The sequence below is a fragment of the Petromyzon marinus genome, unplaced genomic scaffold (assembly GCF_048934315.1).
Source record: "Petromyzon marinus isolate PM22_M1 ecotype Great Lakes invasive population unplaced genomic scaffold, UKy_Petmar_22M1.pri1.0 PM_G_Scaffold_56, whole genome shotgun sequence".
NCBI lineage: Eukaryota > Metazoa > Chordata > Hyperoartia > Petromyzontiformes > Petromyzontidae > Petromyzon > Petromyzon marinus.
In genome coordinates, this window is record NW_027423009.1 from 510,623 (window position 1) to 632,808 (window position 122,186).

The following is a 122,186-nucleotide window of genomic DNA, read 5'->3' on the forward strand; positions in this document are numbered from 1 at the left end:
ACGTTACAACAGAGACAAATATCCCCCGCCGTGTCGCCTGTGGCAGACTTAGGGGCGAGTGCTGGTAGTGGCGAGTAGCAGCACCCATGAAGGGCGGCACGACACAGCAGAGGGTGGATGGCTCACACCACCACGCCTTAGTCTCCCCGGCGGCAACGTTCACTACATACCGCCGCACCAGGTACTCATTTGAGGCTGAATCGACCTAGGGGATGCCCGTTGACCGGTTCAGACAATCGTCACCCGGTGGCGTTGGTGGCCGTGAGCGGGAATCAAAACCCCGGTTCGCCGGGTCGCTAGTGCAGCGAAGCGCCGAACCGTTACCATGCCACAACAACTACGGCGACGAGGCAGCGACACGCAAACAGGACGGGAGTGCAGCGTGTGTGGCACGGGTGGCCACGTCGCTCAGCGGTAGCAACATCGCGCCAACGACGGGGTCGGGGAATCGGAATCTTTAAGCCGCGGCGGGAGGAATCCAAAGGGCCGCAAAGTGCTTCGCGCGTCACGGATGTCCAGCTTTTTAAGTGATGAAATTAAATATTTTTTTTGCATTTATATATATACCGGGGACTACCTCTACTTACGAATGAGTCAGGTTCCAGAGATCTGTGTTCGTAAGTCGATTTATCCAACTTTACTCCTCTAGATTTGTACGGCATGTACATATACATCTGCGGAACGTGAAGAACCAGTGGCATCTACATCTGCAGAACGTGAAGAACCAACATATTTAATTTCATCACAGTACTACTATACATGACACTACTATACACACTACGCTACTATATACTACATTACTATATACACTACACTACGATACACACTACACTACTATATACAACACTACTATACATATTACAATACTATATACACTACTATACACACTACACTACCATAGACACTATACTACTATACACACGACGCTACTATGTACATTACTATTTACACTACACTACTATATACACAACATTACTATACATATTACAATATTATAAACACTACTATTCACACTACACGACTATACACACTACACTATACAGGGACTTACCTCTACTTACGAACGAGTTAGGTTCCAGAGGGTCTGTGTTCGTAGATGTAGATGCCACTGGTTGTTCACGTTATGCAGCTGTAGATGTCACTGGTTCTTCACGTTCTGCAGATGTAGATGCCACTGGTTGTAGGAAACATGATGCCTTGAATAAAGGTGTCAGTTTTTGTGCCAGTTAAAAGGGTAAAACCTATTCCTATATCTTGCTACTGGCAAAGGAGGTCTCATAATGTAAATGCTCACTCCGAGCCCTCAATACTCTGATAGTGCGCTGTTTCTGAGTTGTACGCCTTTTGGCGTCTTCTGGTCCAACACCAATGGAGACTAGGCTCTAAGAAAAGCCGTCTCGGGTGTGGACCAATCAAATTCAAGGACAGTGCATATTATTATCAGAGTTGTCTTTTTTGTTTGCATGTTGACTGCTTGTGTTGTGGTTATTGCAAACATGATGCCTTGAATAAAGGTGTCAGTTTTTGTGCCAGTTAAAAGGGTAAAACCTATTTCTATATCTTGTTACTGGCAAAGGAGGTCTCATGCCACTGGTTGTTCACATTCTGCAGATGAAGATGTCATTGGTTCTTCGCGTTCTGCAGATGTAGATACCACTGGTTCTTAACGTTCTGCAGATGTAGATGCCACTGGTTCTTCGTGTTCTGCAGATGTAGATGCGAATGGTTCTTCATATTCTACATATGTAGATGCCAATGGTTCTTCATATTCTAAAGATGTAGATGTCACTGGTTCTTCACGTTCTGCAGATGTAGATGCCATTGGTTCTTCGCGTTCTGCAGATGTAGATACCACTGGTTCTTAACGTTCTGCAGATGTAGATGCCACTGGTTCTTCGTGTTCTGCAGATGTAGATGCGAATGGTTCTTCATATTCTACATATGTAGATGCCAATGGTTCTTCATATTCTAAAGATGTAGATGCCACTGGTTCTTCACGTTCTGCAGATGTAGATGCCACTGGTTCTTCACGTTCTGCAGATGTAGATGCCACTGATTCTTCACGTTCTGCAGATGTAGATGCCACTGGTTCTTCATGTTCTACAGATGTAGATGCCACTGGTTCTTCATGTTCTGCAGATGTAGATGCCATTGGTTCTTCACGTTCTGCAGATGTAGATGCTACTGGTTCTTCACGTTCTAGAGATGTAGATGCCACTGTTTCTTCACGTTCTGCAGATGTAGATGCCACTGGTTCTTCACGTTCTGCAGATGTAGATGCCAATGGTTCTTCACGTTCTGCAGATGTAGATGCCACTGGTTCTTCACGTTCTGCAGATGTACATGCCACTGGTTCTTCATGTTCTGTAGATGCCACTGGTTCTTCACGTTCTACAGATTAGATGCCACTCGTTCTACATTTTCTGTAGATGTAGATCCCACTGGTTCTACATGTTCTGTAGATGTAGATGCCACTGATTCTTCACGTTCTACAGATATAGATGCCACTGGATCTTCACGTTTTGTAGATGTAGATGCCACTGGTCTTCTTGTTCTACAGATGTAGATGCCACTGGTTCATCACGTTCTGCAGATGTAGATGCCACTGGTTTTTCATGTTCTGCAGCTGTAGATGCCACTGCTTATTCACGTTCTACTGATGTGGATGCCACTGGTTCTTTACGTTCGGCAGATGTAGATGCCAATGGTTCTTCACGTTCTGCAGATGTAGATGCCACTGGTTCTTCATATTCTATAGATGTAGATGCCACTGATTCTTCACGTTCTGCAGTTGTAGATGCCACTGGTTCTTCATGTTCTGCAGATGTAGATGCCACTGGTTCTTTATATTCTACAGATGTAGATGCCACTGGTTCTTCACATTCTGCAGATGTAGATGCCACTGGTTCTTCACGTTCTGCAGATGTAGATGCCACTGGTTCTACATGTTCTGCAGATGTAGATGCCACTGGTTTTTCATGTTCTGCAGCTGTAGATGCCACTGCTTATTCACGTTCTACTGATGTGGATGCCACTGGTTCTTTACGTTCGGCAGATGTAGATGCCAATGGTTCTTCACGTTCTGCAGATGTAGATGCCACTGGTTCTTCATATTCTATAGATGTAGATGCCACTGGTTCTTCACGTTCTGCAGATGTAGATGCCACTGGTTCTTCATGTTCTGCAAATGTAGATGACACTGGTTCTTCACGTTCTGCAGATGTAGATGCCACTGATTCTTCATGTTCTGCAGATGTAGATGACACTGGTTCTTCACGTTTTGCAGATGTAGATGCCACTGGTTCTTTATATTCTACAGATGTAGATGCCACTGGTTCTTCACGTTCTGCAGATGTAGATGCCACTGGTTCTTCACGTTCTGCAGATGTAGATGCCACTGATTCTTCACGTTCTGCAGATGTAGATGCCACTGGTTCTTCATGTTCTACAGATGTAGATGCCACTGGTTCTTCATGTTCTGCAGATGTAGATGCCATTGGTTCTTCACGTTCTGCAGATGTAGATGCTACTGGTTCTTCACGTTCTAGAGATGTAGATGCCACTGTTTCTTCACGTTCTGCAGATGTAGATGCCACTGGTTCTTCACGTTCTGCAGATGTAGATGCCAATGGTTCTTCACGTTCTGCAGATGTAGATGCCACTGGTTCTTCACGTTCTGCAGATGTACATGCCACTGGTTCTTCATGTTCTGTAGATGCCACTGGTTCTTCACGTTCTACAGATTAGATGCCACTCGTTCTACATTTTCTGTAGATGTAGATCCCACTGGTTCTACATGTTCTGTAGATGTAGATGCCACTGATTCTTCACGTTCTACAGATATAGATGCCACTGGATCTTCACGTTTTGTAGATGTAGATGCCACTGGTCTTCTTGTTCTACAGATGTAGATGCCACTGGTTCATCACGTTCTGCAGATGTAGATGCCACTGGTTTTTCATGTTCTGCAGCTGTAGATGCCACTGCTTATTCACGTTCTACTGATGTGGATGCCACTGGTTCTTTACGTTCGGCAGATGTAGATGCCAATGGTTCTTCACGTTCTGCAGATGTAGATGCCACTGGTTCTTCATATTCTATAGATGTAGATGCCACTGGTTCTTCACGTTCTGCAGTTGTAGATGCCACTGGTTCTTCATGTTCTGCAGATGTAGATGCCACTGGTTCTTTATATTCTACAGATGTAGATGCCACTGGTTCTTCACATTCTGCAGATGTAGATGCCACTGGTTCTTCACGTTCTGCAGATGTAGATGCCACTGGTTCTACATGTTCTGCAGATGTAGATGCCACTGGTTTTTCATGTTCTGCAGCTGTAGATGCCACTGCTTATTCACGTTCTACTGATGTGGATGCCACTGGTTCTTTACGTTCGGCAGATGTAGATGCCAATGGTTCTTCACGTTCTGCAGATGTAGATGCCACTGGTTCTTCATATTCTATAGATGTAGATGCCACTGGTTCTTCACGTTCTGCAGATGTAGATGCCACTGGTTCTTCATGTTCTGCAAATGTAGATGACACTGGTTCTTCACGTTCTGCAGATGTAGATGCCACTGATTCTTCATGTTCTGCAGATGTAGATGACACTGGTTCTTCACGTTTTGCAGATGTAGATGCCACTGGTTCTTTATATTCTACAGATGTAGATGCCACTGGTTCTTCACATTCTGCAGATGTAGATGCCACTGGTTCTTCACGTTCTGCAGATGTAGATGCCACTGGTTCTACATGTTCTGCAGATGTAGATGCCACTGGTTCTTCATGTTCTGCAGATGTAGATGCCACTGGTTCTTCACGTTCTGCAGATGTAGATGCCACTGGTTCTTCACGTTCTGCAGATGTAGATGCCACTGGTTCTTCACGTTCTGCAGATGTAGATGCCACTGGTTCTTCATATTCTACAGATGTAGATGCCACTGGTTCTTCACGTTCTGCAGATGTAGATGCCACTGCTTCTTCATAGTCTACAGATGTAGATGCCACTGGTTCTTCACGTTCTGCAGATGTAGATGCCACTGATCCTACATGTTCTGCAGCTGTAGATGCCACTGGTTCTTCACGTTCTGCAGATGTAGATGCCACTGGTTCATCACGTTCTGCAGATGTAGATGCCACTGGTTCACGTTCCTCATATGTAGATGCCACTGGTTCTTCACGTTCTGCAGATGTAGATGCCACTGGTTTTTCATGTTCTGCAGCTGTAGATGCCACTGGTTATTCACGTTCTACTGATGTGGATGCCACTGGTTCTTAACGTTCAGCAGATGTAGATTCCAATGGCTCTTCACGTTCTGCAGATGTAGATACCAATGGTTCTTCATGTTCTGCAAATGTAGATGCCACTGGTTCTTCATTTTCTATATATGTAGATGCCACTGGTTTTACATGTTCTACAGATGTAGATGTCACTGGTTATTCACGTTCAACAGATGTACAGTGAGGGAAAAAAGTATTTGATCCCCTGCTGATTTTGTACCTTTGCCCACTAACAAAGAAATGATCAGTCTATAATTTTAATGCTAGGTTTATTTGAACAGTGAGAGACAGAATAACAAAAAACTCCGAAAAACGCATGTCAAAAATGTTATAAATTGATTTGTATTTTAATGAGGGAAATAAGTATTTGACCCCTCTGCAAAACATGATTTAGTACTTGGTGGCAAAACCCTTGTTGGCAATCACAGAGGTCAGACGTTTCTTGTAGTTGGCCACCACGTTTGCACACATCTCAGGAGGGATTTTGTCCCACTCCTCTTTGCAGATCTTCTCCAAGTCATTAAGGTTTCGAGGCTGACGTTTGGAAACTCGAACCTTCAGCTCCCTCCACAGATTTCCTATGGGATTAAGGTCTGGAGACTGGCTAGGCCACTCCAGGACCTTAATGTGCTTCTTCTTGAGCCACTCCTTTGTTGCCTTGGCCGTGTGTTTTGGGTCATTGTCATGCTGGAATACCAATCCACGACCCATTTTCAATGCCCTGGCTGAGGGAACGAGGTTCTCACCCAAGATTTGACGGTACATGGCCCCGTCCATCGTTCCTTTGATGTGGTGAAGTTGTCCTGTCCCCTTAGCAGAAAAACACCCCCAAAGCATAATGTTTCCACTTCCATGTTTGACGGTGGGGATGGTGTTCTTGGGGTCATAGGCAGCATTCCTCCTCCTCCAAACATGGCGAGTTGAGTTGATGCCAAAGAGCTCCATTTTGGTCTCATCTGACCACAACACTTTCACCCAGTTGTCCTCTGAATGATTCAAATGTTCATTGGCAAACTTTCTTGAGCAGGGGGACCTTGCGGGTGCTGCAGGATTTCAGTCCTTCATGACATAGTGTGTTACCAATTGTTTTCTTAGTGACTATGGTCCCAGCTGCCTTGAGATCATTGACAATATCCTCCTGTGTAGTTCTGGGATGATTCCTCACCGTTCTCATGATCATTGCAACTCCACGAGGTGAGATCTTGCATGGAGCCCCAGGCCGAGGGAGATTGACAGATCTTTTGTGTTTCTTCCATTTGCGAATAATCACACCAACTGTTGTCACCTTCTCACCAAGCTGCTTGGCAATGGTCTTGTAGCCCATTCCAGCCTTGTGTAGGTCTGCAATCGTGTCCCTGACATCCTTGGAGAGCTCTTTGGTCTTGGCCATGGTGGAGAGTTTGGAATCTGATTGATTGATTGCTTCTGTGGACAGGTGTGCTCCTAATCTCAGCTCGTTACCTGTATAAAAGACACCTGGGAGCCAGAAATCTTTCTGCTTGAGAGGGGGTCAAATACTTATTTCCCTCATTAAAATGCAAATCAATTTATAACATTTTTGACATGCGTTTTTCTGCATTTTGTTGTTGTTATTCTGTCTCTCACTGTTCAAATAAACCTAGCATTAAAATTATAGACTGATCATTTCTTTGTCAGTGGGCAAACGTACAAAATCAGCAGGGGATCAAATACTTTTTTTCCCTCGCTGTAGATGCCACCACCACCATCTGTTGTGCGCCGGTTGAACTTACGACTCTCGGTACGAGCAGCTGCAAGTGGACATACGGACCAGGTTTGTTCGCATCTCTGAAAGTTCGTAAGTCGAATGTTCATAAGTAAGGAAGTCCCTGTAGTAATGTTCGTACATAGAGTACATGCTGTGATGTCCGTAGGTAGGGGAATCCACGTCGTAGCGCTCTTAAGTATGGGAATCTCTGAAGTAATGTTCGTAAGTAGGGGCGTCTCTATAGTAATGCTTGTAAACAGGGGCGTCTTGCGGTAATGTAACGGAATCCCTGCAGCAGTGATAGTAAATAGAAGAATCCCTCTGGCGATGCTCATAAGGGAGTATCTGCGGTAATGATTGTAAGTAGGGAAGTCCTCGCAGTAACGTTCATAAGTAGGGGATTATCTGAAGTGATGTTTGTAAGTAGAGGAGTTCCCTGCCTTGGTGATTGGCTTCACTTCTCCTCCATCTTGCACCCTGAGTCAAACGGGGAGACGCGGCCGCGACCTCCCCGAGGCTATCGTCGTCGTCCCCGCCGCCGCCGCCACGCCAGGCGTTTTCTATCAGCTTGAAAATAACGAGATCCGACTCTGTCCAGGAGGAGCCCCCTCGGGTCGCGTCGTCGATGGCCTCCGAGGGGAGACCTCCGAGAGTCGACGACGTCGAAGTGGAGGCGGTGGAGGAGGTCACGGCGGAGGCGACGTCAAAGATCCGTTCCCAGGGGTCCCCTCCGTCGGAACACGGCAAAGCCTCGTCTCCAATCGACTCCATGGGAGAGCACTTGTAGCCTACGTCCTCCACCTCGTCTAACTCATCACACGGGACACGCTCCCCCACCTCGTCTAACTCATCACACGGGACACGCTCCCCCACCTCGTCTAACTCATCACACGGGACACACTCCCCCACCTTGTCAAACTCATCCCACAAGACACGCTCCCCCACCTTGTCAAACTCATCCCACAGGATACGCTGCACTTCATCTTCCACCTCGTCTAACTCATCCCACGGGACACGCTCCCCCACCTCGTCTAATTCATCACATGGGACACGCTCCCCCACCTCGTCTAACTCATCACACGGGACACGCTCCCCCACCTTGTCTAACTCATCACGCGGGACACGCTCCTCCACCTTGTCAAACTCATCCCACGGGACACGCTCCCCCACCTTGTCAAACTCATCCCACAGGATACGCTGCACTTCATCTTCCACCTCGTCTAACTCATCCCACGGGACACGCTCCCCCACCTCGTCTAACTCATCACATGGGACACGCTCCCCCACCTTGTCAAACGCATCCCACAGGACACGCTCCCCCACCTCGTCTAACTCATCACACAGGACACGCTGCACCTCATCGTCCAGCTTGTCGAACTCATCCCACGAGGCACACTCCAGCTTGTCTAACTCATCCCACGGGTCACGTTCCACCTGCTGTCCCTCCTCCTTTTCCTCCGCCTCTTCCTCCTCCACCTCCTCCTCTTTCTCCTCCACCACCACACAAAGCCCTTCCAAGGTAACGCTCCGCTGGGCTAAGTGGAGCTGGGTGTGAGCGCCGCCGCCGACGTGGTGAGTCTCCACGTCGTCTGGAAGATCCATTGCTTCAACATTCACGGCATTCTCTTTCCTGGGGGGCGGGGGGTTTGTTTAAAATAAAATATAAGAGTTATTATCATGCTCTTGGTAAAGTCATGTAGGTAAAAAATAAAACAACAAAAATCACGACGTTTCGGCCACAACACAAGCAGCCTTCATCAGGTGAAGGGACCAGACTTTCTCGAGGACAGCGCTGGAGTGAAACACAGCCACGCTCAGACCGTGACCTTTAAGCTGCGTGAGAGTAATTAAGGTGCCTTGTCATTATCTGTATCGTTATAATATCTTTATCACGATTATCCGTATTATCAGTATCTGTATCATTGTCATTATCTGTATCATTATAATATCTTTATCACAATTATCCGTATTATCAGTATCCGTATCAGTCATTATCTGTATCGTTATAATATTTTTATCACGATTGTCTGTATTATCAGTATCCGTATCATTGTCATTATCTATATCGTTATATCTTTATCACGATTGTCCGTATTATCAGTATCCGTATCATTGTCATTATCTGTATCGTTATAATATCTTTATCACGATTATCCGTATTATCAGTATCCGTATCATTGTCATTATCTGTTTTGTTATAATATATTTATCACGATCATCCGTATTATCAGTATCCGTATCATTGCTATCATCATTACGATTATCATAAATTGATAAAATTATCCTTGTTATCCTTATTGTTCATTATTGTTAATGTTATCATTGTTACCATTATTGTTCTTAATCTGTCATGATAATTATCATTATTAAACGAGGTCATTTAATATTCTTGGGTCTTTCGGTAAAGTCACTTAGATAGGTTCAAAGAAAATAACAAAAAAATGTTTTGTGTTAAAAAAATATTTTTGTTATTTCAAAATCAGTGAAGTTGTTAACAACACTTTAGGTGGGTAAACAAATTAAAGATTAAAGATGAATCTTGGAAAACATAAACCAAATAATGATTATTAGAGTTAAGCCAAGGGTCACCCAGAGGAGATGGAGCGAGATGGGTTGATCACGGGACCGAGAGAAAAGGATTCCATAGAGGAAGCCTATCGGCCGCCTTTTTTCCCAGCCACATGCGGTAGCAATAAAACGGCAAAGGGAGAGAACACGACTCCCACCGAGATAGACAAAGGTGACACCCGACCGCGAAGGAAGGAGCCAGGCCTTGATGAGACATCTCATCACCACAATAAAATAGAACAAACACACATACATCAGACAAAATAGGACAAAACTCAGCAACAAGAATAAGTCTTCTTTGGTTCTTTCGGTAAAGTCACGTAGAATGAGAATAAAACAATAAATTAATAAAATAAAATAACACAATAAAATTCTCACGACGTTTCGGCCACAACACAAGTGGCCTTCATCAGGTGAAGGGACGAGACTGTCTCGAGGACAGCGCTGGAGCGAACACAGCCAAGCTCAGACCGCGACCTTTAAGCTGTGTGAGAAGAAACAGAGCGCCTTGACAAAGGAATTAGCATTTGGTATTACCTTAGAGTCGCGGCATCTCTTCAGAAAGGTGAGAGACTCGATTAGTTGAGCCTTCTTATCCCGGAGTCTGTTGAATGATCTTAAGGTTATGTGGAATCCCTCCCCGTAGAGGCGGTTAAATTTCGATTTAAAGCCGCGACTCTAAGGTAATACCAAATGCTAATTCCTTTGTCAAGGCGCTCTGTTTCTTCTCACACAGCTTAAAGGTCGCGGTCTGAGCTTGGCTGTGTTCGCTCCAGCGCTGTCCTCGAGACAGTCTCGTCCCTTCACCTGATGAAGGCCACTTGTGTTGTGGCCGAAACGTCGTGAGAATTTTATTGTGTTATTTTATTTTATTATTTTATTATTTTATTCTCATTCTACGTGACTTTACCGAAAGAACCAAAGAAGATGAATCCTTGCAGTCACGAAAGCTTTAAAGAATAAGTTGACATTATAGGAATCTACACACTCGCTACGATAAAAAAACAGACTACAATCTACATAGTGGGTATTACTTCTCGTACATAATACTGATACTAACGTTATTCACCTTAAATTACACTACATCTTGCCATTTACGTGACTTTACAAAAACCATAGAAATTAATTCCAGCAGTCAAGAAGCTTAACCGAAACTAAGTTATACCTCTAAAACTGAGGACACCAATAAATTACTCTAGTATAACAGCACGGGTCCGCGGATACTGACAGGGGGACGAAATAAAAAAACCCCTAAGAAATACGTGGTGATTACAATGTTAAATCACAAATCTTGGGAAACATTAACCAAATAATAATTATGCATTATTAAACCGAGGGTTATCCAGAAAAGATGAGGCGAAATAGGTCACACACAACCAAGATAAACTGTATCCCATAGGAAAAGACCCTCCCAACCGTCTTTGTCTTCCCGCAGCACGGCATAGCAAAGAATGTAACGCCCAGAGCGAGGGAAATTACTCTTGTATTGCAGGGGGGCATCTGTGTTCCACAGATGAAAAGATGGCTTGGGGAGAGACACAGATGGCTTAATAAATGACACACACACAGACACACATACAACTCCCCCCCCCCCCCCCACAACACAGAGCGAGATCATAGAAAGTTCCGGTCCTTTGTGAGAAGGCGAGTAGAGAAAGAAATTTTGGCATAAAAAGAGAGACACGGGCCATACATTGCAACACAGCTACCAGCGGCAGAAGACGGCGATCATCAGCTACCGAAGATGACCAGCTACCGAAGATAACAGCCAGCCACCGACGCAGGAGATCACCGCCGACGCAGAAGAAGACTCCGCAACTCATCCAGGATGGTGAGGCTCGCCGAGTAGCGACATGCTACGCCGTGCGAATTCAGCGCCGTCCGAAGAAGTATCGCTCGAAAATCATTCTGCTCTGGGCGTCGACTCACAAGAGCCACTGCAGTTCGAGCTAAGCTGACCAGAATTCCAGCGTCATCCATCGACGAACGAAAGCATCGTTCGTCGCCAGAGAGCCGGAGCCGGCGCGCACCAAGCAAGGGTGTCAGCTGCCAGCGGAAGAGCTGTGGGTGCTACCTGAAGACGGGATCATCGCGTCGTCCCGACTCTTCGGACTGGCTGCGGACCGAACTCCGGCCGCCCGTGTGAGAGGAGAACCCAGCTATCCGTATGACATGCACGCCGCCACACATTGCAACGCATCACCTGGCATCTGCTTGACGCAAATAATTGATCAACAACACATCCCCACTCAACCCATACCATGCCCACTCAACACATATACACGAATCATTACTAAGAAGACTCATGATAAGTGCGTCAAGTATCAACTGATAACGAAGAACACGGTTGCCATTGGGTTACGGGGAAACGGTCGTGTAGAAGTATTTTTAGTAGTTATGTTTCTTTTTGATTTGCATAAATATTATCAACGAATTCATTGATGAAAACTAAACGTTTAAAAACATAAGTTACGAATTCACACACTCACAGGGAGAACACTGCGTTGAAATCTTCCTTTGATCACAGAATCTGGCCCGTGAATGTATTGAAACCTCAGCCAATTAATGAGTATTTGCTGAAGCAGGCCTACTGCTGCACACCATGGTTTCAACATTTCGTTAACTTACGTAATCTTGCCCATGGATTCATTGCCGTATACGTTTTGCCTTCGGGATAAGTTTCTTTATTGCCTTCGTGCGAATGTCGTTGCATGAATTTTTTAAGGACTTTTATTCCTTTTGATTTAAAGCTTTCGTGACTACAGTAATTCATATTCTTAGCTCTTTCGGTAAAGTCACGTTGAAGGGAAACAATAAAATAATAAAATATATATAAAACAATAAAAATTCTCACGACGTTTGTGTTATGGTGGAAACGTCGTGAGAATTTTTATTGTTTTATATATGTTTTATTGTTGCCCTTCAACGTGACTTTACCGAAAGAGCTAAGAAGGACTTTTATTCCTATTTGCCGTATATGCTCATGTTACTCTGATGAAGCAATCGTTTGTTCCGGTACCCAGTAAACAAACGTGATCATTGAGGGTTAAATGTATGAATCCATGAAGCCTTAGCCAATTGATGAGTATTTGCTGAAGCAGGCGTACTGCCACACACCCTTGTTCCAAGACATTTCGCAATTACGTAATCTTGCTCATGAATTAATTACCGTGTACTTTGCCTTCAGGACATGTTTCTTTATTGCCTTCGTATGAATATCGTTGCACGAATTTTTAAGGAGTTTTGTTCCCTATCGCCGTATATGATCGTGTTACTCTGAGGAAGTAATCAATTGTTCTGGTACCCAGTTAACAAACGTGATTATTGAGGGTTAAATGTATGGATCAATGAGGGGAACATCTCCTGGAATACTGTGTTGACAATTTCAAGCATAAGAATTCGCATATTAGAGTGTTAAAGTTTTGTTTAGAAATTAAAATTGCTTAACACAGCAGTGTTTGAGTGTTTATTTCCTAAGTTAATTCTTAATTACAAGAACTGTATCCTGCAGTGAGATTTGAATTTGGAGACCTGAGATAACACACTAATACATAATCAGTAAATGTTAAAGCGAGAATAATTGTATCATAGCGATCGATAATACGAACCTAGACAACAAAGCCGAGCTCAATCTGGCATACTTACAGCACACCTGCATAACTTCATACAATTAATTGTATGATGCCGATTGATGATACGACCCTGGGCAACGAAGCTAAGCCTAATTATCATAACTGTATACATTAGCATAATAGCATGCGTTCACATAAATTAATACGTCATATCTCCACTTAGCATAATTTATGCACATAATTGAAACATTAACATAACTTTGGATAATTACGCATAAAATTAAATTAAATTTTATTATTTACATCAACATTTTCATACAATAATCCTCAAATTAGTAAAAAAAATGCACTTACAGTTTAAGGGGTGACTGAAGATTTGCCATCTCACGATCTCTGTATAATTAAATTATTAAACACCTTAGGTGGGTGAACAAATTAAAGATTAAACCTTTAGGCCTAAGGCTTGAGGCCTACTAACCTGTTACTAGGCGAAGCCTGAATCCTCAATTACGTTTAACTTATAGGTTAAGGATGTTTCATGAGAACATTTATTACCGGAAGAAATCCGATTATCTATGAAGCTCTTCACCGCCGCACATACACAAAGACACATTTAAACGATTCTTACTTTTTTGGGTGACGATATTCCCCCACGTGCTAAGAGACTCTCTCGCTCCTCCCAAGGCTCTCAGCTCAACATCGCCTTTCCCAAGACGCCGATTCTGCCGAGTCGAGCAGAGAACTTTAAACTCCTTCACCACATCCGAGGAATCCAATAACCAACAACCCCCTCAACGTTAAACTTGTTTACAAAACATCGGGCGGTCACCCGTGGGTCAACCCATGTTAAATTGAGGTGGTGGGGGAGTGGGAGTGTAACCCCGTTTACAATCATCCTTGTCGGTAATATTATGATTGTCATTGCTATTTTCATTGTTGTTACAATTATTATAACTATTTTTTATTGCACTTAAAGGTGACTGCCAACCTACCATGGAAGATATCTGACCGTGTCTGTCGTTTGTGAGGGGGACGAGGGAGCCGACGGAGGGGGCCGACGGAGCCGAGGGGGCCGACGGAGCTGGGGGGGCCGGGGGGGGGGCAACGGAGCCAGGGGGGGCCGACGGAGTCGGGGGGGGGGCCGACGGAGCTGGGTGGGGGCCGACGGAGCCGGGGGGGGCCGACGGAACCAGGGGGGGCGACGGAGTCGGGGGGGGCCGACGGAGCTGGGGGGGGCTGACGGAGCCAGGGGGGGGCCAACGGAGCTGGGGGGGGGGCGACAGAGCCAGGGGGGGGCCGACGGAGGTGGGGGCGGGGCCGACGGTGTCGGGGGGGGGCGACGGAGCCGGGGGGGCCGACGGAGCTGGGGGGGGGGGGCGACAGAGCCGGGGAGGGGCGACCAAGCCAGGGGGGGCCGACGGAGCTGGGGGGGGGGGCAATGGAGCCGGGGGGGGGCGACGGAGCCAGCGGGGGAGCGATGGAGCCGGGGGGGGTGACGGAGCTGGGGGGGGGGCGACGGAGTCAAGGGGGGGGGGGGCGGGGCGACGGCGCAAGCAGAGGGAGCCGACACTGACTTTCTCACACATCATACACTGACTCACTCACACATCATACACTGACTCACTCACACATCATACACTGACTTGCTCACACATCATACACTGACTCGCTCACACATCATGCACTGACTAACTCACACCATGCACTGACTCACTCACACATCATGCACTGACTCACTCACACATCATACACTGACTCACTCACACCATGCACTGACTCACTCACACATCATACACTGACTCGCTCACACATCATACACTGACTCACTCACATCATACACTGACTCGCTCACACATCATGCACTGACTAACTCACACCATGCACTGACTCACTCACACATCATACACTGACTTTCTCACACATCATACACTGACTCGCTCACACATCATACACTGACTCACTCACACATCATACACTGACTCACTCACACATCATACACTGACTCACTCACACATCATATACTGACTCACTCGCACATTATGCTCTGACTCACTCACACACCATGCACTGACTCACTCGCACATTATGCACTGACTCGCTCACACATCATACACTGACTCACTCACACATCATACACTGACTCACTCACACATCATACACTGACTCACTCACACATCATATACTGACTCACTCGCACATTATGCTCTGACTCACTCACACACCATGCACTGACTCACTCGCACATTATGCACTGACTCACTCACACATCATACACTGACTCACTCACACATCATACACTGACTCACACATCATACACTGACTCACTCACACCATGCACTGACTCACTCACACATCATACACAGACTCACTCACACATCATACACTGACTCACTCACACCATGCACTGACTCACTCACACATCATACACTGACTCACTCACACCATGCACTGACTCACTCACACATCATACACTGACTCACTCACACATCATACACTGACTCACTCTCACATCATACACAGACTCACTCACACATCATACACTGACTCACTCACACATCATGCACTGACTCACTCACACATTCTACACTGACTCACTCACACATCATACACTGACTCACTCACACATCATGCACTGACTCACTCACACATTCTACACTGACTCACTCACACATCATACACTGACTCACCCTCACATCATACACTGACTCACTCACACATCATACACTGACTCACTCTCACATCATACACTGACTCACTCACACCATGCACTGACTCACTCACACATCATACACTGACTTTCTCACACATACACTGACTCACTCACTCCATGCACTGACTTACTCACACATTATGCACTGACTCACTCACACATCATACACTGACTCACTCACACCATGCACTGACTCACTCACACATCATACACTGACTCACTCACACCATGCACTGACTCACTCACACCATGCACTGACTCACTCACACATCATGCACTGACTCGCTCATCATGCGCTTACTCACTCACACATCATACACTCGCACAACCACTGACCCATTCACTCATCATACACAGGTTCACTCATTGTTTGCTGGCTCACTTGCACATCATACACTGACTCACTCATCATGCGCTGACTAACACATCGTGCGCTGACTCACACATCATACACTCACACTGCCACTGACTCGCTCACACAGCATACACTCGCTCACACATCATTCACTAACTCACTCTTCATACGCTGACTCGCACATCATACACTCACTCACGCTGCTGCTGACTCACTCATCATACGCTGACTCGCACATCATACACTCACTCACTCTGCTGCTGACTCACTCACACATCATACACTGGGAGTGTCGTGCTGCCAGCTATGGCTGCAGTTTTTTTGTCGTACGAATTATGTATATCGTTTATTGTTAAATTTAAATTCACAGTTCCTATGATTACTGTTGGTACATTGTTTTTACAGCTTTATTTTGGTGATTCGAAAACATGGTTAATCTAAATTGTCTTATGGTTGTTGTTGTTGGCTTGCACCACATTGATTTTAACACACAGCGTTTTAACATGTTTTTTTGTGTGGAATATTTGCTGGTTTATTCCAGAATGTTTCTGTTACGCATTGTCGCTTTAAGATGTTCTGTGTTCAAATTTTGTTTGTTGCGGTTGCACCCGACTTAAGAGCCGCATGGCTCACAGGGCTACACCTAATAAATGAAACTTGAAAACTTGAAACTCTCTCTCTCTCACGCAAATGCGACACAACGCAGATGATCGCCACTGAACGCTGCCACCGCCCGATGTCGACCACCACCCCCGGGTTGAAGTCTTCAAGTGGTTGTGCCCGTGGCCATGGCAACGGGGGCTGCTGGAGGCTCCACGAGGCTTGGAGGTCGTCGTCATGGAGATTTACAAACTCGTCATCATCATCGTCGTCGTCGTCATGGAGATTAACACTCATCATCATCATCGTCGTCATGGAGATTTACAAACTCATCATCATCGTCGTCATCATGGAGATTGACAAACTCATCGTCATCGTCATGGAGATTGACAGACTCATCATCATCATCGTCTTCATGGAGATTTACAAACTCGTCATCATCATCGTCATCATGGAGATTGACAAACTCGTCATCATCATCGTCGTCATGGAGATTGACAACCTCATCATCATCATCGTCGTCGTCATGTAGATTGATAAACTCATATTCTTAGCTCTTTCGGTAAAGTCACGTTGAAGGGAAACAAAAAATAATAAAGTATATATATATTATATATATTTTATTATTGAAGGGAAACAATAAAATAATAAAAAATATATAAAACAATACAAATTATCACGTTTCGACCATAACACAAACGGTCGTCATCAGGTGTGTCGGTTTGCATTAATTTATTTATTTTAACGGTGCATTTATTTATTTATATTTTTAAAAAAACGCCAGCGCCACGCGCAGCGATTTGACAGTTTATTTAGAAGGACTAGTCCATCTATGTTCTGAAAAGAGGAGGGGGGAGACGAAAAATTAATGTATGCTGTCTGAAAGCCACTGTAAGCGTGAACAATCAATTAAGACCTGAAATAGTTTATCAAATCTTTCCAATGATTGCTAAGCCAGAATCCATCTTCTCGGTTGAAATTGTCTCTGTGCTTGTATATGTGGATAGCCTCATGAACGAATATCTCATGGTAGCCAGATGGCTTACAAAGAACCTGTCTTGGAAAAGTCAATGTCATGTGAGCCTACTGAATTATAACAATGATCTGCCACGGCCGAGGTGTTGGTCCTACCGTGTTTAAGGTCTGCTTTGTGTTCACGAATGCGGTCCGAGACATGACGTTTGGTTTCTCCAATGTAACTACTACCACAGAAGCAACTTAGTTTGTAGACACCAGGGTACTGTATGTCCGGAATCACATCTTTTACAGACGGAACCAGATCACGGATTTTATGTAATGTGTTGAAACGGACCTGGATCTTGTGTTTATTCAAGATTTTGGAGATCTTTTTTGTGATCCCCGCAATGTAGGGTAAAGTGATGGTTTTGAAAGGCTCCTCAAGAGGGTCCTTCTTCATGGTTTGAGTGATAGCTTTGCGGATTGTATAGTCGGAGTAACCATTAGCCTTAAGAGCTTGGTGTACGTGCTTGAGTTCACTGCCTATGTGTTCCTGGTCGGATATGCATTGGGCTCTATGATACTCTTGATGAGAGAATTCTTCTATGATGGATGGTGGTAGGAATCCGGTTTCAGATAAGCATCCGTATGGGTAGCTTTCCTGTAGACAGAGTGGCTCATTGAACCATCAGGTCTCTTTTTAATTAGGACATCCAAAAAAGGTAGCTTGCCATCTTTTTCGACTTCCATGGTAAATCTGATGGCTGGGTGTATGGAATTGATGTGGTCGAAGAATTGGTCTAGAGCAGGCCGGCCATGTGGCCAGATGATAAAGGTGTCATCCACGTACCTTTTCCATAAGGTTGGGTGCAGAGTGGCAGTCTGGATGGCGTCAGTCTCAAATTTCTCCATGAAAATGTTAGCTATAACCGGAGATAGGGGGGAGCCCATTGGGGCGCCCTCAGTTTGTAGAAAGTTCCATTCCAAGTGAAGTATGTATTGGTTAAACAGTCTCACCAGGGTGGGTACCTCAGTGTTTAGTCCTTGATGAACCAAGTCTTCAATGATTGCGATGGTGTCAGGTACAGGAACCTTGGTGAATAAGGAAACTACATCAAAACTGACAAGCAGGTCGTCTGGGGACAGGGAAATACCCTTGATTGTCGATACCAGGTGAGTAGAATTTTGTACCGCAGAGGTGGTTTTTCCAGTGAAAGGACGCAGGATATGAGACATCGTGATAATTTTTATTGTTTTATATATATTTTATTATTTTATTGTTTCCCTTAAACGTGACTTTACCGAAAGAGCTAAGAATATAAACATGTAGCTGTGATAACCAAACACATCTCCTGCAAAGAACTTGAAATTATGCTCGTGACAGATTCTATTAATCTTAATCATGGCATCCTGAGGGCACCCGGTCAGGCATATCTGCACGGTCAGAAACAAAAACCAAGACAAATGTTCAATTACAGTACATCTAGCATATGATACAAGAACCATCTTGGTTGGGTAAGTCATACAAAATGTAATTTCTATATTCTTTGGGTCTTTCGGTAAAGCCACGTAGATAGAAAAAATAATGAAAATAAGAACAATATCACGTTTCCATCGCAACACAAGCGATCGTCTTGTGTTGCGAGTAAATTCCTTTTATTATACATGTAACATTTAGGAATTAGTTGTATAATAAAAAAAATGTTAAAAAAGAGATGTTAAAAACATATTATACGCACGTTTACTATAACATTATCTTCAAGTCTGCTTATAAAACAGCTTTCGTTATAAAAGTGGAAGGTTTCAATCAAGTGTATACATGCTGCTGCCATCCTGTGGCTTACATTAACATGGATGGCGACTGCACTGCATGTTCTATACTAAACACACTTCTTATTCCTCCTATTCTTACCTGAAATTATATTTGGAAAATGAAATTGGCCTCCGAGGCATTTACAGCGCTAATTATCTGAATATTTCTCAATTTATTGATGCAATGCACACGTAACAAGAGGATTACAGCTGTAAACATTAAGATAGCATGGCTAGCGATAAAGCATCTCCCCAGCAATATTCCCCATCAATAAAACAAATTACGAGTTTGGTTGTTTAAACATTGCTTTTTAAGTTTATTAGGCTAATGGGGATTTAATCTTACCTTTTTGGGGAGCAAATCAGACCGTTGTCTTATATTTGTACATCACTTTATTAATTCACCACTGGATGAGGGCTTTCCACCATGTGAGTTGTGAGGATTATGGTGAGAGCAGGAGCATTAAGATGATAGAGCTGCCCACCATGAAGCATAACAGCAGCCTGCACTAAGCCGGTTTGTATGGTGGTCACCGATCGACGCACGATCCAGACTCAACCGTGCTGAGCTTCCGAGATCGCGTGAGATCGGACACATTCCTGGTGACTTGGTTAATTAACATTTAACCCAGTTGCACTCGATTTTTTGGGGGATTTTTTAATGCTTTGTTTTACGTAACCCCACACCCCCCCTTCTCTACTTTTCTAGAAGGAATTTTTTTTTAAATTTTTTGTTTTTTCTTCACGGCGCGCTCGCCAGTAAGGCCCCCCCCGTGCCTTGAGGCCCCCCCGTGCCTCGAGGCCCCCCCCGTGCCTTGAGGCCCCCCCGTGCCTCGAGGCCCCCCCGTGCCTTGAGGCCCCCCCGTGCCTTGAGGCCCCCCTGTGCCTCGAGGCCCCTCCCGTGCCTCGAGGCCCCCTCCGTGCCTCGAGGCCCCCACCCGTGCCTCGAGGCCCCCCCGTGCCTCGAGGCCCCCCCCCCCCCGTGCCTCGAGGCCCCCCCCCCGTGCCTCGAGGCCCCCCCCCCCGTGCCGCGAGGCGGAGCGCAGTACCGCTCCGGTCGCGTCGGCGAGCGGGAACGGAAGCGGCACTCGTCCACGACGCCGCCCGCCCCGGCGCCCCGGCCGCCCCGGCCCTCGCCCCGCCGCGCCGCGTAGAAGCCGTCGGTGCCCCACGCGAACCGCGGCGCCTCCATCAGCTCGGAGCCGCGGAGCGTCCTGGCCGAGCGGGGATCGCAGCGCAGCGTGGCGCGCGGCGCCAGCCACGCCGGGGCCTGGACGAGGCGGTGCGGACGCGGCCGGCGGCTTGAGTGGAGGAGGCTCATCGGCGATGGGGGAGCGGTGCCGCCCCTGCTTGCCGCTGCTTGCTGCCGCCGTGATCGCGGTGAGGGTAAGAACGGCGAAGCATAGTTCATAGTTTAATTCATTTGTTATAGCCCTGTGAGCCATTCAGCTCTTGAATCGGGTGCAACCTCAACAAACAAAAAACATGAACAAGAAAACATCTTAAAGTGATTATGTGACTGTGCAAACAGAAAATACAGGAAAAAATATCAAAATATTCCTGAAATAGCACCGTACACCAACGCTGTGTGCAAAAATCCCAGTGGGATGCAAGTCAAACAACAACAACCACAAGACAACTAACATTAAGGCCATCAGTCTAACTCCGTACTACAATAAACAAAAACATGGCCAAAACCCAAAAAACGTTTTCGAAATCACCAAAATAAAAGCCATGAATGCAATGTGGCTCCCTCCACTTGCCGGATTTCAGCTCCCTCACGCCTCGCTCCTCGCCTCACCTCCCCTCTCTCCTTGCCTCACCTCCTCTCTCTCGCCTCACCTCCTCTCGCTCGCCTCAACTCCGCACCTCAAATCACTCCCTTCTCGTCACACCACCAAACTCCCCACCCCCACACAAGTAGGCACGTGACTGCCCCTCCCCCCATCACGAGACCCGCCCACCCCCACCCGTAGAGGCACGTGACTGCCCCTCCCCCCATCACGAGACCCGCCCACCCCCACCCGTAGAGGCACGTGACTGCCCCTCCCCCCATCACGAGACCCGCCCACCCCCACCCGTAGAGGCACGTGACTGCCCCTCCCCCCATCACGAGACCCGCCCACCCGTAGAGGCACGTGACTGCCCCTCCCCCCATCACGAGACCCGCCCACCGCCTCCCCTCCGGGGGGGGCACGGGGGATCGTTGTCTCTAATTTATCAACAAAGCGCCATCGCCACGCGTGAGCAGCCACTAGAGGGCGCCATTGTCAAGACACGCGCCAGCTTCAGCGCTTTTGCATTTAAAGACGTCACACGAGACGGGTGTGTGGGCCAGCAACCACGCCCGGCCGCCTTTGTCTCCCCCCCCCCCCCCCCAGTTTGACCGGTTACGTCTTTGATGGTGTTGGGTAGGGCGCATCCGTGAGCGGGAATCGAACTCGGGTGTCTGTCAGGTGCCTCTCTTCGGATGTGTTTGGCCGTGAATTGTCTTGTAGTTTGTTTTGGCTGCGTGCGAGTCTATGGGTCTCTGTGTGAGTCTATGGGTCTCTATGGGTCTCTGTGTGAGTCTATCGCTCTGTGATTCTGTGGCTCTCTGTGTGAGTCGATGGCTCTCCGTGTGAGTCTATGTCTCTGTGATTCTGTGGCTCTGTGTGAGTCAATGGCTCTCCGTGTGAGTCTATGGCTCTGTCGTTGTGACTCTGTGTCATTCTGTGGCTCTCCGTGAGTCTATGGCTGTCATTGTGTGGCTCTCTGTGTGAGTCGATGGCTCTCCGTGTGAGTCTATGGCTCTGTCATTGTGTGGCTCTGTCATTCTGTGGCTCTCCGTGTGAGTCTGTCTCTGTGATTGTGGCTCTCCGTGTGAGTCTATGGCTCTGTCATTGTGTGGCTCTGTGTGAGTCGATGGCTCTGTCATTATGTGGCTCTGTGTGAGTCTGTGGCTCTCCGTGTGAGTCTATGGCTCTCTGTGTGAGTCTATGGCTCTGTGATTCTGTGGCTCTCTGAGTCTGTAGCTCTCTGTGTGAGTCTCTGGCTCTGTGATTCTGTGGCTCTGTGTGAGTCTGTAGCTCTCTGTGTGAGTCTATGGCTCTGTGATTCTGTGGCTGTCTGTGTGAGTCTGTGGCTCTCTGTGTGAGTTTATGGCTCTGTGATTCTGTGGCTCTCCGTGTGAGTCTGTGGCTCTCTGTGTGAGTCTATGTCTCTGTGATTCTGTGGTGCTCCGTGTGAGTCAATGTCTCTCCGTGTTGCGATCTAAACGTGGTGGTATTTTTTATTCACTTTATTTGTTCTATCTACGTGACTTTACTGAAAGAACCAGAGAATATGAATAAGCAGTACGGCTCTGGGTGAACGGGCAGAAGAACATCACAAAACAATCGACGGATCCTACTAATGCAGTGTGTCGTAGTGTATAATGTAGTATATAGTGTAGTGTATAGTAGTATAGTGTAGTGTATATAGTGTATAATGTAGTATATAGTGTAGTATATATAGTGTGTAGTGTATAGTGTGTAGTGTAGTATATATAGTGTGTAGTGTATAGTGTAGTGTATAGTGTAGTGTATAGTGTAGTGTATTGTATAGTGTAGTATATATAGGGTAGTGTATAGTGTAGTGTATGGTGTAGTGTATAGTGTAATGTATAGTGTAGTGTAGTACACTAGTACAGCACACTGGTGGGTTAGCGAGCCAAGCAACAACAGAGCGTAGTATATATAGTGTGTAGTGTATAGTGTAGTGTATAGTAGTGTATAGTGTAGTGTATAGTGTAATGTATAGTGTATAGTGTAGTATATAGTGTAGTGTATAGTGTAGTGTATAGTGTAATGTATAGTGTAGTGTAGTACACTAGTACAGCACACTGGTGGGTTAGCGAGCCAAGCAACAAAATAGTGTAGTATATATAGTGTGTAGTGTATAGTATAGTGTGTAGTGTAATATATAGTGTAGTATATATAGTGTGTAGTGGAGTGTATAGTGTAGTGTGTAGTGTATAGTGTAGTGTATAGTATAGTGTATAGTGTAGTGTATAGTATAGTGTAGTGTATAGTAGTGTAGTGTATAGTAGTGTATAGTGTAGTGTATAGTGTAGTGTATAGTATAGTGTATAGTGTAGTATATAGTGTAGTGTATAGTGTAGTGTATAGTGTAGTGTAGTAGACTAATACAGAACAGTGGTGGGTTAAATTTCGATTTAAAGCTTTCGTGACTGCAAGGATTCATCTTCTTTGGTTCTTTCGGTAAAGTCACGTAGAATGAGAATAAAATAATAAATTGATAAAATAAAATAACACAATAATATTCTCACGACGTTTCAGCCACAACACAAGCGGCCTTCATCAGGTGAAGGGACGAAACTCTCTGGTAGGACAGCGCTGTCCAGTGTGCTGTCCCTTCACCTGATGAAGGCCACTTGTGTTGTGGCCGAAACGTCGTGAGAATATTATTGTGTTATTTTATTTTATCAATTTATTATTTTATTCTCATTCTACGTGACTTTACCGAAAGAACCAAAGAAAACTGGTGGTTTAGCGAGCCAAGCAACAACATTTGCACTCTGGACACCGTGACATTTCACCAGCAATCACAACAACCAGCTTCGTCAGGCGACAGCCACATTTGTGCATTTATTCATTTACACAATCTAACCCGGCTGATATCGGCTCGCCGAAAACCAACAGCGTCAAACTACGAAAGTGCTGCGGCATCGCGGGAGCGGCCGATGAAACTGGCCGGGTTCGGGGAGAAATAAAAAACCGAGACGCTGACGGGGCGCACGAAGGCTCACGGCGTTGTACGCGCCATCGTGACGCCGCCTGTCGCCCCGGTAAAACAATAATATAAATACGCGGAACTCCCTCTCCGTGCCGGACGTCGTGACGGACCGTGCCGATGTCGCCGCTCATTGACCCCCGGCCACGCGAGGGCGAATTTAAATTCTCCCCCCACCCCCCCACCCCCCTCTCCCTGGCTCCCTAGCACCACGCCCAGTCGCCTCCCGTCCAGCGGCACACCAACGCCGGGGGAAAGCGCTGGGAGGTGAGAGACCGTCGCGAAGACTAAAATAAAATAACAAAAACACTGCGTCCGGTAACGGAGAGCTCTTTCGTAAAACAAAATTCCCACCCCCACCCCACCCAAAAAAAAAGTGAAAAGCCAAACTCGGGGCACCGATTGTAACTGGCACGAGGCAAATATCCCCCAATGCTGAAAAACATCGCTCAGTTGGGATCAAACAACAACAACAACAATTCTTCTTGGTTCTTTCGGGGGGGGTGGGGGGTTCACCCGCTCGCGAAGCGACAATCCCCGGCGTTGCCAGTGGCAACCGGAGGCACGGCAAGGCGGAGCACTCCAAGGTGGAGCGCGGCAAGGTGGAGCACGGCAAGGTGGAGCACTCTCGCTCCTCCCCCCCCCCGCCCCACCCCGAGCCGCTTCTCAAAAATCTTCCTTCCACTCCTCGTCGTCATCTTCGTCTGTGAAAACCTGCTGGGGTCGGAATAAATTAGAGAGACGGTGACCGACCCCACCCCCACCCACCCCCACCCACTGGGGTGGCCAGAAGTGGATCGCTCACTCAGCCTAAGCAGTGGGCGGACACTCGCTCACCGCTCGCTCGCTCGCCACCCACCCCTCCTCACCGTGTAGTCGTAGCTGCCAGCTCCGCTGTCTTGGTGCTGAGGCTGCGGTGGCAACTCGTGCAGCTCCATATCCGCCTTGTTGCCACTCTCTAGCGTTAGCAACTACACACGGAGCATCCCCACAACACGCACAGTGTGTGGTGAGTCTGTGGGTCTCTGTGTGGTGAGTCTGTGGGTCTCTGTGTGGTGAGTCTGTGGGTCTCTGTGTGGTGAGTCTGTGGGTCTCTGTGTGGTGAGTCTATGGGTCTCTGTGTGGTGAGTCTATGGGTCTCTGTGTGGTGAGTCTATGGGTCTCTGTGTGGTGAGTCTGTGGGTCTCTGTGTGGTGAGTCTATGGGTCTCTGTGTGATGAGTCTGTGGGTCTCTGTGTGGTGAGTCTGTGGGTCTCTGTGTGGTGAGTCTATGGGTCTCTGTGTGGTGAGTCTATGGGTCTCTGTGTGGTGAGTCTATGGGTCTCTGTGTGGTGAGTCTGTGAGTCTCTGTGTGGTGAGTCTATGGGTCTCTGTGTGGTGAGTCTGTGGGTCTCTGTGTGGTGAGTCTATGGGTCTCTGTGTGGTCAGTCTATGGGTTTCTGTGTGGTGAGTCTATGGGTCTCTGTGTTGTGAGTCTGTGGGTCTCTGTGTGGTGAGTCTATGGGTCTCTGTGTGGTGAGTCTATGGGTTTCTGTGTGGTGAGTCTATGGGTCTCTGTGTTGTGAGTCTGTGGGTCTCTGTCTGGTGAGTCTATGGGTTTCTGTGTGGTGAGTCTGTGGGTCTCTGTGTAGTGAGTCTGTGGGTCTCTGTGGTGAGTCTGTGGGTCTCTGTGTGGTGAGTCTATGGGTCTCTGTGTGGTGAGTCTGTGGGTTTCTGTGTGGTGAGTCTATGGGTCTCTGTGTGGTGAGTCTATGGGTTTCTGTGTGGTGAGTCTATGGGTCTCTGTGTTGTGAGTCTGTGGGTCTCTGTGTGGTGAGTCTATGGGTCTCTGTGTGGTGAGTCTATGGGTCTCTGTGTGGTGAGTCTGTGGGTCTCTGTGTGGTGAGTCTATGGGTCTCTGTGTGATGAGTCTGTGGGTCTCTGTGTGGTGAGTCTGTGGGTCTCTGTGTGGTGAGTCTATGGGTCTCTGTGTGGTGAGTCTATGGGTCTCTGTGTGGTGAGTCTATGGGTCTCTGTGTGGTGAGTCTGTGAGTCTCTGTGTGGTGAGTCTATGGGTCTCTGTGTGGTGAGTCTGTGGGTCTCTGTGTGGTGAGTCTATGGGTCTCTGTGTGGTCAGTCTATGGGTTTCTGTGTGGTGAGTCTATGGGTCTCTGTGTTGTGAGTCTGTGGGTCTCTGTGTGGTGAGTCTATGGGTCTCTGTGTGGTGAGTCTATGGGTTTCTGTGTGGTGAGTCTATGGGTCTCTGTGTTGTGAGTCTGTGGGTCTCTGTCTGGTGAGTCTATGGGTTTCTGTGTGGTGAGTCTGTGGGTCTCTGTGTAGTGAGTCTGTGGGTCTCTGTGGTGAGTCTGTGGGTCTCTGTGTGGTGAGTCTATGGGTCTCTGTGTGGTGAGTCTGTGGGTTTCTGTGTGGTGAGTCTATGGGTCTCTGTGTGGTGAGTCTATGGGTTTCTGTGTGGTGAGTCTATGGGTCTCTGTGTTGTGAGTCTGTGGGTCTCTGTGTGGTGAGTCTATGGGTCTCTGTGTGGTGAGTCTATGGGTTTCTGTGTGGTGAGTCTATGGGTCTCTGTGTTGTGAGTCTGTGGGTCTCTGTCTGGTGAGTCTATGGGTTTCTGTGTGGTGTGTCTGTGGGTCTCTGTGTGGTGAGTCTGTGGGTCTCTGTGTGGTGAGTCTGTGGGTCTCTGTGTGGTGAGTCTATGGGTCTCTGTGTGGTGAGTCTGTGGGTCTCTGTGTGGTGAGTCTATGGGTCTCTGTGGGGTGAGTCTATGGGTCTCTGTGTGGTGAGTCTATGGGTGTCTGTGTGGTGAGTCTATGGGTGTCTGTGTGGTGAGTCTGTGGGTCTCTGTGTGTTGAGTCTGTGGGTCTCTGTGTGGTGAGTCTATGGATCTCTGTGTGGTGAGTCTGTGGGTCTCTGTGTGGTGAGTCTATGGGTATCTGTGTGGTGAGTCTGTGGGTATTATTTTGGCAATCGTCATCAGGAGGAGAAAAGAGGGGGATGAAAGCCGCTGAAGCAGCAGGCTGTTTTAAAGTTTTAAAGTTGGGTGTAGCCCAAGGGTCATAAACAAAGTGGGCACAACTTTACCGAAAGACCCAAAGAAAATGAATTCCTGCAGTCACGAAAGCTTTAGGTCGAGTCTAAGTGTGTCTCTATATATACACTACACTATACACTACACTATACACTACACTACTATACACTACACTATACACTACACTATACACTACACTACACACTACTATACACTACACTACTATACACTACACTATACTATACACACTACACTAGTATACACTACACTATACACTACACTATACACTACACTATACACTACACACTACACTATACACTACACTACACACTATACACTACTATACACTACACTATACACTACACTAGTATACACTACACTATACACTACACTATACACTACACTACACACTAAACTATACACTACACTACACACTACACTATACACTACACTACACACTACACTATACACTACACTATACACCCCTCTGTGTCCTGGCGGTGTGCCACTCACGTAGCCACGGTCGCCCTCCGCGTTTCTCTGCGGTGCCTTGGGGAGAGTGGGGGGATCCTCCCTGCACGCATGTGGGTAGTGGGGGGGTAGTGGGGGGGTAGTGGGGGGGGTGGTGGGTGGGGGCACAACGGCAGGTCGTCACAAAGATGACCCCGCGGGCACCGCCGACGTCCGCCCCACGTCCGAGAGAAGCGAGCGACTCACGTGGGGCCCCAGGGCTCCTGCCAATGCTGCTGCTGCCGGCGGCGTCGGCGGCGGTAGAGCAGCAGCAGCAGCAGCGTGGCCACCAGGGCGAGGGACACGGCGAGGATCGCGGCCGGAGCGGCCCAGCTGGCCCGGCCCGCCGCCGCCGCCTTCTCTGCGTGGCACAACAACGATCCCCCGCGTGGCGTGAGCGTGCCGCCGTAGCACGACGACGACAACCGCCGCGATGACCACACGCGCCAGGCTAGGTGCGCTTTGAGGCTCGTGGCGCTCGCACCCGGGCGTTGCGGGTCGAGGGAGCGAGACGAAGGGACGGACGGAGACAAAGTCTCCCCCGTAAAGGCCCCGGCGGACTGTCGGGGCGGGTGCCGTTAGCGAGTATCAGCAGCTGTGAAGGCCGTGATTGTGACAAACGAGGGGATGGGTGGCCAGAACAGGGACACACACACGGACACACACACGGACACGCACACACACACATGGACACGCACGCACACACACACACGCACGCGGACACGCACGCACACACACACATGCACACGCACGCACACGCATACGGACAGACAACCATGCACACGCACACGGACAGACACGCACCAACACACGTGCATGCACGCACAAACGTACACGGACACACACACATGCAACATTCAGAGATGCGAACAAACCTGTTCGTGTGTCCAGTTGCCTGTTCAGACCGAAAGTCGTGAGTTCAACCGGCGTGCAACAGACGGCGGTGGTGGCGTCTACATCGGTAGAACGTGAAGATCCAGTGTCATTTACATCTGTAGAACGTGAAGATCCAGTGTCATTTACATCTGTAGAACGTGAAGAACCAGTGGCAGAACGTGAAGAACCAGTGGTATCTACATCTCCAGAAGGTGAAGAACCAGTGGCATCTACATCTCCAGAAGGTGAAGAACCAGTGGCATCTACATCTGCAAAACGAGAAGAACCAGTGACATTAATATCAACAGAATACGAAAAACCAGTGACATGTACATCTGCAGAATGTAAAGAACCAGTGCCATCTACATCTACAGAATGTGAAGAACCAGTGGCATCTACATCTGCAGAACGTGAAGAACCAGTGGGATCTACATCTGTAGAACGTGAAGAACCAGTGGCATCTACATCTGTAGAAGGTGAAGAACCAGTGGCATCTACATCTGTAGAACGTGAAGAACCAGTGGCATCTACATCTGCAGAACGCGAAGAACCAGTGGCCTCTACATCTGCAGAACGTGGAGATCCAGTGTCATTTACATCTGCAGAACATGAAGAACCAGTGGCATCTACATCTGCAGAGCGTGAAGAACCAGTGGCATCTACATCTGCAGACAGTGAAGAACCAGTGGCATCTACATCTGCAGAGCGTGAAGAACCAGCGGCATCTAATCTGCAGAACGTGAAGAATCAGTGGCATCTACATCTGCTGAACGTGAAGAACCAGTGGCATCTACATCTGCAGAGCGTGAAGAACCAGCGGCATCTACATCTGTAGAACGTGAAGAACCAGTGGCATCTACATCTGCAGAACGTGAAGAACCAGTGGCATCTACATCTGCAGAACGTGAAGAATTAGTGGCATCTACATCTGCAGAGCGTGAAGAACCAGTGGCATCTACATCTGCAGAGCGTGAAGAATTAGTGTAATCTACATCTGTAAAAGGTGAAGAACAAGTGGCATCTACATCTGCAGAACGTGAAGAACCAGTGGCATCTATATCTGCAGAACGTGAAGAACCAGTGGCATCTACATCTGCAGAACGTGAAGAACCAGTAGCATCTACATCAGCTTTGGGTCTCTGTGTGAGTCTATGGGTCTCTGTCTGAGAAGTCTATGGGTGTCTGTGTGAGTAGTCTATGGGTGTCTGTGTGATGAGTCTATGGGTCTCTGTGTGAGTAGTCTATGGGTCTCTGTGTGAGTCTATGGGTGTCTGTGTGAGTAGGTTATGGGTGTCTGTATGATGAGTCTATGGGTCTCTGTGTGAGTCTATGGGTCTCTGTGTGAGTAGTCTATGGGTCTCTGTGTGAGTAGTCTATGGGTCTCTGTGTGAGTCTATGGGTGTCTGTGTGAGTCTATGGGTCTCTGTGTGAGTGGTCTATGGGTCTCTGTGTGAGTCTATGGGTGTCTGTGTGAGTCTATGGGTCTCTGTGTGAGTAGTCTATGGGTCTCTGTGTGAGTAGTCTATGGGTGTCTGTGTGATGAGTCTATGGGTCTCTGTGCGAGTAGTCTATGGGTCTCTGTGTGAGTAGTCTATGGGTGTCTGTGTGGTGAGTCTATGGGTCTCTGTGTGAGTAGTCTATGGGTCTCTATGTGAGTAGTCTATGGGTCTCGGTGTGATGAGTCTATGGGTCTCTGTGTGAGTCTATGGGTCTCTGTGTGAGTAGTCTATGGGTGTCTGTGTGATGAGTCTATGGGTCTCTGTGTGAGTCGATGGGTCTCTCTGTGAGTAGTCTATGGGTGTCTGTGTGATGAGTCTATGGGTCTCTGTCTGAGTCTATGGGTCTCTGTGTGAGTAGTCTATGGGTCTCTGTGTGAGTAGTCTATTGGTCTCTGTGTGAGTCTGTGGGTCTCTGTGTGAGTAGTCTATGGGTCTCTATGTGAGTAGTCTATGGGTCTCTGTGTGAGTCTGTGGGTCTCTGTGTGAGTAGTCTATGGGTCTCTGTGTGAGTAGTCTATGGGTCTTCTTTGGTTCTTTCGGTAAAGTCACGTAGAATGAGAATAAAATAATACATTTATAAAATGAAATAACGCAATAAAATTCTCACGACGTTTCGGCCACAACACAAAGCGGTCTTCATCAGGTGAAGGGACGAGACTGTCTGGAGGACAGCGCTGGAGCGAACAAAGCCACGCTGAGATCGCGACCTTTAAGCTGTGTGAGAAGAAACAAAGCGCCTTGACAAAGGAATTAGCATAGAATTTAGCATTGAAATGGCTGAGTGATTAGCTTGTGACTGGTCACAGAAATGGCTATGTTAAAGTCAAAGCATACACATCCACAGAGGCACCCATTGACAAAGGAATTAGCATAGAATTTAGCATTGAAATAGCTGAGTGATTCGCTTGTGACTGGTCACAGAAAAGGCAATGTTAAAGTCAAAGCATACACATTCACAGAGGCACCTAGTACAAATCAAACAGGAGAATTTAGCATTGAAATAACTAGGAGAATTTAGCATTGAAATAACTGAGTGATTAGCTTGTGACTGGTCACAGAAATGGCTATGTTAAAGTCAAAGCCTACACATCTGAGCAATTCACAGTAACTGGGTATACACTACACTATATAATGAATACTACATAGTAAACCAATAAAAAACTAAAATATAAATTACCCCAATGTTTCATCTTCTTTGGTTCTTTCGGTAAAGTCACGTAGAATGAGAATAAAATAATAAATTGATAAAATAAAATAACACAATAATATTCTCACGACGTTTCGGCCACAACACAAGCGGCCTTCATCAGGTGAAGGGACAAGACTGTCTGGTAGGACAGCGCTGGAGTGAAAGAGCCACGTTCAGATCACGGCCTTTAAGCTGTGTGAGAGGAACAAAGCGCCTTGACAAAGGAATTAGCATATAATTTAGCATTGAAATGGCTGAATGATTAGCTTGTGACTGGTCACAGAAATAGTTATGTTAAAAGTTAAAGCATACACATCCGCAGAGGCACCCCTTGACAATGGAATTAGCATAGAATTTAGCATTGAAATAGCTAAGTTAAATCATACACATCCGCAGAGGCACCCCTTGACAATGGAATTAGCATAGAATTTAGCATTGAAATAGCTGAGTGATTAGCTTGTAACTGCTCACAGAAATAGCTACGTTAAAGTCAGACCATACACATTCACGGAGGCACTTAGTACAAATCAAACAGGAGAATTTAGCATTGAAATAACTAGGCGAATTTAGCATTGAAATAACTGAGTGATTAGCTAGAGACTGGTCACAGAAATGACTATGTTGAAGTCAAGGCCTACACAGCTGAGCTATTCACAGTACTATATAGTGAACCAATAAAAACTAAAATATAAATTACCTTCATGTTATCAATAAACTCTATATTCTCCAATCAGCTAAGCTACCAACAATAAGTCGTTATATATCACAATGCTATATGGCGAAAAAATGGGTGGATTCTTACCCTCAACTTCAGCACCACGGATAGCTACGGGCCCCGTTCAGACGGACGAGTTCGTCCATGGTCGGAACAGAGGAGGGGGAGAGAGACAGCTGCGAGGCCCTAGTATACTCCATGTTGTAAAACCATACCATTAACCGTGGTGTGAGAGGTATTAAGAGGCAATGCTGGCGAAAGAGCTGCGGTCTGAAAGTCATCGTAAAAATACAATTAATTAAGAACAGAAATGATTTAAAACATCTTTCCAGTGGTTACTAAGCCAGAATCCATCTTCTCGGTTGAAATTGTCTCTGTGCTTGTATATGTGAATGGCCTCATGAACGAATCTCTCATGGTAGCCGGTTGGTTTGCAAAGAACTTCCATCTTGGAGAAGTCAATGTCATGTGAGCCCACTGAATTATAACAGTGATCTGCCACGGCAGAGGAGTTCGTCCTACCGTGTTTCAAGTCTGCTTTATGTTCGCGGATGCGGTCCGAGATATGTCTTTTGGTTTCTTCAATGTAGCTACTACCACAGAGGCACTTTAGTTTGTAAACGCCCGGGTACTGTATGTCTGGAACAGCATCTTTTACAGATGGAACTAAATCACGGATTTTATGTACTGTGTTGAATCGGACCTGGATCTTGTGTTTATTCAGGATTTTGGAGATCTTTTTAGTGACCCCTTCAATGTAGGGTAAGGTGATGGTTTTGAGTGGCTCCACAAGAGGATCCTTCTTCATGACTGGAGTGATGGCTTTGCGGATTGTGTAGTCGGAGTAGCCATTAGCCCGGAGAGCCTGGTGTACGTGCTTGAGTTCACTGGTAATGTGTTCCTGGTCGGAAATTCATTGGGCTCTATGGTATAGAGTCTTGATGAGGGAGTTCTTCTACATCGGATTGGGAACATGTAGACAATATGACTACCTCTTCGGCTGCCACTATGTCGACCAAATGTAGGGACAATTTGATTTCCAAATTCAATCACCTCTCCAGCTAAAAATCGGACCCACACACCGAAAAGATAGACGTCAACAAAGTCGTAATTATATTCTTAGTTTTTTCGGTAAAGTCACGTTGAAGAGAAACAACAAAATAACAAAATATATATAAAACAATAAAAAATTCTCACGACGTTTCGACCATAACTCAAACGGTCATCATCAGGTGTGTCGGTTTGCATAAATTTATTTTGAAAACGGCATATTTATTTATTTATATATATAAAAATAACGTTTGCGTCACGCGCAACGATTGGCTGTTTGCCAGGACTAGTCCATCTATTTTTTGAAAAGAGGAGGGGGGAGACGAAATTTGTTTTTATGTATGCTGTCTGAAAGGCACTGTAAGCGTGAACAATCAATCAAGAACTGAAATGATTTATCAAATCTTTCCAATGATTGCTAAGATAGAATCCATCTTCTCGGTTGAAATTGTCTCTGTGTTTGTATATGTGGATAGCCTCATGAACGAATCTCTCATGGAAGCCAGATGGCTTACAAAGAACCTCCGTCTTGGAAAAGTCAATGGCATGTGAGCCTACTGAATTAGAACAATGATCTGCTACGGCCGAGGTGTTGGTCCTACCGTGTTTAAGGTCTGCTTTATGTTCACGAATGCGGTCCGAGATATGGCGTTTGGTTTCTCCAATGTAACTACTACCACAGAGGCAACTTAGTTTGTAGACACCAGGGTATTGTATGTCCGGAATCACATCTTTTACAGACGGAACCAGATCACGGATTTTATGTAATGTGTTGAAACGGACCTGGATCTTGTGTTTATTCAAGATTTTGGAGATCTTTTTTGTGATCCCAGCAATGTAGGGTAAAGTGATGGTTTTGAAAGGCTCCTCAAGAGGGTTCTTCTTCATGGTTTGAGTGATAGCTTTGCGGATTGTATAGTCGGAGTAACCATTAGCCCTAAGAGCTTGGTGTACGTGCTTGAGTTCACTGCTTATGTGTTCCTGGTCGGATATGCATTGGGCTCTATGATACAGAGTCTTGATGAGAGAATTCTTCTGTGATGGATGGTGGTGGGAATCCGGTTTCAGATAAGCATCCGTATGGGTAGCTTTCCTGTAGACAGAGTGGCTCATTGAACCATCAGGTCTCTTTTTAATTAGGACATCCAAAAAAGGTATCTTGCCATCTATTTCGACTTCCATGGTAAATCTGATGGCTGGGTGTATGGAATTGATGTGGTCGAAGAATTGGTCTAGAGCAGGCCGGCCATGTGGCCAGATGACAAAAGTGTCATCCACGTACCTCTTCCATAAGGTTGGGCGCAGAGTGGCAGTCTGGATGGCGTCAGTCTCAAATTTCTCCATGAAAATGTTAGCTATAACTGGAGAAAGGGGGGAGCCCATTGGGGTGCCCTCAGTTTGTTTGTAGAAAGTTCCATTCCAAGTGAAGTATGTATTGGTTAAACAGTGTCTCACCAGGGGGGGTACCTCAGTGTTTAGTCCTTGATGAACCAAGTCTTCAATGATTGCAATGGTGTCAGGTACAGGAACCTTGGTGAATAAGGAAACTACATCAAAACTGACAAGCAGGTCGTCTGGGGACAGGGAAATACCCTTGATTGTTGATACCAGGTGAGTAGAATTTTGTACCGCAGAGGTGGTCTTTCCAGTGAAAGGACGCAGGATTTCAGACAAAAAACGAGCTAGTTTGTAGGTGGGGGAGCTGATAGTAGAGACTATGGGACGAAGAGGTGTATCAACTTTATGTATTTTTGGTAAGCCGTATAATCTTGGTGGCCTGGCAGCAGAAGGTTTCAACGAAAACTGTTTAGATTGATCAATTAATGCGGTTGAATCAGAAATTATTTTGTTGGTTTGTGTGACGAGGCTGTTGGTGGGATCTCTTTTTATTTTTGTATAACTACCATCGTCGAGTAATTCTTTAATTTTGTTGTTGTATTCTATTTTATCCATGATAACAGTAGCATTGCCTTTGTCAGCTGAGAGAACTACAATATTATTCCTCTTTTTTAATTTATATAATTCAAAACGCTCATCTTTGCTGAGGTTGCTAGCTGGCATCTTAGCGTTTTTGAGGGTTGCAGCGATTTCAGATCTTGCTACGTCTGCAGCGATGTGACCCAGGCCCCTGAGAGCAACGTCTACTTGGGCAATTATATCATTAACTGGTATGTGTTTAGGTGTGACTGCAGGTCTAAACTTTGCAGTCGTTGAAACCTTCTGCTGCCAGGCCACCAAGATTATACGGCTTACCAAAAATACATAAAGTTGATACACCTCTTCGTCCCATAGTCTCTACTATCAGCTCCCCCACCTACAAACTAGCTCGTTTTTTGTCTGAAATCCTGCGTCCTTTCACTGGAAAGACCACCTCTGCGGTACAAAATTCTACTCACCTGGTATCAACAATCAAGGGTATTTCCCTGTCCCCAGACGACCTGCTTGTCAGTTTTGATGTAGTTTCCTTATTCACCAAGGTTCCTGTACCTGACACCATTGCAATCATTGAAGACTTGGTTCATCAAGGACTAAACACTGAGGTACCCCCCCTGGTGAGACACTGTTTAACCAATACATACTTCACTTGGAATGGAACTTTCTACAAACAAACTGAGGGCACCCCAATGGGCTCCCCCCTTTCTCCAGTTATAGCTAACATTTTCATGGAGAAATTTGAGACTGACGCCATCCAGACTGCCACTCTGCGCCCAACCTTATGGAAGAGGTACGTGGATGACACTTTTGTCATCTGGCCACATGGCCGGCCTGCTCTAGACCAATTCTTCGACCACATCAATTCCATACACCCAGCCATCAGATTTACCATGGAAGTCGAAATAGATGGCAAGATACCTTTTTTGGATGTCCTAATTAAAAAGAGACCTGATGGTTCAATGAGCCACTCTGTCTACAGGAAAGCTACCCATACGGATGCTTATCTGAAACCGGATTCCCACCACCATCCATCACAGAAGAATTCTCTCATCAAGACTCTGTAGCATAGAGCCCAATGCATATCCGACCAGGAACACATAAGCAGTGAACTCAAGCACGTACACCAAGCTCTTAGGGCTAATGGTTACTCCGACTATACAATCCGCAAAGCTATCACTCAAACCATGAAGAAGAACCCTCTTGAGGAGCCTTTCAAAACCATCACTTTACCCTACATTGCTGGGATCACAAAAAAGATCTCCAAAATCTTGAATAAACACAAGATCCAGGTCCGTTTCAACACATTACATAAAATCCGTGATCTGGTTCCGTCTGTAAAAGATGTGATTCCGGACATACAATACCCTGGTGTCTACAAACTAAGTTGCCTCTGTGGTAGTAGTTACATTGGAGAAACCAAACGCCATATCTCGGACTGCATTCGTGAACATAAAGCAGACCTTAAACACGGTAGGACCAACACCTCGGCCGTAGCAGATCATTGTTCTAATTTAGTAGGCTCACATGCCATTGACTTTTCCAAGACGGAGGTTCTTTGTAAGCCATCTGGCTTCCATGAGAGATTCGTTCATGAGGCTATCCACATATACAAACACAGAGACAATTTCAACCGAGAAGATGGATTCTATCTTAGCAATCATTGGAAAGATTTGATAAATCATTTCAGTTCTTGATTGATTGTTCACGCTTACAGTGCCTTTCAGACAGCATACATAAAAACAAATTTCGTCTCCCCCCTCCTCTTTTCAAAAAATAGATGGACTAGTCCTGGCAAACAGCCAATCGTTGCGCGTGACGCAAACGTTATTTTTGTATATATAAATAAATAAATATGCCGTTTTCAAAATAAATTTATGCAAACCGACACACCTGATGATGACCGTTTGAGTTATGGTCGAAACGTCGTGAGAATTTTTTATTGTTTTATATATATTTTGTTATTTTGTTGTTTCTCTTCAACGTGACTTTACCGAAAAAACTAAGAATATGAATTACTGCAGTCACGAAAGCTTTAAATCAAAATTTAAAGTCGTAATTAATCGCAGTAACAGTTCCATTTCTGATGGTCTGAAATCCGTTTTAGCTAAAGGTCTAAACTTTGCTGTCACACCGAGACACTTACCGGTAAATGATATTGCCCATGTCGACGTTGCACTCAAGGGCTTGAGTCCCATCGCTGCAGACATAGCAAGATCTGAAATTGCTGCAACCCTCAAAAACGCTAAGTTGCCACCCAGCAACATCAGCAAAGACAAACGTTTTGAATTATCTCAATTAAAAAAGAGGGATGATATTGTCGTCCTCTCAGCCGACAAGGGCAATGCCACTGTCATCATGGACAAAACAGAATATAACAACAAAATTCAAGAACTACTCAACGATGGCAGCTATACAAAAATAAAAAGAGATCCCACCAACAGCCTGGTTACCAAAACGAACAAAATCATCTCTGATTCAACAGCATTAATTGATGAGACCAAACAGTTCTCGTTGAAACCCTCTGCTGCCAGACCACCAAGATTATATGGCCTTCCAAAGATACACAGAGAAGATACATCCCTTCGTCCCATCGTCTCTACTATCAACTCCCCCACCTATAAACTGGCACGTTTTCTTGCTGATATGCTGCGACCTTTCACTGGAAAAACCACCTCTGCGGTACTAAATTCTACTCACCTGGTATCGACAATCAAAGGCATTTCCCTGTCTCCAGACGACCTGCTTGTCAGTTTTGATGTGGTGTCCTTGTTCACCAAAGTCCCGGTACCTGACACCATCGCTATCATTGAAGACCTGGTTCATCAAGGACTGCACACTGATGTACCCCCCCTGGTGAGACATTGCTTAACCAACACATACTTCACCTGGAATGGAACTTTCTACAAACAAACTGAGGGCACCCCAATGGGCCCCCCCCCCTATCTCCGGTTGTAGCCAACGTATTCATGGAAAATTTTGAAACTGACGCCATCCAGACTGCCACTCTACGCCCGACCTTATGGAAGAGGTACGTGGATGACACCTTTGTCATCTGGCCACATGGCCAGCCTGCTCTAGACCAATTCCGCGACCACATCAATTCCATACACCCAGCCATCAGAATTACCATGGAGGTCGAAAAAGATGGCAAACTACCCTTTTTGGATGTCTTAATTAAAAGGAGACATGATGGTTCAATGAGCCACTCTGTCTACAGGAAAGCCACCCATACAGATGCTCACTTGAAATCGGATTCCCACCACTATCCATCCCAGAAGAACTCCCTCATCAAGACTCTATACCATAGAGCCCAATGCATTTCCGACCAGGAACACATTACCAGTGAACTCAAGCACGTACACCAGGCTCTCAGGGCTAATGGTTACTCCGACTACACAATCCGCAAAGCCATCACTCCAGTCATGAAGAAGGATCCTCTTGTGGAGCCACTCAAAACCTTCACCTTACCCTACATTGCAGGGGTCACTAAAAAGATCTCCAAAATCCTGAATAAACACAAGATCCAGGTCCGATTCAACACAATACATAAAATCCGTGATCTAGTTCCATCTGTAAAAGATGCTGTTCCAGACATACAGTACCCGGGCATTTACAAACTAAAGTGCCTCTGTGGTAGTAGCTACATTGGAGAAACCAAACGACATATCTCGGACCGCATCCGTGAACATAAAGCAGACTTGAAACACGGTAGGACGAACTCCTCTGCCATGGCAGATCACTGTTATAATTCAGTGGGCTCACATGACATTGACTTCTCCAAGACGGAGGTTCTTTGCAAACCAACTGGCTACCATGAGAGATTCGTTCATGAGGCCATTCACATATACAAGCACAGAGACAATTTCAACCGAGAAGATGGATTCTGGCTTAGTAACCATTTGAAAGATGTTTTAAACCAATTCCGTTCTTAATTAATTGTATTTTATGATGATCTTCAGACCGCAGCTCTTTCACCAGCATTGACTCTTAATACCTCTCACACCACGGTTAATGGTATGGTTTACAACAAGGAGTATAATAGCGCCTCGCAGCTGTCTCTCTCCCCCTCCTCTGTTCCGACCTTGGATGAACTCGTCCGTCTGAACGGGGCCCGTAGCTATCCGTGTTGCTAAAGTTGAGGGTAAGAATCCACCCATTTTTTCACCATATAGCATTGTGATATATAACGACTTATTGTTGGTAGCTTAGCTGATTGGAGAATATAGAGTTTATTGATAACATTAAGGTAATTTATATTTTAGTTTTTTATTGGTTCACTATATAGTATTCATTAAACATTGTATTGTATACCCAGTTACTGTGAATAGCTCAGATGTGTAGACCTTGCCTTCAACATAGCCATTTCTGTGACCAGTCACTAGCTAATCACTCAGTTATTTCAATGCTAAATTCGCCTAGTTATTTCAATGCTAAATTCTCCTGTTTGATTTGTACTAGGTGCCTCGGTGAATGTGTATGCTCTGACTTTAAACATAGCTATTTCTGTGACCAGTTACAAGCTAATCACTCAGCTATTTCAACGCTAATTTATATGCTAATTCCGTAGTCAAGGCGCTTTGTTTCTTCTGACACAGCTTAAAGGTCGTGATCTGAACGTGGCTTTTTTTCACTCCAGCGCTGTCCTACCAGACAGTCTCGTCCCTTCACCTGATGAAGGCCGCTTGTGTTGTGGCCGAAACGTCGTGAGAATATTATTGTGTTATTTTATTTTATCAATTTATTATTTTATTCTCATTCTACATGACTTTACCGAAAGAACCAAAGAAGACAAAGCGGACTTTCAAACTCCAATCCAACCGCTCCCCACCACCCCACTCTTCCACACCCCCCCCCGCTCCCCCCAACCCACAACCAACCCCACCGACACCCTCCCGCTCACCCGCAGCGGGGTCCCGCGTGCCGAAGCGCAGCGCGTAGCGCAGCGCGTGGTGGTTGTTCCACACGTAGAGGGCGCGGTCGCGCGCGTTGTACTGCACCGACGTGATGAACCGGAACGGGTTGGGGAACGGGACGGAGACGCGAGCGTCCCGCCGCGAGTCGGTGTCGTACACGTAGTCGATGCGGTCGCTCGTCCCCCCTCCTTCTCCTCCTCCTCCTCCTCCTGCGGCATCCGCCCCTCCGTCGCCGTCGTCCTCGTAAGTCGAGCGCAGGACGTGGAGGACGCCGCACGCCATGAAGGCGTCGGAGGCCAAGCGCTTGACGTAGGCCGTCTCGAAGGAGGCCTCGACGCGCATCGCGCGCGGATTTAAGCGGCTCACCACCATGCGCCCGTGGTTCTGCTCCGTGGCGTAGATGACCCAGAGGCCGCGCTCGTCGGCCGCCAGGTCGATGTCGGACTTGCCGCCCCAGCGGTAGGGCGAAGTGTCGTAGTAGTTGGCGTTGGGGATGAACGCCTCGCCGCCCTTGACGCGCGTGCGCAGGTCGAACTTGACGACGCTGCGCGTTCGCTCCTGCGACGGTGCGCAGCGTGGGTGGCAGGGAGATGTTAAGTGAGTGAGTGTGTGGTGAGGTGAGTGAGTGTGTGGTGAGGTGAGTGAGTGTGGTGTGTGTGTGGTGGAGAGGTGAGTGTGGGTGTAAGAGGTGAGTGAGTGAGTGAGTGTGGTGTGTGGTGGAGAGGTGAGTGAGTGAGTGTGTGGTGAGGTGGGTGAGTGTGAGTGTGAGAGGTGAGTGTGCGTGTGGTGGAGAGGTGAGTGTGGGTGTGAGAGGTGAGTGAGTGTGTGTGTGTGGTGTAGTGGTGGGTGAGTGTGAGAGGTGAGTATGTGTGTGTGGTGGAGAGGTGAGTGAGTGTGAGTGTGAGAGGTGAGTGAGTGAGTGTGTGGTGAGGTGAGTGAGTGTGGGTGTGGTGGAGAGGTGAGTGTGAGAGGTGAGTGAGTGTGTGTGTGGTGGAGAGGTGGGTGAGTGTGGTGGAGAGGTGAGTGTGTGTGTGTGTGGTGGAGAGGTGGGTGAGTGTGTGGTGGAGAGGTAAGCGAGTGTGGGTGTGAGAGGTGAGTGTGTGTGTGGTGGAGAGGTGGGTGAGTGTGGTGGAGAGGTGAGTGTGTGTGTGTGTGGTGGAGAGGTGGGTGAGTGTGTGGTGGAGAGGTAAGCGAGTGTGGGTGTGAGAGGTGAGTGTGTGTGGTGGAGAGGTGGGTGAGTGTGTGGTGGCGAGGTAAGTGAGTGTGGGTGTGAGAGGTGAGTGAGGGTGTGTGTGGTGGAGAGGTGAGTGAGTGTGGGTGTGAGAGGTGAGTGAGTGTATGTGTGGTGGAGAGGTGGGTGAGTGTGTGTGGGTGGGGAGAGGTGAGTGTGTGTGGTGGAGAGGTGGGTGAGTGTGGGTGTGAGAGGTGAGTGAGTGTGTGTGTGGTGGAGAGGTGGGTGAGTGTGGGTGTGAGAGGTTAGTGAGTGTGTGTGTGGTGGAGAGGTGGGTGAGTGTGGGTGTGAGAGGTGAGTGTGTGTATGTGGTGAGGTGAGTGTGAGTGTAAGAGGTGAGTGAGTGTGTGTGTGGTGGAGAGGTGGGTGAGTGTGGGTGTGAGAGGTGAGTGAGTGTGTGTGTGGTGGAGAGGTGGGTGAGTGTGGTGGAGAGGTGATTGTGTGTGTGTGGTGGAGAGGTGGGTGAGTGTGTGGTGGAGAGGTAAGTGAGTGTGGGTGTGAGAGGTGAGTGTGTGTGTGGTGGAGAGGTGAGTGAGTGTGGGTGTGAGAGGTGAGTGTGTGTGTGGTGGAGAGGTGAGTGAGTGTGTGTGTGGTGGAGGGGTGAGTGAGTGTGGGTGTGAGAGGTGAGTGAGTGTGTGTGTGTGGTGGAGAGGTGGGTGAGTGTGAGTGTGTGTGTGGTGGAGAGGTGGGTGAGTGTGTGTGGGTGGGGAGAGGTGAGTGTGTGTGTGTGTGGTGGAGAGGTGGATGAGCGTGGGTGTGAGAGGTGAGTGTGTGTGTGTGGTAAGGTGAGTGTGAGAGGTGAGTGAGTGTGTGTGTGGTGGAGAGGTGGGTGAGTGTGTGTGTGGTGGAGAGGTGGGTGAGTGTGTGTGGGTGTGAGAGGTGAGTGTGTGTGTGTGGTGGAGAGGTGAGTGAGTGTGGGTGTGAGAGGTGTGTGTGTGTGTGGTGGAGAGGTGGGTGAGTGTGGGTGTGAGAGGTGAGTGTGTGTGTGGTGAGGTGAGTGTGAGTGTGAGAGGTGGCTGAGTGTGGGTGTGAGAGGTGAGTGAGTGAGTGTGTGGGGAGAGGTGAGTGAGTGTGGTGTGTGTGTGGTGGAGAGGTGAGTGAGTGAGTGTGTGGTGAGGTGAGTGAGTGTGTGGTGAGGTGACTGAGTGTGGCGTGTGTGTGGTGGAGAGGTGAGTGTGGGTGTAAGAGGTGAGTGAGTGAGTGAGTGTGGTGTGTGGTGGAGAGGTGAGTGAGTGAGTGTGAGAGGTGAGTGAGTGAGTGTGTGGTGAGGTGGGTGAGTGTGAGAGGTGAGTGTGTGTGTGGTGGAGAGGTGAGTGTGGGTGTGAGAGGTGAGTGAGTGTGTGTGGTGTAGTGGTGGGTGAGTGTGAGAGGTGAGTATGTGTGTGTGGTGGAGAGGTGAGTGAGTGAGTGTGAGTGGTGAGTGAGTGAGTGTGTGGTGAGGTGAGTGAGTGTGGGTGTGGTGGAGAGGTGAGTGTGGGTGTGAGAGGTGAGTGAGTGTGTGTGTGGTGGAGAGGTGGGTGAGTGTGGGTGTGAGAGGTTAAGTGAGTGTGTGTGTGTGGTGGAGAGGTGAGTGAGTGTGAGTGTGAGAGGTGAGTGAGTGTGTGTGTGGTGGAGAGGTGGGTGAGTGTGTGGTGGAGAGGTGAGTGAGTGTGGGTGTGAGAGGTGAGTGAGTGTGTGGTCGAGAGGTGGGTGAGTGTGAGTGTGTGTGTGGTGGAGAGGTGGGTGAGTGTGTGTGGGTGGGGAGAGGTGAGTGAGTGTGAGAGGTGAGTGAGCGTGTGTGTGGTGGAGAGGTGGGTGAGTGTGTGGTGGAGAGGTGAGTGTGGGTGTGATAGGTGAGTGTGTGTGTGGTCGAGAGGTGGGTGTGTGTGTGGTGGAGAGGTGAGTGAGTGTGGGTGTGAGAGGTGAGTGTGTGTGTGGTGGAGAGGTGGGTGAGTGTGGGTGTGAGAGGTGAGTGTGTGTGTGTGTGGTGAGGTGAGTGTGAGTGTAAGAGGTGAGTGAGTGTGTGGTGGAGAGGTGGGTGAGTGTGTGGTGGAGAGGTGAGTGAGTGTGGGTGTGAGAGGTGAGTGAGTGAGTGTGTGGTGGAGAGGTGAGTGAGTGTGGGTGTGAGAGGTGAGTGAGTGTATGTGTGGTGGAGAGGTGGGTGAGTGTGTGTGTGGTGGAGAGGTGGGTGAGTGTGTGTGGGTGTGAGAGGTGAGTGTGTGTGTGTGGTGGAGAGGTGAGTGAGTGTGGGTGTGAGAGGTGAGTGTGTGTGTGTGGTGAGGTGAGTGTGTGTGGTGGAGAGGTGGGTGAGTGTGGGTGTGAGGAGTGAGTGAGTGAGTGTGTGGTGGAGAGGTGAGTGAGTGTGGGTGTGAGAGGTGAGTGAGTGCGTGTGCGTGTGTGGGGAGAGGTGAGTGAGTGTGGATGTGTGTGGGGAGAGGTGGGTGAGTGTGTGGGAAGAGGTGAGTGAGTGCATGAGGGAGAGGGAGGGAGGGAGAGGGGGTGGGGAGAGGAAAGGTGAGCGTGAGAGGAGAGTGTGAGTGTGTGTGCGTGTATGAGTGGGTTAAGGTGTGAGCATGAAAGATCCGGGCGTGGTGGTGGTGTTGGCCACGCCAGCCCCTCGTACGCTGCGCCTGCCCTTCATAGGTGCTGCTCGCTAACAGCGCTTGCCCCAACAGTCTGTTGAAGGCTCTACAGGGGATCTTGGTCTTTGATGAGCACAAGTGAAGTGCGTGGGGGCGCTCCTCACAGTGTGTGAGGGAGAGTGGAGGTGAAGGTACAAAGGTGTTTGAGTGCGAGTGTCTGAGTGTGTGTGTGTATGTGTGTGTGTGCGTGTGTGTGGGAGCGGTAGTGTAGCGGTTAGCGCTACGCTGCGCTACGAACCCGGCGACCCGGGTTTGATTCCCGCTCACGGCCAACACCGTCAGTAACGATTATCTGAACCGGTCCTGGGCCTCCCCTAGGTCGACTCAGCCTCAAATGAGTACCTGGTGCGGTGGATAAAAACATTGCCACTGGGGAGACAAAGGCGGTCGGGCGTGGTGCTGGCCACCCACCCCCTCGTGTACCGTTCCGACCTTCATAGGTGCTCGCTAACAGCACTTGCCCCTACAGTCTGTTAAGGCTATATGGGGGATCTTTATCTTTGTGTGTGTGTATGGCTGCTTTGGGTACGCGGTCCAGACCTCCCCAGAGACCCTGGCTGACAGAGGAGGTGTTCAGGATGGTTGAGAAAAAGCGACAGGCCCACGCTCATCGGCTACAGCATCCCACGTCGGAGAATGAGGAGGCTTACCGCAGCCTTCGCTCGGAGGTTCGGAGAGCCGTGAGGCGCTGCAAGGATGGGTGGTGGTCGCGGGTTGCTGTGGAGATGGAGTCTGCCTCAATGGCCCGCGATCACAAATCTCTATTTAACTCCATCAAGAAAGTAACCTGCAGCGCCACACCTATTACCATCATTAGGGGAAAGAACGGTGATCCGATCTCCGACCCCCAGGAACAGGTTTGCAGATTTGCTTAGCATTTCTGTGAGGTCCTGGGGGAGGGGGAATCCCTCAGCCTGGAAAACATCATGGGACAAAGTGGGGATGACCCTGCTGAGGCTGCGGTGCCTCAAATATTGGAGGAAGAAGTCACTCCCTGTGAGTGGCTGGCTGAGGTGCCATCCATTGAGGAAGTACTGAAGGCGATTCAGAGCCTGAAACCAGGAAAGGCACCGGGCAGAAATGATCTCTCAAGCGAAATGCTGAGGGATTGTGGCGTTTGTGCACAGACTGCCCTACATGACATCATAACAACAGTCTGGACCACTGGATGGGTTCTGCAGGATTGGAAGAAGGGGGACCGCACAGACTGTAACAACTACAGGGGAATCTCAAGGATTATTCAACATTGCCTTGCTAGGCACACTGAGGAGAGGCTGGCGGAGCTCCAATACGGTTTCAGGAAAGGGCGGTCCTGAACAGATGCCATATATTCTGCCCGTGTGCTACAGCAGAAGTGTAGGGAATTCCAACAAGACCTACATCTCTGCTCCATTGACCTGGTCAAGGCCTATGATACCATCAATAGGCCTGGGCTCTGGGTTGTTCTTCGTATTTTCGGAATCCCTGAGCCTCTGCTCATGATCATTAAGGACCTTCATGATAGTGAGCGGGCCCGGGTAAAACTACGTGGCCGGGAGTCAGAGCCATTCCCTGTACACCTTGGGGTGCAACAGGGATGTCCTCTGGCTCCAACATTATTTAACATCTATTTCGACCACGTAGTTCGTGAAGCCTTCAGTAGCTGTACCCGAGGAATTTCCATCTGGTACAGGTAGAATGGGAGGCTGATCGATGCCCGGGTGCGGTCAAGGGATGGCTCCCTATTGGTCAACCACGTTATGTATGCCGACGACCTGGTAATAGCAGCTCACTCAGAGGAGAAATTGGAGGCGCTGCTGCTGAAACTTGAGTGTGCCACGGAGTGGTGGGGCCTTACCATCAGCCCCACCAAAACTAAGCACCTGCCTGGGTATTTTATACCATCGGACACTCCACCCCCACAACTCCCAATCGGTGATGGGGCAGTTGTGGAGAGAGTGGAGAGTTTCCCATACCTGGGCAGTGTGCTTATGACTGGCTCCAGTTTAACAGCAGAGGTCTCACTCCGAATCAGTCGAGCGGCATCATCTTTTCATCGTTGCATAAAGCTGTGTGGAAGCTACCTGGTCTGTCACTCCGCAAGAAGCTTCAGGCCTTCTCAGCCACAGTCATTCCCTCTCTTCTCTATGCTTGTGAAACGTGGACACCCCTAATGGAACACCTTCGCCAGTTAGAAACATTTAGGCTGGCCTGCCTACAATCCATCCTGGGTTTAACCAGACTGGATTGTGTGAGGAGTTCACAATTCCTCGAAAGATCTGGACAAAGTCCCATCGGTGAGCTCCTCCGGCAGGCAAGGCTGCGTTGGCTGGGCCATGTAGCCCGCATGCCCAATCACCGCATGCCCAAATCGCTTTTGTTCGGCTGGATCGAGGTGGCTAAACGGGCGCGGCACGGGCTAGAGAAGAGATGGAGTGACGTGGTACAGGAGGATGTGGAGCTGAGTGGACTTGCCAATGACTGGTACCAGCGGTGTCAAGATCGGCCTCTGTGGAGGAGGATTGTGAAGGACGCTACTGGGCAGTTGTAGGCAGTCGCCCTCCAACAACAACAGAGGGTTGAGGAGCGACGCTCACAACAACGAGCGGAGCGCCGGGTGGCTAAAACACAGCAAGTTGGCACAGTAGGGGGCACAGGTGGTGCATCAGCCGGTCATCTCGGTCATCTCAGTCAGTCGACCCATGGCACCTGGGTCTGCCCCGTGACCTCCTGCCAGCGGGCATTCGACACTTCACGTGGCCTCAAGGTGCACATGGCCTGGCACAAGCGTCGTGGTGACGTCACCGCCACTTAGTGGCGAAAGGCGGTTGTTGTTGTTGTATATACAGCTCACAACTGGAGGGCTCTCGCTCCCCAGTTAATTCATTCAGCAACTGCAATGTTTACTGGAGTTCTGAGCTCAGTCTACAAACTATAAAACTATTAACTATTTTTATTTTACAGGTCAGGACCACTGAGCCGGGATAGCTCTTTTTCAGAAGCGACCTGGCCACTAAATGATGGCTCAACGGAGTGGAAATGTACAGCAGCCAAATACTCTGAACGCGTGACGTCGATTCTCAACGTGGAGGGAAAAAAACGGAAGACCCAGAGGAAAAATCCACGAGGAGAACACGCAAACTCCAAATATACAGCAGCAGGCGTCAGGGTCGGGATTGAACCCACGAGCTTATGTATACCAGGCGAGGTCGTAAACATCTCTCCACCATATTCTTGGTTCTTTCGGTAAAGTCACGTAGAAGGGAAACAATAAAATAATAAAAATATCTCTCCACCAGTCATTGCAACAGTCCCTAGCCTGATAAAAGTTTAGTGTCAGCTTATGTGTTGGTGCCCCCACCTGGAAAGAGAAATCAAAGTTCTATCCGGCCCTCTGGCAAAAGCTCTCTCCCCACCACCATCCCATACTTCGGCTAATGAACACAATTAATAATTCAACACATTTGATATTCGCGCCAATCTGAGAACCGCAGGGGCCATCACGAATGAAGGGGCCATTTCACAGACGGGTATATACGCTGCCAGTAGAGAGAAGGGGCGACGTTGCCAAGTGGTTTCACCCACGGCCTCTTGCATACCAGGCGAGGTAGTGAACATCTCTCCACCGCGCCGCCCCTACGGCCCCTATCGTCATCATCATCATCACAGCTCTGTCGTACCAGGCAAGGTCCACCAAGCCATACAGCTCTTTTCCAGAAGCGAGCTGGCCACACAAAATGACAGCTCAACCAAGCGGCTTCTCACATGGCAAAGTAATAGCGCCCAATTACTCTAAACGCGTGTGGATTCTAAACGAGGTAGTTAACATCTCTCCACCGCGGCGCCCCGACCGCCCCTACCGCCCCTACCGCCATCTGCCGTCCATCATCCCACTGGTGCTCACGAGGAACCCCCCCCCCCTCCCCCGGCGCCGGGCACCGACCCTGTTGAAGAACACAGCTCCGTCGTACACCACGAAGCCCGTGCCGTCGACGCGGTGCGGCAGCTTGTAGTTGGTGAGCGGTCGCCTGGCCAGGATGTCCTGGAGGGAGGCGTACTCCACCAGTCTGTCAGTGCGGAACGGCGTCCACGGCATGACGTACACCTTGTCGGTGGCCTGCAGCGGGTCGCGGCACCACGAGCCGGCCTGCTGCTTCGCCTCCAGGAGGTGCGAGGCCTCGCCAACGAGGAGGACGCTGCCCGGGCACGGGAAGACTGCCCAGGGAAAACGAGGGACAGACGAATGAACGAACGGTCGGGTCAGGGATTCGCGGCTGCTCCCTAAGTTGATATTCCATCAACTGAAAACGTTTTTTTTATTCTTGGTTCTTTCGGTAAAGTCACCACCACGTAGAAAGGAAACAATAAAATAATAAAAATATAAAACAATTAAATTCTCACGACGTTTCGACTGCAACACAAGCAATCATCATCAGGTGTGAAAACCACAGCAAGAAAAAAACACAGCAAGAACATTTTCTTGCTCTGGTTTTCACACCTGATGACGATTACTTGGTGTTGCAGTCGAAACGTCGTGATAATTTTATTGTGTTTTTTATATTTTTATAATTTTATTATTTCCCTTCTACGTGGTGACTTTACCAAAAGAACCAAGAATATGAATCCCTGCAGTCACGAAAGCTTTAAATAAAGCCTCCTGTGTTATTGGCAGAAAGGGCTAAAACCTATTCTTATCTTTCAATACTTTTGATACTGGCAAAACAATATTTCCCGATGGTGTTGCTGTTCACCTCCGAGCTATCAACGCTCCGATAGTGCCGCTGTCCTTGTCCTGGTCACCTTTCGGCATTCTCTGGCCAGACACTGATGGGACTGGGCCATAAAGACGGCTGTCTCTGGTGTAGGCCAATACGTTTCAAAGACAGTGCATCACATACTACCGGAGCGTGATGTTTCCGTTTGCAAGTTCACCGTGAGTATGTGCGCGGTTATTGCAGACGTCTGTTGAGTACACGTCAACAACAGACAGAGCGAGTTCAATAAAAATGTCAAACAGACGAGGCGGTGATGGGAGAGCGACTTGAGACCCCTGCACCGTTTAGCCGATGAGTGCCTCCCGGCGATGGATAACAATCACCCGTGGCAGTCCTCATACGGCTGTGGGCCTCTGTGAAGCAAAGCCGCAGGGCCATGGATGGGGTCCTACCTCTGGTTTTAAAAGGTAAGTTTGGTACGAGCGGCTGGATTTAATCACTCGCTCTGAATGTAATGACATTGTCCTGTAAGCAAACTTGGCCCCGCCATAGGAAGGTGGAATTCCCACCACTGGCTCAGGGTTGTAAGCGGGAGATGAGAGCCAAATGCGTCGAGACGCTCTTCTTGAGCAGGAAAATCAGTTTTGAGTCGTCGTCGAATGCGACGGCGAGTGTCTGTTGCCAACCAACTCCTCAACTTGGGCACCGCAGTGGCATAGATGTTGACTACCTCGCCTGGTATACAGGAAGTCGTGGGTTCGATCCTGACCCTGATGCCTGCTGCTGTATATTTGGAGTTTGCGTGTCTCTCTCCGTTTTGAGATGTTAACTACCTCGCCTGGTATACAGGATGTCGTGGGTTCGATCCCGACCCTGACGCCTGCTGCTGCTGTATATTTGGAGTTTGCGTGTCTCTCTCTCTCTCAGTGGTGAGATGTTAACCGCCTCGCCTGGTATTCGATGGGTAGGTCGCTATGGTGGGCCAAAGCATATATATATAATATTCTCACGACGTTTCGGCCACAACACAAGCGGCCTTCATCAGGTGAAGGGACGAGACTGTCTGGTAGGACAGCGCTGGAGTGAAAAAAAGCCACGTTCAGATCACGACCTTTAAGCTGTGTCAGAAGGAACAAAGCGCCTTGACAAAGGAATTAGCATATAATTTAGCATTGAAATGGCCGAGTGATTAGCTTGTGACTGGTCACAGAAATGGCTATGTTAAAGTTAAAGCATACACATCCGCAGAGGCACCCCTTGACAAAGGAATTAGCATAGAATTTAGCATTGAAATAGCTGAGTGATTAGCTTGTAACTGGTCACAGAAATAGCTATGTTTAAAGTCAGAGCATACACATTCACCGAGGCACCTAGTACAAATCAAACAGGAAAATTTAGCATTGAAATAACTAGGCGAATTTAGCATTGAAATAACTGAGTGATTAGCTAGTGACTGGTCACAGAAATGGCTATGTTGAAGTCAAGGTCTACACATCTGAGCTATTCACAGTAACTGGGTATACAATACAATGTATAATGAATACTATATAGTGAACCAATAAAAAACTAAAATATAAATTACCTTAATGTTATCAATAAACTCTATATTCTCCAATCAGCTAAGCTACCAACAATAAGTCGTTATATATCACAATGCTATATGGCGAAAAAATGGGTGGATTCTTACCCTCAACTTTAGCAACACGGATAGCTACGGGCCCCGTTCAGATGGACGAGTTCATCCAAGCTCGGAACAGAGGAGGGGGAGAGAGACAGCTGCGAGGCGCTATTATACTCCATGTTGTAAACCATACCATTAACCGTGGTGTGAGAGGTATTAAGAGTCAATGCTGGTGAAAGAGCTGCGGTCTGAAGGTCATCGTAAAATACTATTAATTAAGAACGGAAATGGTTTCAAACATCTTTCCAATGGTTACTAAGCCAGAATCCATCTTCTCGGTTGAAATTGTCTCTGTGCTTGTATATGTGAATGGCCTCATGAACGAATCTCTCATGGTAGCCGGTTGGTTTGCAAAGAACCTCCGTCTTGGAGAAGTCAATGTCATGTGAGCCCACTGAATTATAACAGTGATCTGCCACGGCAGAGGAGTTCGTCCAACCGTGTTTCAAGTCTGCTTTATGTTCACGGATGCGGTCCGAGATATGTCGTTTGGTTTCTCCAATGTAGCTACTACCACAGAGGCACTTTAGTTTGTAAACGCCCGGGTACTGTATGTCTGGAACAGCATCTTTTACAGATGGAACTAGATCACGGATTTTATGTATTGTGTTGAATCGGACCTGGACCTTGTGTTTATTCAGGATTTTGGAGATCTTTTTAGTGACCCCTGCAATGTAGGGTAAGGTGATGGTTTTGAGTGGCTCCACAAGAGAATCCTTCTTCATGACTGGAGTGATGGCTTTGCGGATTGTGTAGTCGGAGTAACCATTAGCCCTGAGAGCCTGGTGTACGTGCTTGAGTTCACTGGTAATGTGTTCCTGGTCGGAAATGCATTGGGCTCTATGGTATAGAGTCTTGGTGAGGGAGTTCTTCTGGAATGGATGGTGGTGGGAATCCGGTTTCAAGTAAGCATCTGCATGGGTGGCTTTCCTGTAGACAGAGTGGCTCATTGAACCATCATGTCTCCTTTTAATTAAGACATCCAAAAAGGGTAGTTTGCCATCTTTTTCGACCTCCATGGTAAATCTGATGGCTGGGTGTATGGAATTGATGTGGTCACGGAATTGGTCTAGAGCAGGCTGGCCATGTGGCCAGATGACAAAGGTGTCATCCACGTACCTCTTCCATAAGGTCGGGCGTAGAGTGGCAGTCTGGATGCCATCAGTTTCAAAATTTTCCATGAATACGTTGGCTACACCCGGAGATAGGGGGGAAACCATTGGGGTGCCCTCAGTTTGTTTGTAGAAAGTTCAATTCCAGGTGAAGTATGTGTTGGTTAAGCAATGTCTCACAAGGGGGGGTACACCCACACACCGAAAAGATAGACGTCAACAAAGTCGTAATTAAGCGCAGTAACAGTTCCATTTCTGATGGTCTGAAATCCGTTTTAGCTAAAGGTCTAAACTTTGCTGTCACCCCGAGACACTTACCGGTTAATGATATCATTGCCCATGTCGACGTTGCACTCAAGGGCTTGAGTCCCATCGCTGCAGCCGTAGCAAGATCTGAAATCGCTGCAACCCTCAAAAACGCTAAGTTGCCACCCAGCAACATCAGCAAAGACGAACGTTTTGAATTATCTCAATTAAAAAGAAGGATGATATTGTCGTCCTCTCAGCCGACAAGGGCAATGCCACTGTCATCATGGACAAAACAGAATATAACAACAAAATTCAAGAACTACTCAACGATGGCAGCTATACAAAAATAAAAAGAGATCCCACCAACAGCCTGGTTACCAAAACGAACAAAATCATCTCTGATTCAACAGAAATAATTGATGAGACCAAACAGTTCTCGTTGAAACCCTCTGCTGCCAGACCACCAAGATGATATGGCCTTCCAAAGATACACAAAGAAGATACACCCCTTCGTCCCATCGTCTCTACTATCAACTCCCCCACCTATAAACTGGCACGTTTTCTTGCTGATATACTGCGACCTTTCACTGGAAAAACCACCTCTGCGGTACTAAATTCTACTCACCTGGTATCGACAATCAAAGGCATTTCCCTGTCCCCAGACGACCTGCTTGTCAGTTTTGATGTGGTGTCCTTGTTCACCAAAGTCCCAGTACCTGACACCATCGCTATCATTGAAGACCTGGTTCATCAAGGACTGCACACTGATGTACCCCCCCTGGTGAGACATTGCTTAACCAACACATACTTCACCTGGAATGGAACTTTCTACAAACAAACTGAGGGCACCCCAATGGGATCCCCCCTATCTCCGGTTGTAGCCAACGTATTCATGGAAAAAATTGAAACTGACGCCATCCAGACTGCCACTCTACGCCCGACCTTATGGAAGAGGTACGTGGATGACACCTTTGTCATCTGGCCACATGGCCAGCCTGCTCTAGACAAATTCCGGGACCACATCAATTCCATACACCCAGCCATCAGATTTACCATGGAGGTCGAAAAAGATGGCAAAATACCCTTTTTGGAGGTCTTAATTAAAAGGAGACATGATGGTTCAATGAGCCACTTTGTCTACAGGAAAGCCACCCATACAGATGCTTACTTGAAACCGGATTCCACCACCATCCATCCCAGAAGAACTCCCTCATCAAGACTCTATACCATAGAGCCCAATGCATTTCCGACCAGGAACACATTACCAGTGAACTCAAGCACGTACACCAGGCTCTCAGGGCTAATGGTTACTAGGACTACACAATCCGCAAAGCCATCACTCCAGTCATGAAGAAGGATTCTCTTGTGGAGCCACTCAAAACCATCACCTTACCCTACATTGCAGGGGTCACTAAAAAGATCTCCAAAATCCTGAATAAACACAAGATCCAGGTCCGATTCAACACAATACATAAAATCCCTGATCTAGTTCCATCTGTAAAAGATGCTGGTCCAGACATACAGTACCCGGGCATTTACAAACTAAAGTGCCTCTGTGGTAGTAGCTACATTGGAGAAACCAAACGACATATCTCGGACCGCATCCGTGAACATAAAGCAGACTTGAAACACGGTAGGACGAACTCTTCTGCCGTGACAGATCACTGTTATAATTCAGTGGGCTCACATGACATTGACTTCTCCAAAACGGAGGTTCTTTGCAAACCAACCGGCTACCATGAGAGATTCGTTCATGAGGCCATTCACATATACAAGCACAGAGACAATTTCAACCGAGAAGATGGATTCTGGCTTAGTAACCATTGGAAAGATGTTTTAAACCATTTCCGTTCTTAATTAATTGTATTTTACGATGACCTTCAGACCGCAGCTCTTTCACCAGCATTGACTCTTAATACCTCTCACACCACGGTTAATGGTATGGTTTACAACATGGAGTATAATAGCGCCTCGCAGCTGTCTCTCTCCCCCTCCTCTGTTCCGACCTTGGATGAACTCGTCCGTCTGAACGGGGCCCGTAGCTATCCGTGTTGCTAAAGTTGAGGGTAAGAATCCACCCATTTTTTCGCCATATAGCATTGTGATATATAACGACTTATTGTTGGTAGCTTAGCTGATTGGAGAATATAGAGTTTATTGATAACATTAAGGTAATTTATATTTTAGTTTTTTATTGGTTCACTATATAGTATTCATTATACATTGTATTGTATACCCAGTTACTGTGAATAGCTCAGATGTGTAGACCTTGACTTCAACATAGCCATTTCTGTGACCAGTCACTAGCTAATCACTCAGTTATTTCAATGCTAAATTCGCCTAGTTATTTCAATGCTAAATTCTCCTGTTTGATTTGTACAAGGTGCCTCGGTGAATGTGTATGCTCTGACTTTAAACAAAGCTATTTCTGTGACCAGTTACAAGCTAATCACTCAGCTATTTCAATGCTAAATTCTATGCTAATTCCTTTGTCAAGGGGTGCCTCTGCAGATGTGTATGCTTTAACTTAGCTATTTCAATGCTAAATTCTATGCTAATTCCTTTGCCAAGGGTGCCTCTGCGGATGTGTATGCTTTAACTTTAACATAGCCATTTCTGTGACCAGTCACAAGCTAATCACTCGGCCATTTCAATGCTAAATTATATGCTAATTCCTTTGTCAAGGCGCTTTGTTTCTTCTGACACAGCTTAAAGGTCGTGATCTGAACGTGGCTTTTTTTCACTCCAGCGCTGTCCTACCAGACAGTCTCGTCCCTTCACCTGATGAAGGCCGCTTGTGTTGTGGCCGAAACGTCGTGAGAATATTATTGTGTTATTTTATTTTATCAATTTATTATTTTGATCTCATTCTACGTGACTTTACCGAAAGAACCAAAGAAGATGAATCCTTGCAGTCACGAAAGCTTTAAATCGAAATTTAACCGCCTCTACGGGGAGGGATTTCACACATCCTTAAGATCATTCAACAGACTCCGGGATAAGAAGGCTCAACTAATCGAGTCTCTCACCTTTCTGAAGAGATGCCGCGACTCTAAGGTAATACCAACCGCATTTACACTAACCTCTGCTGTTGCAACTTCTCTCAATGCAAAACGAATTCTAGCTAGAACAATATTCACTCTTATCTCGGAAAAAATCAGACTAACACGCACCGAACTCGATCAGTTAGACAAGACACTCTACAAATCACACTTAACATTGACAGCAACAATGTCTACATCGGATTGGGAACATGTAGACAATATGACTACCTCTTCGGCTGCCACTATGTCGACCAAATGTAGGGACAATTTGATTTCCAAATTCAATCACCTCTCCAGCTAAAAATCGGACCCACACAACGAAAAGATAGACGTCAACAAAGTCGTAATTAATCGCAGTAACAGTTCCATTTCTGATGGTCTGATATCCGTTTTAGCTAAAGGTCTAAACTTTGCTGTCACACCGAGACACTTACCGGTTAATGATATCATTGCCCATGTCGACGTTGCACTCAAGGGCTTGAGTCCCATCGCTGCAGACGTAGCAAGATCTGAAATCGCTGCAACCCTCAAAAACGCTAAGTTGCCACCCAGCAACATCAGCAAAGACGAACGCTTTGAATTATCTCAATTAAAAAGAAGGATGATATTGTCGTCCTCTCAGCCGACAAGGGCAATGCCACTGTCATCATGGACAAAACAGAATATAACAACAAAATTCAAGAACTACTCAACGATGGCAGCTATACAAAAATAAAAAGAGATCCCACCAACAGCCTGGTTACCAAAACGAACAAAATCATCTCTGATTCAACAGCATTAATTGATGAGACCAAACAGTTCTCGTTGAAACCCTCTGCTGCCAGACCACCAAGATTATATGGCCTTCCAAAGATACACAGAGAAGATACACCCCTTCGTCCCATCATCTCTACTATCAACTCCCCCACCTATAAACTGGCACGTTTTCTTGCTGATATACTGTGACATTTCACTGGAAAAAACACCTCTGTGGTACTAAATTCTACTCACCTGGTATCGACAATCAAAGGCATTTCCCTGTCTCCAGACGACCTGCTTGTCAGTTTTGATGTGGTGTCCTTGTTCACCAAAGTCCCGGTACCTGACACCATCGCTATCATTGAAGACCTGGTTCATCAAGGACTGCACACTGATGTACCCCCCCTGGTGAGACATTGCGTAACCAACACATACTTCACCTGGAATGGAACTTTCTACAAACAAACTGAGGGCACCCCAATGGGCTCCCCCCTATCTCCAGTTATAGCCAACGTATTTATGGAAAATTTTGAAACTGACGCCATCCAGACTGCCACTCTACGCCCGACCTTATGGAAGAGGTACGTGGATGACACCTTTGTTATCTGGCCACATGGCCAGCCTGCTCTAGACCAATTCCGCGACCACATCAATTCCATACACCCAGCCATCAGATTTACCATGGAGGTCGAAAAAGATGGCAAACTACCCTTTTTGGATGTCGTAATTAAAAGGAGACATGATGGTTCAATGAGCCACTCTGTCTACAGGAAAGCCACCCATACAGATGCTCACTTGAAATCGGATTCCCACCACCATCCATCCCAGAAGAACTCCCTCATCAAGACTCTATACCATAGAGCCCAATGCATTTCCGACCAGGAACACATGACCATTGAACTCAAGCACGTACACCAGGCTCTCAGGGCTAATGGTTACTCCGACTACACAATCCGCAAAGCCATCACTCCAGTCATGAAGAAGGATTCTCTTGTGGAGCCACTCAAAACCATCACCTTACCCTACATTGCAGGGGTCACTAAAAAGATCTCCAAAATCCTGAATAAACACAAGATCCAGGTCCGATTCAACACAGTACATAAAATCCGTGATCTAGTTCCATCTGTAAAAGATGCTGTTCCAGACATACAGTACCCGGGCGTTTACAAACTAAAGTGCCTCTGTGGTAGTAGCTACATTGGAGAAACCAAACGACATATCTCGGACGGCATCCGTGAACATAAAGCAGACCTGCCGTGGCAGATCACTGTTATAATTCAGTGGGCTCACATGACATTGACTTCTCCAAGACGGAGGTTCTTTGCAAACCAACCGGCTACCATGAGAGATTCGTTCATGAGGCCATTCACATATACAAGCACAGAGACAATTTCAACCGAGAAGATGGATTCTGGCTTAGTAACCATTGGAAAGATGTTTTAAACCATTTCCGTTCTAAATTAATTGTATTTTACGATGACCTTCAGACCGCAGCTCTTTCACCAGCATTGACTCTTAATACCTCTCACACCACGGTTAATGGTATGGTTTACAACATGGAGTATAATAGCGCCTTGCAGCTGCCTCTCTCCCCCTCCTCTGTTCCGACCTTGGATGAACTCGTCCGTCTGAACGGGGCCCGTAGCTATCCGTGTTGCTAAAGTTGAGGGTAAGAATCCACCCATTTTTTTGCCATATAGCATTGTGATATATAACGACTTATTGTTGGTAGCTTAGCTGATTGGAGAATATAGAGTTTATTGATAACATTAAGGTAATTTATATTTTAGTTTTTTATTGGTTCACTGTGTAGTATTCATTATACATTGTATTGTATACCCAGTTACTGTGAATAGCTCAGATGTGTAGACCTTGACTTCAACATAGCCATTTCTGTGACCAGTCACTAGCTAATCACTCAGTTATTTCAATGCTAAATTCGCCTAGTTATTTCAATGCTAAATTCTCCTGTTTGATTTGTACTAGGTGCCTCGGTGAATGTGTATGCTCTGACTTTAAACATAGCTATTTCTGTGACCAGTTACAAGCTAATCACTCAGCTATTTCAATGCTAAATTCTATGCTAATTCCTTTGTCAAGGGGTGCCTCTGCGGATGTGTATGCTTTAACTTAGCTATTTCAATGCTAAATTCTATGCTAAATCCTTTGTCAAGGGGTGCCTCTGCGGATGTGTATGCTTTAACTTTAACATAGCCATTTCTGTGACCAGTCACACGCTAATCACTCGGCCATTTCAATGCTAAATTATATGCTAATTCCTTTGTCAAGGCGCTTTGTTTCTTCTGACACAGCTTAAAGGTCGTGATCTGAACGTGGCTTTTTTCACTCCAGCGCTGTCCTACCAGACAGTCTCGTCCCTTCACCTGATGAAGGCCGCTTGTGTTGTGGCCGAAACGTCGTGAGAATATTATTGTGTTATTTTATTTTATCAATTTATTATTTTGATCTCATTCTACGTGACTTTACCGAAAGAACCAAAGAAGATGAATCCTTGCAGTCACGAAAGCTTTAAATCGAAATTTAACCGCCTCTACGGGGAGGGATTTCACACATCCTTAAGATCATTCAACAGACTCCGGGATAAGAAGGCTCAACTAATCGAGTCTCTCACCTTTCTGAAGAGATGCCGCGACTCTAAGGTAATACCAACCGCATTTACACTAACCTCTGCTGTTGCAACTTCTCTCAATGCAAAACGAATTCTAGCTGGAACTAGCTTCGCTCTTATCTCGGAAAAAATCAGACTTACACGCACCGAACTCGATCAGTTAGACAAGACACTCTACAAATCACACTTAACATTGACAGCAACAATGTCTACATCGGATTGGAAACATGTAGACAATATGACTACCTCTTCGGCTGCCACTATGTCGACCAAATGTAGGGACAATTTGATTTCCAAATTCAATCACCTCTCCAGCTAAAAATCGGACCCACACACCGAAAAGATAGACGTCAACAAAGTCGTAATTAATCGCAGTAACAGTTCCATTTCTGATGGTCTGAAATCCGTTTTAGCTAAAGGTCTAAACTTTGCTGTCACACCGAGACACTTACCGGTTAATTATATCATTGCCCATGTCGACATTGCAATCAAGGGCTTGAGTCCCATCGCTGCAGACGTAGCAAGATCTGAAATCGCTGCAACCCTCAAACGCGCTAAGTTGCCACCCAGCAACATCAGCAAAGACGAACGTTTTGAATTATCTCAATTAAAAAAGAGGGATGATATTGTCGTCCTCTCAGCCGACAAGGGCAATGTCACTGCCATCATGGACAAAACAGAATATAACAACAAAATTCAAGAACTACTCAACGATGGCAGCTATACAAAAATAAAAAGAGATCCCACCAACAGCCTGGTTACCAAAACGAACAAAATCATCTCTGATTCAACAGCATTAATTGATGAGACCAAACAGTTCTCGTTGAAACCCTCTGCTGCCAGACCACCAAGATTATGTGGCCTTCCAAAGATACACAGAGAAGATACACCCCTTCGTCCCATCGTCTCTACTATCAACTCCCCCACCTATAAACTGGCACGTTTTCTTGCTGATATACTGCGACATTTCACTGGAAAAAAACACCTCTGTGGTACTAAATTCTACTCACCTGGTATCGACAATCAAAGGCATTTCCCTGTCTCCAGACGACCTGCTTGTCAGTTTTGATGTGGTGTCCTTGTTCACCAAAGTCCCGGTACCTGACACCATCGCTATCATTGAAGACCTGGTTCATCAAGGACTGCACACTGATGTACCCCCCCTGGTGAGACATTGAGTAACCAACACATACTTCACCTGGAATGGAACTTTCTACAAACAAACTGAGGGCACCCCAATGGGCTCCCCCCTATCTCCAGTTGTAGCCAACGTATTCATGGAAAATTTTGAAACTGACGCCATCCAGACTGCCACTCTACGCCCGACCTTATGGAAGAGGTACGTGGATGACACCTTTGTCATCTGGCCACATGGCCAGCCTGCTCTAGACCAATTCCGCGACCACATCAATTCCATACACCCAGCCATCAGATTTACCATGGAGGTCGAAAAAGATGGCAAACTACCCTTTTTGGATGTCGTAATTAAAAGGAGACATGATGGTTCAATGAGCCACTCTGTCTACAGGAAAGCCACCCATACAGATGCTCACTTGAAACTGGATTCCCACCACCATCCATCCCAGAAGAACTCCCTCATCAAGACTCTATACCATAGAGCCCAATGCATTTCCGACCAGGAACACATTACCAGTGAACTCAAGCACGTACACCAGGCTCTCAGGGCTAATGGTTACTCCGACTACACAATCCGCAAAGCCATCACTCCAGTCATGAAGAAGGATTCTCTTGTGGAGCCACTCAAAACCATCACCTTACCCTACATTGCAGGGGTCACTAAAAAGATCTCCAAAATCCTGAATAAACACAAGATCCAGGTCCGATTCAACACAGTACATAAAATCCGTGATCTAGTTCCATCTGTAAAAGATGCTGTTCCAGACATAAGAGTACCCGGGCGTTTACAAACTAAAGTGCCTCTGTGGTAGTAGCTACATTGGAGAAACCAAACGACATATCTCGGACGGCATCCGTGAACATAAAGCAGACCTGCCGTGGCAGATCACTGTTATAATTCAGTGGGCTCACATGACATTGACTTCTCCAAGACGGAGGTTCTTTGCAAACCAACCGGCTACCATGAGAGATTCGTTCATGAGGCCATTCACATATACAAGCACAGAGACAATTTCAACCGAGAAGATGGATTCTGGCTTAGTAACCATTGGAAAGATGTTTTAAACCATTTCCGTTCTTAATTAATTGTATTTTACAATGACCTTCAGACCGCAGCTCTTTCACCAGCATTGACTCTTAATACCTCTCACACCACGGTTAATGGTATGGTTTACAACATGGAGTATAATAGCGCCTTGCAGCTGCCTCTCTCCCCCTCCTCTGTTCCGACCTTGGATGAACTCGTCCGTCTGAACGGGGCCCGTAGCTATCCGTGTTGCTAAAGTTGAGGGTAAGAATCCACCCATTTTTTTGCCATATAGCATTGTGATATATAACGACTTATTGTTGGTAGCTTAGCTGATTGTAGAATATAGAGTTTATTGATAACATTAAGGTAATTAATATTTTTGTTTTTTATTGGTTCACTATGTAGTATTCATTATACATTGTATTGTATACCCAGTTACTGTGAATAGCTCAGATGTGTAGACCTTGACTTCAACATAGCCATTTCTGTGACCAGTCACTAGCTAATCACTCAGTTATTTCAATGCTAAATTCGCCTAGTTATTTCAATGCTAAATTCTCCTGTTTGATTTGTACTAGGTGCCTCGGTGAATGTGTATGCTCTGACTTTAAACATAGCTATTTCTGTGACCAGTTACAAGCTAATCACTCAGCTATTCCAATGCTAAATTCTATGCTAATTCCTTTGTCAAGGGGTGCCTCTGCGGATGTGTATGCTTTAACTTAGCTATTTCAATGCTAAATTCTATGCTAAATCCTTTGTCAAGGGGTGCCTCTGCGGATGTGTATGCTTTAACTTTAACATAGCCATTTCTGTGACCAGTCACAAGCTAATCACTCGGCCATTTCAATGCTAAATTATATGCTAATTCCTTTGTCAAGGCGCTTTGTTTCTTCTGACACAGCTTAAAGGTCGTGATCTGAACGTGGCTTTTTTTCACTCCAGCGCTGTCCTACCAGACAGTCTCGTCCCTTCACCTGATGAAGGCCGCTTGTGTTGTGGCCGAAACGTCGTGAGAATATTATTGTGTTATTTTATTTTATCAATTTATTATTTTATTCTCATTCTACGTGACTTTACCGAAAGAACCAAAGAAGACAAAGCGGACTTTCAAACTCCAATCCAACCGCTCCCCACCACCCCACTCTTCCACACCCCCCCCCGCTCCCCCCAACCCACAACCAACCCCACCGACACCCTCCCGCTCACCCGCAGCGGGGTCCCGCGTGCCGAAGCGCAGCGCGTAGCGCAGCGCGTGGTGGTTGTTCCACACGTAGAGGGCGCGGTCGCGCGCGTTGTACTGCACCGACGTGATGAACCGGAACGGGTTGGGGAACGGGACGGAGACGCGAGCGTCCCGCCGCGAGTCGGTGTCGTACACATAGTCGATGCGGTCGCTCGTCCCCCCTCCTTCTCCTCCTCCTCCTCCTCCAGCGGCGTCCGCCCCTCCGTCGCCGTCGTCCTCGTAAGTCGAGCGCAGGACGTGGAGGACGCCGCACGCCATGAAGGCGTCGGAGGCCAAGCGCTTGACGTAGGCCGTCTCGAAGGAGGCCTCGACGCGCATCGCGCGCGGATTTAAGCGGCTCACCACCATGCGCCCGTGGTTCTGCTCCGTGGCGTAGATGACCCAGAGGCCGCGCTCGTCGGCCGCCAGGTCGATGTCGGACTTGCCGCCCCAGCGGTAGGGCGAAGTGTCGTAGTAGTTGGCGTTGGGGATGAACGCCTCGCCGCCCTTGACGCGCGTGCGCAGGTCGAACTTGACGACGCTGCGCGTTCGCTCCTGCGACGGTGCGCAGCGTGGGTGGCAGGGAGAGGTTAAGTGAGTGAGTGAGTGTGTGGTGAGGTGAGTGAGTGTGGTGTGTGTGTGGTGGAGAGGTGAGTGTGGGTGTAAGAGGTGAGTGAGTGTGTGTGTGGTGGAGAGGTGAGTGAGTGAGTGTGAGTGTGAGAGGTGAGTGAGTGAGTGTGTGGTGAGGTGGGTGAGTGTGAGTGTGAGAGGTGAGTCAGTGTGTGTGTGGTGGAGAGGTGGGTGAGTGTGGTGGAGAGGTGAGTGTGTGTGTGTGTGGTGGAGAGGTGGGTGAGTGTGTGGTGGAGAGGTAAGTGAGTGTGGGTGTGAGAGGTGAGTGTGTGTGTGTGTGGTGGAGAGGTGGGTGAGTGTGTGGTGGAGAGGTAAGTGAGTGTGGGTGTGAGAGGTGAGTGTGTGTGTGTGTGGTGGAGAGGTGGGTGAGTGTGTGGTGGAGAGGTAAGTGAGTGTGAGTGTGAGAGGTGAGTGAGTGTGTGTGTGGTGGAGAGGTGAGTGAGTGTGGGTGTGAGAGGTGAGTGTGTGTGTGGTGGAGAGGTGAGTGAGTGTGTGTGTGGTGGAGAGGTGAGTGAGTGTGGGTGTGAGAGGTGAGTGAGTGTGTGTGTGGTGGAGAGGTGGGTGAGTGTGTGTGTGGTGGAGAGGTGGGTGAGTGTGTGTGGGTGGGGAGAGGTGAGTGTGTGTGTGGTGGAGAGGTGGGTGAGTGTGGGTGTGAGAGGTGAGTGTGTGTGTGTGGTGAGGTGAGTGTGAGTGTAAGAGGTGAGTGAGTGTGTGTGTGGTGGAGAGGTGGGTGAGGGTGGTGGAGAGGTGAGTGTGTGTGTGTGGTGGAGAGGTGGGTGAGTGTGTGGTGGAGAGGTAAGTGAGTGTGGGTGTGAGAGGTGAGTGTGTGTGTGGTGGAGAGGTGAGTGAGTGTGGGTGTGAGAGGTGAGTGTGTGTGTGGTGGAGAGGTGAGTGAGTGTGTGTGTGGTGGAGAGGTGAGTGAGTGTGGGTGTGAGGGGTGAGTGAGTGTGTGTGTGGTGGAGAGGTGGGTGAGTGTGAGTGTGTGTGTGGTGGAGAGGTGGGTGAGTGTGTGTGGGTGGGGAGAGGTGAGTGTGTGTGTGGTGGAGAGGTGGGTGAGTGTGGGTGTGAGAGGTGAGTGTGTGTGTGTGGTGAGGTGAGTGTAAGAGGTGAGTGAGTGTGTGTGTGGTGGAGAGGTGGGTGAGTGTGAGTGTGTGTGTGGTGGAGAGTAGGGTGAGTGTGTGTGGGTGTGAGAGGTGAGTGTGTGTGTGTGGTGGAGAGGTGAGTGAGTGTGGGTGTGAGAAGTGAGTGTGTGTGGTGGAGAGGTGGGTGAGTGTTGGTGTGAGAGGTGAGTGTGTGTGTGTGGTGAGTGTGAGTGTGAGAGGTGGGTGAGTGTGGGTGTGAGAGGTGAGTGAGTGAGTGTGTGGGGAGAGGTGAGTGAGTGTGGGTGTGAGAGGTGAGTGAGCGTGTGTGGGGAGAGGTGAGTGAGTGTGGGTGTGAGAGGTGAGTGTGGGTGTGTGTGGTGGAGAGGTGGGTGAGTGTGGGTGTGAGGGGTGAGTGAGTGAGTGTGTGGTGGAGAGGTGAGTGAGTGTGGGTGTGAGAGGTGAGTGAGTGCGTGTATGTGTGTAGGGAGAGGTGAGTGAGTGTGGATGTGTGTGGGGAGAGGTGGGTGAGTGTGTGGGAAGAGGTGAGTGAGTGCGTGAGGGAGAGGGAGGGAGGGAGAGGGGGTGGGGAGAGGGAAGGTGAGAGTGAGAGGGGGGGGGTTAGTGAGTGTGTGTGTGGTGGAGAGGTGAGTGTGGGTGTGACAGGTGAGTGAGTGAGTGTGTGGGGAGAGGTGGGTGTGTGGGGAGAGGTGAGTGAGTGTGTGAGGGAGAGGGGGTGGGGAGAGGAAAGGTGAGCGTGAGAGGAGAGTGTGAGTGTGTGTGCGTGTATGAGTGGGTGAAGGCGTGAGCATGAAAGATCCGGGCGTGGTGGTGGTGGTGTGGGCCACACCAGCCCCTCGTACGCTGCGCCTGCCCATCATAGGTGCTGCTCGCTAACAGCGCTTGCCCCAACAGTCTGTTGAAAGCTCTACAGGGGATCTTGGTCTTTGATGAGCACAAGTGAAGTGCGTGGGGGCGCTCCTCACAGTGTGTGAGGGAGAGCGGAGGTGAAGGTACAAAGGTGTTTGAGTGCGAGTGTCTGAGTGTGTGTGTGTATGTATGTGTGTGCGTGTGTGTGGGAGCGGTAGTGTAGCGGTTAGCGCTACGCTGCGCTACGAACCCGGTGACCCGGGTTCGATTCCCGCTCACGGCCAACACCATCAGTGACGATTATCTGAACCGGTCCTGGGCCTCCCCTAGGTCGACTCAGCCTCAAATGAGTACCTGGTGCGGTGGATAAAAACATTGCCACTGGGGACACAAAGGCGGTCGGGCGTGGTGCTGGCCACCCACCCCCTCGTGTACCGTTCAGACCTTCATAGGTGCTCGCTAACAGCACTTGCCCCTACAGTCTGTTAAGGCTATATGGGGGATCTTTATCTTTGTGTGTGTATGGCTGCTTTGGGTACGCGGTCCAGACCTCCCCAGAGACCCTGGCTGACAGAGGAGGTGTTCAGGATGGTTGAGAAAAAGCGACAGGCCCACGCTCATCGGCTACAGCATCCCACGTCGGAGAATGAGGAGGCTTACCGCAGCCTTCGCTCGGAGGTTCGGAGAGCCGTGAGGCGCTGCAAGGATGGGTGGTGGTCGCGGGTTGCTGAGGAGATGGAGTCTGCCTCAATGGCCCGCGATCACAAATCTCTATTTAACTCCATCAAAAAAGTAACCTGCAGCGCCACACCTATTACCATCATTAGGGGAAAAAACGGTGATCCGATCTCCAACCCCCAGGAACAGGTTTGCAGATTTGCTTAGCATTTCTGTGAGGTCCTGGGGGAGGGGGAATCCCTCAGCCTGGAAAACATCATGGGACAAAGTGGAGATGACCCTGCTGAGGCTGTGGTGCCTCAAATATTGGAGGAAAAAGTCACCCCCTGTGAGTGGCTGGCTGAGGTGCCATCTGTTGAGGAAGTACTGAAGGCGATCCAGAGCCTGAGACCACGAAAGGCACCGGGCAGAAATGATCTCCCAAACGAAATGCTGAGGGAGGGTGGCGTTTGTGCACAGACTGCCCTACATGACATCATAACAACAGTCTGGACCACTGGATGGGTTCTGCAGGATTGGAAGGATGCCCTGGTGGTCCCCCTCTTTAAGAAGGGGGACCGCACAGACTGTAACAACTACAGGGGAATCTCAAGGATTATTCAACATCGCCTTGCTAGGCACACTGAGGAGAGGGTGGCGGAGCTCCAATGCGGTTTCAGGAAAGGGCGGTCCTGAACAGATGCCATATTTTCTGCCCGTGTGCTACAGCAGAAGTGTAGGGAATTCCAACAAGACCTACATCTCTGCTCCATTGACCTGGTCAAGGCCTATGATACCATCAGTAGGCCTGGGCTCTGGGTTGTTCTTCGTATTTTCGGAATCCCTGAGCCTCTGCTCATGATCATGATGGTGAGCGGGCCCGGGTAAAACTACGTGGCCGGGAGTCAGAGCCATTCCCTGTACACCTTGAGGTGCGACATTATTTAACATCTATTTCGACCACGTAGTTCGTGAAACCTTCAGTAGCTGTACCCGAGGAATTTCCATCTGGTACAGGTAGAATGGGAGGCTGATCGATGCCCGGGTGCGGTCAAGGGATGGCTCCCTATTGGTCAACCACGTTATGTATGCCGACGACCTGGTAATAGCAGCTCACTCAGAGGAGAAATTGGAGGCGCTGCTGCTGAAACTTGAGTGTGCCACGAAGAGGTGGGGCCTTACCATCAGCCCCACCAAAACTAAGCACCTGCCTGGGTATTTTGTACCATCGGACACTCCACCCCCACAACTCCCAATCGGTGATGGGGCAGTTGTGGAGAGAGTGGAGAGTTTCCCATACCTGGGCAGTGTGCTCATGACCGGCTCCGGTTTAACAGCAGAGGTCTCACTCCGAATCAGTCGAGCGGCATCATCTTTTCATCGTTGCATAAAGCTGTGTGGAAGCTACCTGGTCTGTCACTCCGCAAGAAGCTTCGGGTCTTCTCGGCCACAGTCATGCCCTTCCTTCTCTATGCTTGCGAAACGTGGAACCCCCTAATGGAACATCTTCGCCGGTTAGAAACATTTAGGCTAGCCTGCCTACGATCCATCCTGGGTTTAACCAGGCTGGATTGTGTGAGGAGCTCACAAATCCTCTAAAGATCTGGACAAAGTCCCATCGGTGAGCTCCTCCGGCAGGCAAGGCTGTGTTGGCTGGGCCATATAGCCCGCATGCCCAATCACCGCATGCCCAAATAGCTTTTGTTCGGCCGGATCGAGGTGGCTAAACGGGTGCGGCACGGGCTAGAGAAGAGATGGAGTGACGTGGTACAGGAGGACGTGGAGCTGGGTGGACTTGCCGATGACTGGTACCAGCGGTGTCAAGATCGGCCTCTGTGGAGGAGGCTCGTGAAGGACGCTACTGGGCAGTTGTAGGCAGTCGCCCTCCAACAACAGCAGAGGGTTGAGGAGCGACGCTCACAACAACGAGCGGAGCGCCGGGTGGCTAAAACACAGCAAGTTGGCACAGTAGGGGGCACAGGTGGTGCATCAGCCGGTCATCTCGGTCATCTCAGTCAGTCGACCCATGGCACCTGGGTCTGCCCCCGTGACCTCCTGCCAGCGGGCATTCGACACTTCACGTGGCCTCAAGGTGCACATGGCCTGGCACAAGCGTCGTGGTGACGTCACCGCCACTTAGTGGCGAAAGGCGGTTGTTGTTGTTGTATATACAGCTCACAACTGGAGGGCTCTCGCTCCCCAGTTAATTCATTCAGCAACTGCAATGTTTACTGGAGTTCTGAGCTCAGTCTATAAACTATAAAACTATTAACTATTTGTATTTTACAGGTCAGGACCACTGAGCCGGGATAGCTATTTTTCAGAAGCGACCTGGGCACTAAATGATGGCCCTCTGGCAAAAGCTCTCTCCCCACCGCCGTCCTATACTTCGGGTAATGAACACGATTAATAATTCAACACATTTGGTATTCGCGCCAATCTGAGAACCGCAGGGGCCATCACGAATGAAGGCGCCATTTCACAGACGGGTATATACGCTGCCAGTAGGGGGAAGGGGCGACGTTGCCAAGTGGTTTCACCCACGGCCTCTTGTATACCAGGCGAGGTAGTGAACATCTCTCCACCGCGCCGCCCCTACGGCCCCTATCATCATCATCATCATCACGGCTCTGTCGTACCAGGCAAGGTCCACCAAGCCATACAGCTCTTTTCCAGAAGCGAGCTGGCCACACAAAATGACAGCTCAACCAAGCGGCTTCTCACGTGGCAAAGTAATAGCGGCCAATTACTCTAAAAGCGTGTGGATTCTAAACGAGGTAGTTAACATCTCTCCACCGGGGCGCCCCGACCGCCCCTACCGCCATCTGCCGTCCATCATCCCACTGGTGCTCACGCGGAAACCCCCCCCCGGCGCCGGGCACCGACCCTGTTGAAGAACACAGCTCCGTCGTACACCACGAAGCCCGTGCCGTCGACGCGGTGCGGCAGCTTGTAGTTGGTGAGCGGTCGCCTGGCCAGGATGTCCTGGAGGGAGGCGTACTCCACGAGTCTGTCGGTGCGGAACGGTGTCCACGGCATGACGTACACCTTGTCGGTGGCCTGCAGCGAGTCGCGGCACCACGAGCCGGCCTGCTGCTTCGCCTCCAGGAGGTGCGAGGCCTCGCCAATGAGGACGCTGCCCGGGCACGGGAAGACTGCCCAGGGAAAACGAGGGACAGACGAATGAACGAACGGTCGGGTCAGGGATTCGCGGCTGCTCCCTAAGTTGATATTCTATCAACTGAAAACGTTTTTTTTATTCTTGGTTCTTTCGGTAAAGTCACCACCACGTAGAAAGGAAACAATAAAATAATAAAAATATAAAACAATTAAATTCTCACGACGTTTCGACTGCAACACAAGCAATCATCATCAGGTGTGAAAACCACAGCAAGAAAATTTGAAAAAAAATAACCGCCACTTTTTTCAAATTTTCTTGCTGTGGTTTTCACACCTGATGATGATTGCTTCTTGTGTTGCAGTCGAAACGTCGTGAGAAGTTTATTGTTTTATATTTTTTTTATTTTATTGTTTCCCTTCTATGTGGTGACTTTACCGAAAGAACCAAGAATATGAATCCCTGCAGTCACGAAAGCTTTAAATAAAAATTTTTAAACTTTTTTTTAATATTTGAGCAGGTAAGGCCCACTGAGCCACGAAACTCTTTCGCCGAAGCAACTTGGCCACACAAATGACAGATCAACGAAAGTTTCTTATCATGTGGAAATGCACAGCAGTGTCCAAATACTCGCAATGCGTGACGTTGATTCTAGAACGTGACGTTGATTCTAGAACTCCACATGACCACAGGGTTAACGTGCAAGCTTCCAAGTATACAAGCCTCAGGGTTGGGATCGAACCCACGACCTCCTGTATACCAGGCGAGGAAGTTGACACCCCGCCACCGTTTGCATGCGTGTACTGATGGGCGTATGTTAACATGGGTGCCGTCTGCATCGCAGCAGAGCCTGATGAAGCTGAATGTCCACAGGGAACGATCGCGTTTCTTAAACATGCACATGTGGCATGTGCATCGGGAGCTTAGCGTGTGGCATACATCGACTGATTCATCGTCGCACGTCGGTTACAGTGAGGGAAAAAAAAGCATTTGATCCCCTGTTGATTTTGTATGTTTGACCACTGACAAAGAAATTATCAGTCTATAATTTTAATGGTAGGTTTATTTGAACAGTGGGAGACAGAATAACAACAAAATCCGGAAAAAAACGCATGTCAAAAATGTTATAAATTGATTTGCATTTTAATGAGGGAAATAAGTATTTGACCCCCTCTCAATCAGAAAGATTTCTGGCTCCCAGGTGTCTTTTATACAGGTAACGAGCAGAGATTAGGAGCACACTCTTAAAGGGAGTGCTCCTAATCTCAGCTTGTTACCTGTATAAAAGACACCTGTCCTCAGAAGCAATCAATCAATCAGATTCCAAACTCTCCACCATGGCCAAGACCAAAGAGCTCTCCAAGGATGTCAGGGACAAGATTGTAGACCTACACAAGGCTGGAATGGGCTACAAGACCATTGCCAAGCAACTTGGTGAGAAGGTGACAAAAGTTGGTGCGATTATTCGCAAATGGAAGAAACACAAAAGAACTGTCAATCTCCCTCGGTCTGGGGCTCCGTGCAAGATATCACCTCGTGGAGTTGCAATGATCATGATAACGGTGAGGAATCAGCCCAGAACTACACGGGAGGATATAGTAATAGGTTTTACCCTTTTTAACTGGCATCAATGATCTCAAGGCAGCTGGGACCATAGTCACCAAGAAAACAATTGGTAACACACTATGCCGTGAAGGACTAAAATCTTGCAGCGCCCGCAAGGTCCCCCTGCTCAAGAAAGCAGATATACATGCCCGTGTGAAGTTTGCCAATGAACATCTGAATGATTCAGAGGACAACTGTGTGAAAGTGTTGTGGTCAGATGAGACCAAAATGGAGCTCTTTGGAATAAACTCAACTCGCCGTGTTTGGAGGAGGAGGAATGCTGCCTATGACCCCAAGAACACCATCCCCACTGTCAAACATGGATGTGGAAACATTATGCTTTGGGGGTGTTTTTCTGCTAAGGGGACAGGACAACTTCACCGCATCAATGGGACAATGGACGGGGCCATGTACCGTCAAATCTTGGGTGAGAACCTCCTTCCCTCAGCCAGGGCATTGAAAATGGGTCGTGGATGGGAATTCCAGCATGCCAATGACCCAAAACACACGGCCAAGGCAACAAAGGAGTGGCTCAAGAAGTTTCCAGACCTTAATTCCATAGAAAATCTGTGGAGGGAGCTGAAGGTTCGAGTTGCCAAACGTCAGCCTCGAAACCTTAATGACTTGGAGAAGATCTGCAAAGAGGAGTGGGACAAAATCCCTCCTGAGATGTGTGCAAACCTGGTGGCCAACTACAAGAAACGTCTGACCTTTGTGATTGCCAACAAGGGTTTTGCCACCAAGTACTAAGTCATGTTTTGCAGAGGGGTCAAATACTCATTTCCCTCGTAAAAATGCAAATCAATTTATAACATTTTTGACATGCGTTTTTCCGGATTTTATTGTTGTTATTCTGTCTCTCACTATTCAAATAAACCTATCATTAAAATTATAGACTGATCATTTCTTTGTCAGTGGGCAAACGTACAAAATCTGCAGAGGATCAAATACTTTTTTTTCCCTCACTGTAAATACTCGGGTGAAATAAAACCCGTCGTGGACACAGGCAATTCAGCTGTTGCAACAGAAACAGCTGGCATGCAGAGGATTGTGGGGTTTCCCAGGACGCGCCAAGGCTTAGCCTAAACGAATTTCGACTGAAGGTGTTGTTACTGGGATTGCCGCAAAACATTTTTTCGCGATACGCCATCAAATTTCACAACGGGACGATTTCCCAATATTCGTTGAGGCGCTCGTATTTAGCACAGCGTTAGTTCCGGTTGCAATCAATGCAGTCTCCGAGGCTTATGAACGCACGGCGCAGACGGCCACGCCAGAAACGCGGACGGCAATTACGCGAACCGTGGCAACGATGATGTCACATAGTCGCCACGCCGTCAATGAACCCCGGAAAATTGTTGGGAACCCGTCGGTTCGATTTTATAATAACTTTTGGTGAGCGCACGCACAGTTGAATTGTTTGGTTTTGACAGCATTACCTCAAGCTCGGCGTGGTACGCGCGTGCGTTTGTGCGCTTGTGCGTTTCGTAATCACGCCGAACATCTTCCAGTCCGCAAGGCGGAATGGAAAAGGCACCCGGATTAGTTTGCCTCTGTGGATATGTAGGTTTTGACTTTAACATAGCCATTCCTGTGACCAGTCACAAGCTAATCACTCAGCTATTTCAATGCTAAATTCTCCTGTTTGATTTATACTAGGTGCCTCTGTGGATGTGTAGGTTTTGACTTTAACATTGCCATTCCTGTGACCAGTCACAAGCTAATCCCTCAGCTATTTGATATGTAAACCCCTTTGTCAAGGTGCCTCACTTTAAAAGTCGCTACGAATCTTAACACCGTTCATTGAAGCTCTGTCGTCCCGACAGGTCTGTACCTTTCACCCTGAAGACGGCCCGCTTGCGTTGTGGAGAATTTTATTGTGTTATTTTAATATTTTATTCTCATTCTACGTAGTGACTTTTACCGAAAGAACCAAATAAGATGATGAATCCTTGCAGTCATGAAAGCTTTAAATAGAAAAAAAAAATGCACCCGGATTAAGTTGCCGATAGCCGCAGCGTGATAGAATAACGGATGCGGAGTGCCAGGTGCACACAATAAAAAAGTGTACGGGGTCAGTGGTGGACTGCAAGCGATTAGCACGCCGACCTTTGAACCCGGTAACCCCAAACTAAATTCGTGCTTACGTGAGCCCAACAGCAGTGGCGATTATTATTTAAACCCGTCACGGGCCTCCACCCTTTGGTTTGACCGGTGCGGTGTGCAGTAAAACATCGCTGGCAACTGGGGGAGATAAAGGCGGCCGGGCGTGGTGGTGCCGCCCGCCCGCTCCACCCACGCCCCCTCGTGTACGCCGTAGCGGCCTTCACGTCGTGCCGCTCGCTACGAGCACTTGCCCCCCACAGCCTGTGAGCACTTGCCCCCCACAGCCTGTCGAAGGCTGTGGGGGGCATCGCGAGGTATCCCCGTGAACCCCCGGTGACGACGAGCTCGAATATCGCTCTCGCTCGCGGCCAAAATCGGCGACGATTAACCTCGACCGGTACCCGTGCCTTCCCCTAGGTTGTACTCGGCATTAAGTGCGTAGCTGGATGCAGTGTACGAACACGGCCGCTGGGGGAGACAAAGGCGGCCGGGCGTGGTGCTGGCCGCTCACCCACCACGTGTACCACAGTAGCGGCCGTCACATGGTGCTGCTGCTGCTCGTGGATGGCGCTCGCCACGGCAGCCTGTCAAAGGGCGTCACGTGGTGGTGGTGATCTTTGTGTGCGTGTGTGTGTACGTGTGTGTGTACGTGTGTCTGTGTACGTGCGTGTGTGTGTACGTGTGTGTGTACGTGTGTGTGTGTACGTGCGTGCGTGTGTACGTGCGTGTGTGCACACGCGTGTGCGTGTGTATGAGTGGGGAGCAGTAGTGTAGCGAGTTAGCGCTACGCTGCGCTATGAACCTGGCGACCCGGGTTCAATTCTCGCTCACGGCCAACACCAGTGACGATTATCTGAACCAGTCCCGGGCCTCCCCTAGGTCGACTCAACCTCAAACGAGTACCCTGGTGAGGTGTGTAAACATCGCCAGCACTGGGGAGACAAAGGCGGTCGGGCGTGGTGCTGGCCACCCACCCCCTTCGTGTACCGTTACCGGCCTTCATAGGTGCTGCTCGCTAACAGCACTTGCCCCAACAGTCTGTTAAAGGCTACACGGGGGATCTTTGTCTTTGTGTGTGCATGTGCGTGCGTGCGCGTGTGGATGCGGCGTGCCAGGTGCAAACAGAGAGCTACAATATATATTAAACAAAAAACATCTCAGTGTTGCGCCTTAACTGGTTTAAATAAATTAAAAATAGTGAATAGCCTCATTACCGGTTGCGGGAGGCCAACCGCTCGTGCCCGGCAGCTGCAGCAGCAGCAGCAGCTGGGCTTGAAGCAGAAGCAGCAGAGCTTGAAACAGCTGCAGCAGCAGCTGCTGCTGGGCTTGAAGCAGTCTCCAGCTGCCCATCGTGAACGTCCGCAGGACGTCTTCAGCGTGAGACGGAGCGACCTCTGACCTCTACCGGCAAGGACTAAAATTTTAACACACTTCCTCAATGTCGTATCGACTACTGTAAAACTTGCTATACGTACGTCACACTCGTGACAATACTATATTCTATCGTTGACAATAAAAAAAATATTTATATTTGTAAACAATATTTATTTATATACAAGTTACGTTTTTTGGCTTGGTTCTCATTGTCCACGCTCAAGTCGCGTTGAGCCGCAAATCACCGCGGTCACTTAGGTCGCGGCAAGCCTCGAGGGGGGGGGGGGCACTTCCTGGGGTCGCGTGTAGCTCAGCAACTGACGTTGAGCCGCAAATCACCGCGGTCCCTTAGGTCGCGTGGAGTTCAGAAACTGACATTGAGCCGCAAATCACCGCGGTCCCTTAGGTCGCGTGGAGTTCAGCATTGCGGTGAAGTTCACGGCGGTGGTGGTGGCGGCGGTGGCGGAGTTGTTATAACAAAGTTTGTTTAAATATAAACTCATTAACTTTCTCCCCAACCCCCCTCCCCCGACACACATTCAGCTAACGTCTGCGATTTTTTTGCCACCACCTCGTCACTGTTTGTTGTTAGTTAGACTGATGGCCTTAATCTAAAGTTGTCTTGTGGTTGTTGTTGTCATCACGGTGCCTATGAGATGTTAACTACCTCGCCTGGTGTACAGGAAGTCGTGGGTTCTATCCAGACCCTGACTATGCCTGCTGCTGCTGTATATTTGTAGTCTGTGTCTCTCTCATCATCACGGTGGCTATGAGATGTTAACTACCTCGCTTGGTATACAGGAAGTCGTGGGTTCTATCCAGACCCTGACTATGCCTGCTGCTGCTGTATATTTGTAGTCTGTGTCTCTCAGCATCACGGTGCCTATGAGATGTTGACTACCTCGTCTGGTATACAGGAGGTCGTGAGTTTTAGCCAGACCCTGACGATGCCTGCTGCTGCTGTATATTTATAGTCTGTGTGTCTCTCATCATCATCATGGTGGCTATGAGATGTTAACTACCTTGCCTGGTAGGCAGGAGGTCGTGGGTTCTATTCAGACCCTGACGATGCCTGCTACTGCTGCTGTATATTTGTAGTCTGTCTCTCATCATTATCACGGTGGCTATGAGATGTTGACCACCTCGCATGGTCTACAGGAGGTTGTGGGTTCTATCGAGACCCTGACAATGCCTGCTGCTGCTGTATATTTTTGACGTCTGATTCAGCTCCTACCTTTGCCATCAATCCGGGCTCCCCCCCAACCCCCCAACTCCTTGAGCTACTTGGGGCACCTTCAGCTGTCGCTGCTCGGATTCCGCTCGCTCCGAGCGTCCCGCCGCCACTCTCTGTGGCCGCTCACGACGTCGTTGATGTTGTTGACGATGTTGTTGTTGACGTTGTTGACAATGTTGTTGTTGACGACATTGTTGTTGATGTTGTTGACGATGTTGTTGATGTTGTTGACGATGTTGTTGACGATGTTGTTGATGTTGTTGTTGATGTTGTTGACGATGTTGTTGACGACGATGTTGTTGTTGTTGACAATGTTGTTGTTGACGACGTTGTTGTTGACGATGTTGTTGACGACATTGTTGTTGATGTTGTTGACGATGTTGTTGATGTTGTTGTTGATGATGTTGTTGTTGATGTTGTTGACGATGTTGTTGACGACGATGTTGTTGTTGATGTTGTTGACGATGTTGTTGACGATGTTGTTGTTGACGATGTTGTTGATGTTGTTGATGTTGTTGTTGATGTTGTTGACGATGTTGTTGACGATGTTGTCGTTGACGATGTTGTTGTTGACGTTTTTGTTGTTGACGATGTTGTTGATGTTGTTGTTGAGGATGTTGTTGTTGACGATGTTGTTGTTGACGATGTTGGTTGTTGTTGACGATGTTGTTGTTGTTGACGATGATGTTGTTGACGACGATGTTGTTGACGTTGTTGACGATGTTGTTGATGTTGACGATGTTGTTGTTGACGATGTTGTTGACAACGATGTTGTTGACGTTGTTGACGATGTTGTTGTTGACGATGTTAATGTTGTTGTTGTTGACGATGTTGTTGACGATGTTGTTGACGAGGTTGTTGACGATGTTGTTGGCGTTGTTGACGATGTTGTTGACGATGTTGTTGACGATGATGTTGTTGTTGAGGATGATGTTGTTGACGATGTTGTTGTTGACGATGTTGGTTGTTGTTGACGATGTTGTTGTTGTTGACGACGATGTTGTTGTTGACGACGATGTTGACGTTGTTGACGATGTTGTTGACGATGTTGTTGATGTTGTTGTTGACGATGTTGTTGACGATGTTGTTGACGACGATGTTGTTGACGTTGTTGACGATGTTGTTGTTGACGATGTTGATGTTGTTGACGATGTTGTTGTTGACGATGTTGTTGACGACGTTGTTGTTGACGTTGTTGACGACGTTGTTGTTTACGATGTTGTTGACGATGTTGTTGTTGACGACGTTGTTGTTGTTGACGATGTTGTTGCGGTCGTAGTTGTAGTGTTTTCACCGCGGCGATACAATCTCCAATCTCGCCACCGCCGCGCGTTTATTTGTGTCAATGGCGGCGTCGTTCCGCCTCCTGCGTCCTCGCTCGCCGCTTGCGGCCTCCACCGCGTTCGCGATGTCGCGGAGCCTGTCGCCAAAGCTGCGTTCCTGTTCCTGTTCATCCCTCCCGGTCATTAGTCCCATTCATTCCTGTTCCTGTTCGTCTCGTTCATCCCTCCCGGTCATTAGTCCCATTCATTCCTGTTCCTGTTCGTCTCATTCATCCGTCCCGTTCATTAGTCACATTCGTTCCTGTTCCTGTTCACCTTGTTCATCTGTCTCATTCATTAGTCTGATTCGTTCCTGTTCCTGTTCATCCCTCCCATTCATTAGTCCCATTCGTTCCTGTTACTGTTCGTCTCGTTCATCCGTCCCGGTCATTAGTCCCATTCGTTCCTGTTCCTGTTCGTCTCGTTCATCCGTCTCGTTCATTAGTCCCATTCGTTCCTGTTCCTGTTTGTTCGTCTCGTTCATCCGTCCCGTTCATTAGTCACATTCGTTCCTGTTCCTGTTCGTCCCGTTCATCCGTCCCGTTCATTAGTCCCATTCGTTCCTGTTCCTGTTCGTCTCGTTCATCCGTCCCGTTCATTGTGCGGCCTGAGTATCCATTCACCTTGAGGGCCTTGTGTACGTGCTCCAGTTCACTGGCTCGGTGATGTTGGTCGGAGATGCAGTGTTGCCCTATAGTGTAGTGATTTAATGGGAGAATTCTTCTGGGCCGGATGGTGTTGGGAATCAGGCTTTAGAAAGGAACCCGTGTGGATGGCTTTCCTGCAGATGCAATGTCCCAATGAGCCATCAGGCCTCTCCTCGATCAAAACATCCAGGAATGGTAGCTTATCGTCATTCTCCACTTCCATGGTGAATTTGATGGATGGGTGTATGGAAATTATGTGGTTGAAAAAATGGTTCAGTGCTGGCAGGCCATGCGGCCAAATGACGAAAGTGTCATCTACGTATCTCTTCCACAAGGAAGGACGTAGGGTGGATGGCTGGATGGCATCTGTTTCAAATTTCTCATTGAAAACATTTGGTACCACTGATAAGGGAGAACCCATGGGGGTACCTTCATTTTGTTTGTAGAATATGTGTGTGTGTGGGGGGTCTCTCTATAATAATAATGTGTTGTGTGTGTGTGTGGTCTCTATATAAATAATAATGTGTTCTCTATCATAATGTGTGGTGTGTGTGGTCTCTATACAGGTGGTCCCCGACTTACGACGGTCCGACTTACGATATTTAGATGTTATGTGGGGGCTAGTGCCCCCCTCCCCACTCCCCATTACGTGGGGGCTGATCTCACTCACCACGAGCGGGGGGGGGCGCCACGTCTAATGGGTGGGGGCTGGTACCCCCCTCCCCCTCCACGCGCGGGGGGGGGGGGTGTTTGCCTCCCCCACCCCCGTCCCCTCCGCGTTTGTGTCTCTCGGACCGACATAGCTAGCGGCTGGCCCAGCCCGCCTAGGGGTTGATTAGGCGCCGCGTGATTCCCCCACTCCGTGTGGCCTAACCGCGTGGATGACGTAATGGTTTGACTGGCCGGCTGTTTAGAGTTAATTAATTACTTCTGCTAAGCCATTGTGTCAACAAGCCAACGTCGCTCGGAATCAATAATTAATTACTCTCTGCGCGCTACGCTACGCTCGCGGGCGCGTTCAAGCGTCCCTCTAATTATTTATTTATTTGTGTTCGTGCGCGTCTTGCCTATGCCGATTAAAGTCACCCACACACCGTCGTTGCGCCGACCGCTCTCCCACCGCTCTTCACAGATGCACACATGGCACCACGCGTCACAGCGTCAGTCTGTGCTAAGATTTATTTCCCGGAGCGAATAGTGAACCCCCGTTTATGGCCCCCTCCAGCCAGCACCCTTCCTCCTATCACTTACCCGTCGCAGAGTGCGTCTATCCCCCAAGCTCGAGCTGACTGAATAGGCCCCCCTTTCCCGTACCCACTCACCTCTTCAGCTGCCCGATGGGGGCTGGGGAAGATGCTCGCCTCGGGGACTTTTTCTGGCCGACCGTTTCCAGCTCCACCCTGCAGGCGTCGAACGGACGCTGAGGACGGCTGGTCTCTCCCGCCGCTCCAGAAGAACTCTGATTCAATCCGCCCCTCCGGCCCCCTTATGTCTCCAAAGCCCCTTAACCCCCGGGTCACATGACGTCATCCTGCGCATCCAATCGAATCCTCTTTACGGACGTTTTGAGCGCTCTGGCCGTTGGGTGGGGGGGGGTCGCGTCATCCCCCCCCTTCCCATTGTCTCTGTACCTGCGTTCCTCGCCGTTGACTCATCGATAATCCCCTCGTTCCCTCCAACTTAAGTCAACTTCTTATCTGCCTAGGGGCTTTTCCCTCCCACCCCACTGTTTACCCTACCGCTGGGTACTGGCTGAAGGTCCCACCCCCCGTGCTGTGTATGCTTCATCGCGGCCGGCCTGTAAAGCTCTATGCCCCCTTCTTGGGGGGGGGGGGGGGCGCCATGTAATCCGGTCTGGGGGGCTCGGCCAATTTCCTGGTCCGGGGAAACCGTGGAACGTCCCTGCTAGTGGGGTCCTCGGGTGAAAACCCATCGCACCAGGTGATCCCTCCTCGCGACCCTACGGGGGTACATGCGGGTGTTTAGTGGGGCGTGCGTGCGTTCGTGGGATGGGGAGGGGGGTGCGAGGAGAGGGTATAGCCGGCGGAGTTGCTCCGCTGTGGTGGCACCACAGTTACGATGGCGATAGCAATATGACAAAATAGCAAAATATTTTTAATTTTGCGCGGCAGGCAAACGCAGCAGCGTGCTACGAGGTATGAGACTGTAACTTGATCATCGCCATCCTCCTCTTCCAACAACTAAGTTAATGTGGCCATCAACAACCTAACATCATTCAAGTGTGCAGACGACGGACAGAATCTTGGTGAGTCCAGTACAATATGATACGTTACGATACGTTCAATGCGTGTATGATAACATAGCTTTAGCGATTTCATTTTAGGGTTACATACGTTTAATGCATGTTGAAAGTTTTTATAGCAGAGGATTGTTTCCTGAAAACACTTTCTATGAAATTGCAGTTCACATAGGTAGGCTAAGAATTTACCTTGTTTTTTACTTTAAATTTTACTGTGCAATACAGTATATAGTTTACACAGTACGGTACTGTAAATTACTCTGTCTTGCTAAATTTTCACCATTCTTTAAGACTCCCGGGTAGGCTAGGGCCATCTTAGACTTAACGATATTTTAGACCTGCGATGAGGGTCGTCGTAACGCATCTCCGTCATGAGTGGAGGACCGCTCGACCTGTATCGTGAAATGCGTCGCGTTTAATACTTACACTAGGACTAGCGACGGGAAGGCCACGGTGGTTTGACGGCTCCACAATCTGCGGCGAGGACGGTGCCGACCAAATGTTGCCATGGTGTCTGGTGGTGCTCCTCCTCCTCCTCGCCTCCTTCTCCTTGCAAGGTGATAATCGCCATCGTGTACGTCGTCACACCGCAGCACACAGCGGGGGCATCGCTACTGTATACTACACTATACACTACACTACTATACACTACACTACTATACACTACACTACTATACACTACACTATACACTACACTACTATACACTACACTATACACTACTACACACTACACTATACACTACACTATACACTACACCATACACTACACTGTACACTACACTATACACTACACTGTACACTACACTATACACTACACTATACACTACACTATACACTACACTGTACACTACACTGTACACTACACTATACACTACACTATACACTACATTATACACTACTATACACTACACTATACACTACACTAGGAGTCTGCGTGCGGTGATCGTGGCAGGTGGCCATGCGGCGATCTCCATCTCCGTGAGGCCGCTACGTGGTGACGGCCGCTACGTGGTGACTTTACCGAATAGAACCAAAGAGTATGGAGATCCTTGCAGTCACGAAAGCTTTAAATCTAGAATACGTTGACATTTTTTTATTTCAAATTCCTGTTGCGCCGTCTGCTGACGGTCATTTAAGGGTTGTTCTTTTTTTTAACCTTCACGGCGTCCCCTTCGCGAAAACGGCCGCACGCCAACGGCTGTGCTGTAGACGCCACCGATTCGTGCGTAGATTCAAACGTGGTTTAGTTTTGGTTAGGGGGATGTTGACTACCTCGCCTGGTACGCAGGAGGTCGTGGGTTCGATCCCGACGTGGATAACGCTACTACCCTGGCAACCCGGGTTCGATTCCCGCTCACGGCCAATACCGGTGACGATGATCTGAACCGGTTCCTGTGCCTCCCCTAGGTCGACTCGGCCTCAAATACCTGGTGCGGTGCGTAAAAACATCGCCAGCACCGGGGAGACAAAGGCGACCGGGCGTGGTGCTGGCCACCCACCCCCTCGTGTGCCGTTCTGGCCTTCATAGGTGCTCGCTAACAGCACTTGCCCCTACAGTCTGTTAAGGCTATACATGGGTTCTTTGTCTTTGTTGTGTGTGTTGGTCTGTGTGTGTTTCTGTGTGTGAGTGTCTCTGTGTGTCTCTATGTGTGTCTCTCTGTGTGAGTGTCTCTGTGTGAGTGTCTCTGTGTGAGTGAGGAGCGGTAGTGTAGCGGTTAGCGCACTGCGCTATGAACCTGGCGATCCGGGTTCGATTCCCGCTCACGGCCAACACCAGTGACGATTATCTGAACCGGTCCCGGACCTCCCCTAGGTCGACTCAGCCTCAAATGAGTACCTGGTGCGGTGTGTAAACATTGCCACTAGGGAGACAAAGGCGGTCGGGCGTGGTGCTGGCCACCCACCCCCTCGTGTACCGTTCCGGCCTTTATAGGTGCTCGCTAACAGCACTTGCCCCTACAGTCTGTTAAGGCTATACAGGGGTTCTTTGTTGTGTGTGTTGGTCTGTTTCCCTCTCGTGCAGATTGGTAAATGTTTCGTGCACAACGCTTACCCAGAGCCCCACATCACCTGGTACAAGGCTTCCCTGCCCCTGTTGCCATCACCTGGTAAGTATATCTGCTGGTGAATATATCTGTTGGTTAATGTGTCTGCCGGTGAATATATCTGCTGGTGAATGTATCTGTTGGTTAATGTATCTGTTGGTGAATATATCTGTTGGTTAGTGTATCTGCTGGTGAATATATCTGCTGGTGAATGTATCTGTCGGTTAATGTATCTGTTGGTGAATACGTCTGCTATAGTGCCGTGTATTGCGTAGTGTATACTATTACGTGGTGCAGTGAGTAAACATCGCTAGCGCCGCGGGGACAAAGCTGGCAGGGCGTGGTGCTGGCCGCCCACCCCCTCGCGTGTCGTGCCGGGCTGCCACTCGCTAACAACACTTGTCCCAACGGTCTGTTGAAGTCCACACGGGGGATCTTTGTCTTTGCGTGCGTGCGCGTGGCTAGACGTGAAAGTGACGCGGACGGTAGCGACGGAGGCCAACGGCACCTTCGCCGTGACATCCGTCCTGAGCTACAAACCGGAGGAGCAGGATGTGGGAGCCGGGTACCGCTGCGTGGTGAACTACACGATGCCGGGCGGCAGGAGCGAGGCCTTTGCCTCGGAGACGATCCACGTGGGGCTGCATTGTGAGTACACGGGACACCAGGCAGACGCCGGTGCACAAGGGATGCGTGTGACGTGCACAACAGACATGTGTGTGATGTGCACAACAGAAAATACATGCCTGACGGACCATCTTATTGGGTTAAGGTCAAATTAAACACAGAGACTACCACTACCTATGAACATTTGACTTTTGAACGTTCAGAGAGACGCTCAAACCTGTTTGTAAGTCCAGTTGCCTGTTCGGAACGAGAGTTGTAAGTTCAACCGCCACGCAATAGATGGCGGTGGTGGCTTTTACATCTGTAGAACATGAACAACCAGTGGCATCTACATCTACAGAACGTGAAGAACCAGAGGCATCTACATCTGCAGAATGTGAAGAATCAGTGGCATCTACATCTGTAGAATGTGAAGACCAGTGGCATCTACATCTACAGAACGTGAAGAACCAGTGGCATCTACATCTACAGAACGTGAAGAACCAGAGGAATCTACATCTGAAGAACGCGAAGAACCAGTGGCATCTACATCTGCAGAACACGAAGAACCAGTGGCATCTACATCTGCAGAACGTGAAGAACCAGTGGCATCTACATCTGAAGAACGTGAAGAACCAGTGGCATCTACATTTGCAGAACGTGAAGAACCAGTGGCTTCTACATCTGCAGAACATGTAGAACCAGTGACATCTACATCTGCCGAACGTGAAGAACCAGTGGCATCTACATCTACAGAATGTGAAGAACGAGTGGCATCTACATCTGCAGAACGTGAACAACCAGTGGCATCTACACCTGCAGAACGTGAAAAACCAGTGACATCTATATCTGCAGAACGTGAAGAACCACTGGCTTCTACATCTGCAGAACGTGAAGAACCAGTGACATCTACATCTACAGATAGTGAAGATCCAGTGGCATCTACAGAACATGAAGAACCACTGGCATCTACATCTGGAGAACGTGAAGAACCAGTGGCATCTACACCTGCAGAGCGTGAAGAACCAGTGGCATCTACATCTGCAGAACGTGAAGAACCAGTGGCATCTACATCTGTAGAACGTGAAGAACCAGTGGCATCTACACCTGTAGAACATGAAGAACCAGTGGCATCTACATCTGCAGAAGGTGAAGAACCAGTGGCATCTACATCTGAAGAAGGTGAAGAACCAGTGGCATCTACATCTGCAGAACGTGAAGAACCAGTGGCATCTACATCTACAGAACGTGAAGAACCAGTGGCATCTACATCTGCAGAACGTGAAGAACCAGTGACATCTACATCTACTGAACGTGAAGAACCAGTGGCATCTACATCTGCAGAACGTGAAGAACCAGTGACATCTACATCTACAGAACGTGAAGAACCAGTGGCATCTATAGCTGCAGAACGTGAAGAACCAGTGGCATCTACATCTACAGAACGTGAAGAACCAGTGGCATCTACATCTACAGAACGTGAAGAACCAGTGGCATCTACATCTGCAGAATGTGAAGAACCAGTGACATCTACATCTACTGAACGTGAAGAACCAGTGACATCTACATCTGCAGAACGTGAATAACCAGTGACATCTACATCTACAGAACGTGAAGAACCAGTGGCATCTATAGCTGCAGAACGTGAAGAACCAGTGGCATCTACATCTACAGAACGTGAAGAACCAGTGGCATCTACATCTACAGAACGTGAAGAACCAGAGGCATCTACATCTGAAGAACGCGAAGAACCAGTGGCATCTACATCTGCAGAACACGAAGAACCAGTGGCATCTACATCTGCAGAACGTGAAGAACCAGTGGCATCTACATCTGAAGAACGTGAAGAACCAGTGGCATCTACATTTGCAGAACGTGAAGAACCAGTGGCATCTACATCTGCAGAACGTGTAGAACCAGTGACATCTACATCTGCCGAACGTGAAGAACCAGTGGCATCTACATCTACAGAATGTGAAGAACCAGTGGCATCTACATCTGCAGAACGTGAACAACCAGTGGCATCTACACATGCAGAACGTGAAAAACCAGTGACATCTATATCTGCAGAACGTGAAGAACCACTGGCTTCTACATCTATAGATAGTGAAGATCCAGTGGCATCTACAGAACATGAAGAACCACTTGCATCTACATCTGGAGAACGTGAAGAACCAGTGGCATCTACATCTGTAGAACGTGAAGAACCAGTGGCATCTACACCTGTAGAACATGAAGAACCAGTGGCATCTACATCTGCAGAAGGTGAAGAACCAGTGGCATCTACATCTGCAGAACACGAAGAACCAGTGGCATCTACATCTGCAGAACGTGAAGAACCAGTGGCATCTACATCTGAAGAAGGTGAAGAACCAGTGGCATCTACATCTGCAGAACGTGAAGAACCAGTGGCATCTACATCTACAGAACGTGAAGAACCAGTGGCATCTACATCTGCAGAACGTGAAGAACCAGTGTCATCTACATCTACTGAACGTGAAGAACCAGTGGCATCTACATCTGCAGAACGTGAAGAACCAGTGACATCTACATCTACAGAACGTGAAGAACCAGTGGCATCTACATCTACAGAACGTGAAGAACCAGTGGCTTCTACATCTACAGAACGTGAAGAACCAGTGGCATCTACATCTGTAGAACGTGAAGAACCAGTGGCATCTACATCTACAGAACGTGAAGAACCAGTGGTATCTACATCTACAGAACGTGAAGAACCAGTGGCATCTACATCTGCAGAACGTGAAGAACCAGTGGCATCTACATCTGCAGAACGTGAAGAACCAGTGACATCTACATCTACAGAACGTGAAGAACCAGTGGCATCTATAGCTGCAGAACGTGAAGAACCAGTGGCATCTACATCTACAGAACGTGAAGAACCAGTGACATCTACATCTACAGAACGTGAAGAACCAGTGGCATCTACATCTGCAGAATGTGAAGAACCAGTGACATCTACATCTACTGAACGTGAAGAACCAGTGACATCTACATCTGCAGAACGTGAATAACCAGTGACATCTACATCTACAGAACGTGAAGAACCAGTGGCATCTATAGCTGCAGAACGTGAAGAACCAGTGGCATCTACATCTACAGAACGTGAAGAACCAGTGGCATCTACATCTACAGAACGTGAAGAACCAGAGGCATCTACATCTGAAGAACGCGAAGAACCAGTGGCATCTACATCTGCAGAACACGAAGAACCAGTGGCATCTACATCTGCAGAACGTGAAGAACCAGTGGCATCTACATCTGAAGAACGTGAAGAACCAGTGGCATCTACATTTGCAGAACGTGAAGAACCAGTGGCATCTACATCTGCAGAACGTGTAGAACCAGTGACATCTACATCTGCCGAACGTGAAGAACCAGTGGCATCTACATCTACAGAATGTGAAGAACCAGTGGCATCTACATCTGCAGAACGTGAACAACCAGTGGCATCTACACATGCAGAACGTGAAAAACCAGTGACATCTATATCTGCAGAACGTGAAGAACCACTGGCTTCTACATCTATAGATAGTGAAGATCCAGTGGCATCTACAGAACATGAAGAACCACTTGCATCTACATCTGGAGAACGTGAAGAACCAGTGGCATCTACATCTGTAGAACGTGAAGAACCAGTGGCATCTACACCTGTAGAACATGAAGAACCAGTGGCATCTACATCTGCAGAAGGTGAAGAACCAGTGGCATCTACATCTGCAGAACACGAAGAACCAGTGGCATCTACATCTGCAGAACGTGAAGAACCAGTGGCATCTACATCTGAAGAAGGTGAAGAACCAGTGGCATCTACATCTGCAGAACGTGAAGAACCAGTGGCATCTACATCTACAGAACGTGAAGAACCAGTGGCATCTACATCTGCAGAACGTGAAGAACCAGTGTCATCTACATCTACTGAACGTGAAGAACCAGTGGCATCTACATCTGCAGAACGTGAAGAACCAGTGACATCTACATCTACAGAACGTGAAGAACCAGTGGCATCTACATCTACAGAACGTGAAGAACCAGTGGCTTCTACATCTACAGAACGTGAAGAACCAGTGGCATCTACATCTGTAGAACGTGAAGAACCAGTGGCATCTACATCTACAGAACGTGAAGAACCAGTGGTATCTACATCTACAGAACGTGAAGAACCAGTGGCATCTACATCTGCAGAACGTGAAGAACCAGTGGCATCTACATCTGCAGAACGTGAAGAACCAGTGACATCTACATCTGCCGAACGTGAAGAACCAGTGGCATCTACATCTACAGAATGTGAAGAACGAGTGGCATCTACATCTGCAGAACGTGAACAACCAGTGGCATCTACACCTGCAGAACGTGAAAAACCAGTGACATCTATATCTGCAGAACGTGAAGAACCACTGGCTTCTACATCTGCAGAACGTGAAGAACCAGTGACATCTACATCTACAGATAGTGAAGATCCAGTGGCATCTACAGAACATGAAGAACCACTGGCATCTACATCTGGAGAACGTGAAGAACCAGTGGCATCTACACCTGCAGAGCGTGAAGAACCAGTGGCATCTACATCTGCAGAACGTGAAGAACCAGTGGCATCTACATCTGTAGAACGTGAAGAACCAGTGGCATCTACACCTGTAGAACATGAAGAACCAGTGGCATCTACATCTGCAGAAGGTGAAGAACCAGTGGCATCTACATCTGAAGAAGGTGAAGAACCAGTGGCATCTACATCTGCAGAACGTGAAGAACCAGTGGCATCTACATCTACAGAACGTGAAGAACCAGTGGCATCTACATCTGCAGAACGTGAAGAACCAGTGACATCTACATCTACTGAACGTGAAGAACCAGTGGCATCTACATCTGCAGAACGTGAAGAACCAGTGACATCTACATCTACAGAACGTGAAGAACCAGTGGCATCTATAGCTGCAGAACGTGAAGAACCAGTGGCATCTACATCTACAGAACGTGAAGAACCAGTGGCATCTACATCTACAGAACGTGAAGAACCAGTGGCATCTACATCTGCAGAATGTGAAGAACCAGTGACATCTACATCTACTGAACGTGAAGAACCAGTGACATCTACATCTGCAGAACGTGAATAACCAGTGACATCTACATCTACAGAACGTGAAGAACCAGTGGCATCTATAGCTGCAGAACGTGAAGAACCAGTGGCATCTACATCTACAGAACGTGAAGAACCAGTGGCATCTACATCTACAGAACGTGAAGAACCAGAGGCATCTACATCTGAAGAACGCGAAGAACCAGTGGCATCTACATCTGCAGAACACGAAGAACCAGTGGCATCTACATCTGCAGAACGTGAAGAACCAGTGGCATCTACATCTGAAGAACGTGAAGAACCAGTGGCATCTACATTTGCAGAACGTGAAGAACCAGTGGCATCTACATCTGCAGAACGTGTAGAACCAGTGACATCTACATCTGCCGAACGTGAAGAACCAGTGGCATCTACATCTACAGAATGTGAAGAACCAGTGGCATCTACATCTGCAGAACGTGAACAACCAGTGGCATCTACACATGCAGAACGTGAAAAACCAGTGACATCTATATCTGCAGAACGTGAAGAACCACTGGCTTCTACATCTATAGATAGTGAAGATCCAGTGGCATCTACAGAACATGAAGAACCACTTGCATCTACATCTGGAGAACGTGAAGAACCAGTGGCATCTACATCTGTAGAACGTGAAGAACCAGTGGCATCTACACCTGTAGAACATGAAGAACCAGTGGCATCTACATCTGCAGAAGGTGAAGAACCAGTGGCATCTACATCTGCAGAACACGAAGAACCAGTGGCATCTACATCTGCAGAACGTGAAGAACCAGTGGCATCTACATCTGAAGAAGGTGAAGAACCAGTGGCATCTACATCTGCAGAACGTGAAGAACCAGTGGCATCTACATCTACAGAACGTGAAGAACCAGTGGCATCTACATCTGCAGAACGTGAAGAACCAGTGTCATCTACATCTACTGAACGTGAAGAACCAGTGGCATCTACATCTGCAGAACGTGAAGAACCAGTGACATCTACATCTACAGAACGTGAAGAACCAGTGGCATCTACATCTACAGAACGTGAAGAACCAGTGGCTTCTACATCTACAGAACGTGAAGAACCAGTGGCATCTACATCTGTAGAACGTGAAGAACCAGTGGCATCTACATCTACAGAACGTGAAGAACCAGTGGTATCTACATCTACAGAACGTGAAGAACCAGTGGCATCTACATCTGCAGAACGTGAAGAACCAGTGGCATCTACATCTGCAGAACGTGAAGAACCAGTGACATCTACATCTACAGAACGTGAAGAACCAGTGGCATCTATAGCTGCAGAACGTGAAGAACCAGTGGCATCTACATCTACAGAACGTGAAGAACCAGTGACATCTACATCTACAGAACGTGAAGAACCAGTGGCATCTACATCTGCAGAATGTGAAGAACCAGTGACATCTACATCTACTGAACGTGAAGAACCAGTGACATCTACATCTGCAGAACGTGAATAACCAGTGACATCTACATCTACAGAACGTGAAGAACCAGTGGCATCTATAGCTGCAGAACGTGAAGAACCAGTGGCATCTACATCTACAGAACGTGAAGAACCAGTGGCATCTACATCTACAGAACGTGAAGAACCAGAGGCATCTACATCTGAAGAACGCGAAGAACCAGTGGCATCTACATCTGCAGAACACGAAGAACCAGTGGCATCTACATCTGCAGAACGTGAAGAACCAGTGGCATCTACATCTGAAGAACGTGAAGAACCAGTGGCATCTACATTTGCAGAACGTGAAGAACCAGTGGCATCTACATCTGCAGAACGTGTAGAACCAGTGACATCTACATCTGCCGAACGTGAAGAACCAGTGGCATCTACATCTACAGAATGTGAAGAACCAGTGGCATCTACATCTGCAGAACGTGAACAACCAGTGGCATCTACACATGCAGAACGTGAAAAACCAGTGACATCTATATCTGCAGAACGTGAAGAACCACTGGCTTCTACATCTATAGATAGTGAAGATCCAGTGGCATCTACAGAACATGAAGAACCACTTGCATCTACATCTGGAGAACGTGAAGAACCAGTGGCATCTACATCTGTAGAACGTGAAGAACCAGTGGCATCTACACCTGTAGAACATGAAGAACCAGTGGCATCTACATCTGCAGAAGGTGAAGAACCAGTGGCATCTACATCTGCAGAACACGAAGAACCAGTGGCATCTACATCTGCAGAACGTGAAGAACCAGTGGCATCTACATCTGAAGAAGGTGAAGAACCAGTGGCATCTACATCTGCAGAACGTGAAGAACCAGTGGCATCTACATCTACAGAACGTGAAGAACCAGTGGCATCTACATCTGCAGAACGTGAAGAACCAGTGTCATCTACATCTACTGAACGTGAAGAACCAGTGGCATCTACATCTGCAGAACGTGAAGAACCAGTGACATCTACATCTACAGAACGTGAAGAACCAGTGGCATCTACATCTACAGAACGTGAAGAACCAGTGGCTTCTACATCTACAGAACGTGAAGAACCAGTGGCATCTACATCTGTAGAACGTGAAGAACCAGTGGCATCTACATCTACAGAACGTGAAGAACCAGTGGTATCTACATCTACAGAACGTGAAGAACCAGTGGCATCTACATCTGCAGAACGTGAAGAACCAGTGGCATCTACATCTGCAGAACGTGAAGAACCAGTGACATCTACATCTACAGAACGTGAAGAACCAGTGGCATCTATAGCTGCAGAACGTGAAGAACCAGTGGCATCTACATCTACAGAACGTGAAGAACCAGTGACATCTACATCTACAGAACGTGAAGAACCAGTGGCATCTACATCTGCAGAACACGAAGAACCAGTGGCATCTACATCTGCAGAACGTGAAGAACCAGTGGCATCTACATCTGAAGAACGTGAAGAACCAGTGGCATCTACATTTGCAGAACGTGAAGAACCAGTGGCATCTACATCTGCAGAACGTGTAGAACCAGTGACATCTACATCTGCCGAACGTGAAGAACCAGTGGCATCTACATCTACAGAATGTGAAGAACCAGTGGCATCTACATCTGCAGAACGTGAACAACCAGTGGCATCTACACATGCAGAACGTGAAAAACCAGTGACATCTATATCTGCAGAACGTGAAGAACCACTGGCTTCTACATCTATAGATAGTGAAGATCCAGTGGCATCTACAGAACATGAAGAACCACTTGCATCTACATCTGGAGAACGTGAAGAACCAGTGGCATCTACATCTGTAGAACGTGAAGAACCAGTGGCATCTACACCTGTAGAACATGAAGAACCAGTGGCATCTACATCTGCAGAAGGTGAAGAACCAGTGGCATCTACATCTGCAGAACACGAAGAACCAGTGGCATCTACATCTGCAGAACGTGAAGAACCAGTGGCATCTACATCTGAAGAAGGTGAAGAACCAGTGGCATCTACATCTGCAGAACGTGAAGAACCAGTGGCATCTACATCTACAGAACGTGAAGAACCAGTGGCATCTACATCTGCAGAACGTGAAGAACCAGTGTCATCTACATCTACTGAACGTGAAGAACCAGTGGCATCTACATCTGCAGAACGTGAAGAACCAGTGACATCTACATCTACAGAACGTGAAGAACCAGTGGCATCTACAGAACGTGAAGAACCAGTGGCTTCTACATCTACAGAACGTGAAGAACCAGTGGCATCTACATCTGTAGAACGTGAAGAACCAGTGGCATCTACATCTACAGAACGTGAAGAACCAGTGGTATCTACATCTACAGAACGTGAAGAACCAGTGGCATCTACATCTGCAGAACGTGAAGAACCAGTGGCATCTACATCTGCAGAACGTGAAGAACCAGTGACATCTACATCTACAGAACGTGAAGAACCAGTGGCATCTATAGCTGCAGAACGTGAAGAACCAGTGGCATCTACATCTACAGAACGTGAAGAACCAGTGACATCTACATCTACAGAACGTGAAGAACCAGTGGCATCTACATCTGCAGAACGTGAAGAACCAGTGACATCTACATCTACTGAACGTTAAGAACCAGTGACATCTACATCTGCAGAACGTGAATAACCAGTGACATCTACATCTACAGAACGTGAAGAACCAGTGGCATCTATAGCTGCAGAACGTGAAGAACCAGTGGCATCTACATCTACAGAACGTGAAGAACCAGTGGCATCTACATCTACAGAACGTGAAGAACCAGTGGCATCTACATCTACAGAACGTGAAGAACCAGTGGCATCTACATCTACAGAACGTGAAGACCAGTGGCATCTACAGAACGTGAAGAACCAGTGGCATCTACATCTGCAGAACGTGAAGAACCAGTGGCTTCTACATCTACAGAACGTGTAGAACCAGTGGCTTCTACATCTACAGAACGTGAAGAACCAGTGGCATCTACATCTACAGAACGTGAAGAACCAGTGGCATCTACATCTACAGAACATGAATAACCAATGGCATCTACATCTACAGAACGTGCAGAACCAGTGGTTTCTACATCTACAGAACGTGAAGAACCAGTGGCATCTACATCTGGAGAACGTGAAGAACCAGTGGCATCTACATCTGCAGAACACGAAGAACTAGTGGCATCTACATCTGTAGAACATGAAAAACCAGTAGCATCTACATCTGCAGAACACGAAGAACTAGTGGCATCTACATCTGCAGAACACGAAGAACTAGTGGCATCTACATCTGTAGAACGTGAAGAACCAGTGGCATCTACATCTGTAGAACATGAAGAACCAGTGGCATCTACATCTGTAGAACGTGAAGAACCAGTGGCATCTACATCTAGTGAACGTGAAGAACCAGTGGCATCTACATCTACAGAACATGAAGAACCAGTGGCTTCTACATCTACAGAACGTGAAGAACCAGTGGCTTCTACATCTGCAGAACACGAATAACTAGTGGCATCTACATCTGTAGAACGTGAAGAACCAGTGGCATCTACATCTGTAGAACATGAAGAACCAGTGGCATCTACATCTGTAGAACGTGAAGAACCAGTGGCATCTACATCTACAGAACATGAAGAACCAGTGGCTTCTACATCTACAGAACGTGAAGAACCAGTGGCTTCTACATCTGCAGAACGTGAAGAACCACTGGCTTCTACATCTGCAGAACGTGAAGAACCAGTGACATCTACATCTACAGATAGTGAAGATCCAGTGGCATCTACAGAACATGAAGAACCACTGGCATCTACATCTGGAGAACGTGAAGAACCAGTGGCATCTACACCTGCAGAGCGTGAAGAACCAGTGGCATCTACATCTGCAGAACGTGAAGAACCAGTGGCATCTACATCTGTAGAACGTGAAGAACCAGTGGCATCTACACCTGTAGAACATGAAGAACCAGTGGCATCTACATCTGCAGAAGGTGAAGAACCAGTGGCATCTACATCTGAAGAAGGTGAAGAACCAGTGGCATCTACATCTGCAGAACGTGAAGAACCAGTGGCATCTACATCTACAGAACGTGAAGAACCAGTGGCATCTACATCTGCAGAACGTGAAGAACCAGTGACATCTACATCTACTGAACGTGAAGAACCAGTGGCATCTACATCTGCAGAACGTGAATAACCAGTGACATCTACATCTACAGAACGTGAAGAACCAGTGGCATCTATAGCTGCAGAACGTGAAGAACCAGTGGCATCTACATCTACAGAACGTGAAGAACCAGTGGCATCTACATCTACAGAACGTGAAGAACCAGAGGCATCTACATCTGAAGAACGCGAAGAACCAGTGGCATCTACATCTGCAGAACACGAAGAACCAGTGGCATCTACATCTGCAGAACGTGAAGAACCAGTGGCATCTACATCTGAAGAACGTGAAGAACCAGTGGCATCTACATTTGCAGAACGTGAAGAACCAGTGGCATCTACATCTGCAGAACGTGTAGAACCAGTGACATCTACATCTGCCGAACGTGAAGAACCAGTGGCATCTACATCTACAGAATGTGAAGAACCAGTGGCATCTACATCTGCAGAACGTGAACAACCAGTGGCATCTACACATGCAGAACGTGAAAAACCAGTGACATCTATATCTGCAGAACGTGAAGAACCACTGGCTTCTACATCTATAGATAGTGAAGATCCAGTGGCATCTACAGAACATGAAGAACCACTTGCATCTACATCTGGAGAACGTGAAGAACCAGTGGCATCTACATCTGTAGAACGTGAAGAACCAGTGGCATCTACACCTGTAGAACATGAAGAACCAGTGGCATCTACATCTGCAGAAGGTGAAGAACCAGTGGCATCTACATCTGCAGAACACGAAGAACCAGTGGCATCTACATCTGCAGAACGTGAAGAACCAGTGGCATCTACATCTGAAGAAGGTGAAGAACCAGTGGCATCTACATCTGCAGAACGTGAAGAACCAGTGGCATCTACATCTACAGAACGTGAAGAACCAGTGGCATCTACATCTGCAGAACGTGAAGAACCAGTGTCATCTACATCTACTGAACGTGAAGAACCAGTGGCATCTACATCTGCAGAACGTGAAGAACCAGTGACATCTACATCTACAGAACGTGAAGAACCAGTGGCATCTACATCTACAGAACGTGAAGAACCAGTGGCTTCTACATCTACAGAACGTGAAGAACCAGTGGCATCTACATCTGTAGAACGTGAAGAACCAGTGGCATCTACATCTACAGAACGTGAAGAACCAGTGGTATCTACATCTACAGAACGTGAAGAACCAGTGGCATCTACATCTGCAGAACGTGAAGAACCAGTGGCATCTACATCTGCAGAACGTGAAGAACCAGTGACATCTACATCTACAGAACGTGAAGAACCAGTGGCATCTATAGCTGCAGAACGTGAAGAACCAGTGGCATCTACATCTACAGAACGTGAAGAACCAGTGACATCTACATCTACAGAACGTGAAGAACCAGTGGCATCTACATCTGCAGAACACGAAGAACCAGTGGCATCTACATCTGCAGAACGTGAAGAACCAGTGGCATCTACATCTGAAGAACGTGAAGAACCAGTGGCATCTACATTTGCAGAACGTGAAGAACCAGTGGCATCTACATCTGCAGAACGTGTAGAACCAGTGACATCTACATCTGCCGAACGTGAAGAACCAGTGGCATCTACATCTACAGAATGTGAAGAACCAGTGGCATCTACATCTGCAGAACGTGAACAACCAGTGGCATCTACACATGCAGAACGTGAAAAACCAGTGACATCTATATCTGCAGAACGTGAAGAACCACTGGCTTCTACATCTATAGATAGTGAAGATCCAGTGGCATCTACAGAACATGAAGAACCACTTGCATCTACATCTGGAGAACGTGAAGAACCAGTGGCATCTACATCTGTAGAACGTGAAGAACCAGTGGCATCTACACCTGTAGAACATGAAGAACCAGTGGCATCTACATCTGCAGAAGGTGAAGAACCAGTGGCATCTACATCTGCAGAACACGAAGAACCAGTGGCATCTACATCTGCAGAACGTGAAGAACCAGTGGCATCTACATCTGAAGAAGGTGAAGAACCAGTGGCATCTACATCTGCAGAACGTGAAGAACCAGTGGCATCTACATCTACAGAACGTGAAGAACCAGTGGCATCTACATCTGCAGAACGTGAAGAACCAGTGTCATCTACATCTACTGAACGTGAAGAACCAGTGGCATCTACATCTGCAGAACGTGAAGAACCAGTGACATCTACATCTACAGAACGTGAAGAACCAGTGGCATCTACATCTACAGAACGTGAAGAACCAGTGGCTTCTACATCTACAGAACGTGAAGAACCAGTGGCATCTACATCTGTAGAACGTGAAGAACCAGTGGCATCTACATCTACAGAACGTGAAGAACCAGTGGTATCTACATCTGCAGAACGTGAAGAACCAGTGACATCTACATCTACAGAACGTGAAGAACCAGTGGCATCTATAGCTGCAGAACGTGAAGAACCAGTGGCATCTACATCTACAGAACGTGAAGAACCAGTGACATCTACATCTACAGAACGTGAAGAACCAGTGGCATCTACATCTGCAGAACGTGAAGAACCAGTGACATCTACATCTACTGAACGTTAAGAACCAGTGACATCTACATCTGCAGAACGTGAATAACCAGTGACATCTACATCTACAGAACGTGAAGAACCAGTGGCATCTATAGCTGCAGAACGTGAAGAACCAGTGGCATCTACATCTACAGAACGTGAAGAACCAGTGGCATCTACATCTACAGAACGTGAAGAACCAGTGGCATCTACATCTACAGAACGTGAAGAACCAGTGGCATCTACATCTACAGAACGTGAAGATCAGTGGCATCTACAGAACGTGAAGAACCAGTGGCATCTACATCTGCAGAACGTGAAGAACCAGTGGCTTCTACATCTACAGAACGTGTAGAACCAGTGGCTTCTACATCTACAGAACGTGAAGAACCAGTGGCATCTACATCTACAGAACGTGAAGAACCAGTGGCATCTACATCTACAGAACATGAATAACCAATGGCATCTACATCTACAGAACGTGCAGAACCAGTGGTTTCTACATCTACAGAACGTGAAGAACCAGTGGCATCTACATCTGGAGAACGTGAAGAACCAGTGGCATCTACATCTGCAGAACACGAAGAACTAGTGGCATCTACATCTGTAGAACATGAAAAACCAGTAGCATCTACATCTGCAGAACACGAAGAACTAGTGGCATCTACATCTGCAGAACACGAAGAACTAGTGGCATCTACATCTGTAGAACGTGAAGAACCAGTGGCATCTACATCTGTAGAACATGAAGAACCAGTGGCATCTACATCTGTAGAACGTGAAGAACCAGTGGCATCTACATCTAGTGAACGTGAAGAACCAGTGGCATCTACATCTACAGAACATGAAGAACCAGTGGCTTCTACATCTACAGAACGTGAAGAACCAGTGGCTTCTACATCTGCAGAACGTGAAGAACCAGTGGCTTCTACATCTGCAGAACGTGAAGAACCAGTGGCATCTACAATAGGTGGCATCCCGGGACGGAATGGTGTGTTGTACTATTTGAGTTGTTGTTGTTTTGTTGTTGTTGTGTTGTTATTGTTTTGTTGTTGTTGTTTTGTTGTTGTGTTGTTGTTATTTTGTTGTTGTTGTTTTGTTGTTGTTTTGTTGTTGTTTTGTTGTTGTTGCTGCTACGAGGCAGGAGAGATGCCCTGGCCCAGGCGTCGAACCCACGTCGCCTGGGGACGACTTTCCTCGCGCTAAACCGTCGCCTCTCGCGCGTCGCGCGTTGGGGGAATCCCGGTGGGGGTGGGCGCGACGGCTCGTTTCACCTCGTTCCACCCCGTTCCACCCCGTTCCACCTCGTATCGTCGTTCCACCTCGTTCCACCTCGTTGTATCGTCGTTCCACCCCGTCCCACCTCGTGCCACCCGTTCCACCTCGTTGTATCGTCGTCGTCGTCGTCGTCACCGCGAGACGAGGTGGAGGCGACCCCGATTTGGACGTCTGGGACACGCCGAGAGCCCCGCGACTCTGCGGATTCCTCCGCCGGCGGCTCCTCGGGGGGGACGTCGCGAGCGGACGGCGCCGCTTGGCCGCGAGTAAGTGGGCGGTCGTCTTCTTCGGTCCTTTCGGTAAAAGTCGCCGCCGCCGCGTGGAATGAGAATGAAAATAATAAATCGATGAAATAAAATGACGCGATGAAAATTCTCACGACGTTTCGGCCACGACGCAAGCGGCCTTCGTCAGGTGAAGGGACGAGACTGTCTGGAGGACAGCGCTGGAGCTCCAGCTGCATGAGTCACTCCACAAACAACAGGAGCATCAGTCCAGACAGTCTCGTCCCTTCACCTGATGAAGGCCGCTTGTGTCGTGCCCGAAACGTCGTGAGAATTTTATCGCGTTATTTTATTTTATCGATTTATTATTTTATTCTCATTCTACGTGGTGGTGACTTTACCGAAAGAACCAAAGGAGATGAATCCTTGCAGTCACGAAAGCTTCAAATCGAGATTTCAGCGGGGGGTTGTCGTCTGTCCTTCTCGCCAGACCCGGAAGACGTGAGGCTTGGCCCCGCCGAGGCGACCCAGGTCACGGCCGGGGCGACCCAGGTCACGGCCGGGGCGACCCAGGTCACGGCCAGGGCGACCCAGGTCACGGCCGGGGCGACCCAGGTCACGGCCGGGGCGACCCAGGTCACGGCCGGGGCGACCCAGGTCACGCCCTCGTCGTCCGGGATACCCGACTACAAGTGCGCAGAGGTACCCAGTCGCTGTGTCACGATCACCACCACCACCACCACCAGCGTACCACCACCACCGTGCCACCACCACCACCGTGCCACCACCACCAACACCACCACCACCACCGTGCCACCAACACCACCGTGCCACCACCACCACCACCACCGTGCCACCACCACCACCACCATGCCACCACCACCGTGCCGCCACCACCACCAGCGTGCCAGCACCACCACCACCACCACCGTGCCACCACCACCACCAGCGTGCCACCGCCACCACCGTGCCACCACCGTGCCACCACCAGCGTGCCACCACCACCACCGTGCCACCACCACCGTGCCACCACCAGCGTGCCACCACCACCACCGTCACCACCGTCACCACCACCACCAGCATGCCACCACCACCACCACCACCACCGTGCCACCACCACCACCGTGCCACCACCACCACCACCATCACCGTGCCACCACCACCACCATGCCACCACCACCGTGCCACCATCACCGTGCCACCACCACCACCACCATGCCACCACCACCGTGCCACCACCACCGTGTCACCACCACCACAACCACCACCACCACCAGCGTGCCACCACCACCACCACCAGCGTGCCACCACCACCACCAGCGTGCCACCACCACCGTCACCACCACCAGCGTGCCACCACCACCAGCGTGCCACCACCACCACCGTCACCACCGTCACCACCACCACCGTGCCACCACCACCGTGCCACCACCACCACCACCGTGCCACCACCACCACAACCACCGTGCCACCACCGTGCCACCACCACCGTGCCACCGCCACCACCACCGTGCCACCACCACCGTGCCACCACCACCACCACCGTGCCACCACCACCACCAGCGTGCCACCACCACCGTCACCACCACCACCACCACCAGCGTGCCACCACTACCACCGTGCCACCACCACCATGCCACCACCACCGTGCCACCACCACCACCTGAGTTCGATTCCCGCTCACAGCCAACAGCAGTGATAGCGATTTTCTGAACCGGTCCTGGGCCTCCCCTAGGTCTACTCAACCTCTAATGAGTACTTGTAGTAAACATCGCTAGCACGGGGGAGACAAAGACGGCGGTGGTGACGGTGGTGGTGACGTTGGTGACGGTGGTGGTGGTGGTGGTGATGGTGGTGACGGTGGTGGTGACGGTGGTGGTGACGGTGGTGGTGGTGACGGTGGTGGTGGTGACGGTGGTGGTGACGGTGGTGACGGTGGTGATGGTGGTGGGTGACATTTACGAAGATGAGAATGAGGTGAGTGGCACAGTAGGGGGTACAGGTGGTGCACCGTGCCAGGCATCTCAGTCGACCCATGGCACCGTGGCACCTGCTGGGTCTGCCTCGTGACCTCCTGCCCGCGGGCGTTCGACACTCCACGTGGTGGCCTCGACGTGCACACGGCCTGGCGCGAGCGCCGCGGTGACGTCACCGCCACTTGGCGGTGACGCGTGTGGGCGTGTCGTTGCGTGTCGGTGAGCGTTCGCGTGTCGGTGAGCGTTCCGGGGGGGGGGGGGGGGTGGTGTAGCGGAGAGAGCGCTCGACGCTCCGTGGAGCCTCACGGCCGTCGCCTTCCCGGCGCTCTGCGTGCCTCAGGCCGGGGAGGCGGTGTCCGGCGGTGCCACGCCGGCCCCGCGGCACGCGAGGCCGTCCGGGGGGAGCGGCGGCGACGGCCGCTCCCGGTGCGTCACCTCGCCGCACTCCGTGCCGGGCCTGGTGAGGTCGCGATCCGTCAAGGTCACAGTGGAAGGTAACCGGGGTGGCAGGAGAGAGAGAGAGACTCAGCGATGACGCTGAGTCTCTCTCTCTCACATACCACTAGCAGAGACGCCTCTCTCTCTCTCCACTCTCTCCACACTCTCCACTCTCTCTCCACTCTCTCTCCACTCTCTCTCCACACTCTCCACTCTCTCTCCACTCTCTCTCCACTCTCTCCACACTCTCCACTCTCTCTACTCTCTCCACTCTCTCCACTCTCTCTCTACTCTCCACTCTCTCCACTCTCTCCACTCTCTCTCCACTCACCACTCTCTCCAATCTCTCTCCACTCTCTCTCTACTCTCTCTCCACTCACCACTCTCTCTCCACTCTCTCCACTCTCTCTCCTCTGTATCTCTCTCCACTCACCACTCTATCTCCACTCTCTCTCCACTCACCACTCTTTCTCCACTCACCACTCTCTCTCCACTCTCTCCTATCTCTCTCCACTCACCTCTCTCTCCACTCTCTCTCCTCTCTATCTGTCTCCACTCACCACTCTCTCTCTCTCTCCACTCACCACTCTCTCTCTCTCCACTCGCTCTCCTCTCTATCTGTCTCCACTCTTTCCTCTCTCTCTCCTCTCTCCACTCTTTCTCCTCTCTATCTCTCTCCTCTCTATCTGTCTGCACTCTGTCCTCTCTCTCTCTCAACTCTCCACGTTCTCTCCTCTCTATCTCTCTCCACTCACACTCTCTCTCCACTCTCTCCACTCTCTCTGCTCTCTCTCCGCGCTCTCTGCCCACGCCGTCTCTCTCCACTCGCAGGAGGAGTGGAGGAAGCGGAGGAGTCGGGACGTGGTCTACCGTGGATCATCATCATCCTCACCATCATCTTCATGATCGTCCCCCTCCTCGTCGTCATCATTTTGGCCCTTCGTCACGTTTGCTCGGGAGAGTCGGAAGAGGAGGGATCGGGAGGAGGAGAGGCAGCGATCGCGGTCGGCTTCGTCGTGAGCGAGGAGGAGGAGGGCGGTGGCCACACGCTGGCGCTGCACAGGGCCACGGGCGCGGCCACCAGGCACGGCCGCAGGTCGCTGGCCGAGATGTGCGGTCGTCACTGACGAGGCAGCAGCGGTGTTGACGGCCTGCCGCTGCCTCCAAGACACACGGAGCCGTGAGGCAGGCCTGCAAGCGGGCTCCTTGCCACCGCCGCCGCCGCCATCGCTATCGTCAGCGCCAACACCGCCGTCGTCAACATCACAACCATCGTCACCACCACCATCATCACCACCACCATCATCACCACCATCATCATCACCTTGTGTCTTTTGTGTTTTGAGCTCAGGTCGCGAACACGGATCGAGCCGTAACATTTTGAAGATCAGTGTCTCTTATTTGTTTAAACACGGATCTAACCGTGACATTTTGAAGGTCAGTGTCTCTTATTTGTTTAAACACGGATCTAACCGTGACATTTTGAAGATCTGTGTCTCTTATTTGTTTAAACACGGATCTAACCGTGACATTTTGAAGGTCAATGTCTCTTATTTGTTTAAACACGGATCTAACCGTGACATTTTGAAGATCTGTGTCTCTTATTTGTTTAAACACGGATCTAACCGTGACATTTTGAAGGTCAGTGTCTCTTATTTGTTTAAACACGGATCTAACCGTGACATTTTGAAGGTCAGTGTCTCTTATTTGTTTAAACACGGATCTAACCGTGACATTTTGAAGGTCAATGTCTCTTATTTGTTTAAACACGGATCTAACCGTGACATTTTGAAGATCTGTGTCTCTTATTTGTTTAAACACGAATCTAACCGTGACATTTTGAAGGTCAGTGTCTCTTATTTGTTTAAACACGGATCTAACCGTGACATTTTGAAGGTCAGTGTCTCTTATTTGTTTAAACACGGATCTAACCGTGACATTTTGAAGGTCAGTGTCTCTTATTTGTTTAAACACGGATCTAACCGTGACATTTTGAAGATCTGTGTCTCTTATTTGTTTAAACACGGATCTAACCGTGACATTTTGTAGATCTGTGTCTCTTATTTGTTTAAACACAGATCTAACCGTGACATTTCGAAGATCAGTGTCTCTTATTTGTTTAAACACGAATCTAACCATGACATTTTGAAGGTCAGTGTCTCTTATTTGTTTCAACACGGATCTAACCGTGACATTTTGAGCAAACAGCCAAGGAACAGGGAAAGCTGATACCCTTAGACAATGCAATTTGTTTTTACGCAGAGATGGTTACAGTAAAACAAAGAGTACAGTTACTTAATCAATTTTCCAGTAGCAAACAGCCAGTTTCACCTTAGACTCCACCCTGATTGGCCAAATGTGTCTGAGCACATGTTTAATGTGCAGTTGTATTTTTTTATTTTACTATTTTTCTGAATGCTTAACTATTTATGTTCCGAATTGTAATATCGAAGCCAATACACAAGGCAGGGAAATTCCTACTGGCAGCAGATCGATGTCTCAATTAGTAAAGATGCCACAAGAAACACCACGAGAATATCTTCTGGCATCTCTTCAAGAGGTCACACTTAACCAGCACATTCCTGTGCTCCATTAGAGCAGTTCAATGCGTGTCAGTCATCTGACATGTGCTACTTATATCTCACTCTCAGAGTTGGTCGAATCCAAATTAAGTGAAACAAAAAATGCAAGGTGGCTCTCTGATGTAGGTGTAACAATGATGTCACTAGTTGCACCTCGTGATTAGATGAATTGCCGCAATTTAAATAAAATCATCTATCCGTTTTTTATAACATTGTAGTGAATTTGGGCCCATTGCATAAACATTCAGATAAAAATAATCGATTGTTTTCATATTCGATTCAATGCATGCTTAATTAAATGCGAAATCGATATTGATATCAATGGATCAATCCATCATTCCATTTTACTGTCTGTCATTAAAAACGGTGCTGGCTCATTCTAATGTGGGTATTAGCTACCCCAAGTGATACAGCCAACTTCGAGGGATGGATGAGTAAAGAATCCACTTATTTGGCTAATCTTAGCAAAGGTCAAGGCAATCGTCGAGAAGCCTTAAACCTATCACCTGGCTCACCTGTGGAGTCACGCCGTGAAATAGGTGGCGTTGGGTCATTACGACGTCTTCCTTCTATTTAAACAGTAACGTGAAAGTAATATATATATACTGTACACAAGCAAGTGGAACAAATCTTGGCAACAAATCTCAGCAATGATTATACTTGCATTGTCTTTAGTCACAGAAACAGTAATCTGAGATGCACATTGAGTAATGGAAGGTGATTTAATCCTTTGAGTAAGTAATTTATTTCTTCAACAGATATAATTTTTCATACAGTTAGCTTGCAAAGAAAAAACACATTTTCATTTTGAACTCATCTATATTCCCGCATTGTGTTTTATTAGCATTATTGGTTTGTGCCTTTGAAATTAAATGATGTCGCATTTGATTTACAATCAGGTATAACCTTCATTAAAACTGCGCAGGGCTTAGAGTGAATAAATAAGGTTGGTTACTGTGTCCATATTCTTTGAAGTCTATGGGAGACTTTAACATTGAAGTCTATGGGAGACTTTAACATTGAAGTCTATGGGAGACTTTAGCATTGAAGTCTATGGGAGACTTTAACATTGAAGTCTATGGGAGACTTTAACATTGAAGTCTATGGGAGACTTTAACATTGAAGTCTATGGGAGACTTTAACATTGAAGTCTATGGGAGACTTTAGCATCGAAGTCTATGGGAGACTTTAACATTGAAGTCTATGGGAGACTTTAACATTGAAGTCTATGGGAGACTTTAACATTGAAGTCTATGGGAGACTTTATCATTGAAGTCTATGGGAGACTTTAACATTGAAGTCTATGGGAGACTTTAACATTGAAGTCTATGGGAGACTTTAACATTGAAGTCTATGGGAGACTTTAGCATTGAAGTCTATGGGAGACTTTAACATTTAAGTCTATGGGAGACTTTAACATTGAAGTCTATGGGAGACTTTAACATTGAAGTCTATGGGAGACTTTAACATTGAAGTCTATGGGAGACTTTAACATTGAAGTCTATGGGAGACTTTAACATTGAAGTCTATGGGAGACTTTAGCATTGAAGTCTATGGGAGACTTTAACATTGAAGTCTATGGGAGACTTTAACATTGAAGTCTATGGGAGCCTTTAACATTGAAGTCTATGGGAGACTTTAACATTGAAGCCTATGGGAGACTTTAACATTGAAGTCTATGGGAGACTTTAACATTGAAGTCTATGGGAGACTTTAACATTGAAGTCAATGGGAGACTTTAACATTGAAGTCAATGGGAGACTTTAACATTGAAGTCTATGGGAGAATTTAGCATTGAAGTCTATGGGAGACTTTAACATTGAAGTCTATGGGAGCCATACTCTTTGGTTATTTCGGTAAAGTCACGTAGTAGGTGTAAAATCAAATAAATCACGACGTTTCGGGCGCAACACAAGCGTCCATCATCAGGTGGGGAAGCATGGCCTGCTGCTGAGGCAGACTGTTTTATATGTGCATATTCATGCACTTCATATCAGAGCAATATTAACAAGTATGAGACCATCAGCTCAGAAATATCCACTGCTGAATGAAAGCATTCCCACGCTAATACAATTCCACATGGTCTTTCGATGGTGCTAATACCATCCATCTCATGCCTGCGCGTTATCGTTTCACATTACTCCACGTCCATGGTGATAATCCTTGAGGGAGTCATTTCTGCTTTGGCTACCATTCCATCAGCAGCCTTGACCATCCCTGAAAGCGGTGTGAGTGTCTTTCTCAAGCCCACTCCGGTGGTCCATCCTAGAACACGACTTTAGGGACGTAACTTGTAATGTACAAATGTGGTTCTTTTTTCACAGCCTCTTTTATCTGTATCTGCAGTTACATCATTGTCATTTTTTTATTTACCCGAGCCTTAGCCCACGCTAGCTCCCTGGTTCCCTCTATCCTGGTCCTCTCCCGGGAGGCTGTCTGACCTGGCCCAGCTTCGGTGCAGGTCCCGACCACCAGCCACACGAGTCCGGCCCTCAGAAGGACATCGGCCCTCTTGGCTCTGGGGTCACACCCTGGCTTGCCTTGCCCGGCCCTCAGAAGGGCAGCGGGCCAAAGGAGTTCCAGGGTCTGGCTAGTCGATCTTCGTTCTTTACTGGCTCTTCATCTTGCTTGAGTCGAACTAAACCTCAGTTCCCCGGGTCCCACCTTTTATACTGTCGCTCACTGAGGGGTGGGGCTGGGAGTGATCACAGCGTCCCCACAGTCCCCCAGGCTGGTGGCCGTAGTGGACGTGTTTGTGGCCACCGTCACACAACCGCGTGTCACCCTCCCGTAACACCTCTACACGTGTTTGTGGCCACCGTTACACAACCGCGTGTCACCCTCCCGTAACGCCTCTACACGTACAACACTCTTCATGTGCAAGGCAAGGTGGTCTGAGCCGGAGAAAGACCTGCAAAGATCACAAGCTCGCATTACAACTGTGGACTGTGGGGATGAGAGTGTGTGGTGCCACAACAGCGAAGCCGCTCCGTCGAAACCGGGGCCGTCGCTGTGCTGCTGCGACCGAGAAGCCACCCGGCTCCCATCACAGCACTTCCCCCGCCACCCCCCCCCCCCCAGGCCAACTGGCACTGCGGCACCGTGGCTTAACTTAGAATTTAATGACCACGGAGAACTCGCTGAGAACCGCATTGAGGAGATGCCCAGGACACACACGGACCAGCAGACAGGTGGGGACCAGGGCAGTGTGGGTTAGCGTCTCTACCCATGGTGCACCGCGGGCTAGCGTCTCTACCCATGATGCACCACGGATTAACGACCCTACCAATGATGCACTGCGGATTAACGGCCTGACCCGTGATGCACCGCGGATTAACGGCCTGACCCGTGATGCACCGCGGACGGGTGGTGCGAGGGCTTTGAAAGGAGCATAAAAAGGGACGCTTTGGGCAAGCACGGGGCCATTTATTTTATTTGACTGGAGATCAACAGGAGGGAGGGATCGAGGAGCTGTCACCTGACTGTTACTCACACGTCCGTGAGACAGAGAACAGCCAGATTCTGTTTACAGCATCATCAATCCGCGACCTCCATCGCTGCGAGGTCGGACCGTAAGTACGAGGGAGAGAGGTAAGACAAAGGAACGAAATTCGGAGAGAAAATAGAGGGCAGACAGGTCCATTAAGTATCAGGCAGTAGCGAGATAGGTTAGACGTGTCCTGCTGGTCCGTACTGACACACACAGTCTAGTTTGATACTCGTGGGGAATAAAACCACTAATAGGATAAAGCTGTGTCGTGGTCACTGTGAGTGCGAGGAGGGAGACGGAGTGTTTGGTGTTCGCATACCGGTACGAGTGTGTACAGAGTTTCGATTTAAAGCTTTCGTGACTGCAATGATTCATCTTCTTTGGTTCTTTCGGTAAAGTCACGTAGAATGAGAATAAAATAATAAATTGATCAAATAAAATAACACAATAATATTCTCACGACGTTTCGGCCACAACACAAGCGGCCTTCATCAGGTGAAGGGGGCGAGACTGTCTGGCAGGACAGCGCTGGAGCCTCCAGGACAGCGCTGGAGCCTCCAGCGCTGTCCTGCCAGACAGTCTCGCCCCCTTCACCTGATGAAGGCCGCTTGTGTTGTGGCCGAAACGTCGTGAGAATATTATTGTGTTATTTTATTTGATCAATTTATTATTTTATTCTCATTCTACGTGACTTTACCGAAAGAACCAAAGAAGATGTGTACAGAGTGTTTTGTGTTCGCGCGCATACGCGGCTGTTTGCAGCGAATAAGGGAGTAGAACGTGCTTAGTGCCGGTACCTGTACGATCGTTTACAGTATCGTTCAGCGCGCGCGTACCTACACGAATATCTTCGGTGGTGCCCAGCGCTCGCGTACCTGCGCAATAGCCTACAGTAGCGCTTTACGCTCGCGCGCCTGTGTAACGGGGTGGCGGGGTGGCGGGCGCGCACTCGAGCGATTGTCTAATAGCGAATTAAGCTCCTGGCGTGCGCGAATACGCAGCTGTGTAAACAGCCCGTTAAATCGGAGCAAAGTAATCGAGGCGTGTTTGTTTTTGCTTAAGTGCGTGGAGCGTGGGTGGGAGGGAATCCCATGGGGGCGCGCCGCGCTTGTTTATTCCCGTGCAGGACAGGGTTCTACTTTGCGAGCGCGCTCACCGCGACACGCCGCCGTTCAACAGGGTAGCGCATCGCGAGCGTAAAGTGTACGAGCCGCTAATTAAGCTACGCAAACGCGGTCGACATCCCAGGCAGAGGTACAGGGGGGCGAGGCATTAGGGGTCGGTAGTCTGGACCTGACAGAGCAGCCGGGGGGTAGCGGTATGAGTGGAACGGGGGAGTCGGTGGGCAACGGCCCCGACAATTCAGTGATGGCGGGGGACGGTAGCCCCCACATTTTCCCTCCCCCAGGACCTCACAGAAATGCTCAGAAAATCTACAAACCTGTTCCTGGGGGTCGGAGATTGGATCACCGTTTTTTCCCCTAATGATGGTAATAGGTGTGGCCCTGCAGGTTACTTTTTTGATGGAGTTAAATAGAGATTTGTGATCGCGGGCCACTGAGGCAGACTTCATCTCCTCAGCAACCCGCGACCACCACCCATCCTTGCAGCGCCTCACGGCTCTCCGAACCTCCGAGGGACGTGGAATTCTGTTGCCAATAACAGTGGGCTTGTCGCTGTTTCTCAACCATCCTGAACACCTCCTCTGTCAGCCAGGGTCTCTTGGGAGGTCTGGAACGCGTACCCAAAGCAGCCATTGCAGCTGCATGAGTCACAGTCCTAAACGTCGCCCATTTACCCTCGACATCAGGAAGACTCGGGGACAATGCCAATCCCAGCCACACGCGATGATGAAATTCTCGCTTGCAACTTTCATCAGATAACTGAGACCAGACCACTTTAGGTTGGAATGGGGTCCTGGGTGTACACCCACCACCAGAGTGGAAGAATGGTAGGCGCATCTGACAGATGACTAATCGATGGTCAGAGGGCAGATCAGCTCCACGGTCGGTCCTGGTGTCAAGGACATGGGCTCGCATCCGCTGGTCCGTCACTATGTAGTCCAGCAGATGTTCTTGCTTGGACCCGGCATGCATCCATGACGTTGTGTGGATGCGCCGATGCCGGAACAGCGTGTTGGTAATTACAAGCCCATGGGCTGCACAAAAATCTAGCAGCCTCCTACCATTATTATTGAGCTTATCTGGCCCATGCCCTCCAATCACTCCAGCCCAGGTGCCAGCATCATGGCCAACTCGGGCATTGAAGTCACCCAACATAATGACTCTATCCCGAGGTGCCGCTTTAGCCAGCACCTGTGACAGGAGGTCATAGAAGGCATCTGACTCATCGGCTTTGCCTGCATCCCTCCACGGATGTTCGTCTTCGGTGGGGGCATAATTAACCACGACCACCACTCCTCACCTAAGGTTGATGGGAAGGTGAGCCCAAAGTAGCCTTGGGCTTACGGCTTCCCACACCTCACCGCCACGCTCCCACGCCCCCTATCTCCTCGCGGTGCCGGACGGGCAACTCTGTCGTGGACAGTGCTGTGGGGGGGGAGGGCCAATTCCGATTGGCTCCTCCCCTCATGGCGTCTGTGTCCAGCACAGTGGCTAAATGGGGGCTCTGGACGGGTGCGAGGGGCTGGTAACCCCTCCACCTTCAATTAATTACCACTAAACCACGAGTTAAACTGAAATATGTTACTAATAAGCTTGTGCCGGAGGCCCTGGGGGGACAGGCGTCTATGACATCTCCTGGCCAAACCCCAATTGGCAGAGCCAGGAGATTGAATCTCTATCCTCGGGGCTCCTCCAGAAACAAGGAAAAGCCACTATGGATGGCCACGTGGAATGTTCGAACACTCACTGCGGAGAAGAGCTGCCACTCCTCTGTCGGGAGCTGAACCGGTACCGCCTGGATCTCTGTTGCATTCAGGAGGTCCGGTGGACCGGTTCTGGCTCCTGCCACCATGAGGGGTGGACAGTTCTCTACTCAGGGCAGCAGACTGCCAAACAACAGGGTGTGGCTCTTCTAAGGCCCCCCACACACACACACAGACAAAGACAAAGATCCCCCATATAGCCTGTAACAGACTGTAGGGGCAAGTGCTGTTAGCGAGCACCTATGAAGGCCGGAACGGTACACGAGGGGGTGGGTGGCCAGCACCACGCACGACCGTCTTTGTCTCCCACACCAGGTACTCATTTGAGGCTGAGTCGACCTAGGGGAGGCCCGGGACCGGTTCAGATAATCGTCACTGGTGTTGGCCGTGAGCGGGAATCGAACCCGGGTCGCCAGGTTCATAGCGCAGCGCGCTAACCGCTACACTATCGCTCCCCACACACAGACACACACGCACACACACACACAGGGCACACACAGACACCCACACGCACAGACACCCACACACGCGTGTGCTCTTCTTCAAAGACTCTGTGAAGAATAATAGGAGCATTAAAAGCGGAGCCAAATGTTCAAACCGGCAAACGTTACAGAGTGGTGGTGTGTGTGTGCGTGTGAAACAAAGGCTGTCCACGTACCCCCCCCCCCTCGTGTGCCGTTCCGACCTTCATAGGTGCTTCTCGCTAACAGCACTTGCCCCCACAGTCTGTTACAGGCTACACGGGGGATCTTTGTCTCCTTCATAGACATTGCTGCTGCTACTCGCTAACAGCATTTGCCCCTACAGTCTGTTACATGTTACACGGGGGACCTCTGTCTATTTACATGTGGGGGAGTGATGGCGCAGTGGTTAGCGCACTTAGCCACGATCCCAGGCAACCGGAGTTCGATTCCGCCAACATCAGTGACGAATTATCTGCACCGATCCTGGGTCCTCCCTTAGATAGACTCAGCCTCAAATGAGTACCTTGTGCGGTGTGTCGTAAACATCACCACTGGGGAGACAAAGGCGGCCGGGCGTGGTGTTGGCCACCCAACCGGCTCGTGTGCCGTACCGACCTTCATAGGTGCTCTCTAACAGCACTTGCCCCGGCAGTCTGTTGCAGGCTACACGGGGGATCTTGGTATTGTTTCTTGAAAGCACAAAGAATGTGTGTATGTCTGTGAGCAGAGTGGAGGATCGAGGTTTAGCAACTGGGGGGTTGGTAGGAAGAGGTAGTGATGGGTGGGACACGTAAAAAGAACTCGATTGGACGTGCAAGATGACATCATGTCACCCGGGGATTAACAGGCTTTGAGAAGATAAGAGGGGAGGGAGAGAGCAAATCCAATTCAGAGTTCACCTGGAGCCGCCCTGAATCCCAGCCGCCCTCAGCGTCCGCCTGACGCCCGTTGGGTGCAGCTGCGAACCATTGCCCAGGCAGAGTCTTCGCTGCCCAGCGTCCTCCCCAACTTCCACCGTGCGAGGTGAGTGATCGTTCAGTTGGTCAATTTCATTTGGCGTGACCCCGGGGTCCCGAAAAAATCAGGTCAATATTTATTATTTTTCAGTCCGCCCTCCGGTCAGCCATCGATCCTCAGCTTCTATGCCAAGGCGAGCCTGCGCCCGCAGTGAATTTAACGTGTTTATGTAATTTTTCAACTTTTTACGAAACTTAGTTCCCCGAGTAGCTCTCAACGAGGCCAATTGATTGACCACTAGTTTTGCTGTCGGTAAGGCAAGACTCGTGTCGCTACGCGGTTTTTCCCACCCCGGGGCAGTGATGAGACCCCCGGGGTCCTGCCAATTGCTTCAATTCAGCCCTGTTAGCCGTTAGCCCTAGCCTGAGAATAGTCGCACATCGCGAAGGGTGGGAAATAAGAGGCTAGGCGAGATCCGTGGAGTGTTCGCTGGGGGGGGGGGGCATAAACAGGGGTTCACTATTCACGCCGGGAATAAAACCTTGGTACAAGATTGATGGTCGACGCGTTGTGCGTGTGTGTGTGAAGAGTGGTGGAACAGCGATTGGCACACTGCCGTGTGTGGGTGATATAAATTAGTGGGTTTGGTTTGGCCATGTTTGTTGTAGTACGGAGTTAGACTGATGGGATTTTTGCACACAGCGTTGGTGTACGGTGCTTTTTCAGGATTTTTTCCTGGATTTTCTGTTTCCACAAAGTCACAAAGTCACTTTAAGATGTTTTCTTGTTCGCGTTTTTGTTTGTTGCGGTTGCACCCGATTCAAGAGCCGAATGGCTCACAGGGCTATACACCAAATAAATGAAACTGAAACTAGGTGGTTATCCCGAGAGCGCAAACTAATGAGTATCCGTACAGCTGCGGAGTTTCTGCAGCTGCCAGCGAGTTAATAAATAACCACTCGAGGGCGGTCGCCGTGTTGACACAAGGGCTTAGCAGCTGGGGGGGGGGGGGGCATCCCGCCCTCTCACGGGGAGCGGGGCGTCAGCCCCCACGAGAGCATAAACGTTGTGACGTTTACTAAGCGTTCCTGCTACATGTTTTTTTTCAGCTGTGGATTAACTTTCGAAAATCTGTGAAATCTGGATGCAAAAGTAACTGGCAATTCTTGAGAATATTTTTTTGTTTGTTAATCGAGAAATCTGGAGATAGTACGGCAAAGAGAAATCTGCAGAAAATCGGAGAGCTTTGTAAAAAAAAATATTGCTAAATCTAGAGACTATATCTGAAATGTCTTGGATACAGTCTGCGAAACTCCTGAGAAATCTGGAGAGTCAAACAAAATCCCGAGATATCCGAAGAAAAAAATCGCTTCGAAAAATGCAGAGACATCTGTAGAAGGATCACACTCGTCCAAGACGTCCTTCCCACTTCCCGTGACTGCAGCCTCAAGGTGCACATGGCCTGGCACAAGCGTCGTGGTGACGTCACCGCCACTTAGTGGCGAATGGCGGTTGTTGTGTGTCTATGTGTGTGTGTCTACGTGTGTGTGTCTACGTGTGTGCGTGTACACGTGTGTGTGTACACGCGTGTGTGTGTACACGCGTGTATGTTTACACGTGTGTGTACACCTGTGTGTGTACACGTGTGTGTACACACGTGTGTGTACACGTGTGTGTGTGTGTACATGCGTGCGTGTGTGTACACGTGTGTGTGTGTACACACGTGTGTGTGTACACCTGTGTGTGTGTATACGTGTGTGTACACGCGTGTGTGTACACGTGTGTGTATACGTAGGAGTTAGTTTCGGGTACTTTGTTGTTAAACAGTTGCTGAGCATAGGCACAAAAGTCAAACGAGCGGTCAGCAACTAACGGCAAATGTCAAAATGTAGTTAGAATGTAGTTAGGGTTCGATGTGTCTTGAATTGAGCCGAGGTCGTTGTCATCAAGAACTTGTGGGGATGAGGAGAAGAGGGGACGGGAGGGAATTCCAGAGCTGATGGCGGCAAGTGGGAATTTTCGTGTTGCTTCGGGAGCGTTTGGGGGAGGGGTGAGAGGTGTGCTTCGTCTATGCAGAGGATGATGCTCTGGGCAATAAAAAATAATTAATCGGGCGAGTGCGATTAGCGAGTGCGCGGCGTTTGTGGAGCCTTTTGGTAAGAGCACGGTTATCAGTTTGCTGAAGTTTGTAGTCGCTTACTGACCCCTGTGACCCCCCTACTGGACGTGTGTGGAAAAGAGCTTCATAGCTCCTCGGATTCCTCCTCCTGCAGTCTACATACAGATCGTGAGACTCTGCATCGCGAGGACTCGGGTGGTCAGCCTCTCTGAGTGCGCGGTGTTTCGGGGCTGCGTGGTGTACAAAGCAGCACGGTGTTGTAGCTTTGTACAGCCTCTTAAGTAGCAGTGCGCGTTGTTTAGCGACAGCGTGGTGAAGCAGTTTGTAACAGCGAAGACTATGGGGGGGTCAGCCTGGTGGGGGTGGGTAGGTGGTGGGGGTGGGTAGGTGGTGGGGGTGGGTAGGTGGGTGGGTGGTGGGGGTGGGTAGGTGGGTGGGTAGGTGGTGGGGGTGGGTAGGTGGGTGGGTGGTGGGGTGGGTAGGTGGTGGGTGTGTGGTGGGGGTGGGTAGGTGGGTAGGTGGGTGGGTGGTGGGGGTGAGTAGGTGGTGGGGTGGGTAGGTGGTGGGGGTGGGTAGATGGGTGGGTAGGTGGGTGGGTGGTGGGGGTGGTAGGTGGGTAGGTGGGTGGGTAGGTAGGTGGGTAGGTGGGTGGGTAGGTGGGTCGGTGGTGGGGGTGGGTCGGTGGTGGGTCGGTGGTGGGGGTGGGTAGGTGGTGTGGGTGGGTTAGGTGGGTGGTTAGGTGGTGGGGGGTGGGTAGGTGGGTCGGTAGTGGGGTGGGTAGGTGGGTGGGTGGTGGGGGTGGGTAGGTGGGTCGGTTGTGGGGGTGGGTGGGTAGGTGGTGGGGGTGCGTTGGTGGTGGGGGTGGGTAGGTGGGTGGGTGCTGTGTAGTGGGTGGGTGGTGGGAGTGGGTGGGTAGGTGGTGAGGGTGCGTCGGTGGTGGGGGTGGGTAGGTGGGTGGGTGCTGTGTAGTGGGTCGGTGGTGAGGGTGGGTGGGTAGGTGGTGGGGGTGGGTAGGTGGGTGGGTGGTGGGGGTGGGTAGATGGGTAGGTGGTGGGTAGGTGGGTTGGTTGTGGTTAGGTGGTCGTGGTGGTGGGTGGGGGTGGGTGGGTTGGTCAGCGTGTGTGAGTGCGTGGCGTCTATGAAGTACGCGGTAGGCGGAGTGGCCCCCCCACCCACCCCCACCACCCACCCACCTACCCACCCCCACTACCGACCCACGTGTGTGTGTGCGTGCTTGTATACCATCAATAGGTAAACTCCCCCCCCCCCGCGCCAAACGGCAAGTCCACCGGCACGTACACCACCTCTTTCCTAAAATCCGCCAATCAAATGCTAATTTTTATGCTAATTTCTTCGTCAGAACACCTTGTTTGCTCGCACACAGTTTAAAGGTCCGCTGTCTGAGCGTGGTTGTGTTTCGCTAAATTCTCCTGTTTGATGAGTACTAGGTGCCTCGGTGAATGTATATGCTCTGACTTTAACATAGCTATTTCTGTGACCAGTTACAAGCTAATCACTCAGTTATTTCAATGCTAAATTCTATGCTAATTCCTTTGTCAAGGGGTACCTCTGCCGATGTGTATACTTTAACTTAGCTATTTCAATGAGCCATTTCAATGGTAATTATATGCTAATTCCTTTGTCAAGGCACTTTGTGTTTTTCTTCTCACACAGCTTAAAGGTCGTGATCTAAGCGTGGCTTCTCTCACTCCAGCGCTGTCCTCCAGACAGTCTCGTCCCTTCACCTGATGAAGGCCGCTTGTGTTGTGGCCGAAACGTCGTGATTTTTTGTTATTTTATTTTCACCTACGTGACTTTACCCAATAGAACCAAAGAGTATGCACTCACACACTCACACAAAGACCCACGGACTCACACAGAGACGCACAGAGACTCACACAGAGACGCGGAGACTCACACAGAGACCCACACACTCACACAGAGACCCATGGACTCACACAGAGACCCACAGACTCACTCACACAGAGACCCACAGACTCACACATAGACCCACAGACTCACACAGAGACGCACAGAGACCCACAGACTCACACAGAGACCCGGAGACTCACACAGAGACCCACATACTCACACAGAGACCCATGGACTCACACAAAGACCCACAGACTCACTCACACAGAGACCCATAGACTCACACATAGACCCACAGACTCACACAGAGACGCACAGAGACCCACAGACTCACACAGAGACCCGGAGACTCACACGAACCCACAGACTCACACAGAGACCCACAGACTCACACAGAGACCCGGAGACTCACACAGAGACCCACAGACTCACACAGACTCACACAGACACCCACTGACTCACACATGGATCCACAGACTCACACAGAGACTCTCACAGAGACCCACAGACTCACAAATAGACCCACACACTCACACAGAGACCCACCGACTCACACAGAGACCCACAGACTTCCACAGAGACCCACAGCCTCAAACATGAATCTACAGACTCACACAGAGACCCACAGACGCACACAGAGAACCACACACTCACATAGAGACTCACACGAACCCACAGACTCACACAGAGACCCACAGACTCACACAGAGACCCACACACTCACACAGAGACTCACACGAACCCACAGACTCACACAGAGACCCACAGACTCACAAGAACCCGCAGACTCACACAGAGACCCACAGACTCACACAGAGACCCACAGCCTCACACAGAGACCCACAGACTCACACAAAGACCCACAGACTCACACAGAGACCCACACTCACACAGACTCACACAGACACCCACAGACTCAAACATGGATTCACAGACTCACACAGACACCCACAGACTCAAACATGGATTCACAGACTCACACAGATACTCACACAGAGACCCACAGACTCACACATAGACCCACATACTCACACAGACACCCACAGACTCATACATGGATCTACAGACTCACACAGAGACCCACAGACTCACAGAGACCCGCAGACTCACACAGAGACCCACAGACTCACAATAACCCAAAGACTCACACAGAGACCCACAGACTCACACAGAGACCCACAGCCTCACACAGAGACCCACAGACTCACACAGAAACCCACAGACTCACACAGAGACCCACAGACTCACACAGACACCCAAAGACTCACACAGAGACCCGGAGACTCACACAAAACACCACGCACTCACACAGAGACCTACAGACTCGTACAGAGACCCACACACAGAGAGACCCACACATTCACACAGATACCCACAGACTCACACAGATACCCACAGACTCACACATGGATCCACAGACTCAAACAGAGACCCGCACACTCACATAGAGACTTACACGAACCCACAGACTCACACAGAGACCCAAAGACTCACACAGAGACCCACAGGCTCACACAGAGACCCACAGACTCACACAGAGACTTGCACACTCACACAGAGACTCACACGAACCCACAAACTCACACAGAGACCCACAGACTCACATAGAGATCCACAGACTCACACAGAGTACCCACAGACTCACACAGAGACCCACAGACTCACACAGAGACTCACACAGAGACCCGGAGACTCACACAAAAACACCACACACTCACACAGAGACCAACACACTCGTACAGAGACCCACACACACAGAGTCCCACACATTCACACAGAGACCCACAGACTCACACAGAGACCCACAGACGCACACATGGATCCACAGACTCACACAAAGACTCACACAGAGACCCGCACACTCACACAGAGACTTACACGAACCCACAGACTCACACAGAGACCCACAGACTCACACAGAGACCCACAGACTCACACAGAGACTCACACAGAGACCCGGAGACTCACACAAAAACATCACACACTCACACAGAGACCTACAGACTCGTACAGAGACCCACACACAAAGAGACCCACACATTCACACAGAGACCCACAGACTCACACAGAGACCCACCGACTCACACAAGGATCCACAGGTTCACACAAAGACTCACAGAGCCCCACAGACTCACACATAGACCCACACACTCACACAGAGACCCACAGACTCACACGGCCTTGGTACACGTGTATATATATAGGCTGTAGTGTATACTGTAGTGTACACAGTATGTATATATACTATTATTCTGTAGTGTATACTGTAGTGTAAACACTGTATACTGTATAGGCTGTAGTGGGTCACAATAACACCGTGGACCTTAAAAACGGACAAAACATCTAACAGGCGATGTTTCAGGCAACAGTCGTCTATCACAGCACAATATAGCCGCCTCATAAATTACCTTGTAACTTGACTACACGGCAAAAAACAATACTCAATTCGCCTTTTTTTAATATAAATCGGTCCATTTAAAAACATTTGGTTCGGGACAAGAGTGTAACGTTTCTCTTAACTTTAATGAATCTTCGCTTTGCAGGTGGGTGTCGGCGTGGGAAACAAAACGCGAGAACGAGATGGACGGCAGCTGCCACCACAATGAGACAATCACCTTCTTCTACAACAACATCAAAAGGCCACTGTACGACGAGTGGTCTGTCACCAGCGTGCTGGTCATGGTGCTCGGCATCACCATGTGCCTCTTCATCATGCTGGCCAACGTCCTCGTCATGCTCGCCGTATACATCAACAAGAAACGCCACCACCCCATCTACTTCCTCATGGCCAACCTGGCCGTGGCGGATTTCTTTGCGGGAGCGGCGTACGTCTACCTGATGTTCAACACGGGACCCAACACTCACAAGCTGTCGCTGCCGACCTGGATGCTACGCCAGGGGCTGATCAACACGAGCCTCACGGCCTCCGTTGCCAGCCTCTTGGCCATAGCCATAGAGCGGCACATCACGGTGTTCCGGATGCAGATGCATTCGCGGATGAGCGAGCGGCGCGTCGCGGTCGTCATTGCGATCATCTGGCTCGTGTCCATCATCACCGGTGCCATTCCCAGCATGGGCTGGAACTGCATCTGCAACATCAGCACGTGCTCCACCATGGCGCCCCTGTACAGCACCAGCTACGTCATCTTCTGGGCCGGCTCCAATCTCTCCACATTCCTGATCATGGTGGGACTCTACAGTCACATCTTCGTGCACGTGTGGAGGAACACGATACCCGTGCCGCAGAATACCTCCAGGTCCACCCAGAGGAAAAAGGCCACCATGAGCTTGCTCATAACGGTCACCATCATGTTGGGTAAGTGTTGTGGGTCTGGGCAGCAGGTGCTCATATTCGACAACACGATTCACATTCGTCTTCGAGCGTGTGTGCGTGTGTACAGCCCCTTGTGTCGATCCGGTGCATGTGTAGGGAGTCATTTTGTAGTGTGGGTTGTGTAAAGGTGGGGTAAATAGACGTGGGAGCATAGAAAGTGTAGCACAACAATGGAGATTGTTGCACTGGCCACCATGTAGCCTCCGGGGCAGGCTACATCAATCTGACGTGCGTGACAGTCGCCTAACCAAGCACCGTCTTGGCTCAACACTCTGCTCAGCTTCTGATCGGATTTGGTGAATGTTCTCTGGGTGATTTTGGTTGTGGGCAACATTCATGGCTCATATCGCATGCCGAACAGCTTTAGGGGAAACAGTGGCCCAGTGGTTAGCGTACTGGCGCTATGAACCCAGCGACTGCTGTTCGATTTCGAACCACGGCTAACGGTGGCGAGTCGTTATCGGCACCAGGTGCGGCACCTCCCCAGTCGTTTCACCAAACTGCACCGGCTAGGTTGAAGTACGCAGAGGATTGACGAAGGCCTGTGAATTATCATTCGTACGACGACTATTCTAGCACAGCGGTTGAAACAACGGGGCAAAGTTTTTTTTTTATCTCCCCCCCCCACCGCCTCTGTCCACCCGGCAGTACGTAGGGGTCTAGCCACAGTTTGTCGATCGGCAGGTCTGGGTGTAGCGAGGTAAAGTGTGGTTCCTCGTCTGGCCAACGGTGGAAAAGCAGGTGGGAAAAGAAGCCTCTAAAGGGCCTCTCCACAGTTCTCCTCTAGTGGAGGGGCCCTCCTTGCAGCAGTCATTGAGCAAGCCATTGCAGGGTTGTGCCTTGACCTTCCACGGGTTTCAGGGAACAACGCTGATCTTGTTCCACACGTTGCTATCAAAATGCCTGACTCGTGTGTCTCGTGCCGTCGCCTCTCAGGAGCCTTCATCGTGTGCTGGACGCCAGGCCTGGTGATTCTGCTGCTGGATTCATTCTGCTCAGACTGCAATGTCCTGGCCTTTGATAAGTACTTCTTGCTCATAGCGGAGCTCAACTCCGCCATGAACCCCATCATCTACTCGATTCGGGACAAAGAGATTGTCGCCACTTTGCAGCGAATGCTGTACTGCCAAAAGGCAGAAGCCATCATCACCAATGGCTCCGACAACGTCTCCAATAAATCAACGTCCACGGCGAATCACAACCTGGTCACGCCTATCAGTCACGTGACCACCACAAGTGCGATGAAGATGAATCAGTTTAACAAAATATATATAAAACAATAAAAAATTCTCACGACGTTTCGACCATAACTCAAACGGACATCATCAGGTGTGTCGGTTTGCATAAATTATTTTTTATAAATAAATAAATGTACAGCACACCGGTGCGTTTGAGGGTAAATAGAACGTGGCCAATTCTTTATTAGTACAGCACACCGATGTGTTTGAGAGTAAATAGACGTGGCCAATTCTTTACTAGTACAGCACACCGATTTGTTTGAGGGTAAATAGACGTTGCCAATTCTTTCCTAGTGTAGAGGAGTAGTGGAGGACGTCATGTCACTCAGGGGGGTGAAAAGGGATGATGTCAGAAGTTACGGGGGATATATAAGGGGGAACCCGTGATGTAGAGGGGGTTGTCGCGAAGGGCCAGGAACGGAGAGAGTTGGGGAGTTGGGATCCAGGTTAGGGGGAATCAGCGCCAGGCGAGTGTGCTACTTCACCCGGCCGACCGAGTTGGGTGATCCCTCGGTTGGTGCTGGGGGGGGGGAGATCACGTATAGCCTGGGTGGAGCTAGGGGCCTCCCGGTACCCTTTCCCCTGGGGAGAAATTAGGGTTGTCACCTGTTGGGCGTAAGCCTTTAATAAGTTACCGGCAGTAGCCCTTAATAAAACTTGGTATCAGCCACTACTAAAGAACCGTGTCCGTGTCGTCAATTGCACCTCAACAACTGGTGCCAGAAGTGGTTTCGTTCCGCGCCGCAATGCCTAGATCCGGCGCGAAACGAAAGACTACGCCTAGGGTGCACCAGGGCGACAAGGACGTCGGCGAGCTGGCGATGATCCCGGAGACCGGGGGCCCGGTGATGTCCCCCGTGGAGATGGTCCAGTCGGGGCCAGAAGAGGCGGCGGTCGGGGGAGCTGCCGCGCCGCCGTCGGACGAGTGGTGCGCCATCGCGGCCAGGCTGGAGACGCTGCAGCTCACGATGGCGCAGCTCGCCGTCGCTTTGGCAGAGGTGGGGGACCGCGTACACTCGGCGGGCGGTGATTTTTGCCAAAACCGCGGGATCGCCGACATCGCGAATCCTGCCAAAACCATAATTCCCGCCAACGCGCTGCCGGGTGTGCCGCGGCAATCGGGCGCCATTTTTTATGCGCCGCCGGATCCAGCCGCCATTGTCGCTGCGATGCAGGAACCGGCCGCCATTGTTGGCGCGACGCCGGAACCGGCTTCGCATCATACTATCGTCGGTTTCGTTCGCGATTTTGCGACTATTGCGAAGCCACTGCACGCCCTCTCGGCCAAAGGTACAAAATTTCGCTGGGGGATGGAGGAGGAAAACGCCTTTGTGGCGCTTCGCACGGCCCTGGCGGATGCGCCGCCCTTGGGGTATCCCGATTTCTCTAAACCCTTCTCGACACCGACGCCAGTGACACGGGCATTGGAGCCGTCTTGGCCCAGGTGATCGATGGGGTGGAACAGGTGGTGGCCTATTGTCTCCCACTGAGCAGCGGTACTGCGTCACCAGGAGGGAGCTGCTGGCTTTTGTTTTTTTTGTCCAGCTGTACCGGCCGTATTTGTATGGTCGCCGGTTCACCGTCCGGACTGACCATGCAGCCCTGCAGTATTCCCTGTGAATTGACCAGCCCTCGGGTCAGCTGTCCCGCTGGCTCGAGGCGCTCCAGGAGTACCCCTTCGATGTCATCCACAGGAAGGGGACTCGGCATGGGAATGCGGACGGCCTTTCCAGGCTGCCCCCGGACAGCGGGTGCGCTTGTGCCCTGGGTTCCAGCCGCTGTAAGGCCCCAGTGAACACTGCGGCCCAGTTGGTCGCATCGGCCCGAAGCGGCACCCCCTCCGGGTGTGGCATTGCATTGCCTGTTGATTTTGGCCTGGGACTCCCCCGGGAGGTATGGTCCAAGTTGCAGATGGAGGATTCCTCTCTGCTGAGGCTGCGACGCCGGGTTGGGTCAAAGGCCCGTAGCTCGGTTCCGTCGGCGGCCCCGGTGATCGTAGTACATGACGGCCTCCTCATGTGTTGGGATGCCCAGTTGGAATGCTATTGTGTGGTGGTGCCCATTGGCTTACGAGGAAAATTGACCTGGGTTATTCATGAAAAACTTATGCACTTCGGCTACCATACGACCTTGTTGACCCTTAAATGGAATTACTATTGGCCGGGTGTGGAGGATGATGTGGCTCTGTTTTTGAAAGGTTGCCACGACTGTGCGCGGAGGAAGGCCCCTGTTGGTCAGGATCGGGCGCCGCTGCAGTCCATCCGGGTTTCTCGTGTCAATGAGCTCGTGGCACTCGACATTCTGGGGCCATTCCCTGCATCCCATCGGGGCCATAGGTACCTCTTGGTGGGCGTGGAGTATCTCACACGTTGGCCTATGGCGTGGCCTCTGGTGGACCAATCGGCCTCGTCCATCACTGAGGCGTTGTTCAGGGGTACGTCCTTGACAAAGGGGCGCCAGAACAGCTCTTGGCGGATCAGGGGCGGAATTTTTCTTCCCGTTTGCTCAAGAAGGTCTGTGACCTCCTTGGGACGAAGAAGGTCCACACCTCGCCCTACCACCCCCAGTCCGACGGGATGGTAGAGCGATTAAACCGCACGCTCACGTCCATGCTGTGTCATCATGTGAGCACGTCCGAATTGGACTGGGACCTGTTCATCCTGGGGGTGCTGGCCACGTACAGGTTAGCTCCTCATGCCTCGACGGGGTTCTCACCATTTTACCTCATGTATGGAAGAGAACCCGAACCCCTGATGCACATCCAACTGGACCTCGGGCCTGCCAAAAAGGGTTAGCCTGTTCCCATCCAGATGCGGATTGCGCTCGATCGGCTGCGCGAGGCGCGGTTGGCGGCGTTAGATAATTCGGCCAGCCGATAGGCGGCCTCCGAGCGTCTGCCCAAACACCAGGCTGTCGGCCGCCCGTGGGAAAAGGGCCAGTTGGCGTGGCTGCACTGCCCCCAAGTGCCGGTGGGTACGTCTCCTAAATTACATCGCCCATGGCAGGGCCCTGTCGAGGTCGTGGAGGTCCGCTGTCCGCAATGTGTCCGCATCCGGTGGGGCCGTCGTCACTGGACCGTGCACCCGTCGCGGCTCAAGCGGGTGGTGCCGCCGGGGCTCCCTGATTCATCCCCATTTTTGGAGCGGTCGGCGATTGCTGCGTCCGACGAGCCGGGCCGCGGGGGTCGTGGAAATGCGAGCGATGCCCTGCCCTTGTGTATGCCCGCAGAGCCACCGACAGTGACGCCGCCAACAGCGGGCCGTCCGGGGGGTGTCCCGGCGGCGACCCTGCCTCCCTCCAGGCCACCGCCCGGTCCGGACACCGACGCCACAGGGAGCAGTGGGCCGCCGTTAGAGGCGCCAGCGGAGCCCCTGCCAGTGGTGCCGCCGGTGACACCTTAGCTCGGCCACGTGCCGGCGGGCTCGGCTTTGGCCGGCGCACCGTCGCCTCAGGCGGCCGACACCACACGGGGAGCAGGCCGCCGGCGGCGGGCACGCGCTCATGGGGCGTGCGCATACACTGACGGCCCGCGGAGTCGTCTACTTCGATCCCCTGCCTTGTCGCCACTTACGTTGCCGGGTGGTGACTGTCCAGACTTTTCTGATCCCGTGCTGCCCTAGTGTTGTGTTCTGCTAGCAGCCGGGGTTGTCTCTATACGCATGCGTCCTTGGGGTTTCTGGTAAGGGTGGCTTCCCGCCAAATGGACTCCTCTCGCATAATTGTTGCAGACGGTTCGGCTGGGTTTTTTTCACGGGGGGGGGGGGGGGTAAAAAGGGATGACGTCAGAAGTTACGGGGGATATATAAGGGGGAACGCGTGACGTAGAGGGGGTCGTCGCGAAGGGCCAGGAACAGAGAGAGTTGGGGAGTCGGGATCCCGGGTAGGGGGAATCAGCACCAGGCGAGTGTGATACTTCACCCGGCTGACCGAGTTGGGTGATCTCTCGGTCGGTGCTGGGGGGGGAGATCACGTATAGCCTGGGTGGAGCTAGGGACATCCCAGTACCCTTTCCCCTGGGGAGATGTTAGGGTTGTTACCTGTTGGGCATAAGCCTTTAATAAGTTACCGGCAGTAGCACTTAATAAACCTTGACATCAGCTCCTACTAAAGAACCATGTCGTCAGTTGCACCTCAACACTAGTACAGCACACCGGTGTGTTTGAGGGTAAATAGAACGTGGCCAATTCTTTACTAGTACAGCACACCGGTGTGTTTGAGTGTGATTAGAACGTGGCCAATTCTTTACTAGTACAGCACACCAGTGTGTTTGAGGGTAATTAGAACGTGGCCAATTCTTTACTAGTAAAGCACACCGGTGTGTTTGAGGGTAATTAGAACGTGGCCAATTCTTTAATAGTACAGCACACCGGTGTGTTTGAGGGTAAATCCATAACATTTACTATTTGAGGACGCTGTTTCACCAGTAATTACAGCCGGCATCGTCAGGCGACAGCCAGATTTGGCTCCCCAACACACAACCGGTGTCGTGCTGCACTCGTAACGAATTGGCACGTCTTGTTCACGTGACAAACCTTCCTCATTGGCTGTCGGGTGGTGGCGGGTTTAACGACATATTTAAGTGATCTAACCCCCCCCAAAAAACCCCCTCATGGATAAAATTGGTCGCAAAAGCTTCCTACTACTACCACGTGTTCAAGTGTTTATACATTTCGTATATTTTGATGGTAAAGTTTTTTTGACGTCTGTAGCAGTCGTGCAAAACCGAACATTAATAGGTTAATAACGGATATGAATACCGAGTCTGTGGTTTCTGATAGTCTCCCGTGACGGAACGTTCATATATCGCGACAATCGTCGTACCTAATAGCGAGAACTGGTATCGTACCATGCACAATGACACCATGACAACACTCGCCACAACCCAGCTGGTATAGCAGGTTATGGTTGCAGCTTGTTATGCTAAGTGCCTCTTGTAAAGCTGCCCTCTTGCCTTCCTTGAAGCAATGTCGGTTGAAAATAAATCACTGGAAGCCTTAGAGCAGGGGTGGGGAACCTTTTTTCTGCCAAGGGCCATTTGGATATTTATATAACATCATTCGCGGGCCATACAAAATCATCCACTTA

At 49.1% G+C, this 122,186-nt stretch overlaps 4 protein-coding genes across 6 annotated transcripts; 2 read left to right on the forward strand and 2 right to left on the reverse strand.

Annotated features, from left to right (window-relative positions):
• Positions 1–7,393: 7,393 nt before the first annotated feature.
• LOC142918183 (uncharacterized) lies at positions 7,394–13,913 on the reverse strand. The gene is made up of 2 exons (XM_076062309.1): positions 13,775–13,913; positions 7,394–8,636 (listed from the first exon to the last, which is right to left on the reverse strand). The coding sequence occupies exon 2, from the start codon at positions 8,606–8,608 to the stop codon at positions 7,394–7,396; it is 1,215 nt and encodes a 404-aa protein (XP_075918424.1). The 5' UTR covers positions 8,609–8,636; positions 13,775–13,913.
• A 10,270-nt stretch (positions 13,914–24,183) lies between these two features.
• On the reverse strand, positions 24,184–73,094 carry LOC142918167 (uncharacterized). 3 transcript variants are annotated; one of them, XM_076062281.1, is made up of 10 exons: positions 72,736–73,094; positions 67,579–67,847; positions 61,441–62,011; positions 47,840–48,111; positions 40,053–40,623; positions 28,764–29,033; positions 28,096–28,249; positions 27,892–27,952; positions 25,223–25,324; positions 24,184–25,067 (listed from the first exon to the last, which is right to left on the reverse strand). In XM_076062281.1, the coding sequence occupies exons 1-10, from the start codon at positions 72,869–72,871 to the stop codon at positions 25,020–25,022; spliced, it is 2,454 nt and encodes an 817-aa protein (XP_075918396.1). In that variant the 5' UTR covers positions 72,872–73,094; the 3' UTR covers positions 24,184–25,019. The 3 variants fall into 3 exon arrangements, with proteins under 3 accessions (XP_075918396.1, XP_075918398.1, XP_075918397.1); XM_076062283.1 differs by having other exon boundaries at positions 28,764–28,880; positions 72,736–73,093; XM_076062282.1 differs by having other exon boundaries at positions 28,764–28,913; positions 72,736–73,093.
• Positions 73,095–73,290: 196 nt separating this feature from the next.
• On the forward strand, positions 73,291–99,789 carry LOC142918176 (uncharacterized). The gene is made up of 8 exons (XM_076062302.1): positions 73,291–73,376; positions 78,231–78,364; positions 78,790–78,915; positions 80,382–80,466; positions 80,869–81,051; positions 96,235–96,446; positions 98,061–98,214; positions 98,990–99,789. The coding sequence occupies exons 5-8, from the start codon at positions 80,994–80,996 to the stop codon at positions 99,283–99,285; spliced, it is 720 nt and encodes a 239-aa protein (XP_075918417.1). The 5' UTR covers positions 73,291–73,376; positions 78,231–78,364; positions 78,790–78,915; positions 80,382–80,466; positions 80,869–80,993; the 3' UTR covers positions 99,286–99,789.
• Positions 99,790–108,485: 8,696 nt separating this feature from the next.
• Positions 108,486–117,900, forward strand: LOC142918173 (lysophosphatidic acid receptor 1-A-like). The gene is made up of 3 exons (XM_076062292.1): positions 108,486–108,604; positions 115,073–115,845; positions 116,800–117,900. The coding sequence occupies exons 2-3, from the start codon at positions 115,110–115,112 to the stop codon at positions 117,144–117,146; spliced, it is 1,083 nt and encodes a 360-aa protein (XP_075918407.1). The 5' UTR covers positions 108,486–108,604; positions 115,073–115,109; the 3' UTR covers positions 117,147–117,900.
• Positions 117,901–122,186: the final 4,286 nt, after the last annotated feature.

Coding starts and splice junctions, on each gene's coding strand:
- LOC142918183 (XM_076062309.1), bottom strand. CDS start 8,608: ATGGATCTTCCAGACGACGTGGAGACTCACCACGTCGGCGGCGGCGCT.
- LOC142918167 (XM_076062281.1), bottom strand. CDS start 72,871: ATGGGCAGCTGGAGACTGCTTCAAGCCCAGCAGCAGCTGCTGCTGCAG. Junction 67,848..72,735: donor CGGTTGGCCTCCCGCAACCG/GTAATGAGGCTA, acceptor TTCCCTGGGCAG/TCTTCCCGTGCCCGGGCAGC. Junction 29,034..40,052: donor CACGCGGGACCCCGCTGCGG/GTGAGCGGGAGG, acceptor CTCGTTTTGCAG/ATGTAGATGCCACTGGTTCT.
- LOC142918176 (XM_076062302.1), top strand. CDS start 80,994: ATGCCGGGCGGCAGGAGCGAGGCCTTTGCCTCGGAGACGATCCACGTG. Junction 96,447..98,060: donor CCGACTACAAGTGCGCAGAG/GTACCCAGTCGC, acceptor TGCGTGCCTCAG/GCCGGGGAGGCGGTGTCCGG. Junction 98,215..98,989: donor CGTCAAGGTCACAGTGGAAG/GTAACCGGGGTG, acceptor CTCCACTCGCAG/GAGGAGTGGAGGAAGCGGAG.
- LOC142918173 (XM_076062292.1), top strand. CDS start 115,110: ATGGACGGCAGCTGCCACCACAATGAGACAATCACCTTCTTCTACAAC. Junction 115,846..116,799: donor AACGGTCACCATCATGTTGG/GTAAGTGTTGTG, acceptor GTCGCCTCTCAG/GAGCCTTCATCGTGTGCTGG.